General features: G+C 40.6%; 2 protein-coding genes across 2 annotated transcripts; both read left to right on the forward strand.

The window, feature by feature from the left end:
- Positions 1 to 14,477: 14,477 nt before the first annotated feature.
- On the forward strand, positions 14,478 to 59,876 carry LOC306876854 (uncharacterized protein; the record flags this gene model as incomplete). Its single annotated transcript, XM_079428286.1, has 12 exons — positions 14,478 to 14,491; positions 14,553 to 14,646; positions 14,763 to 14,861; positions 15,159 to 15,300; positions 18,179 to 18,325; positions 31,257 to 31,518; positions 33,111 to 33,253; positions 39,870 to 40,149; positions 40,242 to 40,381; positions 50,713 to 50,804; positions 50,873 to 50,969; positions 59,800 to 59,876. 12 exons carry the CDS (start codon positions 14,478 to 14,480, stop codon positions 59,874 to 59,876), a joined length of 1,587 nt encoding a protein of 528 aa, XP_079284412.1.
- A 50,981-nt stretch (positions 59,877 to 110,857) lies between these two features.
- On the forward strand, positions 110,858 to 125,840 carry LOC306876862 (fucolectin-like; the record flags this gene model as incomplete). The annotated part of the gene is made up of 5 exons (XM_079428299.1): positions 110,858 to 110,973; positions 114,101 to 114,246; positions 120,489 to 120,768; positions 120,869 to 121,008; positions 125,836 to 125,840. 5 exons carry the CDS (start codon positions 110,858 to 110,860, stop codon positions 125,838 to 125,840), a joined length of 687 nt encoding a protein of 228 aa, XP_079284425.1.
- Between the last annotated feature and the right edge of the window lie 18,339 nt (positions 125,841 to 144,179).

Genomic DNA, 144,179 nt, shown 5'->3' on the forward strand with positions numbered 1-144,179 from the left:
TTCTTGACCTGGTAAGAACTCTAGCCACTGCATTTTGGACTATCTGTAGCTTGTTTATTGAAGATGCAGGACAACCAGCTAGCAGTGCATTACAATAGTCCAGTCTAGAGGTCATGAATGCACGAACTAGCTTTTCTGCATCAGAAACAGGTAGCATGCTTCGAAGCTTAGCAATGTTTCTAAGATGGAAGAATGCTGTTTTTGTAACATGGGAAATATGATTTTCAAAGGACAAGTTGCTGTCTAATATAACACCCAGATTTTTTACATTAGAGGACGTAACAGTACGTCCATCTAGTTGTAAATTGTAATCCAAGAGATTCTGTGTACTGTTTTTTGGTCCAATAAGTAATATCTGTGTCTTATCTGAATTTAGTAGGAGGAAATTATTGGTCATCCAATCTTTTAAATTTTTTACACAATCTATTAGCTTAGATAGTGGAGAAGTTTCATCTGGTCTTGTTGAGATATATAGTTGAGTATCATCAGCATAACAATGAAAACTAATCCCGTATTTTCTAATAATATTACCAAGGGGCAACATGTATATTGAAAATAGCAGAGGACCTAGGACAGATCCTTGTGGTACTCCATACTTTACTGGTGATAATTGTGATGACTCTCCATTTAAATGAACGAAGTGGTAGCGATCGGACAGGTAGGATCTAAACCATCTTAAAGCCTGCCCTTGAATACCAGTATATAGTTTTGTAATCGATCTATGAGTGTGTTATGGTCTATAGTGTCGAACGCAGCACTAAGATCAAGTAATACTAGCAATGAGATGCAGCCTTGATCTGAAGCAAGAAGCAAGTCATTTGTAATTTTAACAAGTGCAGTTTCTGTGCTATGGTGAGGCCTGAAACCTGACTGAAATTCTTCATAGAGATCATTTTTTTGCAAGAAGGAGCATAATTGAGCAGACACAACTTTTTCTAAAATTTTTGACATAAACGGAAGATTTGAAATGGGTCTGTAATTTGCCAGTTCATTAGAATCTAGTTGTGGTTTCTTAATAAGAGGCTTAATAACCGCCAGCTTGAATGGTTTTGGGACGTGACCTAAAGATAACGATGAGTTAATAATATTGAGAAGCGGTTCTTCTGCCACAGGTAACAACTCTTTCAGTAGTTTAGTAGGTACAGGATCTAATAAACACGTTGTTGGTTTAGATGCACTGATAAGTTTATTTAGCTCTTCCTGTCCTATAGTTGTAAAGCACTGCAGTTTTTCTTTGGGTGCAATGAATGAAGCTGAAATACTAGACGCAGAGATCAATACTAAGAACAATTCCATGCAATATAATTAAATCTAGCATATGATTGAAACGATGAGTGGGCCCTGTGACGTTTTGCTTGACTCCAAAAGAGTTTATTAGGTCAGTAAACGCAAGTCCTAACGCATCATTTGTATTATCAACGTGAATGTTAAAATCTCCAACAATTAGCACTTTATCAACATTAAATAATAGATCTGAGAGGAAATTATTTTAGGAAATCTGTATATGGCCCTGGCGGTCTATACACAGTAGCCAGAGCAAGAGATAGGAGATATTTCTTTTGCATATCTAACAGTGTAACATTAAGCAGAAGTATTTCGAATGAGTTAAACCTCCTGTATCCTGTTTTCTGAGTAACATTGAGAATATCACTATATATTGTTGCCACACCGCCGCCACGACCAGTCTGACAGGGCTCATGTTTATAACAGTAGCTTGGTGGAGTAGACTCATTTAGACCAAAATATTCATTTGGTTTCAGTCAGGCAGAGTACATCAAAATTATTATCTGTGATCATTTCATTTACAATAACTGCTTTGGGTGCGAGTGATCTAATATTTAGGACTTTAAAAATTGTTTTTGTTCATTTATTTTGCGTTTTTCTGGTTTAAATCACGATCAGATTTTTTCTAGATCCTGCATTAAATTTATATTTTGACCTCGCTATTCGGGGAACAGACACAGTCTGTATAGATAGGACAACGCAAGTACTTCTATCTTTTAAGTGGGTAGAAAAAAAGTCATCATAGCAGTTATTTGAGAATTGGCTTACTAATCAGATGGAGCGTAGCGTCCTGGAGATGTTGTCCGACAGGAGTGCCGCTCCGACTCTGCTGGGCACGGAAAATCCTAGGACGCTCCCAGAAAAGATTCCAGTTATTAACAAAGAGCAGTTTCTGTTCTTTACACCATGACAATAACCATTCGAGGTCGTCGCCCGGGGCCTGGCTCGCATCTTCCGCTGCTGGTGCACCCAGGGTCCGTGGCGTCCCGGAGCTGGAGTGAAGGACATCTGGGAAGATCGTGTACTGGGAAACACACAGAGTAGAGGTGGTGGGAGTGTTAGCAGCGTGATGTATACTTACCCCGGACTTGTGAGCATCAGCCCAGGATGTTTCCAGTGTAGCTCTCCGCTCTCTCAGCTGGGCCTGCTTCTCTACCAGGTCACGGATCTGCTTCTCCACTGCACCGAATGCAGCTCGAATGTGTCCTCACCTGCACTCAAAGGTAGTCACATATCCGCCATTTAAGCAAGTAACAGTGAAACAATGGTAATGTGTGTGAATAGAGTATTAGCAATCTAAGCGAGATTAGCAGCAGCCACGCTGCCGATGCAAACCGGCTATAAGCTAATAGCAGACTCGAGAAATCAAAATAAAACTAGTGATAACAAGGCGCTCTGATTGGTTTTGTTTTTGAATGCTATAGTGGATATATTCACACGTTATAGAAACGAAAATGATAGTGTATAAAATTGTTTTTAAGATCGAAAATAGACGATAAAGAATCAACTTGACAGAGCTCAAACTCAAAACATGCAGTCACAAATCAGCGCATTTGTGCCGGTTTGCACAGGAGTTTCATCAGGAAACTTTTCTGGCAGTGATTTTGAGTGGATCAATATCTATCAAGCTTAATGCTATATTATTATTATTATTATTATTATTTGCTTAAAACGCTGATTCTTTCATGAATGAAACAAGGTGTTTAAATAAATTTGACTGAGCTCCACTTTATAAGGCACAATCGACGAACAACGTGTCACCTGTGATTCAATTCAATGGGAATAGCAACATTTAGCTTCTCTCCTGAGGCCACAAGAGGGTGCATCGAGCAAAATGACGTCACTTTGTAGTCAAAAACCCAGAAGCGAGTTAGCATTTTAAACAATTATTTAAAATAATTTTTAAAATAATTAAGTCGCTTCAACAACTAGAAACAAAACAGTATCATGGATGTGTAGCTTAATACAAAGGATCAAAAACCAATCACAAAGAGGGCTTTTTTTCATTTAAAAACATGAGATGAAGTGGGATGGGGAAAAAAACGCCATAAATTCTCGAGACATGTTTTATTAAAAGTTGAACTTACATTAATTTTACATGGCTTTTTAAACATGCGACTTAATAAATATGTGCTGTGTGTGAACGGCTTGGTTTCAGTTTTGCTGTAGATCTTCTCTGCATTGTTGTTCTCTTGTTCAGCAATATTTTGAACGAGCAGTGCCACATCTAGTGGGTTCAACTGGATAGGCTAACAAAAGCATTAAAATGCATATCTTGTATGCCACTGATAAGGCTGCCTGACGCACACCTAAAATTCAAAAGCAAAGATTTAGCATTCAAATGTGGATTTTGAAATCGACAAATATTCGAAATTCAAATTTTTATTTGACAGCCCTATGTTTTCCATCAAAACATTCAAAATATAGATATAAATGGTCATTTTGTAACCTCTCTGCATTTAGTCTCTGATTTGAATGCTCTGTTGGAAGGATCTTGTTGCAAGACTTTAATGTGAAACCCACTGCTATGATTGGCTGACAATTCTCAAAGCCGAACACTCGTGTCTGAAACATGCTGCAATGCAATAAACACAATCTCACAAATCATCATAAATAACACAATAAAACTTGGCTTTCTGCAGACCAGTCAAGTTCTTCCACACTGACTGAATCAATCATTTCTTTTTGTACCTTGCCTTATACACAGAGGCAGGGACGGATTATGGCTCATCAGTGCCCTGGGCACGGACTGATTAAAGGCCCCCCTCAGTTGAAATAACGCTCATTTTTTTCTTAAATTCAAATAGTAATGGATTTTATCTACACTAAGTGAAAATAGCAGTATTTTTAGTGACAGATGCTATTTACACTAAGTGCAAATAGCTATAGATTACATTTACACTATGTTAAAATAGCAAGATTTTCTGCTATTTATACTACTTTATACTTTATACTACTCGCAAAATAGTGGCAATTATCTGCACTTCAGTATTGTATTACATTATAAAACAGTATGCAATAATAACGTATTGAGTGTAAATTTGTAATAATTTTAATTCAAATTATTAAATGGATGCCACCTTATTGGTACAATAAAGCCCTCCCAACACCTACCCTAACCCTACCCTATACTTTATTTTCAACTTTTTGGTTATTTCTTTCATTTTTATTGACAATAAATGCTTTTACGATGTGATTTGAGATTTGAAAAGGGAGAAAAAAAGTTTGGCAAAAGGCGGGATCGAACCCTGGTTTATCACATCAAAAAGTATGCGCTTTTCCATCTGCGCCACTGGAACTTATGATTCAAAAATGTTTTTTTTAAATAATCTTGACAGTCCCTATCACAGAGTTAGTGTAAATAACCTCTGCCAAAAGGTGGGCTAATTTGCACTAAGTGTAAATAGACAGACCGTTTACATTATCAAAGAACATTATCATTGACAGAATTAAAGCAATCTCAAAAACTCCCATTAATCACTGACGTTGCTTACATTGTGAAATTAATATCTTGCTTACATCGTACGCACTTCTGCACTTTGTTGTTTCTGATGAGAGAAATCAGCAGAGAGCAGAATTCATTCAGGAAGCTCTCACACTGAACAAAACAGCTGTTTCAGCGATGACTCATCTGGACGCCTCTTATTGGCCATTGTACTCATAAACTCAACAGAATCATGTGTGATTGGTTATAATGCATAATGCTGTAGAAAAACGCAGCTGTCTCCGGCTCTGTGCCTGCCAGCGAAGATGAGCGAACAATGTAGCAGCTCATGATGTGCCGCACTGAATGATCTAATCACACCGGTGTGATCGTTTATTAAACATAAAAAATACTATTCGGCTATTTTTTGTGCACTGTCATATTAGACTAGAAAAGGGTTCTGTCCAAACTGTTGCTATAAAATTAGAAGCACACAATTCCTTAGAATATCATTATATGCTTAAACATTAAGACTTGTTGAGCAGGGTAAACTGTGTCAGTGATTATTACAGGAGTTTAACCACTGTTCGAGTCACAGACTTAATCACTGATAGACTCCAGCGAATATATAGAGACATTTGATACGACATTTGATTGCTTTTCTGTATATACAATAATCACAGTATCAATAAATCAAGCTATTAACAGGAACAGAGTGAAACTGATTTAGTTAACTGTTATCTGTTTAATCATTGCCTTGATTTACGAACGTGTAGACCGCAGTAAACCAGTTTATAACAAAGAACATCTGTACATCTATTTTATCTGTGTCTGCTTTTATCTTTAACAGATATACCCACGTCTAAAGTGATTGTGACACCAAAGACTATATTCACTGGAGAGACAGTCAATCTGAAGTGTGCGATTGAGTCTAATCACAGTAACTGGAGATATGAGTGGTATAAAGACAGTGTAATGTTACAGTCGTCTGATCGTTACACTGTAAACAGAGACACTCTCACTATCAGAGGAGCTACTGAGTCTGATCAGGGTCAGTACTGGTGTAGAGGACAGAGAGATGAAAGACCATCATCCTCACAGGACAGTAACCAAATTAATCTGCCTTTTAATGGTGAGTAAATAAACACTAGCCTGTTATTGAGCATTAATATACACACTGATGCTCCTTTTGAGGCAAATAAGGTTTATTATCAACTTTATTATTATCATTGAATGTTTATCAATGTTATCTTTATTAAAATTAATGTTAGAACCAGCAGGAGCACAGGGGGTGAAGTCAGAAGCCTTGAAATATTAGGTTTTATGAAATATTATCATATGTGACTTACAATCATATCTGCATGTTTATTTTCTCCTGTCTCAGCAGCTTCATCTCCTCTTCTGGTCACTGGAGTGGTTTTGGGATCGTTGTGCTTGTTGTTCTTCATCTCACTGCTGCTGCTGCTGTGGAGATACAAGAAGAATAAAGGTGTGGAGCAGTTCATAACATGATTAATACAACTGAACAGGAACAAATCAAAGATGCAGTTTCATGTATTTCATGAGATGTAAAAATCAGCAAAAACAGTCACTGCAGATACTCTTAAAGGGTTGATTCACCCAAAAATGAAAATTAGCCTGTTATACTCACCCTCGAGGCATCCTAGGTGTTTATGACTTTCTTCTTTCAGACCAATCCAATTGGAGTTATATAAAAAATTGTCCTGGCTCTTCCGAGGTCCATCTTAATGCAGTCTGCGGGTGTTTCTGTTCAACAGTCCACAAGTCTTCAAATATCCGTAATAAAACATGCCTCACACGGCTCCAGAGCATGAATAAAGGCATCCATGCGATTTTGTAAGAAAAATATCCCTATTTGAAATGTAATACACGTTTCTCTCACTTCTGCTGACTGTCGTATGCGGAAGCCTTTCCGGTAGATGACAGAGGACGTATGCGTCACACACCTCTGAGATGCTAGTCTCACGAGATTGTATAATATATATATATAATACAATATATATTGTACTAACTGCTGTCTGTCTGTCAGGAAGCTGTTGATCCACTGGCAGACGGAGGTGGGGACGGAGAGCTGAGTTAGTTTTTTCTGAAGGGTTTCTGTGATAATGGTGTTAAAAGCAGAGCTGAAGTCCACAAACAGGATCCTCACATAAGTCCCTGGTCTGTCCAGATGCTGCAGGATGAAGTGCAGTCCCATGTTGACTGCATCATCCACAGACCTGTTTACTCTGTAGGCAAACTGCAGGGGGTCCAGTAAGGGACCAGTGATGTCCTTCAGATAAGCCAAAACCAGTCTTTCGAATGATTTCATGGCTACAGATGTTAGGGCCACAGGTCTGTAGTCATTAAGTCCAGTAATTTTGTGTTTCTTTGGGACGGGGATGATGGTGGAGCGTTTGAAGCATGAGGGGACTTCACACAGCTCCAGTGATCTATTGAAGATCTGTGTGAAGATGGGGGCCAGCTGGTCAGCACAGATTTTTAGGCAGGCTGGTGACACACCATCTGGGCCTGGTGCGTTCCTTCTTTTGTTCTTCCTGAAGACCTGGCACACATCATCTTCGCTGATTTGAATTGTAGGTGTGGGGGAGAGAGTGGTTGCTGGAGGTGTGAATGGTTGTGTGGAGGGGTGTTCTGGGCGGGTGTGGGGTGAGCTTTCAAAACAACAATAAAACTCGTTCAAGTCATCTGCCAGGTGTTGATTCTGCAGAGCGCTGCGGGATGGTGACTTGTAACTGGTGATATCCTTCATTCCTTTCCACACTGAAGCAGGATCACTGGAAGATAATTTGTTCCTTAGCTTGACAGAATAATTCCTCTTTGCCACTTTGATCTCCTTTTCTAGTGTGCATTTGGCCTGTTTGTACAAGACTTTATCCCCTTTTCTGTAAGCATCTTCTTTGGCTGTAACAGATGTTACAGTCTCTGTGAGCTCATCCAGATCGATGGCAGCGGTTTCAAAACAGTCCAATCAGTGAGAGAGAAACAGGCTTGTGGATCCCGCTCTGTTTCGTTAGTCCATCTTTTAACAGATCTTAATACAGGCTTTGCAGACTTAAGTTTCTGCCTGTAGGGTGGAATAAGATGAACCAAACAGTGATCAGAGAGTCCTAAAGCTGCTCGTGGAACCGAGTGATATGCGTCCTTTATTGTTGTGTAACAGTGATCCAATATATTACTGTCTCTGGTGGGACATGTGATGTGCTGTCTGTATTTTGGCAGTTCACGGGAGAGATTTGCTTTATTAAAGTCCCCGAGAATGATTAAAACAGAGTTCGGGTGTTGTTGCTCACTCTCTGTGATCAGATCAGCGAGTTTCTGTAAAGCTGTGCTCACGTGCGCTTGCGGTGGAATGTAAACACTCACTAGAATTAACGAGCAGAACTCCCGCGGCGAGTAGAACGGCTTGCAGTTAATGAAGAGCGTTTCTAGATCTGAACAGCACATCTCCTTTAACACAGTTACATCTGTACACCACCTCTCATTGATGTAAAAGCACGTCCTGCCGCCGCGCGATTTCCCCATTGATTCTGTGTCCCGATCTGCTCTGATCAGCTGGTAATTAGGCAGATGTAGCAAGCTGTCCGGTATGTTGGCATTTAGCCAGGTTTTCGTGAAACACAGAGCAACAGAGTTAAAAAAAATCCTTGTTTGTCCGGGAGAGCAGGAGTTCGTCCGTTTTGTTGGGTAGAGAGCGGAGATTCGCCAGATGGATGCTAGGCAACGCCGTTCTAAATCCGCTCTGTCGAAGCTTCACGAGCGCTCCGGCTCGCTTCCCCCGTCTGCGCCTCCTGTAGCGTTTGATCAGAGCTACGGCTCCACCAACTACAATGTCCAGCAAAACGTCAGAAAAATCAAAATCCGGTAAAGGATTTTGTGGTGTGTTCTGCCGAATGTTCAGCAGGTCAAACTGATCGTATTTGAAAAACAAAAAACAGGAAAAACAGTACAAACACTGGAGAGCAACGCACAATAGCTGCCATCAGTGGCGCCATCTTGGTTTTTATCTAGTAAACCCTATGCAGCAATTTCCAATGAATCATTTGGTGATTAGGGTTTTTAGAAGATTTAAACATACCCCATATCTGATCGGAAAATAAAACATGCACATCGTCATTAAGATCCTTAGCAAATACATAAAAAAGGAGGTGTCTGGCAAATTATACTGAGTTTTAAGATTCTGGAAGGATTTTAAACCACTATCATCATAGATATCTCCCAGAGTGTTTACTTTACTACGAGTCCATTGCGGACAATGAAATGGAATACTGCCTGACAAAAGGTTATTATTGTGGAAAGTAGGTGAATGCCTATGCCATTTTGTAACTAGTTGTGAACATCTTTCAACATCCCTCCATGTGGAGAGGAGATGGGTTACAATGGGACCAAAACTAGATGTACACTGCCTAAGCAGAACTCCCGAAAAAAACAAGATGCATCAATTTATACGGATAAACAATAGATTCCTCAATTGCTCTCCAAGAAACAGAAGCGTCAGGATCAAACCAAACTGCTGAAGGGCGGAGGGAAAAGGCTTGAGCATATAGTCTAAAATTAGGGAAAGAAAGACCTCCATGTAATCTACATCGTTGTAAGGTAGTCAGTTTAATACGAGGACGTTTCCCATCCCATACATACCGTGAAACACATGCATCTAGTTTGTTCCAGTAGCCAACCGGTGGAGCGAGAGGAATCATGGAAGAAAATAAATTGATACGTGGGAGAACATTCATTTTAGATATACAGGCCTGAAAAGAAGGAAGGCGAGACCAATTTTCCAAATCTGAGGATACTTTGGCTAGAATACCATTATAGTTTTTGAGACTATTTCCTGCAGGGAAGGAAAAACATCTATCCCCAAGCACTTAAAGTTTTGAACCAATGGAATAGATATAGAGAGGGACATGGAATTAATTTTAGAATTGAGGGGAAGTAAACATGACTTACTCCAATTAATTTTAAACCCTGAGATCCAAAATGGTCAAATAAATTCAACACATGAAAAATAGAATGTGACGGCTTCTCCAAAAACAATAAGATATCATCAGTAAACAAAGAAATATGATGATGAGTATTCCGTATATTTATGGGAGAAATAGTTTCAGATTGTCGGACTGCTTAAGGGGTACAAGGATAGGGTAAATAACAGAGGAGAAAGTGGGCAACCCTGATGAGTACCTCGATGTATAAAGAAAGGGTTAGAGCGAACAGCACCTGTGAGAACAGTGGCTACTGGATACAGAACTTTTATCATATTTATGAAACTCGATCCCAGACCCAGATGCTGTAGAACCGCCCATAAATAGTTCCATTCTAGCTGATCGAAAGCTTTCAGCGCATCTGAGATAATACTGCGGCAAGGAGAGGACAAACTATTCTTTGAATTAATAATATGATATAACCTGCGTAAGTTATCCGAAGCTGAGCGAGATTTAATGAATCCTGTTTGGTCATGATGAACGAGCCTATTCATAAATTTCTCTAGACGACGAGATAGTACTTTAGCATATAATTTAACATCAGTCCCTATCAAAGAAAGTGGCCAGTAACTAGAACAGGAAGTCAGATATTTCTTTTTTTAACAAGAGAGAAATAAAAGCTATATTAATAGATGGGTGAAATGAGCCTTGAGTAACTGAAAAATGTATCATATCTAACATGAGGAGGCCACGATTGGAATGCCATCTATTCCTGGGGATTTCTCCTTGTTCATAGATCAGATTGCTGACTCCAGCTCCTGAAGAGTGATCGGTTCAGCCAGGTATTCAGAATCTGAATCTGACAGCCTAGGTAGAGTCAGGGTCACCATCAGCAGTAGTATAGAGGTTAGAGTAAAAAGAGTGAAAGGCGATATTAATGTCTTTTGGGTCTGTCATAATGAGCCCAGATTGGGATTTCACTGCTGAAATATTAGCAAACTTTTCACTGTTGCGTTATCTTAGGACTAAAAGGTGGCTTGGTCTACTCCCTTGAAAATAATAATTCTATCTGGATCTTTGGATCAGGAATTCTGCCCTGGATCTCAGTAATGAATTGAGTTCGGACCAAACCGCAATGATTTTACTGAGTGTATTGTCTGAGAAACAACGCTGATTATCTCTAGTCAGATTCTGGAGCTGTGTTTCCAGTTCAACTATCTTTTTGTGTCGGTTTTTCTGAAGGAAAGAGGCATATGAAATTGAGTTATTCCTTATAAATCCTTTAACTGCCTTCCAAAGTGTTCGAGGATCATCCACTGAACCTTGGTTCATTTCAATAAACTCAGCAAATTTATTTCTGAATTGACTGCAAAAATGTTCATCCTGTAACAATTTAGGTTGAATAGTGAGAAGTGGCAGGCCAGTAGTCATTACGGATCAGGTCATCCACTTCAGGACTCCAAGTGGCTTCACATGCTTTGCATATAATCTGAGGCAATCTGAGATCATATCGCCCTGGAAAAAGAAGGAAATATATACACAAAGTTAATTCTGACAGACCAAACTGTGTCACTCTGACAACTGATATGGGAACATTTGACTAAGGATGGATCAGGAGGACACTTCTACAAACATTCTGTAAGGCACTCTATTGGAAGTCACACTTTTGTCAGACAAATTAACTATCCCCATTCAAACAAAGGTTAATTGTTTTCCTCCACATAGGTGGGCCCAGCCAATCTAATCAACACACGACCTATTGACACCTCTGGATTTCCGTCCATGATAAAGAAAATCAGAGAAAATCAAAAAGAAAATTCTACAGAAGTGACCCCCACCCAAACCCATAAAGTTCTTCTTACCATTCATTGTAACCACAACTATGGACTGTCCTGCGATGACACTGGACGATACTTGTAGACAACCGCATATTGTCTCTGGCTCCAAAGGAACAAGACGCTCTTGAAAAAAAAAAAAAAAAAACACATGGATGAGAATTAAAGAATAACATTTATTTACTGGCAACTATTTTGAATAAGATGCACTTGACGGCTTCATCGACCTATCAGAAAACAGTATTTCGTTTTTCAGTCAAGTCTAAGAATGTGACTTAAAAATGACAACTTACCACACTGGGTTAGAACCCTCTCCACAACACAAGTTGTGGGAGGCAATGGATGAAAAAATGCACGTGTCATGGAATCCCTGTTGTGGAACCCTTGCCTTGGTGGACCCTGACATCACACTGGCCACAGAGGAATGGGTGTGGTCGGCAGTCACAACAATGGATAACGGCTGGACCATTTCCACAATGTTGGCAGATCCGAGTTGCCGCATGTTGTTGAGCCACCATGGTGTTGACCAGTCGGGGTCTCTCTTTCTCCCACCACCCTGATATGAGGCTCTTTCGGGTCGACCAGTCTGTTGAGGCTTGAAGTGCCGTTTCATCTTCATGTATGTCCTCACCCAGTGAGCGTTTAAGCTCTTGAAGGAAGGACTCTGTTAAAACAATGCACAATATTTTAAAAACAGTAGTTTATTATAACAAAAGAGAATAGCATTGAACAATGGCGATTTTATAATAAATGAACATACTGTTTTGAACCAGTGAAGTCAAAATAAATAACACACCTGCAGTAACGGAAGGAAAGTCACTGGTCATTTCCGCACTGGTTTCCGGAGCCCTGACATGAGAGACACCAGTCTTTCGACTCTGGCTGTGACTGGGACCTGCTGTAGCAAAAAAGCTGTTGCTTTTTACACTCAATGACACAAACTTTACCTGATGCTAGGCACAGGTACGTAATAATAACCTCAGATATATTCTAATTCAGACCCATGACTTGTGATCATGTTGTATACCTTTCTAAGACGCAAAACTAGATCTGGAGTCTACATTTTAATAAACATTAATGTAAAAAAAAATCGTACCTGCTTGTTTCCGGGATGATCTGAGCCTGCCGTAAATAATGTTTCCATCACTGTCCCTCTTAATCCACCTAACATCTTGCTTGCTGTTTGATGGCCGGCTGGTGGACGGATTACTGGTGGAAGGCTGTCTGGTGGATGGTTCTGCTTCCTGGTGCATGCCAATGAGCTGTTGGAGGTGAGCTTGATGTTCAGCCTGATCAACAAGGTCACTCATCTCATTCAGGAGACGGTCCATCTCAAGATCAGACATGGCACAAAATATAAACACACTATAAACACACAGGGACAAAAAAAATACCAAACAAACAAACAACAAAAACTCAGGGGGAGGGGGGAGACAGTAAGACAGCAAGAGAGAGAGAGAGAACACAATACAACAGTAGAGAGAGTAACAAGATACAAGACAAATGTGGCTCTTAAAAGTGAAAGAGGCTCTTAAGGAACCTGCAGAGAAAGAGAAGAACAAATCAAAAAAGAATAGATCACCAAACTACATATTACAATATGAATAACTACTAGACTAAGAAGTTAAGTAAATGGTGCTCTTGTTCATTCATGCAATCACAATATCATAAAAAATTAATGACTTTAAAAAGAAGTCATTGTGTGCGCTAGGGTTCATGATATTTTGAACACATCCTTGTTCTGCCTTAATTCAAATGGATAAACAAACAGGAATAACATGATTAGGATACTTGTATAAACTTTGCCTTGCCAGACTTAAACTGTTATAAATGTTATATTGGGGATATTAATATATATATATAATATCCCCAATAATCCCTCAATAAGAATTTACACGTCCAAAATGAAATTATGAGTTTATTTCCACACAAAATGGACTGCATTTATTTATATAGCGCTTGCAACAGACTCATCATTGCCACCAAAGCGCTTTACGGATTGCCTCACATTCACCCATTCATTCATACACCGACGACGGTATTCTGATATATATATAGGCCTACAACATGTTTTTTTTAATAAACTCGTAATTTTATTAATTTTGGACGTGTAAATGCTTATTTATTTCTCTTGCTTATGAGACTGTGTTGTAAGCGATTTACCGTGGTGGAATCGCGCTGGGCAATGGTTTCTGCGATGGTCATTGGTCGCACACAGTGACGTGTTGCACAAAATTGCGCCAAAATATCAATCATAATTAAAAAGTACAGTCTTAATATTTTTTTATAATATTTTTTAATATAATTTTAAAGGGGTCAGCATAAATGTCTAAGTGAAGGAAACAGGGGCCATTACATTTAAACACACCACTTCCCAGAATGCATCCATCTCTTTGCCAAAGGATATGTCCATATTAAGCAATATAAACATTCCTGCAGTAGGCTATTTAATTTATTACAACTTCATAATCAGCGTTGAGATGAAAGTTCTATAGGCTATTTTTTTTGTCGCAAAAAAAGCAAAGTTGTAGGCTCACTATAAGCAATTGCAAATTGAAATACCATCGGCAAAATATCCCACCTAATTTAAGGCATGTTTTAAGCCTACAGCAAATATGCAGTCCTGCAATTATGTCGTTTTAATGTAGCCCAAAATTATATAAAAAAAAATTATAAAAAAAACAGAGAAAAAAAGTCGTGATACCGATTTAGACAATTAAGGGTTTCTGCCCCATGAAAATGTATGCTCACCGCACCAATGAATGATTGTAACAGTATATGCGCCGCGTGCTACTGCAAAATACACATTTGCAGCATAAAATCAGTCGCCTAAATCCATACTTTCCAGCGCAGGCAAACCGCTGGATGGAAAACCCCTTTTCGTCAAAATTCAAAGATGAGGGATTTGCACTCAAATCTATCGGACGACCCTCTCCGTTGTCAAGCGACGAATAGGGCGTACCCTCAACGTCGGCCTTTGGACGTGAGGGGGAAATGACCAAAGGGCAGTATGTGACAAATAGGGGTGAGACTGTGTTGCTCAAGTAGCTGCATTTTCGCCTCCACAAGAGGGGTGAACAGAAACTCAGACGATCTCACTTTTGAGCTCAGCGGGGATGCAAATGGTTACATCGCAGTTGGCCTGTCTCGAGATAAGAAAGAGGTCTGAAAAAGATCAAACTTATTTCTAATATATGTCAGCGTGTAACTTCCCTTTAAGAATGTGATTTGAAATCTCAGATTTGGGTTCTCAGACTTATTTAACTTTCTTTCTCATAGGGTGATGATGACACTGTCTATTCTTGTGTCAACGACAATGGTAAAGCGAAGTTCATCCGTGCCACACTGAATAATGCCATTCTGACTCCGGATAAGACTGTAAGACTCCCTTTTACAGAGCAGTGTGTTCATTGCCGAGTTTTGCACAAAATATGATTGACTATAAAGTATGTGGTAATGAACAGCAACAGGGATGGCTTTAAAGAACAAAGCATTATGAGACAACTATATAATAGAACAGTAACAATACAAATGTTTGTTTAACAGCAGTAAGCAATAAAAGCGAAACCCTGTGTAGAGATGGAGGGTTTATGGAATGCTTTGACGTGAAAGGAAACTTCCCTCACTGTGACCTCTAATTTGTAGCAATAAATTTGTACTTGTTTTGTTTTGCAGTTTAACCCTGGATCGTTCAGTGGCTCTGTGAGCAGCACAAAGATTCAGTGCATTTTTGTAGCTACAGGTCTCAACAGCAGCACCACCCGTGCAGCAAACACAAACACTTTCCTCTATTTCTTCACTGGCAACTATACAAACGGTAAGAGTGACACTACGAACAAAGTACTGTAAGATGTTTTGGTCATCTGAACCATTTCTTCAGACTTATTTATTTAATGAGTAGATTAGGCACACATTTTAATAAAGCCAAATAATTTTTTTGTAACGAGTAAATATTTTTATTTTTATTTTATTTTTCGCCGATACCGATTCTGATACTTGTCATTTAAAAAATCATAAATTTAAATGACCAACAACAATTAAAAAGAAATAAACAATACTAATGTTGATATGATTAACATTATATTCACCTTAAAGCTACGTGGATATTATTTGCCTTTCTAAAAGGACTTTGCAGGCAGAGGAGCCCAGAACATAAAAGCAATAAGTATTTTCCTCCCATAGAAAAGAGTTATAAAAATAATTAACGTGGCTTAATAAATTAAGAACGTAATATTAAAAGACAAAACTCAGTATACACCGTATTAATGTTTCAAACTAGATATACAAGTAAGCAGATGTGCCCAGAATATGAAAGCAACGCTCAAAGTTTTCACATTATTTATTTTCCTCCCATAAAAAACATTATAAAGAAAAGTTTAATGTAAGTGGCTTATTGAATGAAGACATTGATATGAAAAAGAACTATTAAACCATAACTCGTTTATTATTGAAATATATATATATATATATATGTTTTCTTTAGTTTTAATTTGCCTAACTTTCGATCTGACCCTTTTTAAATGGTGGGCGTATACGCAGTTGGCTAGAGCAGTGCTGATCGGGGAGAACGGAGGTGTGCTCAAGGCTGGCAGTCGTGCATATGCTCTGGAACACAGTAATATCATGTCCACATCGCAGGCTTTGCAATTAGCAAATCGCAACGTCTCAAATCGTGATTGCGATTCGATTTCGATTAATCAGCCCTACCAGGTAGTTCTCTCTTCAAAAAGTTAGCAGGCAGAGGGGGACATCACAGGGTTATCCATTGTGCCAGTGGAATGGCAATCTGCTTGCCGCACGAGGCAGCATCACGTGTTGCTTGCAGACGTGCCTGTATATTAATCGGCCAATGCCGATTAATTAAAAAAATGCCAAAAATCGGCCGATCAATCGGTCGACTTCTAATAAAAAGGACAAATTCAGTATACAGGTATAATATGCACTATGTGAAGGATTTCCTACCTCCCCTTTTCATTTCTTTTGAAGCTTGGAGTTCCGCTCCGTCTCAATCTGTATCCGCTCGCGCTTGGAGCCGCTGAGTCACGTGATGGCATGACAACCAAACACAGCGTAGCAGGGGAGGAGCAGCAATGCTTGCATACGAGATGTGAAAAGAGCGGCATATACACCCACGGACATGTCTACACTTTGTTGTATGTATTAAGCAATGTTATTAAGTGTATAGGAGAAAAAAATAACCTAAAGTATCGATCTGATACCAATAGCAACGTTGGTATCGATACTATCGATATTAGGATCGATACGCCCACCCCTATCACATAGAGCATAAATTAACAAGGCAGAGGTAGAGCTGCATCCTCCAATAAGTAATTATAAATCCAATGTGTGGAAACACTTTGGGTTTTATAGGAGAGATGGAAATCTTGATAAAACCCATGCAATTTGTAAAATAAGTCATAAAATATACAGGCAGCACGACTAATTTAACAACACACTTGAAGCGTCGACACGGTGTGAGTTTGGAGACGTCAGCCTCCTCCTCGGATTCAGCTGAACCTGCTAGCAGTTCCACTAGCAGGAAGCCGGATGAGCAAACGGTCAAAACCTTTTTTCACTCGCAGCTGCCCAACATTTCTGCTTGTTCCAAGGCAATAGCCGATGCGATCACCTTTTTTATCTGTAAAGATATTCAGCCTTACAGCGTTACAGAGAACGAGGGCATCCAATACCTCCTCCATGTTTTGGAGCCGAGGTACCTCATACCAAAAAGGAAGCTATTCACCGAGAAACAAATCCCTATTCTGTATGACAAAGTCTGATGAGAGATAGCCGAGTCATTAAGCAGTGTCCAAAGAGTTGCAATTACGGTTGATGGCTGGACGTCTTGCGCCACTGACTCATATATTACTGTCACAGCACACTATTTTGATGATGAGTGGGTTTTGCAAAACCACCTTCTACAGACTAGAGTGTTCAATGAGGCTCACACGGGGAATAATCTAGCAGTTTTACTGCAGGATGTTTGCCACGAGTGGAACATCAATGACAAGAAAACAGCATTGGTCACGGATAATGCAAAAAATATGATACTGGCAGGAATTGGTGCAGAGATTGACCCCCATGTGCGATGCATCTCGCACACACTTAATTTGGCTTCGCAAAAATCCCTCAAGGTAGACAGGGTATCAGAGCTTCTAGCAAAAGTGAGGAAGGTGGTAACGTTTTTTCACAGGAGCCCAAAAGCAACTGAAGTTCTATGTGAAATGCAGGCCCAGTTACACCTGCCAAACCACAAGCTAACCCATGATGTTTCCACAAGATGGAGCAGTTCTTTTGACATGTTGGAACGTTTTTGGCAGCAGAAGCCTGCCGTCTTGAACACCCTGTTGTCAAAGAAGATAAAAAGGAGAGAAGGCATGGCCAGCCTGACAGAGGAAGACATGACACTAATCCAAGAGGTCATAAAATTGATGTCCCCTCTGAAAGTGGCAACCACACTTTCAAAAAAAAACACCATCTCAATGATCTCCCCAATCCAGGCCAAATTTGTTTTGTTCTGATAGGACGTTTAGGAACTGTGGCAAAAGTTATAAAACTACAGTATGCTGATTTGAAGATGCATGTGTTATTAGTCTAATATTGTATGTCACATTTGTTGTAGTATAGTATTGATTGATTGATATAATTTTTCAACACAACTGATAATCCCCTCTTCTCTTCTCTTCTCTTCCTAGATGATGTTCCTCCCAGGAAGAAAACGACCTTGGACCAGATGTTTGGGGATTTCCACACTGCGAGACAACAGACGACAAAGAGCACAAGGGAGAGAGCTAAGGAGAAAATTTTAAAGTACAGAGAAAGGGATTCTTTAGGTCTGAGTGGTGATGTGCTGCAGTGGTGGAACAAAAACAAATGTATCTTCCACTGCTTTCAGCATTGGTAAAGAGCTACCTCTCCATCCCAGCTACAAGTTTGTTTATTTGTTTATTTATTTGGATCCGAATTAGCTATGCCCTCAAGCACTGCTATTCTTCCTGGGGTCCCCACAACACTTAACCTTCATACATTATTACATACATTAAAGAAATACAACAATAAAAAATAAAAAATAAAAAGTTAAATATATTCTCCACAATCCAAAACATCTCTATAAACATGTCTTCCACTTTTTAATATCTAAAACACCTACAATATAAAGACGTATTGCTCATTCGGTTAATTCCTATGCCTCAATCTCCTATAAGTACAAAATTCCAAGGTGTGCCTTTACTTGACTTTTAAAATATTTTTTTTGTGTTAACCATAGTTATTGACACTGATAAGAGATTCCATAATTGCAGGTGTACCCTATGAAAGACTGTTTAGCACAGCTGGAGATATAGTTACAGCACAGCGCAGTTTGCTTCATCCTGATCATGTGGATCAACTGATATTTCTTAAGAAAACCTTAACATTTTAATATTTAAGTTAAATTTAGTGCTAATCTGGTGAGTATGGTTTACAACAACCTGTGACTGCCTATGCTAGGGTTTTTTTATTTATTTTCTTGAATACAGTTATGAAAGAACTGTTTGTGAAAGGTTACTTTTTTCTTATTTATTATTATTATTATTATTTATGTTAAAACAGCACCTGCTTTCTGTTCATTGAGTTAGCCTATCTGCTGAAAGCACATTCATCTGCTAGCAAGTTATGGAACATTTCTTCATTGTTTATCCCTGAGCAGCATCCTTAAATTGTTTCACTGTTAAATGTTTGAGCAGTTAAAAGTGTAAGTGGAGACAGAACAGGAAAAAAAGCATTTGGTTTTATTTAATCCTTTTTTTTTTTTCTGCACTACCAAGGCCTATGTGTGTAAGGGCCATGCACTAGAAGTGAGAATGCACTTCTGAATTGTATCGCATCGCTAGCTACTTCATATGCATCTTTAATGTACCGTATAGTTGGCTATGAATCGAGATGCATATCGCATCAGCTTCAGTTATGGAGATGCACATCCCTAATGTATATATATATATATATATAGTCATGGCCAAAATTATCGGCACCCTTGGTAAATATGATCAAAGAAGGCTGTGAAAATTAATCTGCATTGTTTTATTTAAAAGATTCACAAAAATCTAACCTTTAATTGGATAATAAGGATTTAAAATGGCGGGAAATATCATTATGAAATAACTGTTTTTCTCAAATACACGTTGGACACAATTATTGGTACCTCTAGAAATTCTTATGAGTAAAATATCTCAAGTATATTCCCATTCATATTTACAATTTTGAGCACTCCAGGGTGATTATGAACGTGATATTTTCCAGCCATGGCTTCCTGTTTCACAGAAATATAAATAGGAGTGAAAACAAAGCCCAAATTGCCTTAATCATCCATCACAATGAGAAAAACCAAATAATATATTTCTGATGTACAGCAAAAGATAATTGAGCTTGACAAATTAGTGGCTTTAAGAAAAGAGCTAGACCAGTGAAAATTCCCATTTCCACCATCAGGGCAATAATTAAGAATTTCCAATCAACAGAAAATATTATGAATCTGCCTGGAAGAGGACGTGTGTGTACATCGTCTTAATGCACGGTGAGGAGGAGAGTTTGAGTGGCTAAAGACTTTCCAAGGACCACAGCTGGAGAATTGCAGAAACAAAAAAAAATTAGCTTTTTAGCAGAAAACACACAAGATGGGTTTTGGTGAACACAGGGGTAAAAAGTAATGGTCTCTGATTGTAACGGTACATCTCTCCAAAGAACACAGGAATCGGGAATTGACCAAAAGTGACTTTTAATAGCAGAGAGCAGTGAGTCAACGTTTAACAGAAAGTTACTTAAAGACTGGACAAAAAAGACTCTGGAACTCAAGGCTTATAAAGACCACAAACTAATGAGCAAATGAGATGATTAACACAAGACAGGTCAACTGAATGATAATTAACTAAACAACGACAGGAAATGCCAAATGAGGACAAAATGGAAACCGACATGTGACACTGATCTCTTGTCAGGTGTTTTCTAACCTCATCAGGTATTATAGGAGAACATTTAGAGCTGTTAAACTGACAAATGGAAGTTTTAAAAAGTATTGAATAAAAGGATGCCTTTAATTGTGGCCAATGTGTATTATTATTTCATAATGATATTTCCCCCTATTTTAATTTCTTATTATCCAATGAAAGGTTATATTTTTATGTATATGTATGTATGTTTAGTATTTTTTTCCTTCTGCTGTACCGAAACCATATCGAACCTTGACGTCAAAACCGAGCTACGTATCGAAGAAAAAAGTACATCAACATTATTTAAAAAAGCAAAAGAATTGTGAACCTAGTCAAACAAACTTTGCAACCTAGTTCAATGAGGAAAGATAAAGACTATACGCAAATATTTGTTTTAGAAATAAGCAAATAAGGTTTGCTGCAGACGATTTGCTTGGGGAAAAAAAAAAAGAAAAAAGTAAAACACAATGACCTTGTATTGATGGTACAGACACAGTCATAGAAAAGCACAAAAATGTGAGGAAGTGCACTGAGTAAGCAATTTGGGAACATTTACATTTACATTTACATTCACCTTCATGGTTTCGTGAACATGCTTTCTAAGCAAACGATTCGAAGAAAACTGGCTTTGCTTTGTACAAAATAGTTTCAAACACAAATAGACAATTCAGTCTTCCTGATGAAGTGAAGTGCATTATATTATGTGCATTTCATCAATAGCTTGCAGGAGCTGATAAAATGGCTAACATTTAAAATTTGACAATTTAGATTAAACTTGCATGATATAAGAGGTATTGTTGGCAAGATTGCATAAACATTAACATGAATCCATAATATTTCCATGTGCTATTTTTAAAATAAAATAAAACTACAGGAAATGTGGTTTTAGTAAGTGAGTAGATGTGAATGCAAATGGCAAAGATTTAAAACCCTGTTATATGAACGTTTATTTATATTAGCCTTTTGTTATCTAGAAACAGATCTTCTCGTGTCAGACTAGATGCAGGATGGTGTTTGTGTGCTTTCCGGTAGTTTTGACAGGCAGCCTCCATGCATATAAACAACAAAATGCAAAAGTCTTGCAAAACCTTTTCCTTGCCTGTAAGATGGAAAAGAAAAGATAAATGTAAAACTGGCAGGTGCAACCAGGGGCGTCGGACAGGGGGTAATAGTGGAACTACAAATATTTATTCATAATTATTCATTATAATTCATTTGTTGCATTTCTATAGCACTTTTCTAGACACTACCCGCTAGAAAATACCTGTAAAAAAGAGGATACTTAAATTGAAAATATGTGATATTACCAGCTTTTCTTAATTAAATACCCACTGATAGGCAGCTGCTTTCAAACAGCGGCGTACATATTCGAGTTTGTTACGGACAGCTTTAGTGATGAAAGGGAGCACACTTTCTGTATATATCCTATTAACTATTACAATAAAAGTTGCATTTTTCATGCTACTAACACTAAACACAGCACAGTTTCAGGAGTGACAACCGCATACGTGCATGGAAGAGTGAATCCGCTAAATTAAGTAGGCTATTATTGTACCGTACTGAAGTCTGTCCTGAATTTGAAATTATTGTCAGTAATAATCAGCAACAGATGAAAGAAAACTGTATGCAGTGTTTTTTTGTTATTCATTTTATTACTGATTTGGCGTGATATTTTTAAACAATGATTGCTTAATTTAAAATATTTGAACATTCTAAATAATTAAATAATTTACTTGTAAATATAAGTTGTGAATCGTCAAAATAAAGCAGTGTGTTTTTGGTGTGGTGAGGGGTCCACCCCTTGGTTCTGTGACCGGGGCCCAACATTTGCTGCTACACCCCTATAGGTGCAACACTCACAAGATGGAAACAACATGCCTTAAGACAGATAAAGACTGGGGAAACTGTCATATGAGCCACTTCTATGGCATCATTATGATTTTATTTATTTATTTTTTTTCGGAACTTGTCAGCTTTAGTCCTCATTCACTTCAAAAAGTCACTCTTGGTGTTTCACTGAAATGCATACAGGTTAGAACAACATGGAGTAATGACAGAATTCAAGTTCAAATGAGATGCCACTGAATTTGAATACCAAAGGGAATACAACCCTTAATGTAGTTTAGGAAGACTGTCTATGGAAGCAGAATAATGACAATAGCTTTTGAAACATGAAGCATGCTGAATTCCACAAATCGAAAAAAAAAAAAAGATGCATTGCAATTAACCGTGCTTGCATTTGAATGCCTTGTATTTCCAGGACTTGCATTTTTAGGTCCTGAAATTTAACATAGTTGTTTAATTAAGCTGTAAATATTTTGAATTGAAATATTTCACAGACATTTTCATCATTTAAAAATTCAATAATTCATATTCACCTTCCAGAATTCACTTCCAAAATATTCAGTCTGTTTAAAAATATGATGTATAATATTCGAGCGGCTGTTGATGAAGGCCATATGCGAATCAAGTCCTGCTCCAGTGGGAAAAAAAAATGGGAGGAGAAAAAGGATCATGTGACTGAGGTAAAGTTGAACTAATGTGTCTCTCCCAGGAACAACGTTCATTCAAACATCCTGAAATGAATGCAGAACCATTCCCAAATTGCCTGAAATGAACATGAGGGATTTCTACAAGAGTCTGTCAGTTTTACTGGGTGAGTAAAACATACAATCTCTCTAATGATCTTAAGTCTGTTTTTAGCTCTATCTTACAGACAGAAACACAACAGAAGACCCTAAAACATAATTGAAAGTTTTGTTCTTGGTTCATGTTATCTAAATACCCCTAAACATTATACTTTCATTTGAGGAGCTAAATTGAGTGAGATTTTATTCCCTGATAAAACAATACTCATTTTTTTAAAGTATAAATCTAGGTTTAAAATGCTTGCCAAATACTAAGTATCATTCTCTGTTTTTCATTTTAAGGCTTTTTCTCAGTTCAGGCAGGAAGCGAAGGTAAGATTTTGTTAATTAAACACTATTACATCTCTTGAGTTTGTGCTGCTGTGAAACATTTTCTGGGCTCTAAGAAGGATTGATTTCAGTTTGGTGTAAGATGTAAAAAATCATGCAGATTAAGTCCTTCAAATGTTTTAATTTCCCATTCACTTTGTCATATCATAAATAGTAGACAGTCAAGTACTATATAAACATATTAGCTGAGCCCCCACACATTTATTTAGATAATTATGGCAAAAAGCAAGCAACAGCACGCACATCGATCTCAAATGGGTGCTCGACTAAAAAACAAGTAGAAGCATATTAGGAATGCAAAGTCGGCAACACCAAAGCTCCAAAAATATCAAAACATGTTTATTTAAAAAACTTTTGCATAGTGTGGTAACGTTTCGAGCACACAGGCTCTTCATCAGACAAATTAACAACACTGATATGCCACTCTTTATACCTCCTGGTGATTAAAGGTCACATGACCTAACACAATATTATTATAATAATAATACCCCAGCAAATAAAACAAAACAATAACATAAACAGAACATATAAAGCTGTGCAAAATGCAATTTTCAATACGCAATTCAACAGCATTAATTGATACCTGCCTACGTACATAAATTCAACTAGTACCATCAAAACCAACCAGCAATTAATGCTGTTGAATTGCATATTGAGAATCGTATTTTGCACAGCTTTATATGTTCCGTTTTTTTCTTTTTAATTTTTTTCTTTGTTATTGTTTTGGTTTATTTAAACATTTTATTTTGTGGAAAATAAAGGGAATTTAATATTACAATTAAAACATTGAAGAACTAGGCTTTTGTATGATTATTCCTTAAAAATTAGATTTTAATTATTTTAATAATAGTAGCAGTAGCCTATTATTATGTGCGTTCTACTGAACAATAGTAATGTATTTCTGCCAAGTCTTCAAGTTAAACCGTATTTTTAGTTTGACGGGTTGCCGTGAATACCTTTACATTTCTGTGTGTATGTTCGCAAAACTTTGCGTTCTCTCGCAAATATGTTAGCGTTTTGCGAGGGAACGCAATTTTGCGAGAGAACGCAAAAGATTTGAAAAATATTTTTACCTCCCACCCCAAATTTTTTTTCACCCACCCCGAAATCTTTCCACCACCATGAGCTCTAAGGGGCTCCGTAGGGGTCCTATTGACTTTTTGAATTTTAGTCAGTGTGTAGTGTGTCTACAAAGTTACAAATATTAAAGTCCACTCCAAAGGGAGATATTTCGTTTTTTAAAAAAATCCTTTTCAAGAACTACAACGAACGGCATTTTAAAACGCTTAGCTTGGCTTAATGCATTAAATTGTTTTTTAAAAAAACAAACTCAATAAACACATTAATAAAGCATACAATGTACATACAAGCAGATGAGTCTAGAATAAGAACGCAACGTGTTTAATTACAGCGTTTCCTCCCATAAGGAATACGCTTAACGTGGCTTAATGTGTTAAGACGGCGTTTTCAAAATGATCAAGTTTATATGTATATGCGAGCATGTATGGGTGTGTCTGCATGCAGCGAGTTTATATGTATGTGCGAGTGTCTATAGGTGTATGCATGCGTCAAGTTTATGTATAAGTTATTCAAAAGTGTATATGCATTCATTACTAACTTAAGATTTATTGGTATGGATTTCATCTTAGTGTGCAAGTGTATTTCATATATTGAACAACCAATAGTATACATGTATATGTGAGTCATTTATAGGTGCACTCTAAAAAACACTGGGTTAAAAACAACCCAAATTGGGTTGTTTCTAACCCAACTGCTGGGTAAATATAGGACAGAACCCATATGGGGTTAAACTAACCCAAGAAGTTGGGTTATTAATTTTAACCCAGCAAATGGGTTGTTTTTCTACCCAAAACTTGGTTATTTTTTACTAAAATGATGGGTTAATTTGATTTCATAAATGGGTTATATTTTGAAAGGTAATTTATTTGTATTCCTTTTAAAATCATATTTTAAAATTAAATATACCACATGATAAATAAACAGGTCAACAATGTATAAGCTTTATTTTTTCATTAATATTTTTCAGCACATTACACTTTGTAAATACACTTTACTCAACCAAAAATTCAAGAGATCATACAAAAGTAAAACAATAAAATTCCATTTATAAACAGCATTCAAAAACAATTTATTTCAAGGTTTAGTAAAACAGTTTGCACATGAATCCATATGCACATGAAGTTAAAAACTCTGAAATACCTCAACAACTGTTTGTTACAAAGCAGTATTGTTTTTAGTCTACGAACCTGTTGTTTTTAGCCTACAGTATGAACACAAAAATAAAACAATGAAATACAGAATTCTTCCAGAAGTTTTCACAAAAATATTGATAATCATCAGTATGTGCACAAAGTACTACTCTTCCTCAAGCAAAAAAATAAATAAATATATATATATATATATATATATATAAAAACTTAACTGCAAATAAAATGAAAAATAAATTGCTACCTCATATACTTTAACCACTACTTGTTCAAAGAACTTCTTATCATCTACTTGCAAGAATGTAGTGCCGAGTGTAAAAATTTCACTGTTGGGGATTCACTTCCCTCCAACTGAAAAATATTTTGAATAAACTCCCAACAATAGAAACACTGTTTTGGATAGGTTACATAGAAAACATAAAATGATTTGAAGCATGCATCTACTGCCCCAATGAGAGTGCTTTGCTCCAAAGCTTTTCCTGCAAGGATGACAAATGCCTGAGAGTCAATGAGTCCATTTTCAAGTGACAGGACATAAGGGTAAGGTCTTGATGCTTCAGCCTGCTGGAGGTACTCCACCATATTTGTTCCAACCTAAAGGACAGATAATGCAAATGAATTAAGGTGAAAAAGAATGGGGGTATCGGGGTGTGACATCTTAAAATCATTGGACTTTGAGATTGCAGGGATTTTTTTGCATGAACTACTCCTTTAAGAATCGAGTCTACCCATTACCTGGCACGACTGTCCTGCATGGTGCATCTTCTTTCTCTCCTTGTGGTCTTCTCAAGCGCCTCAGTCGCTTTCGTATGTTCCTCAGTCTCTCTTCAATGAACCCAGTGGCTGGTCTATTATTTCGGCATTGGGCATACCATGTGTCCTGGAAAGACATAAATAACGTATGAACATATAATACACATGAACACAGGGCCTGAATTTCAGTGCGGGATTGTGGGTATTGTGAATAATTCTATACATTCCTCTACACATTGTCACTTATATATTTAAAAAATTCAGCAATTTAAACAATTCTGTATGCCCTCTCTGACACGTACACAGTAACATGTACTATTTACATAGCAACAAATCTTACTACTTACATAACCATTGGCAGTTTTATCGTGCAGACAGGGGAATGCTTGCACCAAGGCTGATGCTAGGCCCTTTTTTGTCTCCGAGCTTGGACTATGAACAAGAAAAGACAAAAATAGTGAATAATCAGAACAAACAATTGTACAACCAGAAGATCCAAATCAATTCTACTTGCATTTCTCCAAATTTCTCAATTAAAAATAAAATAAAATAGATATCACTATTGTCCCACCATCATTCTGAAAACAACAACAACAGACAATTAAACAAAATAACATGTAATTTAAAACGGCTGCAGTCTATTTATAAAATACAATATTTAATGAATTGATGAAAAAAAAATTAACAAATGGGTCAATGACTTGTTCATAAAGATTTCACTTGTTTCATTCCTGAATGAATCAACGTTTTTTGAATGAATCTAATTTTAAGTCACTTGTCTCCACCTGCTGGTACTACGTTGTAATTGATACAATCTTTATTTGAAGCACCATCACTTTTAAAATGGTGATTTATTCTATTTTGATCGCTTCTATAGACAGCAGTGTTTATATCCGAACTATAAACTTGTATTCCAGTACTTCTGTGATTATTTAAATGTTTGTAATCCAGAAATAACAATATAAAAGAATTTGTAAAGATGTTTCATATACGTTAACTGCTCTCTCTGGATCAGCGGCAGCGCGAACGCAGATTTGAATGTCACAGAGTGTGATTAGGGCTTTAATAGACGTTGAATCCTGTAATTTATGAACGCGATTGCGTGGGTGATTGAATCTGTTCTCGATTTTGGCTATTTATTTAAATATCCAACAGACAGTATACGACAGTAAATATACGACGCGACAATTTGGTTTATCTGTGTTCTTCAAGCCATGTCTGGTATCTTCATAATAATAAAGTATAATCATAATTAATTGACATTATTGTATAAAATATATTATCTGCCTCATTCTGTGACCAAAACCACACATAGGCTCACAAAAGGAAGTTATTTCAAACACTCGACTGATGCGGTTTACTAAAATCATGTAATTAATTGTCCTCTTTTGTTGGACAACACTTTGGGGCGTGCCGCTTTTTAATTGCACATACAGCGCTTGCAGAGATCGAGCAGCTTTTACTACTGTGATTTTATACATTTAATTAAAAAAAATCAAACTGCCTAATATTTTGATCGCAAATTGTAATAAAAATACATTAAGCTTTCAGCATGACGCGGGCCATAAAAAAATGCAGATGGGCTAAGCTACCTCGGCTTTAGGTGATTATGATCCATCATATAAGTGATATTTTAGATACAGAACGGCACATTTTACCAGTCGGAAACGATTAAATAATACGAAGACAAATACAAACCTTAATTTCACCAGAAAAAACGCTGAAGACAGTGTTTGAAAAAGTGCCGTCTAGAAGTCCTCCTGCTGACGATCCAAAAACCCGCGACAGATGACCCAAAAATTGGGTTGTTTTGACTCAGCAGCACTGCAGTACGATGGAGGATGGGCATGTTTGACTGTACGTGTACAAAAGGTGGTTTTCAGAAATGTATTACCAAATATTTAGCTGTAATGGACAGAAATCTCATTTTAATAATCTGAAAAGGCAAGGAATGCAAGTTTACATTACATCTCGTTGCATTTAAACACCTTCAACTTAATTGACTTAATGGACTTTGAAGTAAATTACTTCATATGACCTTAGTTAAGAAGAAACGTAAGGATTTGACCAAAGGGGACGTTTAAAACATTAAAAAAAAATAAAAAAAAGTTGAAAATGTATTTACTATCAGACCAGCGGGCATTATAAACCAGCAAAGCAAAACGAACGAAGCTGACGGCGCATTTGATGCCATGTAAACTTGACTGTTATCGCACATTTGTCTTTTTATAGCCCTCAGTATTATGTTATGTGTATAAATAGGTTAAAAAATGCATGTTATATGTATAAATATATTGATACGAACCTTATTTCTGCAAATATTACAGTGTGTGTGTGTGGCATCCACCTCCACCTCGAATTCAGTCAGCCCGCGCTGCGCTGAGCCTACTGAGTTGATTTGACCCAAGAAGCTGGGTTGATGCGTCTGGGTGGGGGAGGGGGTGTATTGATTCAACTCTCAGTAAAAATGACCCAGAAAATAACCCAGCGGTTGGGTTACAAAGAACTACCCCAAAACTACCCAGGACTGAGAAAATAACCCCCAAAAAATACCCAAATGGCTTAACCCAGCATTTGGGTAGAAAAAATAACCCAGGATTTTTTAGAGTGTGTATATGCAAGCAGTGGTGGAAAGAGTACTGAAAAAATATACTCAAGTAAAAGTACCATTACCCTCCAAAAAATGTAGTTTGAGTAGAGTAAAAGTACTTGTCCAAAAAACTACTTGAGTAAGAGTAAAAGAGTAGCCTATTTAAAAGTACTCATGAGTATTGAGTAGTGAGTACTGAGCTGTGGATCGGTGGTATATTTGTAGCAATAGCCAAAAATGCATTGTATGGGTCAAAATTAACCATTTTTCTTTTATGCCAAAAATCAGTAGGACATTAAGTAAAGATCATGTTCCATGAAAATATTTAGTAAATTTACTACTGTAAATACATCAAAACTTAATTTTTGATTAGTAATATGCATTGCTAAGAACTTCATTTGGACAACTTTAAAGACTATTTTCTCAATATTTAGATTTTTTTGCCCCCTCAGATTCCAGATTTTCAAATAGTTGTAATATTGTCCTATCCTAACAAACCATACAACAATGGAAAGATTATTTACTCAGCTTTCAGATGATGCATAAATCTCAATTTTGAAAAATTGACACCTGACTGGTTTTGTGGTCCATGGTCACATTTAAAAAAAAAAAAAAAAAAAAACAACGTTGTACATTCTGTAATTCACATTATCTTGTTTGTCGTAAAGAATGAAGAATATCTATCATCCAACAGTTTTAATTTTGACTGCCAACTCTTTAAAACGCATCAAAACAGCACAGAAACAGTATTCAGTTGAAGAAAAGATGAAAGTTATTCTCAGTACAATTATCCCCATTTAAATCATAAAGTTTGAAAAATAGATTTAAAATCATGTGTAAGGCCACTGAGAGCATGCTATTGTTGCACATACAATATTAATGTTTAGAACAGTGCAAATACAAACACCATTAGAAACTCATAGTTGAGCATCACACACCATGATATGGGTTCAAATGAGAGCACATTTCTCTCCAAAACGGAGCCAGTTTTAGCGTTTTGCAATAAAGAAATAAGAATAACTAAACTTGATCATTTATGTTACAATTTTAACAAATGCACATTGTTCTAGAAGGATGGCATCATGCCATACCTTTTACACATTTACTCGAATTGTTATGTTGAAAAAACAATTTGCAAGGAAAAATGCATTAAAGTATTTCTGGGGAAACTTTTTCAAAAGAAAACACAAACGCACGTCTCTTTGCTGAGCCGCGGCGGTCTCGGTGAATCAGCAGCGTGCACAACTGAATGGAACAAAAAGTGTTGAACTTGAAAATGGATTATGCGCGAGTGCACTTGCTAAACGGAGGCGGATTGTATAAAAATAGATAAATAATAATAAAAAGGTTTATTAATGAGCTGAGGTTTTATTACGTCACGGGCTGTCGCAGATGCAGTGTTTTAACGCCACCGGTCATCAATAAGGTGCAGATTGGTCCTCAATTTGAGTACATTATTTCAAATCGTTTTACAGTGTTTCCAACACACTTTTTCACAAACTCATCACGCACTCAAACTCATCAAAAGTCAACAAGTTCAACAAGCAACAACGACTTATCCAAGTGACTGCAGCAGAACGCACGCGAGAGAGACGAGGCAGCGCAGTGAGTGGGAATTTACCGAACTTGCACGCAATATCCGAAACCCCACACCAAATTTCAGGTTGTGTAGATAGGCAAGCATATATACAAATCATTTAGTAAGCAGAAATCCGAGATTTACCTTAACATATTAGATGACTGAATTGATGCTTGAAGAATGCACTTCCAGCAGCCATGATAAACAGCAGCTGGCGGTTAAAGTTTTCTATGCACATTGATTTGACGAAAGTCACGAGACCGATTACTAGCTCTCTATCCAATCACATTAAAAAGCATGTAACGACCACAAACGGAGGAAAATAGAGGAGTAAAAGTACCGATACATCACTTAAAATGTACTCAAGTAAAAGTACACAATTTTTAAACTACTCAAAAAAGTACAATTACTGATAAAAACTACTTAATTACTGTAACGTGAGTATTTGTAATTCGTTACTTCACACCCCTGTATGCAAGTGTTTTATGTATTGATAAGCGAAGTTTGATTGAAATCCTACGTGGCGCCTCATACGTCTGCGTCATTCTTTGAATTCATGTTTAAATAGTCGTTTTGAGCATTATAATGGCAGGGGAAACACTTATTTTATGTAAAATTCCAATCAAATTAGAAATAAATAATTGTAATTGTACTTAAGGGTTTTCCTTTAAACATATTCCAGTGAACATAGCAGCATGGGGAACAGCCGATCAGTCGTCATTATATGGCAGTGGGTGGGCTGCCCAGAATGCTCTGGATGGGTCGAGCTCCACCTGTTCTCATACAAACACACAGAGTGACCCGTGGTGGACGCTGGATCTGATGAAGACGTACAGAGTGATCAGAGTGACCATCACTAACAGACCCGAATGCTGTGCAGACAGGATAAACGGGGCAGAGATTCGGATTGGAAACCATTCTTCAGATCTTCTCAGCAACCCAGTGTGAGTCTCTCAGATATTCTTTAATAGCTACAGATTCTGGCCAGTTGGTCAGTAGGTAGGCCATATTCACTATTTGCAGGTGTTTAGACTATGTTAGGATAGAGTGGGGGAAACGCCCCCTTTAGTGTTTTTTGTTTTTTGTGTGAAACAAAAGTTGAATGTGTCCAGAATTATTTTAGTGACGGCATCTATATAAAAGACAAATTATGAAAAAATGTCCAGAGTTTATGTTATTAGATTTTTACCAAAAAATAATAATAATAATAACAATAAAATGAGTAATGGAGCGTTTTGCCCCATAGGTGGGGTAAATACCCCCCAGTCTGACCATGCTAACTGCCTAGCTAAAATGCTACCTGATGTTAACTTGAGCTCATTTTCAAATATAAGATCCAAATATTTTTATCCAGCCAACTTTTTGGAAAACATTAGCTGGAAAAACAAAGGATTTGATGTTCAGAACAGAGTAACTACATTAATTAAGCCTGAACATATTCTGAATATACAGTATACTGTGTGTGTGTGTAACATTATATCACCAGTGTAAGCTTCATGATGAACATTTCTACATCACTCTAGCCCATGTAGTCCATATTTACAACATAAATTAATTTAGACTTTATCTAGTGGTTATTTGAGAAAAAAACAGTATTTACCCCAAGGGGGGCGTTTTCCCCACTCTAATATTGGTACAAGACCACAAAATAAAATAAAACATCTACAGAAAGCAGCAAGAGTTCACTGGATTTGCCTGAAGGAATTCAAAATCACCTTATCCAAATCTTCAAGAAGCAAAACAATACATTGTCATATAAATAGTCAAAAACATTATTAATTTCAACCCGAACATCACTACAAATAAATTAAGGATTCGTCTGACTGATTCAAACCAGTCACTCTTGTCATAAGACTCATTTGTTGCTAAATTACATAAGTGTTCGTGTTGTGTTTATTGTTTTGCAACCAGCGTATGAGAACAACACTATACAAATACATGCATGCTGTTATTTTGCAGTACATGGTCATTTTATTTTATCACTACGGTGGCCGAGAGAGTTCAACGCGCTGCAACTTCAGACAACACATGCAAATAGAAAAAGCACCAGCAAATCTCGCAAACATCTTTATCAATTTCACAGCAGGTGCTGCAAATGCTCAATTCCCTCAGAGCACGAGACCATGCCTCCACTGATCACAGAATGAATTACCGTCACCTATAATCAAATACAACACTAAACATTGTTCTAGAATAAAGAAAATACTTGCATTACTACATTCCCTGGGTTCTATTACATAAAAAAAAAAAAAATATTACTCAAACACCGAGGAAAACATGTAGGTCAAGTGTTAAATGCATTAATATTGGTGGTTGCCTTGGTTACGAGAAGGTTAGTAACATGACATAAAAACAGCAACATTTTATTTTCTATGTATAATGTTTCATTTGTGTGAAATAAATAAATAAAAATAGTATAAAACATCAATATTATAAACTACATTCAGGGATAAGAGAAGAAAAATACAAATGAATAGTCATACTAATAACGATCAACAAAAACACAGGAGCGACTGACTCTTTCATCTTTCTCCAGGTGTGCTGTAGTTTCTACTATTCCAGCAGGAGCTACTTACAGCTACTCGTGTCGTGGGATGGAGGGACGTTATGTTACTGTCAATATTCCTGGAACTTCAAAGACTCTTACTCTCTGTGAAGTGGGAGTCTATGTGATTCCAGGTAATTCAGAGCTACTTAATAACTTGGTCTAAACACTTTCCAGGCCAAATTGACAATAAATAAAAAAAAGCTATTCTTACTTCATTACAGTAGTTTTTAGTATAATTCGCTCTAGTCGAGATCAGGTCCAATGACTTAACATATACTCAGACAGTGTTTGCATATTATTATGAATGGGAGAAAGCAAAATGCACTATTTGACAGAAGAAGTCCTGCCTTCTGAATAAAATGGGTGCCATGGGGAGGCCTAAGGGGAGCTGGCCCGGCCACCTCGGTCACTGTATCCCCTCACCTCTGGTGCTATCTCTGGAGTTGGTGCCCTGATTTTAGTCTGAGAGGCAGACTGCTGCCCTGGGAAGATCTCCCACTCAGAAGTATGAGATGGGGTGTGAGTGTGTGGGGGCTGTTAAATACATGGATTAAAAAGCTAAATGTTTTCATTTTGGTTCCTCCTTTTTTCGTTCAGGTTCAAGAATGAAATAAGAATGGAACAGAGTTTAGAGAATTCTAATAAACTTTGTTAATATTTTTGAATCTTCAAACTGCTAACACTTTATGGTTTTGAATTATGCCTTTACTTTATGACCAAAAATGAGAAATAGTGAATTTTTGCTCATGATTTTTTTCCATTGATATTGGAACTCATGTGGAGTACAACACCTTATAATAAATAATAGCTTCATATACATTGTGAATATGGAAACATTTGGATTCATGCCAAATGAGACAGGTAGGCTATGAGCCCAACTTTACTTATATTTTTGTCATTCTTGTTCTGTTCTGAATACGGTTAAATTGAAATTATTTTTGTAAAGTGAGGATAACTAAAAAGCTTGTGTTTATAATGTTGGTACAGCTGGCATTCAGAATGGAATAAAATGTGATCCAATGATTTATGTTTTATCTTTTTCTCTCAAAAATGTACAATTTATGTTCCCTATCTGTCAGTCACTATGAGTTGTCGTGACGACATTAGGGTTTACTCGGGAGACCAAATCATCTCTGAGCTTATGAGAAAATGTCAATGAAATTAGGCTAATGGATTTTGCATGCTGAGCCACTCCCCGTACATACAGGTATATAAGGTTGCAGCGTGCCGAGTGGTTGTATGAAAGCGGTTATACTCCACAAAGCCATCTGCTGTGTGTCGAAGGGCTGTTCTAGGTGGTGATAGGGTGTGAACAGTGGTATCCCTTTTCAGCAATTCCCCTGGGCGCTTCTACTAAAAGAAAGCGCAATCGCTGATGGCTTGCATCTTTTTTTAAAGATGCCACTTCATCTGTGTCTTCTTGGTTGTGGTTGTTTCCTGTCTTCTAATGACAACCACGGACAGTGGGTCTCATTCACTAATAAGTGCGTACGTTTTTCGTATTTATACGCACATTTGAACTTCTCACGAAAACTTTCCGCCTGTTAGTTGTTAGCTGCAATGTTAGCTGCTGGCTGATTCAATCCATGTTTTGTCACATTTGGGGATTCCTCACCCACATTCATTAATACTTCAATTTTGTTCTCAAGATGTATAGGGGGTGGTAGAATACCAGTGTTTACAAGTCTTGTCAAGCAATACGAGATATTTGTGACAATCTGATGTCTCAATCCTTTGTAGAAGTCTGTGGTAGTTCAGGCAGCAAGTAGATTCCACAAGAGGCATTTTCTCTCGTCTGTTAGAATGTAGACAGCAGTTTTTCCGTCTCCGGAATGTAAACTGCTGGCAGTAGGAGGCAAAGAGTTTTATTTTTCCAAAAACTGTATTGTTTGAGCACTGTGCTGATCTGCTGAAGTTAAAATCTTAGAGAGATATGAGAAAAGTACAAAATTAGGGAGCAAAGCGCAAAGCAATAAGCAAGAGTGTCCAAACAGTAGCAAAGCCGGATGTTCCTGCTAATCAATTTTTGTTAACCATAATGTGTTCTGCAACTCGTTTCCCCGAAGCCGTTCCACTGAGATAAATCACTGCACCTGTCATTATTAAAGCATTGATCAAATTCTTTTCTATGTTCGGATTGCCAAAAGTTGTGCAGGGATCGATCAGGGAACAAATTTTCTTTTGAAAGTGTTCAAATAAGTGTTTTAAACCTTGGCTATCACACATCGAATTTCGAGCATGTATCATCCTGAAAGTCAGGGTACTATGAAACATTTTCATCAAACGTTGAAGTCAATGTTAAGAAAGTATTGTCTGAGCTCTGGTAAAGAATGGAGTTACCCAAGTACTGTTTGCTGCCCGTGAAGCGACTCGAGAATCTATAGATTTTAGTCCTGCAGATTTAGTTTTTGGTCACACAGTACGAGGTCTGTTGAAAGTATTAAAAGATGGGATACTGAATAATAAAATGCTGGCTGAGGAGAATGTACTGGATTATGAACTTTTGTTTGCGAGTTGAAAAGTTTTGCTTGCGAGTGAAGCTGTGTGTCAGTGGGCGGTCTCTACGCAGCAGGATGAAAGGCCCTTTTCTATTGGCCATAATTCAGTTCACTAGTCACTGAATTTAAGATGTTAAATTAGTTACCTTACCCAGTAAAGGAGCGGTTGCTGGCAATTGCTGCTAGAAGCTCGCTCTTCTGTCAGACTGGCGTCAGTGGCGGGAAAGCGTAGTGGGCGTGGTCAACCTGTCACTTCAATCGAGAGTGGCCAATAGAAAAGGGCCTTTCATCCTGCTGCGTAGAGACCGCCCACTGACACACAGCTTCACTCGCAAGCAAAAATTTTCAACTCGCAAACAAAAGTTTTAGATCCGCAAAAAAAGACGGCAGGAAAGAGAGCAACATTTGTGGATTAGTGATGAAAAGTTTTTGAAGTGCACAAAGAAAAATATATATTTTTTAAAGATTTACACGCACTGCAAATTATTTTGTTTTCAATTACTTTAATTTTGAACCTTAAGAACACTTTTTTTGCAAACTTTTATTTTTTAATTGCAAAATAATTACTTTTGCTCTCAAGTACAGAATTTTTGTTTGAATAATAAAGACACAAAAATAATTTCATATATAGCAATACTGACGAACTTGCTGTTCTGGCAAGGGGCGGGGCAATACTGAAACACCATCTAAGCTGTTCACCAATCACAATGCACTGGGACAGCTAACCAATCACAAAGGAAGGCGGAACTAATCCAGCCGTTTGTGTCAGGCTGGGGAGAAAGGTATTGTAATGTAATGTAAATTATGTAAAAATAATGCGATTTTTGAACCACCAAGCATGAGAGCATGTTCTAATACACCCCCAAAACAAAATCAAGACTTTGTAAAAGAGCATAATAGGACCCCTTTAACTATTTGATGTAAATATGAGACATAAACTGAAACAGGGGTGTTTTTTCCCCATATCTTGAAGGAAAATATCATCTTTAGGGACATTCTAACTACATTCTCTAGGCTCCTTCACACAGTGAGTTGTTGCCCTGCCTCATATTTGTCATCAATCAACTGTATGAAATCTCATTTGACCCACATGGGTCTGGGGCGGGGCAAGTGCATTAAATGTGTTAATAACTTGAACTTGTTATTTTTCACCATAATTTATTAATCTAATAAACACATTAAATTCCCAGCCCTAATACACATTAATATCGCATTCAGTTTTTGTTTACATAATATATGTTTGTGTACTGTGTATATTTATTTTCTATATATAAATACAAACATATGCATGTATATATTTAAGAAAAAGATGTTGTTTATATATTAAATATATTTATAAATTATATGAATATACATATTTGCCTGTAAATACATGTAAATATTTTCAAAATATATACATGCATGTGCTTGTATTTATATATACACAATAAATATACACAGTACACACACATATATTATGTAAACAAAAAACTTTTATTCTGGATGCGAGTAATCGTTTGACAGCACTAATATATATATATATATATATATATATATATATATAATGTGTATACATTGTAGCAAATTAGCTCAAAAGGGACATATTTATAATTAATAATAACTGGCTATAAGAATATTTAGATCAGATCTTAGAATTAACTGTAGCAGAATCAATATTACAATGATGTAATCTGTTCGTCCACCGACAGTATAATCATTTATCAATTCTAGGAAAGATTATTTTCCTGGCCAAGAAATAATAACTTTCCTTTAATAATTTAAGATTTAATAACGTTTCATACAGTACTAGAATTAACTTAGCATGTAGCAAGATCAACATTCAGTGTCTCCGAATTGTGAACAGCACACAGAGGCAATCAATTGTGAATAAAATGAATTTAATAAATTAAACTACAGCTAACATACAACTAGATTAAGCAAAACTCATATATACAGAATGAAGGAAAGTAAGGAAAGAAAGAGAGAAGAAACAAAGAATGGCAGTATTTACCATCAATTAACCACAACCTAGTGAGACTCATCAGAGAATCAAAAATCACCTTAACAAAGGGGCCCAAACTTGGACCCGCATCTAACTAGTTGGAAACGATTACTTGCAATGGCTTTGTTGTTGAACAAGAGTCTGGATGCGGTAGAAAACAGAGGTTCTTGATGAGTTCAGTAGGAGTGAGCTGGAGGCTTTCGTCAGGTTCTTCTGAAGATTGTAGAGTCCACAGCAAATTGACGAAGTTACTTGAGGATAAAAACTGCCAGAAGGTCCGACTCAAGGGTGATGAGTCTTGGAAAGTGTGGCTCAAAGGGAATGAGCCATGATGAGTTTGGGTTAGGGCTTTTTAACGGTCCCTGGTCATGCCCATCTTTGGCAGATTGACCAATGTAGAGGTGTGAATTTTGAGCAGGAGAGGTTCCTTTGTCTCTTTCAATACCTTATTTGCATGGATTATGGTGGTCTGGAGGATTTGTCCAATATTAAGTCAAAGTATTGTACAAAGAGCATGTTATGTATAAGTTATGGTGACATAATATACACCATTAATCTGGGAATCAGAATACAGTCATTGTGATACCTGATATGCAAGGGAAAGTTATACTGCCTAAAACCTGATCGAACATCTTGATTGCATTCAAATGCTACAACATTATTATATATATACACACACACACTGGAGCTGACCCTGAATAAAATACCTGTGGTGAGTGGGGCGGGGCCGAGAGCCGTGGGAACGGAGCGAGGCCGGTGGAGTTAATGATAATGAGCGACACCTGCGACACTCACCGGTCTCGAGTCCCACGGAGGAGCTCCGGAAGGATAAAAGGAGGAGTGACGACAGTGGAAGACGAGAGAGGACCAGGCCTGGATATTATTTTATGTTTTGTGTGCGGCAGTCGTCCGTGAGGGGCTGCCGCTGTACTTTTACGTTTGTTTATTTTGATTATTAAATCGTTAAATGTTTGCCGGTTCCCGCCTCCTTCTTCCCGACCTACGAACTTTGTTACATTGGTGCCGAAACCCGGGAGGAAGGAGGGACACGCTGTCAGAGAGCCCTCGCTGCTGAGGGGGATCGCGGTGCTGAGGAGATCGGGCAGCAGGGAGTAGCGGGGACGGCCGCTGGCTGCCCGAGGCGACGGTGGTGCTGGAGCGATGGAACATCAGGTGGGACGGAAGACTCGCTGCCGTGCTCCTGGGTCGAGGAGGGGGGCTGCCGTCCGAGAGGGAGCGGAGGAGTCGGCGCCATTCGCCGAGTGGCCGTAGCCTGCTGCCATCCGCCATGATGGGGAGGAGCAGGGAATGGGGGACTCGCTGCCGGCTGCCCTCGACCGGAGGAGCCATCGCCGTCCGCCAGGAGGCGGAGCGTCGAGCCGTCCACCAAAGAGGTCCAGTACCATCGCATGGCACCGCGAGTGAGAGCCTCTCAGCTGGTTGAGGACCAACCAGCAGTGTGTCCGGGAACCGGACCGAATTTTTTTTTTCTCCTCTCTCCCCTCTCTCGTCTCTGTCACTCCTCATCCTTCCGTCTCCTTTTCTCTCGCCTCGTCTGTCCATACCCCCAGGTACGCCGCGGCCGCCCTGACGGGTCCCCCCCAGGAAGGGGGGGGGGAGTAGAGCGCAGTCTCGAGGGTACCCCCCGGCCTGCGAGGGGCGATGGGGGTATGTGGTGAGTGGGGCGGGGCCGAGAGCCGTGGGAACGGAGCGAGGCCGGTGGAGTTAATGATAATGAGCGACACCTGCGACACTCACCGGTCTCGAGTCCCACGGAGGAGCTCCGGAAGGATAAAAGGAGGAGTGACGACAGTGGAAGACGAGAGAGGACCAGGCCTGGATATTATTTTGTGTTTTGTGTGCGGCAGTCGTCCGTGAGGGGCTGCCGCTCTACTTTTACGTTTGTTTATTTTGATTATTAAATCCGTAAATGTTTGCCGGTTCCCGCCTCCTTCTTCCCGAATCTACGAACTTTGTTACAATACCCTATCGGCAACTGGCAAAGTCATCGTGTCACTGCAGCTGCCGTTACTTGCACATTCAGGTGGACAGGACTTGGTCTTGGATGCCTGAAATAGCTGCTTAGAGGCACCACAAACATGGTTGCTGAGTGAAAATATATTCCTTGAAAAGGAATTTGTCAAGACTTTACCAGTTTGGGCAGATCTGATAGAAATGCATTCATAGTCTGAAGAAAACCTAAAGCACATTCAAAGAGTATAAAATGAGCTGATTAAAACCATTTCTTGACACTTTGACATCTTACAGGTAATTTGGCAACAGGAAGAACCGTCACACAGTCATCAACCTATGACCTCTGGTTTGCTGAACAAGCCATTGACCTCGATCCAGGTTTCGTACAACCGTGGTTATCATGTTCCGCAACCACTGGTCAGGCTAACCCATGGTGGAGGGTGGATCTGCGTTATATTTACAGAATAAGTAGAGTTGTCATCACAAACAGACTGGACTGCTGTCCAGAGCGAATAAACGGAGCAGAGATTCACATCGGAAACTCTCTGGAGAACAACGGCAACAACAATCCCATGTGAGACCCTCTTTCTGTGGCTTAAGATCACTGAAAACACATATGAAGAAAGACTAGAAGTATAAATAATGGTTTTCTCTGTCTCTCTTTAGATGTGCTGTGATTTCTAGCATTCCAGCTGGTGTTTCCTCCACCTACACATGTAACGATATGGAGGGTCGATACGTGAATCTGTTCATTCCTGGAGATTCAAGGGTTCTTAATCTGTGTGAGGTGGAGGTCTATGGAGAAGGTGAGATCAAACAAGCAGATTTAGTGTTTTGGGAAACTATTAATGACTTTATTTTTTAAATATAAATTATTGATGGAAAATGTTAAGTTCAAGAGATGCATGCTTTCAACAGTCAATAATTCACTAAACCATGTCCATTCTTATTTAAAGTGAACCTGTATTTAATGTTATCTGGGTCTTTTTTGTTTTTTTTTCATAGATTTTTCAGGATCATTACACAACTTCTCATTGCATCCATTTAATCTTAAGAGATGCATTTGCACTAAATTGCTGTAGATACTTTACTTTACTTTACTTTACATTACTTTACTTTATTGTCTCTACAGAGGCCCTGGACAGAAATTCATATTTGACACTGGCATAAAAACACACATTATCCTCATAAAAAAATAAATAAAAATAAATAAATAAAAACACATATGAATACAAGGCACAATATATGAGTATGGTCAGAGTCTGCAACTGCCTCACTCTCCATAAATTGTTTAATCAGCTCTTGAATTGTACTCCTCTGGCCGATGATTCAATTTGTCTTGTTAATTACTCGTGTTATTTTTTATTTTTTATTTTTTTCTGTTTCAATGTTAAACTGCCACACCACGAAACTGTCGGTCCTCTGTCGTGTGTGTCTTGTGTTCCCGCTTCATGTTTCCTTATTTGGTTTGTTTCCTGTCCTCGCTTAGTGTGATTATTAGTTAATTCTTGTCCAGATGTGTTTGTCTCACTATCTATGATTATCCCTTGTATTTATAGTCCTGTCTGTTCAGTTTGATTTCGTTTGGTCTACTCGTTACTCCCCAGCGTTCCTGTCTGTCAGCCTTGCCTTGCCTTGCCTTGCTTGGATTTGATTAAAGACTGTTATTTTGAGTTACATCCTCATCTGCGTGTTCCTCGTTCATCCCTGCTGTGTGTTAATGTTAAATTGCTCTCCACAACGTCTCGGTTACGTATGTAACCCTCGTTCCCTGAAGAAGGGAACGGAGACGTCACGTCGGTGACCGACGAATTGGGATCTCGCTTAGAGAGACCAATCCCCTACGAGAGTATCTAAACAAGCCAATGGATATTGGCATGCGATTATTGCATCCAGCTGCCGCTAATCACAATGTGAGTATAAGTAGGCAGCGGGTGCAGCGCATATTCAGGTTTTCGCTGAGGAGCCGAGCCGGTGACCCGGCCGCTCAGCGGTGGTACAGCAGCCGTGGCGACGGGACGTGACGTCTCCGTTCCCTTCTTCAGGGAACGAGGGTTACATACGTAACCGAGACGTTCCCTATCAGTCGGTCACTCCGAGTCACGTCGGTGACCGACGAATTGGGATCCCTACCAAAAGGCCACGGGTACTGCCCCTTCCAGTGTCCTGTGGAAGCCTCCTGAGCCCCTATTTTTTGGCGCAGGTCAGGGCTACCGCAGAAGACCAGTTACTGCTGCCATGGCACTACCCACTCAGTAAGACTGGATAACACTGGGAAAACGTACCCGTTCTAGTTGGAACCGGACGCTACGGAAGCTCGCCCATCCCGTAGGAGGTTCGGAGCAATTACGCATATGATCAACCTTAGGCGCATATGGAGAATTAGAGGAAATTGTACCTCATGGAGATTGGCAGAAGACCTGCCGGGGAAACACGGGCTCTCAGGCTATACCGTGGACTATACACATATGGGGTCCAAAAAGGCCTTTCATATGGAACCCAGCCCTCTACCGGTTCTCATGGATTCAGCGAGTGAGGGCCTGGCGTCAGATGCTCCGCCACATCTGACTGCCGAGGGGACGGAGGAACTCGACAGGGTCTACAGTACGGACTCTCTGGAGCAGTTTTAGCAAGCCGACCCGAAAACGGAACCTCTCAGTGCTTCTACCCGTTTGAGGTGAGAACACAGGAGGAAACCGGTTCCACACGAAGGCTATAGAACCTAGCGAACGTGTTAGGGGTCGCCCAGCCCGCAGCTCTACAAATATCTGCCAGCGAGGCGCCACGAGCCAACGCCCAGGAGGATGCAACAGCTCTAGTAGAGTGAGCTCTCAACCTGAATGGGCAGGGCACACCCTGTACCTGATAAGCCAGGGTGATGGCGTCCACTATCCAGTGGGCCATCCTCTGCTTGGAGACGGACTTCCCCTTCTGCCGACCTCCGTGACAGACAAAGAGCTGGTCTGAGGTCCTGAAGCTTTGTGTCCTGTCAACGTAGCATCTTAGCGCTCGGATGGGACAAAGCAAAGCAAGGGCTGGGTCTGCCTCCTCCGAGGGCAGCGCTCGCAGGCTCACCACCTGGTCCCTGAAGGGAGTAGTGGGAACCTTGGGCACGTAGCCAGGCCGGGGCCTCAGGATTACCTGGGAGTCAGCCGGCCCAAACTCTAGGCACGAATCGTCGACCGAAAATGCGTGCAGGTCCCCTACCCTCTTGATGGAGGCCAATGCAAGCAGGAGCAGAGTCTTCATTGAAAGAAACTGCAGCTCAACTGACTGCAAAGGCTCAAATGGGGCCTGCTGTAGTGCTTTGAGCACCAGAGACAGGTCCCAAGAGGGTATAGAGGGGGGCCGTGGAGGATTTAACCTTCTTGCCCCCCTAAGGAACCTGATGACCAAGTCATGCTTACCCACCGACTTCCCTTCCACGGGGTCATGGTTGGCAGCAATGGCAGCCACATAGACTTTAAGGGTGGAGGGAGACAGCCTTCGCTCCAACCCCTGCTGCAAAAAGGAAAGCACGACTCTGATCGGGCACTTTCGGGGGTTTTCTCGGTGAGAAGAACACCACTCGACGAACAGGTTCCATTTCAAGGCGTAGGCCTGTCTCGTGGACGGCGCTCTAGCCGAAGTGATGGTGTCAACTACCCCTTGGGGTAGGTCACCTAGAACCTCCGCGTCCCGTCCAGGGACCAGACATGTAGCTTCCAGAGGTCTGGACGCGGGTGCCATAAGGTGCCCCGTCTCTGAGTCAGTAGATCCTTCCTCAGAGGAATCTGCCAAGGAGGGGCTGTCACGAGGAGCATTAGCTCTGAGAACCAAGTCCGAGTGGGCCAGTACGGCGCCACGAGCAGGACCTGCTCCTCGTCCTCCCTGATCTTGCATATTGTTTGTGCGAGAAGGCTCACTGGGGGAAACGCATACTTGCGAAGGCCCCGCGGCCAGCTGTGTGCCAGTGCATCCGTGCCGAGTGTTCCGTCGGTCAGGGAGTAAAACAACTGGCAATGAGAGGTTTCTAGGGACGCAAACAGGTCTACCTGAGCGGGTCCGAAACGTCTCCAAATCAGCTGGACCGTCTGGGGATGGAGTCTCCACTCTCCGGGGAGCGCAGCTCGTGACAGCTCGTCGGCTGCCCGGTTGAGCAAGCCCGGAATATGAATGGCACGAAGCGACCTCAGATGCTTCTGACTCCAGAGGAGGAGGTGGCGGGCGAGTTGCGACATGCGACGGGAGCGCAGACCACCTTGTCGGTTGATGTACGCAACGGTCGCAGTGTTGTCCGTGCGGACCAATACGTGTTTGCCTCGTAAGCGCCTTCTGAGACAGATCAAGGCCAGACGTACCGCTAGCAACTCTAGGCAATTGATGTGCCAGTGCAGTTGGGGGCCCGTCCAAACCCCCGACACTGCAAGCCAGTCGAACGTGGCACCACCGCCGGTGGTGGAGGCATCCGTGAAAACCACAGCATGCCTGGAGACCTGTTCCAGGGGCACTCCTGCCCGCAGAAACGAAAGGTCTGACCACGGGGTGAGGGTTCGGCGGCAGGCCGGTGTGACTTGGACCCGGTGAGTGCCGCGCTGCCACGCCCACCTCGGGACTCGGCCATGGAGCCAGTGTTGAAGCGGCCTCATATGAAGCAGCCCCAGCGGCGTGACTGCCGCTGCAGCTGCCATATGCCCCAGGAGCCTCTGAAATTGTTTCAGTGGGGCCGCTGTCCTGCTCTTGAACGCATTCAAGCAGTTCAACACCGACTGAGCACGTTCCTGCGTGAGGCGTGCTGTCTGACTGACCGAATCCAACTCCATACCGAGAAAAGAGATCCTCTGCGTCGGGGAGAGTTTGCTCTTTTCCCAGTTGACCCGAAGGCCCAACTGGCTGAGGTGTGAGAGCACCAAATCCCTGTGTTCGCACAACTGGTCCTGAGACTGAGCCAGCATGAGCCAGTCGTCCAGGTAGTTGAGAATACGAACGCCCTGTTCTCTCATGGGAACTAGGGCTGCCTCCGCAACTTTCGTGAAGACACGGGGCGACAGGGACAGCCCGAAGGGCAGGACCTTGTACTGATATGCCCGTCCTTCGAACGCAAACCGCAGGAATGGCCTGTGGCGCGGAAGGATCGACACATGGAAGTACGCGTCCTTCAGGTCGATCGCTGCAAACCAATCTCGGGGACGGACGCACCCGAAGATGCGTTTCTGCGTGAACATCTTGAACGGAAGCTTGTGAAGAGCCCGGTTCAAGAGACGCAGATCCAAGATCGGTCTCAACCCACCGCCTTTCTTGGGTACAATGAAGTAGGGGCTGTAAAACCTCGACCTCATATCGGCTGGAGGGACCGGCTCTATCGCATCCTTCGCCAGTAGGACTGCGATCTCCGCGCGCAAGACAGGAGCATCTAACGCTTTCACTGACGTGAAGTGGACGCCCCTGAACTTGGGAGGACGCCGGGCGAACTGAATCGCATAGCCGAGTCTGATGGTCTGGCGGAGCCAACGAGACAGACTGGGAAGCCCTAACCAGGCCCCCAGAAACCGTACAAGTGGCACCAGCGGGACCACTGACGTACCCGCGGCGGGGCAGCGAGGAGAAACGCAGGGACCGTGCTCGGGCGTCTCTTTGCCGGTCCGAAGCAGGGTCAGCGTGTGTGGAACACCAACCTGCGTTTTGGCAGAGGGTGCGTGGGTAGTACGGTTGACCGCACTCCCGAACCGCCCACAGCTGCTCACTGGCGAGAGAGGCGGGATAGTGTGGATCAAGACTGACTCGTCCACAACTTCCCGTCCCCTCGGGGGACCCAGAGATAGAGGAAACTGCTCTTTTGTCGAGTTTTTGGGTGCCACTGACCGAGAGGTCAGTGGCGGGGAAAAAAAGAAACAAAAGATTCTCCGCCCGGCCCTCCTCCGGGGGAGGGAGTGGTGCGTTCACCATCTCCCGAAGAGCATCCCCCCCCCATCTCCGGGTCGCCCGTCTCAGGGTCGCTTGCTCTTACGCTTACCACCAGGTTTGGCGGGGGCCTGGACGGGCGGGGCGGCTGCCCTGCGGCCGGCTCCACGGCGCTGCTTTGCTGGAGGCTGCTGCGTTTGCAGCGCGGGAGCGGGGGGCGGCGGCAGGCGGCCGCCCTCGGCGACGAGCAGGCTGAGGCGCTGCCACCGGCGGCCGGGTGGAGGCAGCAGCTGCACGCCGGGGCAGGATGTGCCTGATGGCCTCAGTCTGTCTCTGTGCAGCGGAGAACTGCTGGGCAAAGTTCTCCACTGTGTCACCGAAAAGGCCGGCCTGGGACAGAGGGGCATTCAAGAACTGTCTCTTTTCTGCCTCCCTCATGTCCGCCAGACACAGCCAGAGATGGCGCTCCTGGACCACCATAGTGGACATCGCACGGCCCAGAGACCGCGCCGTAACCTTCGTCGCCCGTAGCGCGAGGTCCGTGGCGGTACGAAGTTCTCTGAGAACTTCTGGGTCGTGACCACCCTCGTGCAGGTCTCTCAGTGCCTTAGCCTGATGGACCTGCAACAACGCCATAGCGTGTAAGGCGGAAGCAGCTTCACCACAAGCCGTATACGCACTGCCGGTCAGGGCCGACGAGTGCCTACAGGCCTGGGAGGGGAGCAACGGAACCCCACGCCAAGTGGTAGCAGTAGTTGGACACAGTTGCATCGCAACTGACCGCTCCACTGACGGGATGCCCGCATACCCCCGCGCTACCCCACCATCAAGGGTGGTGAGGGAGGACGAACCACCAGACCGGTTTCGGGCAGTGAAAGGTGCCTTCCATGATCTAGTGAGCTCATCATGCACCTCCGGGAAGAAAGGCACCGGGGTGGGGCCCTGAGAACCAGCGCGAGCCACCCCGAGAAACCAATCGTCCAACCTAGAGGGTTCGGGACGCGGTGGAGGATTCCACTCGAGCCCGACCCTTTCGGCGGCCCGGGCAAGCATAGCCACCATCTCTGGATCCGAATCCGGAACCGTTGACCACCCAGAGGGTGGCAACGGTGCCGAATCATCATCCCCAGAGTGGTCAGACTCACCCTCCGATGCAGCGATTGACATCTGGTCGTCGAGGGGAGCACCAAAGGATACAGCTGGTACTCCATGAGAGGGTCCAGCATGCTCCCTTGGCAGCTCCACAGGCTGCGAAGTGCCGGTGGCAAAAAGAACCCCCCCCGAGGGGAATTCCTCACTGTCACCGTAAGACCAGTCCGGCCACTGTCAGAGGTAGTGGTCCCTCGGCTGCCGCCAGGGGGAGCCCTAGATCTAGGCAGGGGCACGGGCACTCCGCCCCTTTGCAGGAAACGGAGCCTGGTCCGCAACTCCGCGATGTTCATACTCCCGCAGTGAGAGCATGACTCATCCACGAAAGCTGCCTCAGCGTGATCAAAGCCCAGACACGAGAGGCAACGATCGTGACCATCACCCGGCGCCAGGTAACGACCGCATCCAGAAACGCACGGGTGGAAAGGCATCTTGAAAAAGACGCATCTTTAAAAAGACGTTCCACCCGTGAATGCTCTTTTAGAGAAAAGCACTCTTTTAGTGTGCTGAAGCGCACAGGGGAGATGGCCGCTTGCAGCACGATCAGAGGGTAGTGCAATCCGATGTGTGCAACCCACTCGACAAAGGGAGACCACCACCGCTGACGCGCCGTCACACCAACACACTGACTTGCAGACACTTTGAAGAGTTGGTCAGGAGCAGAACGAAGAACGCTCGGCTCCGAAGCGAAAAGCTGAATATGCGCTGCACCCGCTGCCTACTTATACTCACATTGTGATTAGCGGCAGCTGGATGCAATAATCGCATGCCAATATCCATTGGCTTGTTTAGATACTCTCGTAGGGGATTGGTCTCTCTAAGCGAGATCCCAATTCGTCGGTCACCGACGTGACTCGGAGTGACCGACTGATAGGGAACAATGCTTACAAAGTTTGAAGAATTGGTAATTCCTGTGTAATGTTTATGTAAAATGGTGCACTTTATTTTACAGTCCTATTTCCACATAACTTTGTAAGCACTGTTGTGGAGAGCAATTTAACATTAACACACACTTATTTGTAAGTACTACATATTTACCACCTGTACACCAAGTACAATATGTGTCTTGTTTGTTACCACATAATAGCAAATTTTTCCATAGGTGCTACACATTTACCATGTACATATCATTACCATGTACAGTAATGTGTCTTATTAGTTACTATATACGGATACTGTAAGGACCTGCCTGTTTGTACCCACTTGTCCGTAAGTACTACATATTTACCATGTATATACATTAGTAAGTACAGTAAAGTATCTAATTAGTTACCATATACAGGCACTACCTGTAAGTGACGGTTCTTACCCACACTTGTCTGTATGTACAAACTAATTACCATGCATGTACGACTGTTAAGTGTAGCGGTGTTTCTTATTTGTTACCATGTACATACACTGCACCTTGTTTTACCGCTCATTTGCGTGTAGGTACAATATATTTACCATGTATGTACCAGCGAAGTACACGTACTGTAAAATAAAGAGCTACCATTAATTCTGTCAGGATATTGTTATTCGCAGTTTCTACAAAAGTATCAAATCGTGAGTAAAACACATTTAAATGATTAACTATTAATTATTAAGCTATGGGGGTCATTGCCAAACAATTGTTTGTTTCTGTTGTCTAACCATCACTATATTTAATCCTCTCCATGTATCTCTGACATTACCAGTTCTGAATTTCTTCTCAACTCTCCTTTTATACTGTCTTTGCGCCTCCCTTATTTTATGTTTCTTTATTTAGCTCTTTTACTCACTCTTTTACCCTGTGAGTTTCATTCTTTAAAAAAGCCATTCCCTTCTTATTTATAAATTGTTTAAGACCTTTGTTAATGCAGGGTTTGTTATTTGGGAATATTCTAACCTTTTTAGTTTGAAACACAGTCTTTGAACAAAAATTTATGTAACTTTAATGTAACTGGTAATGTGTCGTTCGACAGCTCAAGATCTACACAACAATTAATATCATTAAAGAACAAGTCCCAATTAGTGCTCTCAAAACAGTCTCTAAGGTTTTCCACTGAGTCCTTGGTCAATGGCTGAACCTGTTGGATGACAGGTTTAGCCCTTTTTAACATTTGTCTGTATTTTGGAAGAAGGTAGATGACGTTATGGTCTGCGCGACCTAATGGTGGATGTGACCTCAATACATAAGCACCGTCCACATTACCAAAACACTTAATCAGAATTTTACCCAGCCTCATCGGACAAGTTATATAAGGCTCCAAATTCTGCAAAAATGTGGACAGTTGTTACAATCACTGAGGAGAAACACTGGATCATCCACTGAGTTAAGTCGTGACGTATTGTCAAGTATGGTGACCCATACTCGAAATTGGTGCTCTGCGTTTAACCCATCCAAGTGCACACACACAGCAGTGAGTAGTGAACAAATGCACACACACACACACACGCACACACGCACACACACGCTGCGGCGCCCGGGGAGCAATTGGGGGTTCGGTGCCTTGCTCAAGGGCACCTCAGTTGTGGTATTGAGGGTGGAGAGAGCGCTGTACATTCACCCCCCCACCTACAATCCCTGCCGGCCAGGGACTCGAACCCGCAACCTTTGGATTACGAGTCCGACTCTCTAACCATTAGGCCACGACTTCCCCCCATTTGTGCAGCACCTTGTTATAACTATCAGCAATGCCGTCTGCGGCAAGTGTGAAGTTTGGCCCAGGTACATAGACCAGGATAACAGTAATTTGTCCGAACTCTCTGAACAATGTGGTCTAAATGAAAGAGACAATTCATAATCAGTTGAACAGTAGGTCCCATGTACCATAAAATTTGTTGCCCAGCGGTCGCTGACAAACATACATAGTCCTCCTCTGATGGTTTTGGATGATTTCTGGCTATCGTGGTCCAGTCGATTTAACAAATATCCCTCGAGGCTTATATAGTCAGACTCTGTTAACCATGTTTCAATAATGCAGAGCAGATTCCTTCTCTTGTAATCTCAATGATATTTCATTAATGCTGAGAGCTCAGGCATTTTGTTCTTGAGTGAACGAACATTAGTCAGAGTTACTGTGGGCAGGTGAAAGCGGCTGCAGTGTCGTTTGAGTCTATTCCGAATTCCTCCTCTAGCTTTTTTTTTTTTTTCCTTTTCCTCCACGTTGTTTGTGGGGAAGAAATAATTTTGACGGGGACATCACAAAGATAATTCGGCGGGAGTTTCATTTTATATCAAAGACTCAGTAAATCATCACAGCTGTAAATATCAGTCCGTTGGTTTTCAAACTTCCCGACTCCACTTCAGCTTCGAGTGTAAGAATACTGCACATTTTAAACTCCAGATCCAGACCAAAATAAATTTAAAAAGCATATTTTCAAAAGCCTATAGATGAAATAGCATAAAAACAAACAAACTTAAACATTTACATTTTACATTTACATTGTTATGTAGCAGACGCTTTTATCCAAAGCGACTTACAAATGAGGACTATAGAAGCGATCAAAACCAACAAAAGAGCAATGATATGCAAATGCTATGACCTTCATACAGTACACATAGCAAGTGTTTTTTTTGCTTGTTTTTTTTTATATAAAGAAAACAAGTAGATAAAATTAAAAAAAAAGTTAGTTTGAGGGTCAGATAGATACAAAAAAAGACTAATAAATACAAAGAAGACAGATAGATAAAACAGAATTAGAATACAGAGTGCTAGATTTAGAGGTTCAAATAAAGATGGAAAAGATAAGGACTCAGCTGCTTGGATTGAGTTGGGCAGGTCATTCCACCAGGAGGGAACAGTTAATGAAAAAGTCTGTGAAAGTGATGTTGTGCCTCTTTTGGATGGTACAATGATGTGTTGTTCACTTGCAGAACGCAAGGTTCTAGAGGGCACATAGGTCTGAAGTAGTCAGTTTAGGTAAAGGGGTGCAGACCCAGTGGTGGTTTTGCAGGCAAACATTAATGCCTTAAATTGTATGTGAAACAGACACGAGCACATCATGTGTGGGTCAGCACTTGCGCATGCGCCCCAAGCAATCGAATTTCATTGAAGTCACAATGCATTTTATGTTTTTATTTTCTTTTAGCATTTTCGTTTCTCTTCTGTCCATGTATGTCCACTCTCATGTGTCACTCTTGTAGGTCCTCTACTGAAGAAGACCTTTGTGAAGATGAAAATGAAGTCCAGTTCGAGTTTGTCTGAACTTGAAATGAGAGCCCAGCTCCTGTCACAGGTGAGAGAGGGAAACACACATGAATCTAAGTGCACTGATAGCAGTTTTAAGAGTTCTGCTTGTTTCAGCTTCAGTCTGCCCTGGAGGAACGAGGGTTTTCTGACATAACACTGCAATGGTCTCAACCGCCCAAAAAGGAAGTGACACGGAAGGAAGCTGCACCAGGTGAGTGTGTTCATACACATACTGGAAAAACCTGAACAGAATGTTGACTTACGTAAAAATATAATTATTAAAATAAATCTGCATATACTACAAATTAAATGGAAGATTGTTTTATGATGTAATGAACTTTTATTTACAGCTCAATGTGCTGTAAGAAAGAGATGATGATGATGATGATGTTTATGATGGGGAAGCCTAAACTTCTTCAGTCAACATCTTTCAGAAAATCGTATGTTCTTCACTTACCTGCTGGAATATTCTCCATCACTGTGTTGATCACAATAAAGTTGTATGTGAAAATCTAAACTACTGATTCCTGAAACTGAATTTTGAAACAAAATTATTAAAATTACTCCTCATGAAACCAAACATCAGGAACTCACTCAAAACAGATGTGCAGTATCTTGGGTGGACCAAGATGACGCATGCACACTTGCATGGTTGGTTGGGCTCCGTGCTTGTTGTGTTATTTTTTAAAACTGTTTAGCTTTTCTCTTTTTATTTAATTTTTTTATGAGACTTTTTAAAAATAGAACCACAGAAGTGTGCAAGGAGTGAATTTATTTCCTTATAAAATTAATTCTGAGGCCAAAACTCAGGAACTCTCGCAAAGACAGATGCCATGCAATAAAACCATAAAACTAATCTGGAGAAGAGATCTCCAAATAGAACAAACAATATCACCCAGACCAAATTTTACTTGATCATCTAACCCCCCCCCCCCACCCCCCCCCCCCCCCCACCCCCCCCCACCCACCCTCTATGCCTCTCCTCCCTCACTCTTCTTCCCCAAAAAGCAAAAATATCCATATGCTACAAATGTTATATATTGTCAATGTTGTTCTTTCCCTTTCGTGTTTGGTATCATTTTAAAGGTCTCTGTGCGATTGGTTAATTGGTCTAAATTTTACAGTCGTCACCTATATTATGAGAAATATTGAAAACTTAAGTGAATTCTGTACTTCTGTATATTAGGACTCCTTTCAATATCTGATAAACATTTCTCCACACAAGGTGTGACCATTTGGGGATTGAGAACAGCTCCTACAGAGATTTCTCATCCCCCATACTAAGATGTAATCTGTGGGGGGCCGAGCATCAGAGGTGGGTAGAGTACCCAAAAACTGTACTGAATTTCTTCAAGTACTTGAATAAATATTTACTCAAGTAAAAGTAAAAGTAATAGTCCGAATACTTACTTGAGTAAGAGTAAAAAAGTATCAGATAAAAAAACTACTCAAGTAGTTAGTTACTAGTTACTTTAGATCATATACTGAATATAGTCTATTTTTATTTAGATATTTAGATACAATTTATATATACATATATATGTACACACACACACACTGCCGTTCAAAATACTTTTAATGTTTATTTAATGTATTTATTTCTGTGATGCAAATCAGAATTTGTATCAGCCTGGTTTATTATCAATGCTGTTCTTTTTTAGCTTTCTATTCATGAAAGAATCCTGAACAAAATGTCACAGGTTCCAAAAAATATTAAGCAGCAAAACTGTTCCCTGTTGAAAAAACCAACATATGCTGGTAAGGTATGTTTTGAAGCATGGGATGCTGGTTTGAGCTGATTTAAGCTGGTCCTTTACTGGTTTAAGCTGGTCATGTGCTGGTTTTATGCTGGTCGGACCAGCACATGACCAGCTTAAACCAGCTAAGAACCATCTTAAACCAGCAAAGGACCAGAATAAACCAGCATCCATGCTTCAAAACATACCTAACCAGCATATGCTGTTTTTTTCAACAAAAGCGGTAATAAATCAATATATTTGAATGATTTCTGAAAGATCATATGACTCTGAAAACTGGAGTAACAGCTCATAAAAATTCTGATTTGCATCACTGAATTAAATTAAATTATATTTTAAAGTTTAATTATGTATTATAAATGTATATATGTATATAACCTCTGAGACGGAGAAGAGTGAAAACTCCTCACATGAACATCTGAACATAACGAAACAAAAGCAACTTGATGGATCTTCTTCCGTCTGTTCTGCAAAATGTAAACAAATGTAGCCTTTATTTCTGCAAGTGTAAATATTGTGAAAATATCATTATTAATTGTGTCTAGGCAAAGAATTGACTCAAAAGAATGAATCATTCTTGAACATAGGTTATTGCCCAGAGAAAAGAAGACGTCACATTTGGAATAAATTAAAGCATTTTTAACTTGTATTGCATTAAGATAAAGTAACGAGAGGAGCGTTTTTAGTTTTTTCACTAAAAATATACTTGAGTAAGTAAAAGTATCCATTTTGAAATATACTCTAAAAGTATTAGTTACCCAAAAAATGTACTCAAGTAAACGAAGTAAATGTAACCCATTACTACACACCTCTGCTGAGAATAAATGTTTATGGCCCTTTTGTTCTGGTAGTATTTTAGGGAAAGTTGCAAATCAGTCATTGTGATTCTGTAGGCAGAATAAGACCGTAGTATGGTCTCTACACTCCATACTATGTATTTTACTCCATACTACGTACATACTCAAAACTCATCTGTTTAACTGTGCATTTGTTGAATGAGCACTGTGCTATATGTCCGAAATTAATGAATGCAATGCATTTTATGTATAATCATTTTCTTTAAATTTATTTTAAATCAATTTCTATATCATTTTAAAATTCCTTTATTAAAATTTTTATTTCCATGTTTTTATTGATTTTTAATGTCTATTGCACTTTCTTTTATGTAAAGCACTTTGAATTACCACTGTGTATGAAATGTGCTATATAAATAAACTTGCCTTGCCTTGCCTATTTTCTAAGGTCTGGTATGCATATTTTCCTCTTAGATTAATCTTTGAGAATTTGATGTTTTGTATTGATATGATTTGACATCCTTGAATAGGCTATGCAATTGGCATAATTAATACATATTTACCTGGCTGATAATAAAATGTTATATTTGACTTATTCTGATCTCTTCAGAAATCATTATTCAAGTAGATTAATGTGTAGTGGTATTTCCACAAATCTGAATTCAGGACAGATCATACCAAAGCACCAACGGATGAACCATGGGGAACATCATGCAATATTTTTTTGTTCCACCTTGAAATACAAATCAGGTATCTTTACAAATACCAAACTGAACTGAATATACTTTTCTCTTTTGATCCTGTTGGTGGGAGATATATACAGCATAATCCGGGCCCCATACCTTGGCTCCTTTGTACAATCAGAGTGGTAATTGTTCATTTGAGCAGTTTGGCCACAAAATGGGCGCTGATTTGCTTGTGGATGGATCAGCAGTTCAAAATTAAAGCCCCGGAGGGTGGTTTATTTACAAACAGTGGGGGTGAAGAAGTGAAGATCGGTGCAATCGTGCTCGGCGTGCGATCAGGTGCTTCTTCGAGGTGTGGTAGACCGGCGTGGGGCTCTTAGGCTGGCTGGGTCACCTACAAACTCGTCTCTGCAATAAAAGAGGGATAAAGCAGTTGTTAGCACGCTGTCTTCGGGAGACGAAGCTCTCTTGCCTCACTGGCTCACACGGCTTATCTGGCCATGGCCTAATGGGCTAATGGGCTAAAAAGTTTACATTTTTGTATTCCTCCATATCCCATCCGTGCTTTAAATACATTTATTTCAAAATAAATGTATAATATTTTGGATAAAATACACATTTCATTCGTGTCCCCAGGTTTTCACTCAGTCCTGTTACCATAACACATTACCCCCTATAAAAAACTGGGAAAATTCCACAAGACACATTTTCAACATAATATTGCAACATCTGGATCTTCTGAAGGCAATGAAATGATCAAAAGCATGTGGAAGATGACATTTTCTTTTCTGTATATTTGATGATATTGTAACGGTGGCTGGGTGCGTCGTTATAAATAAATAATAAAGGTCCTGTTACCTAAATTATTTCTTAGATGTTACTTGTTTATTTTTAAAAATACAAATCTGAAGTGAATCACTATAATTTGCTAAGTATTCTCATAATAGTATCGTGTACTCCACGTGGCTAGATTATATGTATTTCCTAAATCTATCCTAAAATCTCAATCCTTTTACTTTGTCATGTTACTCATTTACTCATATATCCTATACTTACATACAGTAACTGTCACGAATCCTGGCCATGCTCTTCCGTTAACTCGCCAACAGATGTCACTCACTCACCACATGGACTCGTACAGCACACTGGACTACAGTTCCCACAATACATTGCACTGACGACACGCACAGCTGTTCACTATCTCGCCCACACCTGATCATCATTACAATCACCACCACACACCATATAAGCCTGGGACTTGCTCTTGCTCAGGGCCGAGTATTGTTTAGCGTTTATCACTCGCATAGCGATAGCTACTCTACGGAGCCCTAGCCCTAGCCCTAGCCCTAGCCCTAGCCCTAGCCCTAGCCCTAGCCCTAGCCCTAGCCCTAGCCCTAGCCCTAGCCCTAGTCTTGCCTAGCCTGTTTACCTATGTTTTGATAACTGTCGTGTTACCTGGATTTTCCCTTGGCCAGGATTCGTGACATATTGGCCAGGATTCGTGACAGTAACTGCGTAAAAGTAACAGGAGTGAGTAGTGTCATCAGATTTATTCATGTAAATATTAGGCTACATCCATATTAATCTAGATAAATTTGAAAATGCATATTTTTCTCAACGTTTTGGCCTCCTATCCACACTGAGACAATGCTTTTGCCCAGAGAAAACCTATGATTGTTTGTGCATTGTTGTTTTATATTACGTTTCTGCAAGTATGACAGAAAATGTACTTGAAATTTGTCCTGTAGCAATTATGTATTAGACCAACCCGTTCTCATCAATCTGCGTATAAATAACACGGCTTTACACTTACCAAATGCGTATAATGCATAGGCCAAATGCCAATTTTGTGTGCATATGATACGCCAATCCTTCCCATTAACTTCTGTGGACAGCAGATGCGTCTAAACACCACGCTCATCTTCAGCGGAAGTGACGTCACCAGCGAGGCTCGGTTCACCTGATGCGTGCGCACCTTCAAACAGGTAATGGTATGAATCTTTTCCTTTTTAATGAGATCATTATTTTAATTATTTCAGTGTTTCTGCTTTGCACTGCATGTGCTAAAATGGAGACGAATGCATTCAAATTAGTTGTTAGTAACAGCTGCTAACCTTAGCCTGCCATTGACATTAGCCTAAGCTAACTTCTATTATATAGACCTTTTTCATGGAACGCGAAATTACCCATTATGCTTTGCGCGTACATGTAGGGAGGATGCTCCGAACTTCCGGTTAGCGGCTTGATGAGTTTAGTTAGGCGTTACAGAGATATGCATCTATGGTTACAGAATTGTTTGGACAGCTCTGAAACGACGGTTGTAATCTGTTTTACTTGTACTTTTAACGTCAACAATGGCAACAAGCAATGACAACATTAGATCGCGTTGGCTGCACAATCAAGACTATTTAACAAAGACCGTAAACAAAGTAACTTTGTGTGTTCCTCATCCTATGAAGTTGACCAGCGCCACCTCCTGGATTGATGATATTAGATTAGATTAGATTCAACTTTATTGTCATTATGCAGAGTACACGTACAGAGCTAATGAAATGCAGTTAGCATCTAACCAGAAGTGCAAGAATATAGTGTTTTATATACATATAAGTGCATAGTAAGTGAAGATATGATTTACAGAATGTACAGTGAAATTGCTATATACAGTATTGAGCAGAGTATATACAGAATATAAATAGGAATGCAATGTATGGATTGTATGTACATTATGAACAGAGCAATGTAGGATTATATATACACATTATGAACAGCAGAAAGTGAGAACAGTGGTAATAAATACAGCTGGATGAGTGTGCAAAGTATTGATAAAGCAATGTATTATATGCAAAATAACAGTAGTGCAATATTTTATAGAAATAGTTTACTGTGCTTTGTACAGTAACAACTTTAGACAGTTTATAGTGTAATAACTTTAACAATGTGCAGTCTGTGCAAAATATGAGTAGTGCAAATGCATGTGTGTAAAGTACTGTGACCAGTGCAGTAATAAGCAGGTGCAGGAGTTAGATTGGTGGTGTAGCGTTCAGAAGTGTCACAGCCTTGGGGAAGAAGCTCTTCCTGAGCCTACTAGTGCGAGAGCGTAGGCACCTGTAACGCCTGCCGGATGGAAGGAGGGTGAAAAGTCCATGGTTAGGGTGAGAGGCATCCTTGATGATGTTTCTTGCCCTGCCCAGACAGCGCTTATGATAAATGTTCTCAATGGAAGTTAACTGGGTGCCGGTGGTCCGTTGAGCAGTTTTCACCACCCGCTGGAGTGCTTTGCGGTCAGATGCGGAGCAATTGCTGTACCATACTCAGGGTGATGATGGAGGAGGAGAGGTTATCTAACTTGACGTACTGAGGTCTGTTAGTCAGAAAATTGGATTCTAGATTTTCTGACTAACAGACCTCAGTACGTCAAGTTAGATAGCCTCTCCTCCTCGATCATCACCCTGAACACCGGCGTGCCACAGGGCTGCGTACTGAGCCCTCTCCTTTACTCCCTCCTCACTCATGACTGTGTTCCTGTTTATGGCTCCAACACCATAATCAAATTTGAAACAATGGCCAGCAGTCACATATGTTGACATAATCAATTATCTTGTTTTGTCTGAGGGTGTAGATGGCGAGGAGCTTAGAATTTATAAAAGCACGAAAGCGTACAGTTATCTACACAGTAATAAAATTGGAAGAATTCTTTGTCATAATCAACAGCAATTTACATTACTGAAAGCGGAGGTAGAGCCGAGTCAGTCTATAAATAAACCCAATCACATTGCGTGGGTGATGTTACAAAATAACAAAGTAATGGAAACAGCTGGATGCTCCTGCATAGCTGGCAGGTCTTGTAGCCATGCTGCTGCTGTGTTGTGGAAGGTGGGTATTTATAAATAGAGTATAAGCCGTTTTGACTTTTATTCATTCACAGGATATGAATTCTTGATATCAATAATTAAAATTTTCACTAATTAAAATGCTAATTCTTGATATCAGGAATTCAATTTCAACTATTGAAGATGAGAATTCTTGATATCTGTCATTTTATTTTCACTAGCTAAATGTCACCATAAGCTGCCATTCAAATCCAAATTTTTTATATCAAGAATTCAGTTGTGACCAGTGTTTTGTGTAATTAGTTACTAAGTAATTAGTTAATGTAATTTAATTACTTTTCCCTAAATTATTTAGCTCTTAAAAAGTGCTAATAGTGATGTACTGTGAAATAATAAACTATGTTCTGATTTTTTTGAAAGGTCGCCAGTGGTATGACAGGGCCATCTTGCACTGATGAGCAGTGTAGATGGAATGCAGGAACCAGAAAAAAAAAAACTTCAACAGAAAAGAATGTCAGATGACATTTAGACATCACAAAGCTGAGGATATATATAGTGCCTCATCTACAAGAGAGGGAGAAAGGCTACCATCTACACCAAGCTATGACACACATCATGACTTCAGGGAGAGAGTCAGTTCATCAGACACAAAACCACTCTTTGAACTAAAAAACAGTCTGTTGGAAAAATACTACAATGCAAATGTATCAGGGCAAGGAGATGACACTGACAGCTTAGAACTCCACCAGCCACATGGAGAGACTTTGACTTGCAGTAAATGTAAAGCATTTTACAGCAAATACATAGAACTGAATAGTGACCAGGCAGCTGAATTGGAGATTCAAACACAAAATCAGAGTTTGTCAGAGGTTTGGCATAGTGCAAGACAGATAAGCATCACTGCTAGTTCAGTTAAATGTGTACCAGTACGAGCAACAACAAATCCAGATAAATTCATGAGAGAGCATCTCTTTCCTACCTTTCGGGGTAATGTGTGGTGCCCACAGAAAATGTCAATATACAAATATCAAAACGTGCTTAACAAATATGGCATATTTGTCTGTACTAAACACTAAAGAGCGACTCTTACACTTTTTTTTCTTTCCATACCTGAGCAGAGACTTTTATTTTGATACGGGAAAATCACGTATACGGACGCTATCTGCAGCTGCCGCTCATATATACAGAGGAGCTGGCAGAGACAAGACGTGATTCCCGACTCTCATTTGTTTTCCTGTATTTACAGGTAAATAATGTGAACGTTTGAGGTAACTGTTTAAATTTCATGGCATCTGTTTAATCGCGATGTATAGTGAGATCCATTGTTGAGGTTATGTGAAAAATCATACAGTTTATTCCCTTGATGTGTTGTGAAGGCCGTGCAGCCATGGTAACGCTGTATATGATTCTATTAAGATGCCTTTCGAAGTTTAACATGTTATTATTTAGTAAATCTGAGGTGGATGTTTATTTGTTTATATTGAAAAGTTCATCAGTTAAGTTAAATGCTCTGTTTAAGACTCACTCTGGACTCGCGCCTGGCGTGTCTACTGATCACGTGATCAGCTCGTGTAGAGAGACGGGTAATGGCAGCTCATATGCTTTATATTGTCCATTTATGGGGAACTAAATGTGAAATAAGTGCCACAAATGTTTTGAACTGTAAAACAGAGTTAAAGTTTGCATTTATGTGCATGATCTGAGTAAACTAATACTAGATATAACGAAGAGAATATGAATGAGAGATTTGTGAATGTTAAAAGTGGATTAAATGCAGAGAATACAATGTCAAAGAATGAATGAAAGAGAAAAGACAATGAGAAGTAATACTGAGACTTTATTTGTTTTCTTTTGAAGAAGAATGAGTGTTTATTCATGTGGAATATGGACAATTTGTCAATAAAAATATATACAGAGGAGCTGGCAGAGACAAGACGTGATTCCCGACTCTCATTTGTTTTCCTGTATTTACAGTAATCTGGCTGTCGGGTCTCCGGAATCGAGACTTGCAACAGATTCTTGGGGGCTCGTCCGGGATCAGCCTCACGTGACACGGGAAGGCTGATCCAACCATATCAGGACCATTGAGACCAGGCGGCGTTGGGCTAGAGGCCGGCGGCTGCTACATCCACAGACGACGAGACACGAGGCGCGTGCCAGGTGACCTGCAGACGATTATCTCCATCCTGAGGTCGAGGCTGCAACGGAAGGGGCGACAGAAAGCGGGATCATGGCGGATCGTGTGAGGAAACGCTTGGTGTGGGACATCCGAAAAGACCTGATCACACTACCTGCTGATGAACTGTTCCACATTGCCAAGGTCATCGGTCCTGTGCAAGGTAAAGACTCATCTGAACTGGACCTGGAGGACAGTGAGGGTTGTTTTGAGTACATCAACGCCTTTATGTCAAGTGAATCTTTACTTGAGACTGAGGATCAAGGTATGAGTGGACTGTTGACATTGCAGGAGACTGTAAAATCAGCAAAACAGTTTCGCAACACTGAATGTACATCTGATGTTGATACAAACACTTACCTTGCACATGTGTCACATCCACTCACTACTGATGAACAGCCACTAACCACTAATAACACCTACCTGACACCACAGGCTGCAACTGATTTAGGGGGCGTTAAGGGGGCTGAACCTAGAACAAACACAGATTTAAGTAAAATGCTTGGAGAGTATGAAGCACTTAGCAAGAAAATACAACAATACATGACAACACCCACACAGCACACTGATATGGCCCGATCTGGTGCACAGGGGAACCCCATCCCACCACCACCCCTGCACCGGACTGAACGACCTCAGCTGACCGCTCATAGCAGTACATTCCCAATGGTAGGACTCCCATGTATCCAGCCCTGCGAGTTCAAGATACACGGAGGCCAGATTGGGGACCACTCGTCAGACATTGCATATAACAATGTATGCAGACAAATGGATGCTGGCCTCAGAGAGAACTTAAGCGAGACTGACGTTATCAGAGGTGTGCTAAGAATCATCAAGCCCGGCATTTTCAAGGAGATGCTGATAAATAAGGATGACATGACAGTAGATGAATTAAAAGGGTTCCTGCAGTCACACCTGGGAGATCAGAGCAGCACAGAATTATTTCAAGAATTGATGTGCACTAAACAAAGCGACCACGAGACACCTCAGCAGTTCTTATACCGTGTAATGGGGTTGAAGCAGAAAATACTTTATGCAGCAAGGCAAACTGATTCAGACCGCAAGTATAGTGCAGCCACTGTGCAAGATGTGTTTTTACACACAGTATACCAGGGCCTGAGTCACCGATGTAAAGACATCCGCAGCGAATTGAAGCCACTGCTTGCTGACAGTAATGTGACTGATGATGCCATCCTCAGACATGTAATGAAAGTCACAAGTGATGAAAATGAGAGACTGCGACGACTGGGCCCACCGACCAGAATGAAACAGTCCACAGCGAGTAGTGCTCAAGTCCACAGTGAACCTGGCAGCGATGAAGGAGGAAGGACAGAGGCTGCGAGAAAAAGCCAAAATGACCCAATCAAACAACTGACCACGAGAATCGACGCTCTTACCAACATGGTTGATGCACTACAACACTCCCTGGCGGCACGGGTGGAGAGGGGTTGCCAATGCTCAGCCAGTCAACCAATTTCACACAGAGTTAGCCGCTCACGATGCTGTTCACAGTGTACTGGAGAAGGGAGACAGGACTGTCCACATTGCTTCATTTGCGGTGAGGAGGGGCACCGGGCAGCTGGGTGTTTGAGACGACTTCAGCGGCAGGGAAACGGGAACCGGCCACTGCAGAGGGACAACCAGTGACTGCTGAACGAATGTCCCAAACTGACTCAACCTTCTCGACGCTGGAGGGAACTGAAGGAATAAAAGCCATAGATCAAAGACATAACCAGAGACAAAAGGACAAATCAACAGACCCAAAAGTGAAACACAGGACGCAAAGAACAAACAGTCTTGAACCTTACCAGACCAAAACTGACACCATAATTAAACTGATAGGAAGCAAAGCATTAACTCAGTGCAATTTGAATGGACTCACCGTGAGGGCACTGCTCGACACAGGGGCACAGGTCAGCATAGTTGATCGCGTGTGGAAAGAGAAATACCTACCTGATATCGAGGTGAGACCACTGCAAGACTTACTGGGATGCGGGGATGATCTGAAGGTGTGTGCAGTCAATGGAGATCCTATTCCATTTGACGGATGGACAGTTATTACAGTCAACTTGCTAGGAAACGAGGACCCCAGCCTGTCCATCAATGTGCCGTTCCTAGTAAGCAAAATGCCAATTGAGAGACCACTCTTGGGTTTCAATGTGATTGAGGAACTGATTCAGGGTCAACCGAAACAGCTCATGCAAACACTTACCGCTCTATTAGCTGGAGCTATTGATGTCCCAAATGAAAAGGCACAAACGCTAATTGACATTATACGGACTACTGAAGAAGATGAATGTGGTCGTCTGAAAGTTGGCCAGAGTGGAGTCGTCATTCCAGCAGGACAGGTTGCTTGGGTGCAATGCCGGATCACGTCAAAGTTAGCACAGTTGGATTCAGTAGTCTTGTTTGAGCCACAAGAGGATAACACCCATCTGAGATACTTGGATATCGGAGAGGGGCTCTTGGAGATGCCTAACAAAGGCGACTCATACACATCTGTACCCATAGGGAATTACACAAGATTTGACGTAGTTCTACCACAGGGCACGGTCCTCGGGACACTGCAGTGGATAGAAAGAATAGTGGAATCGGGACAATCGAGTGGAGCAAGGCAGACAGTCAGGGTCCAGACGGCAGGGACGGAGGAGGCAGTCAATAACACGGGCTTGTGGCATCCTCCTGTTGACTTGGGGCATTTGAGTGACAGTCAACGTGAAATTGTACAGAAGATGTTATACGAGGAGTCTAGCGTCTTCAGTAAAGGTGACGATGACATTGGATGCATCCCCAGTCTGCAGATGTCCATCACCCTTCAAGATGCTATTCCAGTTCAGAGAGCATATTCTGCTGTGCCGAAACCCCTGTTCAGTGAGGTAAAAGGATATATACAAGAACTCCTGGCCAAGGGATGGATCGTCAAGTCCAAGTCTCCGTATGCCGCTCCAGTGGTTTGCGTTAGGAAGAAGGACGGCAAGCTCCGGCTCTGTGTGGACTACCACCTCCTAAATAAAAAAAACATTCCCGATCGACACCCGTTGCCCAGGATACGGGAGTTAATAGACACGCTTGGAGGATATTCCTGGTTTAGCATTTTAGACTAGGGTAAGGCCTACCACCAGGGCTTTATCAACGAGGGTTCCAGACACATGACAGCATTCATTACCCCTTGGGGCCTGTATGAGTGGGTGCGGATCCCCTTCGGCCTGTCTAACGCGCCTGCTGCTTTTCAACGCAGCATGGAGGAGATGCTAGACTCGTTAAGGGATGAGTGCTGCATACCCTACCTAGATGATGTTCTGTGTTATGCCAAGTCATTTGAAGAGCATGTTGAGAGCATTAGGAGAGTGTTAAGGGCCCTTCGGTGTCACGGCGTAAAACTGAAACCTGAAAAATTTGAGATATTTCGGAAGGAGGTCAGGTACTTGGGCGTCTGGTGTCCGCCGAAGGAGTGAGGATAGATCCAAGGGAACTGGAGGCTGTTCGATCTCTCGCACACAGAACCCCACAGACGGTGGGGGATGTACGAAGGCTGTTGGGGTTCCTCGGCTATTATCGGACGTTTATCCAGGACTTCTCCAGAGTTGCAAGGCCCCTGTACGAGTTGCTGCAGGCGAAGACGGGACCTGAGCAAATCTTGCATGGCCAAAGAAAAGCTAGGGGGCCACAAGTTTCCTCAAAGACTCCAGTGGAGTGGACAAGAGACCATCAACAAGCTTTGGAGAGACTAGTTGGCATGCTAGAGGAACCACCAGTGCTGGCCTATCCGAACTTTAACCTGCCTTTCACGCTCCACACCGACGCGTCAGAGGAGGGCCTGGGAGCGATTCTCTACCAGCACCAGGAGGGAAAGCTGGGGGTAATTGGCTATGGGTCCAGGACACTGACGAAGGCTGAGAGGAATTATCGGTTGCACAGCGGCAAGCTGGAGTTCCTGGCCTTAAAGTGGGCAGTCTGCGAAAAGTTCCGGGACTACCTGTTCTATGCCCAGCACTTCACTGTGTATACCGATAACAACCCACTGACTTACGTGATGAGCACTGCAAAGCTGAACGCGGTGGGCCATCGCTGGGTCGGGGAGTTGTCTGATTTCTGGTTCGACATCAAATACCGGCCAGGAAGAGTTAACATTGACGCTGACACGCTGTCACGTCTTCCCCTGGACATTGAAGTGTTTGAGACACAGTGTACAGAACAGCTACCCACCAGTGTTGTACAAGCGGCCTGGGAGGGTAGTCATGTGTCTGAGGAAAAGGATGTGGCTTGGATTGCTGCTTTGTACATGTCTGCTGCGGAGGAGAAAGTAGAGCCATCGCCCACCTGCTTGCCGACAATTGAACTGGAGGAACTGATCACAGCCCAAAGAGACGATCATGTGATTTCGCAAGTAAGGCAGTGGAAAGTAGATGGTGTCAATCCAACAGAAGAAATGAGAGGAAACTTGACAGGGACCAGTAGGAGGCTCATGTACGAGTGGAGTAAACTACATGTGGAAGGGGGACTTCTCTACCGAAGGACGATGGAGAGAAAGCAACTAGTCCTGCCGAGCAAATATAAGAAGCTGGCCCTTGAGCACCTCCACGACAGGATGGGACATGTGGGGACGGAGAGAGTACTCAGGTTGGCGAGGGATCGATTCTACTGGCCGTATATGAAGACTGAGATAGAAGGGTACGTCACCCGGAAGTGTCCCTGTATAAAGCAGAAGAAGCCCTCCACACATGTCCGAGCACCCATGAGTTGTATTACAACGCACTCACCTATGGAGCTGGTGTGTATAGATTACCTCCACTTGGAGCCGAGCCGTGGGGGGTATGAGTACATCCTGGTGGTTATGGATCATTTCACCAGGTTTGCTCAGGCCTACCCAACTAAAAACAAATCAGGGCAGACTGCAGCAGAGTGATTATTTCAGGACTATATCCCACGCTTTGGGTACCCGGCTAAGTTGCACCATGATCAGGGCCGTGAATTTGAGAATGGATTGTTTCCGGAATCTCAGACAACTTGCTGGCATTGGGCACTCCCGCACATCGCCATACCACCCGCAAGGGAACCCCGTGGAAAGGTTCAACCGGACCCTCTTGCAGATGCTGAGGACGTTGACAGACAGGGAAAAGGAGAGATGGAAAAACTACTTACCTCAGGTTGTACACGCATACAACTGTACCCGCCACGAGTCCACAGGGTTTTCTCCCTTTTACCTGCTGTACGAACGACATCCTCATCTCCCAGTTGATCTGATCTTTGGTCTGGTGGAGCCAGAGGAAGAAACAACACCTAAGGGGTACGCAAAACAGTGGGCACACAGGATGAGTGAAGCGTACAAGATCGCTGAGAGTCAAAGTCGGCAGTCAAGTGCGAGAGGGAAAGCCCAGTATGACCGGAAAGTGAGAGGGGTTGTGCTGAAGGCAGGAGATCGAGTATTGGTTAGGAACCTTGGGGAACGAGGAGGCCCAGGAAAGTTGCGGTCCTACTGGGAGAAAGCTGTGTACGTGGTGAAAGAACAAATATCAAACAACCCAGTGTATGTCGTACATCCTGAGAACAGTGACAGTAGAAAGACCAGGACACTACATCGAAACCTGTTGCTACTAGTGAACGACCTACCTGTAGAAGCTCCAGCGACGACACCTGGATCCACGAGACCTGAAAGACAGAAAAAAACAGTGAGACACACAAGCAACGACAACATGGATGACAAAGACAGTGACCTGGCAAGCTCCGATGCAGAGAGTAGCACAGGAGGATACTGGGTAAAAGCTCCAGTCAGTTGGCCAACATCAGGAAGCGACCAACTCCCAGAGCAAGCTCCTGTACGGGAAACCACTCGTGTTCTACAGGGACGGGAAAACCCAGAACAGAGTCAAGGCAGAGAGGTTCAAAGAACAAGTGAGAGCCCAGCGGATAGAAGAACAGCTACTTACCTTGAGGCTGCACATCCAGTTTACGCTGATGAGTCGGACAGAGCAAATACAGAAAGTGAGCCTGATGGTGTCGACAGAGCTGAGGGTCTGGGGATGGAAGAAGAGGCCAGTGCCAGAAGGTCAACTAGAGAGCGGAGGCCAAGACAAATTTATACCTATGATACGTTGGCCCAACCTGTGATCCACCCCTATACTCACACACTGAACTCAGTTACTGCTTACCCCACCCCACACACGCCTGTTTGGGGTTTACACAACTACACCACACCCATTACTTACCCTCACTGGTATTTACCTTCCGCCTACGCACCTTATGGGGTTACAACTGCTGTTTATTGAGAATAATTAAAGTGTTTGGTTATGGGAAGCTGTGATCTATAGTGAGATGCGATGTATAGTGAGATCCATTGTTGAGGTTATGTGAAAAATCATACAGTTTATTCCCTTGATGTGTTGTGAAGGCCATGCAGCCATGGTAACGCTGTATATGATTCTATTAAGATGCCTTTCGAAGTTTAACATGTTATTATTTAGTAAATCTGAGGTGGATGTTTATTTGTTTATATTGAAAAGTTCATCAGTTAAGTTAAATGCTCTGTTTAAGACTCACTCTGGACTCGCGCCTGGCGCGTCTACTGATCACGTGATCAGCTCGTGTAGAGAGATGGGTAATGGCAGCTCATATGCTTTTTTTTTTTTTTTCCATGCTAACTTTTTTTTTTAATTTTTTTTTTTTTATTGAATGCCATAGAGAACATACAAAAAATTAAGTAAACAATGCCAGGGGTAAGTGCAATTAGGAATACAGTTAGTTACAAAATCGTGAAAATATTATGAAAATGACACAATGAGACAGTTTTAAGAGCTTTGGAATTGTTGGATGTAAGAAGAGTGTCCAGGTAAGATTTAAGGTCCTTACAGAAAACAGGAAAGTGAGGTTTAGCACCTTGAAACTTACATTTGTGTAAAAAGAATTTTGCAAGAAAAATGAATAAGTTTATCAGATAATATCTGTCCTTGTCTTCTTTAGTAAAGTTATGACAACCAAATAAGACATCCTTATATAACAAAAATAAACTTTGTGAAGAAAAAGCATATACAAAAGTACAAAAATCCTTCCAAAATAAATTAACATATGTACATTCCCAAAAGAGATGGGACATAGATTCATCTTCAGCCTCACAAAAGGAGCATAAAGAATCAATATCTGGAAACATTTTTTTCATATAAAGCTTAACAGGGTAGAAAAGATGAAGTAATTTGTAAGAAACCTCCTTCACCTTATTAGTTATTAAATATTTAGATGACAGAGTCCACACCTTCTTCCATGGAATATTATCGTACAGACCATTCCAGTGGGATAAAATATATGGGAGAGAAGTTATCTCAGCCTGAAACAGTTGTCTAATTCTTTTGTTCCGACCGGAAGAGGGAGATAAAAAGCAAATCTTCCCAATCACTGTATCAAAAGGATGAATCTCTGACAAAGAAAACTGGGATCTAACGAAGCCTTTGAGAAGAGTTATGGCCCCACAGGGAATGGCATCCATTACAATGGCGAACTCTCGAGGAGTGACGGGAATATTATATTTATTTAGAAATTCGGAGTAAGAATATAAATAACCATCAGAGTTTAATAACCGAGAAACTAGAATAATATTATTATTGATCCAATTTGGGAAAAATAAGGATTTATTTTTAAAAAGAATATCACCATTGTTCCAGATAAAATAGCTGTGAGGACTAAAATTATGTTTATAAATCAGATGCCATGCCAAAAGCACTTGTTTATGAAAGTTTGATAATTTAAGGGGTAACTTAGCGATATTGTAATTACATAACAATAAGAAAGGAAGACTTCCCATCTTAGAGAAAACAATATTAGGAAGAGTATTCCAAAACGAGTCAGGATTTGTTAAATACTGCTTTAACCAATTTATCTTAAATGTATTATTTAAAGAAGCAAAATCTAAGAAATTTAAGCCACCATATTCATATTTATTTATAACAACAGATTTCTTGACATAATGTCTTCTATGCTTCCACAGAAAGTCAAATAGCATTCTATCGATTTCTGCACATACAGGTTTATCTACATATAAAGAAAGAGCGGGGTACGTCACTCTTGAAATACCCTCAGCTTTAGCAATGAGGGTTCGGCCTCTTAATGATAAATCTCTCTGTAACCATGAATTGAATTTCCTTTTAGCTTTTCCAACAACTGGGTCAAAGTTTAACCTGCATCTGGCTTTATCATCCTTACATATAGACACACCAAGATAGGTCACCTGTGATTTAACTGGGATACTGTAAAGAGAAGGAGAAGAACAAGTTTTAATGGCTAATAATTCACATTTATCAAGATTTAGCTTTAAACCGGAAGCTTTAGAAAAACTTTTAATGAGTTTGATAGCGACTGGAATTTGTAATTTATCTTTAAGAAACAAAGTAGTGTCATCGGCTAGCTGACTAATAAGTATATGCTTATTGGCAACAGTAATACCTTGCAGATCACTACTTGAAAGGGAGGAGGAAAGAAGTTGTGCCGCTATAAGAAATAAATAAGGAGAGACAGGGCAACCCTGACGAACACCTCTTGACAATTGAAATCTAGGAGAGGTACCCCATTTAAGATTGATAGAACAATTGGCGTTATTGTAAAGAGTTCTTACAAATTTACAGAATGGGTCACCAAATCCAAGCTTTTTGAGAGATAAGAAGATAAATTCGTGATTGAGAGAGTCGAACGCTTTGTAGAAATCTAAAAAGAGAATAAAACTATCATCATTAACTAACTCAGAATAATCTAATAAATCTAAAACAAGTCGGATATTATTAGCTATGTGTCTTTTTGGCATGAATCCTGATTGAGTCTCGTCAATAACAGAGTTTAAAACACTCTTAAGCCTTTTAGCTAAAATACAAGCTAATATTTTATAATCGTTATTGAGCAGACAGATAGGCCGCCAATTATCTATCAAAGCAGTATCCTTTTTGGGTTTAGGAATTAGAGTTAGTAGTCCTTGTGTTAAACTTGGAGGCAGATTTTCTGACTGAATACTCTCTGAAAACATCTCTAGCAGGAATGGTGCCAAGTCTTCTGCAAAGCATTTGTAAAATTCAGCCGTTAGGCCATCCGTACCGGGAGACTTATTATTTTTAAGGCCTTCAATACCATCAATTATATCAGTAATATTTATATTTTTATCACAGGCAGACTGCTCATCTCTAGATATTAGATAAATTTTCTTTAAAGATTGAAAAAAAAGAGAAGCAGATTCTTTACAGTAATTAGACTTACAGAGTTCGGAATAAAAGTTACTACAGAAAGAGGCAATTTCCTTAGGATTATTTGTCAAAGTACCATTAACTTGCAATGAATTAATAATAAGATTCTTAGAATTATGTTTTTCCATTCTGAAAAAATAAGCAGAGCTTTGCTCTCCTTGTTCTAACCATTTCCTCCTAGAACGAATATAGGAGCCTTCAGCTTTGTACTTATAGATATTATCTAATTTAGATTGAAGCTCTGCAAGTTCTGTTAAATCAGAATCGGTTAAGTCTTCCTGAATTTTGTTCTGAAGTGTTATGATCTTTGAAATTACCTTTTCCTCTTCGTACCTTCTCTGTTTTGCTAAATTGCTGCCTAGCACTCAATCCTATTTCATATTTTAATAACTCCCAGTTAGAACTAAATTTTTTGTCAGATGAGGCTTTGGTCCAATAGTATTGAATCAAAAAGGAAATTATTTTTTTTAATTCATCATGTTTAAGCAGAGAGGAGTTCATTTTCCAATAAGAAGCTCTAAAATTACTCCTTTGTCCTGTGGATAAAGGAGTAGAGAGGAGAATAGTGTGGTGGTCAGTTAAAGGTGAGGGAAGGATACTGACTGAAACATTAAAGTTTTTAAAGGAGTATGGTAAAAGCCAATAATCTAAGCGAGAAAGCCTTGAATGATTCTTGTTACTCCATGTGTAAGATTTAACATTTGGAAACTTCTCTCTCCAGATATCGATTAAATCGAACTTCTCCATGAACATTTTCAATTTAGAGTTAGAGGAAGCAGACTGTCTGGGAGGAAATCTGTCAAGACTGTTATCAGGAGCGATATTAAAATCTCCGCCAATGAAAATCAAAGCATCTGGAAGTGTATTGGACCATAATAAAATAATTTCTCCTATCTCTTCAAACAACAATTCGTTTTCTCGGGAGGAATTAAAACCGTAAATGTTAATCAACAATATAAAAATATTATTAACACAAATTAAAAGTAACAGAAAATGCCCCTTAGGATCAGTATAGTTCTGTAAGACTGAACCAGCAAAATGGTTTTTCATTATCATTACACCAGCAGAGTGCTCAGAACCATGAGCCATCCAAACCTCATTGCCCCATTGGTTTTTCCAAAAAGTCGAGTCATTGAATACAGAGTGAGACTCCTGTAAAAAACAAAAATCCGTTTTAAAGGATTTAGCATACAGAAACAGTGCTTTGCGCTTTACATTATCACGTAACCCCCTGGCATTAAGAGAAACAATTGAGATAGACATAGAAAAATAAAAAACAGAACAAAAATAGTAGAACAAACTTTGTTGAACCTTCTAAAGAGAAAGTGTATCAGTAGCTGACTAACAAAGTCAGATGAATCCAATCTTCGGCATAAACGCAGTCAGTCACTCAGTCCTTTCTTATACAATATGAGAAGTTTCATCCACTTAAATCAAACAGGTTTACCGTGCTAAGGTGGAAATATTTCAGATCCATCAACGAAGGCACGGGCTCCCACGAAGTGAGCCCTCTTCCCCTCCTTTCGAGCCTTTTCGACAGCGGGCCAAAGCAGCTGTCTTCTTTCCCGATCAGGCGCGATGAGATCCTCCGAGAAACGAAGATGATTGGCACGAAGAAACTCTGATGTCCTCGCTGCTTTCCATACTCCGTCCCTCGCCACTCGCGAAGAAAACTGAATAATGATGGGTCGAGGTCGTGAACTATTTTGGAGCCTTCTTCCAATTCGGTGAACCGTGTCAATTTTGTCAGCAAGGCTGTGGCCTCCCTCAGCAAACGTAGCTTCACAGATACGGATGGACTCCGCTCTCACATCCTCTCGTTCCTTCTCAGGGACACCTTGCAAACGCAGATTCCATCGACGGGAATATCTTTCCAGGTCAGTGAGACGTTGTTCACAGAATCTCATCTTCTTCTCTTCAGTGTTCAATCTCGTCTCAAAGTGATTAACTTTGCCTTTAATGTCATTTATTTCGGTACATACAAAGTCCACTGTTTTTTTCAGACCTTCAATTTTTAGTGCATTTTCACTCACCATTTTCTCTATGGTGTCGGAGCGGGTGTTAATTAGCTGAGAGAGCGTTGCAATAACAGACGAGATGTCATCATCTGTCTTGCCCTTTTTGGATGGAGGTTTAGCTGGGCTATCTGGAGGCGGCGTCTTAGCCCCGGACAGAGTTTCCCCCTTAACGTTAGATGAATAACTATGAAAGTCCATCTTGTCAGAATGCTGAGAAATACGCGACATATCTCTCCTTCTGTCAGTGGTCGACTTCATATTTCGAATCATAGAGTAGGCGGAAAGGTAGAAGTGGATAATTTTGCGTAAAAGTAGCTTAAAAGAATTAAATGTATGCCGTTATAAAAGTTTGTCAGCAGAGCTCAGCAAAGAACAAGTTAGCAGGACGCCATCTTGGACCCCCCCGGCAGCTCATATGCTTTATATAGGCCTATTTCACAACGTGACGTCAGCAAGCCGGAAGTAGGGAAAACTATTTTCCGGTAAAATCGCTTCCAGAACAATGGCGGAGACTAAAAGTAGTAAATCTTGTAGCGTACCTTTGTGTTTCAACTCGAAGAATAAACAACCGTATTTATCGTTTCATAGTTTTCCCAATGATGAAAATATGAAAAACTGCTGGATTTGGTCAATGCGAAGAGACGGGGGGGCGGCATTTACAGTGAGGAAGGGTAGCACTTTCGTGTGTGCTATGCACTTCACGGAGGATGAAGTCCGCGTCCATCCACAGTCCGGGCATAAATATCTTCGCAGGCTGTGCCTTCCAGGTTTTCGTGGAACGTCTGGGGAGACGTTAAATCACGCCAGACACGGACGGCAAAAAGAGGTGTCATTGGTGAGCAGGAGGAAGAAAATGCTGAAATGGAGAATGTTGCTACGGCGCCGGTGAAGGAGCATGATTACAACAGCCGCCCTCCTCTGGGTGAGTGTAGCATGTTGTTAGCTAGTTAGTGAATGTGTTGTATAATTATTTACGCAGTGTGCTGCTAGTTAAAACTGTTATTTTTATTCTTGTCAGCCCCTGTTTATACTGCTCTCTGTGGATTAGCTCATTGGTTCTCTATAATAACGGCATGTGAGAATACTGGGGTGAATAAAGAATTTACAGTGATGTTAAACGTATTAAATTAAATATAATTGCATAAACTTGTAATGGTTAATTACCAGATAGAGATGTTGTTTTTTTTATCACAAATGTACTCTGATAATGAATTGTCATGACATAATATTAAAAATATATGTTGTTTCATTTTAATTAGGTGCTCTTGATGAGGCATTGGAAAAAAATAAAGGAGTTGGAGGAACTGGTGTCAAGCCTTACCATCTCTCGAGCTTTGCTGGATAGATGGTGTGTGTCTTTCGCTCATTGCAGCCAAATCAGGTGTCCTGTGTCTTCTCTTCTCACAACTTTCTGACATCATAACACCAGCCAGTAACATCAGCCCATCACCTCCTCCTGCTCACCAGCCAGTAACATCGGCCATCACCTCCTCCTGCTCATCAGCCATCACCTCCTCCTGCTCACCAGCCAGTAACATCAGCCCATCACCTCCTCCTGCTCACCAGCCAGTAACATCGGCCATCACCTCCTCCTGCTCACCAGCCAGTAACATCAGCCCATCACCTCCTCCTGCTCACCAGCCAGTAACATCAGCCCATCACCTCCTCCTGCTCACCAGCCAGTAACATCGGCCATCACCTCCTCCTGCTCACCAGCCAGTAACATCAGCCCATCACCTCCTCCTGCTCACCAGCCAGTAACATCGGCCATCACCTCCTCCTGCTCACCAGCCAGTAACATCAGCCCATCACCTCCTCCTGCTCACCAGCCAGTAACATCAGCCATCACCTCCTCCTGCTCACCAGCCAGTAACATCAGCCATCACCTCCTCCTGCTCACCAGCCAGTAACATCGATCATCACAAGATCAGGTACAGACTCTTCACTACATAATTTCAGCAGTTTAGTACCTTAATGTACTTCTGTACTTTAAACAAAATAAATATAAAATGTGTAACTGTAGTAACTTTTCTGATCTCATCAACAGTGAAAAAAAATGTATCTTAAGAATCTTAAGTCAACCTCATCCCTAGCAAGGGTAAGTAATTTCTCTAATTTTCATTTTCTGTTTATCTTGTATTTTTGTCAGTCTTATTTATTATGGCCAAGTATTAAGTAGCATTAATAGATCACCTACACACATTTTATAACAGACATTATCTTTGTTTCATATAACAGAAGCAGGTTCTCCTAACCTAGCCTACTTTGTGACACTGTGGTCTATCTTCTGGTAAGTTGGATGTTTTGTTACCCATTCAGACAGGATTTTAAGTTACATTGTTTATGTCATTTGAAACAGAAAAAGGTCAATTTTTTGCTGCATTAAATGTTGGAAATTAAGATTTATTTATTTTTTTGGAAAAACAAAATGATTTCATTCAATTTTAACACAAACTAACTCTCCTTTAACCTAACTCTCTTGCAACAGAATCTTTCAGTTTTTAACACATTGAGCTGGACTGTCATTGACTCCTCTTTCCAGCTTGGGAAAAGTAAGTTTCAACAACATATTTTCAATGTTCTTCAATCTTTATCATAAATCTTACTCTAAATTGAATGTTATAAAAAAATCCTAAAGTCTACTGCTGTTAAACCTTAAATGAACTATGAATGACAATTTTTTTTTTATTGCAAACTAAATAACTATATAACGGTGAATAATAGAAACATCATTGGTTAGGCAGCACTTCCTGCCTATTTTCTCCCTAGCAAAACGTGAATGTATGTGCCAAAGTAGAATTCATCAGCTTTAGCCTTGATTTCTTGGATAAGATCATCATCTCTCCATACTCTATCCACAGTGAAGTCACCCCTGGTATTTGTCACCAGATCACACCAAGCTAAGCCAGTGACCATCAGCTGACCCTGGACTTGCCAGCGGTAGGTGTGTGACTTCCTTAGTTTGGCTTGGCCCCCAACAAACTCAGTGTGTGATGCTGCTCCTATGTCTTTCACATCAGGGCACTTTACTTCTACCAGGCCATAGGGAGGGTCTTCATTTGGGTCAACCACCTTGCCATCTGGACTAGCACCAAGGTGTGGAGCTTCAGGGTGGATGATGAGACCGCATGGAACTACATTAACACTGAAAGTCTCAGCATAGCAGCGAAGAACCTCTGGCTCAAGTTCAACTCCTCTACGCATTGCTTTGGTCTGGGGCGCACCTTTAATGATCCGGCCAGCAAGTGTTTCGGATTGTAGTCTGATTTGCACATTATGCACTTAAAATTTATATATGTATATATATATAATATTTATTTATTAATGCTGACTTATTACTGCTTTATTTATTGTTATCTGTTGTCAAATAAAAACTGTTTGAATGATCAGTAGTTTTCTTATTCATTTTACCTGGGTGCAGGGCCTATGCCAGGCCTGCTGCTTGCTTGTGGATGCAAGGGCAGCTGGAACATTCTTGGTGCCTAGCGCACTAAAATGTGCTGTCTGGTAGAGTAGTGCAACCAGATGGTTGCACAAACATCTTCCAGCAGCACACGAGCATGTATATGCAGTCAGTTGGGGTGGTGTGCTGGTTTCAAGTGTGATCTAAAAAAAAAAGTGAAAGACTTGTATTTCATATATTTAACACATATTTAGGGTGTACACTTTGCTCAGTATAACACTTTTTGTGTATAATGTGTGTGTGAGTGCGTGTGTATACACACACGTATGTATGCAGTACTATATACTAGGGGTGGCACGGTACACAGATGTCACGGTTCGGTACGTACCTCGGTTCGGGGGTCACGGTTCGATACAATTTCGGTACAACAGGGGGAAAAAAAGACATCTACTTTGCTCAGTTTCTTTTATTTTGATGTGAAAATGCTAAATATTATTACATGTTATATATATAAAATCTGTTTTGTTTTCATTGTGAGTGTACACAAATAAAAGCAGACCTTTAACTACAAGCAACAGCACAAATAAAAATACAATAGAGTAAAGATACAAATAAAATAATCAGTGATTTTCAGGGGGTTTTTTAGGTACAGAAATTGAAGTACGATTAAAGTAATCAAAGGTAAAACAGCATTGCATATTTGACTGTATAAATTAAAGATTACTCTTTATTAAAGTTACAAAAGCGATTCAATCAAGAGCAGTGAGTGATTTCTTTGTTGTTGCTGTTTATTTAATATTAACTGTCACTTTAAGAGACAGCACTGATACTGTACGCCCAGCCGGCTATGTCTGCTATAGGATACTTACCAAGACGGGCATTTTGACAGAATTTTGTGTGAATTTATCCATTAAAACACAATACTTCAGAGAGAGCTTCATATTTGCGCGCGTTCTGAGGCGCAGGTTTGTGCGCTTCTGATGAGCGCACGCACAAATCTTCTCACTGCGCGCGCGAGCTCGCGTCCTCTGGCTCTTAAATATTTGAGCTGGCAAAGCTTACATGACTTTAGTCTAAACACCGATATCAACGTGTGCTGTTCAGGTCTCACCTGTGCGCGCGCTATCAGCACCCGGGTGATGACGGAATAAATGCTCATATTCCAGCATACGGCACTCGCATTGAACAAGAGTGAATGATTTGTCCACTTATTTTTTTTTTTCTCATCGCTGTTGTTATAATGTACTGGGAAGCCAGAATGCGCATCCATTAACAGAAACATACATTAGCCGAACCCTATTTGTTTTACGTGTTATTTATAACAAACCACATGCGTGTTCAGAATTCAGTTGAACCGCGGTCCTAGCGCGTGCCGAACCGTGTGTGGAGAACCGTGCGGTTCGGTTTTTTTCCGCGAACCGTGCCACCCCTACTATATACAGTATCACATTCTATGTAAACTTAATCCTAACTGCAGGTGGTGCTGTTACTGCTAGACTTGATCTATTGATAGTGAGACCTTGATGGGAATGTACGCTCATTACTGAAAGTGAGGAACGCTGCCTACAGGTCAGGGGACAGGCTGGCTTACAGTAATGCTCGGAAAGATCTCAAGAAGGGCATTAAAGCAGCAAAACACAGATATCAACAACGCATCGAGGGCCATTTTAAAGATAACAACCCCCGCAGCATGTGGACAGGCATTAAAGCCCTAACGGACTATAAGAACAGCCCCTCGTTGTCCAGCCATGATGCCACGCTTCCTGACACCCTGAACCAGTTCTTTGCGCGCTTTGACGGTCACTCCAACAGCATGGAAATCCAGACAGCACCATCACCCATAGAGGAGCCGGTACCTGTCTTCGAACGCCATCAGGTGAGATCCACGCTAAGGAGGATCAATGTCAATAAAGCAGCAGGACCAGACAAAGTTCCAGGTCGCACGCTGAAGTCATGTGCTGACCAACTGGCGGGGGTGTTCACCAGCATCTTCAATCTGTCTATGCAGCAGGCTGTAGTCCCAACATGCCTTAAATCAACTACCATTATTCCTGTGCCCAAAAAACAGTCAGTAAAATGTCTGAATGACTATCGCCCAGTCGCTCTGACACCAATTATCATGAAGTGCTTTGAGAGACTTGTTCTTTCACACATCAAAGCCAACATCCCTGCTGACCTGGACAGCCTACAGTTTGCTTACTGTAGGAACAGATCAACAGAGGATGCAATCTCAATCGCACTTCACACCACCCTTACTCATCTGGAGCATCCCAATACATATGTTAGGATGCTATTTGTAGATTTCAGCTCGGCATTTAATACCATTGTGCCATACAAACTTGTAAACAAGCTGAATGACCTGGGACTAACCACCACACTCTGTTCATGGATTTTGGATTTCCTCACCAACAGACCACAGAATGTCAGGGTGGGCAACCATACATCATCTGTTATCACCATTAACACAGGAGCACCGCAGGGATGCGTTCTTAGTCCAGCTCTCTTCACCCTATTCACACACGACTGCAAACCCATCCACTCCTCTTCTAACACCATAGTGAAGTTTGCTGATGACACCACTATAGTGGGAAGGATATCACAAAACAATGAGTCTCACTACAGAGAGGACGTCCAACACCTAATCAAATGGTGTGGGAACAACGGTCTGGTTCTGAACACTGCCAAAACAAAGGAGATCGTTGTAGACTACAGGAGAGTCAAGAAAACAACACCACCCCCCCTCTACATAAATGGTGAGGAAGTTGAGAGGGTGAATGACATCAAATTCCTGGGTCTACACATAACAAAAGATCTCACATGGACCATTAACACATCCCACTTAGTGAAGAAAGCTCAACAGAGACTTTTCTTCCTAAGAAAACTCAAAAAAACAAAAGTGCCAACCCAGCTCTTAGTAAACTTTTACAGGAGCACAATAGAGAGCATCCTCTGTCACTGCATCACAGTGTGGTACTCCAGCTGCACTGCAGAAAACCGCCGAGCTTTGACCCGGACCGTCAAAACTGCTCAGAGGATCATAGGAATCAAACTCCCGAACCTTGACATGATCTATGCTAGCCGTCTACAGAAGCGAGCTAGCAACATCATCAAGGACCCAACTCATCCAGGACACAGACTTTTTGTACCCCTCCCATCAGGGAAAAGATATAGGACAATCAGAACCCGCACAAACAGACTAAAGAACAGCTTTTTCCCCAGAGCTGTAGCCTGTGCCACCCCCCCAACACACAAATAGTTAACCCTTCCTCTCTTCTCCCTTCCTCATGTTTGCTGCTAATGCACAAAGACACTTATTGGACATTAATGTTTGCACTAAATTACCACATTGTAAATAGTGTTATATTTTATTATCTAGACACTCTATGGGACATCCATGTCTGCACTCAACTACTATACTGTAAATACTGTTACATTTCTATCCTTAAATTTATCTTGTCTATTATTATACTAAGTGCCTTTTATTTTATTTTATTTTATTTTATACAGTAATTTTATACTTTTACTACATTTACTATGTTCTGTGTGCTGCTTTCTTGTTTTACTGCTGCTGGCCTCTGTGAGCTACCAAACAAATTTCGTTGTATAACTACAATGACAATAAAGTCTCTTTACTTTATTTTACTTTACTTTACTTAATGCATTATAAACAATTATTAGCTAAATCCTGAATGTATTTACCTCAAGCCGATGTGGTTCCTCACGCTTTCTTAACGATCTATAGCACCTGCCCCTAATTACTACTTTCCCTAAAATAATGTTTGAGACTGAAGTGTCCAAACACACAAACAGTTATTAACAGGACGTTTTTTTTTTATTAATAATAAACCAATTAATTCATAAAAATACATTGATAATTCGGAAATTAGCTACCATGGCTGTCTAACATAATAAATACCTTGGTAATCAAAAACAGATTGTTCATAAAAAATGTTATAACCTTTGTCCAGTTTTGATCGCCTCACATCTTCCTGCAATCTATCAACAAAACGGACAACATCTGCAATTCTTAGTGTTGGTAAACTGATTAATGACTGAGAAAACGAGTTCGCACTCCATTATGGCAATGAATGAATGAATGAAATGATCGTAACCATAGACATAATCTCTATTATGTCTATGATCGTAACGGGCAGCGGCGCGACCGGAAGTACCGCTTCCCTACTTCCGTTCTCGGCCGCCATATTGTGAAATAGGCCATTTATGGGGAACTAAATGTGAAATAAGTGCCACAAATGTTTTGAACTGTAAAACAGAGTTAAAGTTTGCATTTATGTGCATGATCTGAGTAAACTAATACTAGATATAACGAAGAGAATATGAATGAGAGATTTGTGAATGTTAAAAGTGGATTAAATGCAGAGAATACAATGTCAAAGAATGAATGAAAGAGAAAAGACAATGAGAAGTAATACTGAGACTTTATTTGTTTTCTTTTGAAGAAGAATGAGTGTTTATTCATGTGGAATACTGACTATTTGTCAATAAAAATATATACAGAGGAGCTGGCAGAGACGAGACGTGATTCCCGACTCTCATTTGTTTTCCTGTATTTACAGTAATCTGGCTGTCGGGTCTCCGGAATCGAGACTTGCAGCTTCAACGTATGGGAGTGAGAAAGAGGCAATAGCTCGAAGCCCTCTTGTAGAAAAAGGTCTACAAGGCCTGTCTTGTTAAGTTCATCATCACCACCTGTCATATATGTAATACTACATCATCAGGTACTTTTCTGCATATGTTTTGGGAATGTCCTATCACTATCAGTCTACGGACACATGTAAACCTGGTTTTATCATCCTTACTGCAAACTGATTGGTCAGTTAACCCAAGTTTGTGTCTTCTTAATGATGATTCTGGTCTTTGTATAAGCTCGATGCTAAAGAGAATGTTGTTTGCTGGTTTTACAGCTGCGAAGAAGACCATAATACAGAACTGGTTTACACCGCATATGTGTGGGAAAATATATTGGATCCGTAGCCTCCTGCAAATAGTGTCTTGTGAATGTACAACAGCACGAATCAATGGAGCCAAGCCTTCTACCATTGATGCTTGGCAGTGCTTTCTCTTTGAAATACGTGACTGTATGGAGGAGTGACTTCCGTGGGTTTCTTTTTTTCTGTCCTTCCTTTTCTCCCTCCTTTTGACTGGACTTTGAGATGTTGAGTATGTGTCTGTTGTTTTATTTTATTATTTTATTAAATTTTTATATATATATTGTTTTTTTATGTTGTGTTAATAAAAATAAAAATGTTGATAACAAAAACAAAAAAATTGCCATTATTTACTGTTTTTTTTTTCTTCTGTTGAACAGAAAAGAAGGTATTTTGGAGAATGTTGGTAACCAGACAGTTGACGGTAACCATTGACTTGATAGTGGAAAAAAAAGATTATAGAAGTCATTGGTTATCATCAACTGTCTGGTTACCAACATTCTCCAAAAAAATAAAAGAGTAAATGAAGACAAGATTTCATTTTAAAATAACTTAATTTTCTGCTTCACGGATCAGTTCACCACGCAAATTCACTAAAGCTGTACATATACGCAGAATTGTATCTATCTTTGGCATAAGGGTGATAGGCAAAGTTTGTGATAACACCTTGTATACTTTCAGTCTCCTAATTGCACGTTCAACATGTATCCTTACATTTGCAATCCTGCGACTACATGTGACTTTTTTTTCTGTCAGCTGTGTTTTGTTGGCGAAGTGAGGAATTATCAAATTAACTTGTCTTTCAAACAACAAGTCTCTAATCAAAAAAACCCTGTCCACCATCACTTCATCTCCTGGATGGAGATATTCAAGAATGCCAGAATCACACGTGATAAATTTGTCACTGCAGCGTCCCCCATATGCTGCAGATATAAACATTACTAGACCACATGGTGCAATAGCCACTAAATACTTGATAGTGTTGCAAGCATAGTAGTGGCTGTAAGATTCAGACCTTGAGTCTAGGTTCCTTGGTCTTTGCACTTCACTTTCACTGCAGTCTAAGATACAGATAACATTGGGATAATGTTGCTTAAATGACTCTGGTGTTGTGGCCCTGATTGTTTCTTTGGGGAGCCATGGTATCAGATCTTTCAAGACTACAGCCATGGTGTCAATCTAAAAAGAAATTATCCTGCTCACTTGGCTCATTGATATGCGGAATTGAATGGCTAGATCTTCTATCAACAGGTTTAATTTCAGTTTCATTAGTGTGAGCAATATTTGCTGTTCAATTTCAGTCTGGTAAGCCAGATTCCCATGGGGACGCAAAACAGCTACAAGGGTGTGAAATGTGTGGAGTGGGAGACCAGTGTACAGATTTGAGTCATAGTCATTCATCAGACTAGGAGGCTTGAAAGTATCGCACTGTATTGTCTCTTGATGTAACAATGCTCCTCAAAGATGTGGTCTTCCCACTGTGTTCCAACAGAGGCAACGTTTTTAGAGTTGTGGTCAACAACATCTGATTGCTTGGGACTGGGGAAAGATGCAAGACTCTCTTCTCCAGGTCTCAGTTCATCCTTTCCAGAGTGCTCTTCGTAAACACCAGCTCCCATAAATACAGGCAAGGCATCATACATTGAAGCATCTAACATTAGCTGGGTTATTATATGGTACAGGGTGAGTTTCCATTTTGAAAAGGGTGATTTGTTTTAGATTTATTTTAGATTTTTTGAATTTTTTGAAAATAGTTAATTTCATTTTGAGATATAATAATGCAGAATTCTAGTTTAGCACTTATACACTTTTAATTGGCAGTATGAAAGACAAAATGCTTACTTTCCACATTTTATAAACCAAAATGAGTTTATGAACAAATACTTGTAGGTATTATTTTGTTAAATGTTGTGATTTTGAGCTACAAATGGTAAACATTTATGGTGCCATACTGTTGCAGCTGGTAAAATGATCAGACAGACTACACTCTGCTGCCAAAATATGTAGTCAATATTGAAGTGTGTGCACACTTGGTTAAACACTTTACAAGAACAATCTCAAAGTGGAGTGTTCAAAGTTGAATTCAAGTCAGACTTTAAACGACTCATCATGGTGAATAAAACCAATACAACACAAAGTGGAAGGAGCATACGTTGACGTTACGAGGGGGAAATTTCAAATTAAGTGCTGCGAGCCATTGTCTTTTACTCTCGTCGTCGGACGGCATCTTGTGCAATTTAAATGGTCTTGGACACTGACATTCTGCTCGTATTGTTGGCTTGTGTTCATAACGCTCTTGATCAAGAAAGTTTTTCAGTTTTCTGTAGCTGTTGTGACAGCCTTTTACTGCACAAAATTTCCCCGAGCCTCCACGATTCGCCATTACCACCAACGTCCTCTGGCTGATGACAATTACTAAACGGAAGATCGAAGCATCCTACAGGAAGTCACTCACCGCTATGGCGACCTCCATGGAGAAGCAAAGAAAAAGGTCTATATAGGTCTATATATAAACTATATAAAAGGTCTATATATAAACACTTATAATATTTGCCTTCTCAACTCTATGGCTGTGCAGTAAAATTAACTTTAAAGATATACTTTTCATTCATGAAGATGACATGAAAAAATGTGTCTCCTAGCGAAAAACATAGACTTTTCAGATGAAAATGTTATTAAATTTTCATAACTAGATGGCAGCAGAGGATCACTCATTAGCTCAGCTGCCATTTCAACTCCAAATTTGTGTGCTTTTATTGTACTGAAGTATAAAGTATAGCAAGTGCAGGAATCAAAGTCTCATGTCATTTAATAAATAAATACGCCCCGACACCAACAGCGTATAAGGGAGAATTATGCAAACTAGTTAACTACAAATTAATTTAATGCATAGTTAATAGTTGTCTCTGCGACACCAGCAACTTTAAGTTCAGCTACCACTGTTGCACAACTGTTAACTATATTTGTTTTTAAGAGTGCAGACTCACAAGGTGCATTTTGGTTTGATAAAACACCTACATCATCTAATGAAATGTAGTTGGCGGTGGATGAGCTTTCACCAGAATCGAGGCGTGAGCAGTCAATTGCACAACACTTGTTGAGATGCTTTCGTAATCCAGAAAAACTATGGTAAACGTGAACAAACTCTTTGAGCACATTTTAACTTGATACTTTTTCCTGGAAAAAGGCCATGAACTAACTTGAAGCACCTTATAAGGCCATTGGCATTAGCATGCCTTTTTACAAATTAAACAAATCATCTGCTCACTGGAGGATTGTAGCTCTCAACTCGGCCACTCTGGGATTCACGTTGGTGGTTTCAACATCTATATCATAGACAGTGGTTTGCTATAAACATTGGTCAATTCCTGACAGTATGAAGTGCCAAAGACAAAGTGAGCTTTGAAAAGTTCATAAACACAGGCCAGTGAATTAGAAGCCTTACAGGGTAGAGCATGTTGGTCAATTACAATAAACCAAGAATGGACCCTACTTCTCTTCGGCCCAACAGTAAGTAGATATGGCTGGAGGCTTTCTCCAATGCTATCCAAGTGCTCTTGGATACTGGTACCGGTCTGTGAAAGAATGAAAACACATTAGTTCCAATGTGACTTAACAGTTAAAAGTCAATTTACAGCATGAATAAAGATACAGTGATGTCTTCCACCAAAGTTTCTGTATTACATACTTCCAGGAGATTCCAAAAGATCATTACCAAGTAGAAAAGAGTAGCATAAGAACAACAATTTGGAGGATAAGTGATCTTTAAGAGAACTAAACAAGTCTGAGAAATAAGCAAGTTCAAATTCACACAGTGACAAAACATTATGAAATTGTGTAATTTGATCTGCTTAATCGTAGCTTCACCTTGATGAACTTCACAAGATGATCACAAGATTCTCAAGTCTGTTTATTAAGTCAGTGGTACTACCCAAATGTGATACTCCAAGGGCATTGCAGACTTTTCTGGGTCCATGGGCATCTTTTGGTGAGACAAAATAGTATTTCTCTCATCAATACAAATGACAGGTGGCTGCTCCTGGACATGCTGCCTTGTCTTTGGGTTTTCTGATGATGGCCCTTCTGAGGAACAATAGACAAATATGTAAAGACAATATGTAGACAAAGACCAATAAATATTAAAGATTCAGAAATACCAGTATCAAAAGCACATACACTGGCTTGTTGGTAATTTTGCTTGTAACAGCAAGATCTGCAAACAATACAAAAAAAAAAAAAAAAAAAAAAAAAAAAAAAAGATGAGGGGAATTAAACTTAACATGGATGAAATCAAAATGAAACATGATTTCAAAATTTAACTAGTAACATTACACATACCATGATTTTGGATGTGATTTTTAAAGTCAGGGGCACGACACAAGATGTGCTGGCACTCAGGGCAATGCCATTGACACCTCTTCCGTTGTTGGGAATTCAAACAAAAGTAAGGAACATTTTTCTAGAAAGAAAAACATTGTGACTAACAATCAACAGGAAAAAACAGGAAAAATGAATGTGTATTTTAATTCCAACACACATACCATGTAGTCTGAAGGACTTGATTAGTTGGATCAGGTGTGTTTAATTAGGGTTTAATCCAAACTCTGCAGGGCTCGGCCCTCCAGGAACTGAGCTTGACACCCCTGTATGTCACGCTCCCTCTGGGAGCACGGAAAGGCAGAGGCGAGCAACTTCTCTTCAACACAGACTTTAATTAAGCAAACTTAGGATTCACAGGAACCGTGGAGACAGCAACTGAAGAGAGGGGTTTGACGGTCAGACTGGACACAGAGGCAGGGAAACACAGGGTTTAAGAACACTGGGAAATTAACGAGGAACAGGTGTGGACTAATCAAACACAGGGCTAGGGACTAATTAAACAATGATGACAAACGAGGACAGGAACAGGAAGGCCAAATATGGGCACGAGAGGAGGGGAACCACAAGACAAGGACTGACATTACGGGGGTGGGCGCTCTGGAGGCCTCCAGGGCGGTGCCCGTTCCAGGGGCCATGGCGGGTCAGGGGACTCGGGAGGCCATGGCGGGTCAGGGGACTCGGGAGGCCATGGCGGGTCTGGAGACTCGGGAAGCCACGGCCTATTTTTTCTGGGTCGTGTGGCCTTGGCCCTTGGCCCGGCCACACAGGCTGTGACCCTCTTACCCCCCCCCCCCCCAAATTTTCTTGGGGAAGCTCCCCCCTGGGAGCCACAGAGGAGCGGACTCTGTCGGGCGCTCCAGCAGCGCGGGGCTGGATGGAACCAGCGGGAGCCCAGGTGGGCACGTGCGTGGCGCCGGCACGGGAGGGCACGTGCGAGGAGCCGGCACTGGAGGGCGCTCGGGAAGCGCGGACACTTGGGGGCGCTCTTGCAGCGCAGAAACTTGGGGACGCTCTTGAAGCGCAGCCACTTGGGGACGTTCTTGACGAGCTGGGCTGGATGGAACCAGCGGGAACTCAGGAGGGCACGGGCGTGGAGCCGGCACGGGAGGGCGCTCTGGAAGCGCGAACACTTGGGGGCGCTCTGGAGGCGCCCGGCTGGATAGAACCAGTGGAGACGAAGGAGAGCCGGACGGAACCAGCGGGAACTCAGGAGGGCTGGACGGAACCAGCGGGAACTCAGGAGGGCTGGACGGAACCAGCGGGAACTCAGGAGGGCTGGACGGAACCAGCGGGAACCCAGGAGGGCTGGACGGAACCAGCGGGAACCCAGGAGGGCTGGACGGAACCAGCGGGAACCCAGGAGGGCTGGACGGAACCAGCGGGAACCCAGGAGGGCTGGACGGAACCAGCGGGAACTCAGGAGGGCACTTGCGAGGAGCAGGAGGGCGCTCTTGAAGCGCGGGGTTGCGGGGGTGTTCTGGGCTGAGGACAGCAGCAGTGCTGGGAAGAGTTGGGTGGCCGGAACATTTGGCAGGGCATGTGGAGGGTCCTGGCGAGCGGTGAGCTGGTTGGAACCTCGTTGGAGAGCTCAAGAAACTCCTCAACATACCTTACCAAATCCCGACCATCCTGCCGCAGACACCAAAGCCTGTCTTCAGCCATCGTTGAGTTGTATAGGTCCAGTCTTCTGTCACGCTCCCTCTGGGAGCAGGGAAAGGCAGAGGCGAGCAATTTCTCTTGAACACAGGCTTTAATAAGGCAAACTTAGGATTCACTGGAACCGTGGAGACAGCAACTGAAGAGAGGGGTTTGACGGTCAGACTGGACACAGAGGCAGGGAAACACAGGGTTTAAGAACACTGGGAAATTAACGAGGAACAGGTGTGGACTAATCAAACACAGGGCTAGGGACTAATTAAACAATGATGACAAACGAGGACAGGAACAGGAAGGCCAAATATGGGCACGAGAGGAGGGGAACCACAAGACAAGGACTGACACTGTATTAGAGAAAATAACAATCCTCAAATAGCAACACAAACTCATTCATAAAATGTAGAACATTTTAAATGACAAATCAAATAGCATTTTCCATGGACAGGTTTTTGGATGTTCTGTTCAAAATACCTTAAGTTAGTAAGATTGTGGAAATGCAATGGTTTTTTACCTGCCTTCTTTACTGATAGCTAGGTAAAACAAAAGTTGAAGACCAGAGAGCCAGAGAAAGAATGGTAGTTCTTAAAGTAACTGTTTAATTAAATAGTAAGGAAAAAAAAGAAAAAGAAATGAGTGGATATCAGACAATGATATAATAACAAAAAGATGTGGTTAGTGTTGCACATGTACCTTCTATAATTCCAGTCAAACAACATTAGTTTTATATGATTCAGTAGACTCATGCTAGTATTTAAAGGTAAAAGTAATATTTGAAGCTAATCGTAGCCCCCTAACATACTAATATCAATGATTATTATAAATATAACAGATGGTACACAAACTACGTTTGTAAATTTACAAATTAAATTAAAATATGCAAGTTACAATGTCGTTCACTAAAATAAAAATTAGAATTACACTTACAAAGTAACAATTATATATTTAATTTACAAACTTACCGCTACAACAATCACAGCCATTACTGAAGTGTTTAGCATCTGTCGTAGTTACATCTGATTGGCTGCTGCTACGTTGGTCGATACTGATTGGCTGCTACCGAGGAGCAGGTCCCTCCTACCCTCTGGTCGATGACAGCCGCTTCCTGCTGCCAGCTGCCGATTTTTTATATGAACCCCTGCTGCTCGGGAGTGTAGAGGAATGATGCAAGTCCTGTAATTCTGCAAAGAGCAGCGTACTTGATAACGTCAGTCAGCTCGCCTCGGCTGCTGCAATCTTCCTCACTGTATTTACAGACAAAATATACCAAACACCACTGCCTCTTTTCGTTTTCATTTTCATTTAAACAAATTAATAGCTGCAGAAATGTAGTTCAGGGAATGTACATACATTACAATGTAACAAAATATTATATCAAACATTGCCTGTTTTCATTTTAATTTTAACACATTAATAGAACAATGGAATAAAGACCAAAGATTACCTGTTAGATTTACCCAAAACTAATTATATCTTATGTTTAACCACTACACAGACATCAGAGCCAGCGGGAAATGTCAGAAGTCAAGTCAAGTCAAGTCTGCTTTAAGTCTGTCAATTCTTCCACATGTACAGCACATACATACAGCGAATTGAAATTGCATTACTCTCAGACCCTTGGTGCATACAGTTAACATTTAAGACACTGACAGTAGACGTTCAAATACAGATAAATACAGTTTAAACATATGTACATACAACTATACAGATATACAAATGAGGACATTGTAGAAAAATAAAGAAAGAGATAGATAATGTGGTAGATAGAGTGCTAACCAGTTAAATAAAACAAAACCGTGCAGATATATGTGTATATGTATTGTATAGAGTGTATATATATAGTGCAAGAGGAGCTTATCATTCTGAGGACATTTGTAGAAAAATAAAAAAAGAGATAGGTATAGAGTGCAAACTAGTTAAATAACACAAAACTGTGCAGATATATGTGTAGTGCAAAAAGAGCGTGTCAGTCTGTTAAAGTGACAAGAGAACAGTCTTTTTATCAGACTATGCAAAGAGGTAGTTTGCAGTCAATGCTGGATGAGGTAGTGATCAGTCCAATGCTGCACAAGTGACAGGTGCTGGTCACAGGTTTTAAGTGGGTGGGGGGGGGGGAGTCCTAGGCATGTGGGGAGCTGGGGGGGGGGGGGGGGGGGGTCGTAGTATCAGTGTTCAGTGTTGCATGGGGTAAAAGAGGGGAGGGGGGCAAGGACGGGAGGGAGTTCAGCTTCCTGACAGCCTGATGTATGAAGCTGTCCTTCAGTCTGCTGGTCCTCGCCTGGAGACTCCGCAGTTTCCTCCCTGATGGCGGCAGACTGAAGAAGCTGTGTGTCGGGTGGGTGGGATCACCGGCAATGCGGAGGGCTTTGCGGGTGAGACGGGTGCTGTAGATGTCCTGGAGGGAGGGGAGAGAGACACCAATGATCTTCTCAGCTGCTCTCACTATTCGCTGAAGTGACTTGCGGCAGGATGCGTTGCAAGCGCCATACCACACAGTGATGCAGCTAGTTAGGATGCTCTCGATGGTGCCTCTGTAGAAGGTGCACATGATGGGGGCCGGGGCTCTGGCTCTTCTGAGTTTGCGGAGGAAGTAGAGAGACGCTGCTGTGCTTTCTTGGCCAGTGCTACAGTGTTGTTAGTCCAGGAGAGGTCCTCTGTGATGTGCACACCCAGGAACTTGGTGCTGCTCACTCTCTCCACAGTCGAACTGTTGATGGTCAGAGGGGCATGCTGAGTGTGTACTCTCCTGAAGTCAACAACAATCTCCTTCATCTTCTCCACATTCAGAGAGAGATTGTTGTCACTGCACCATCCGGCCAGGCGGCTCACCTCACTCCTGTAGTTTGTCTCATCTCTGTTGCTAATGAGACCCACCACAGTCGTGTCATCTGCAAACTTAATGAAAACGTTGGAGAAGGACTAGCCAAGGTTATGCTCCTCTCTTCAGGATACATGAGTACTGAGCATTTGCCATTAGGTGTTTTTAAAAATGTTTGTAAATATGTTTTATAAATAAACCACAGATTTGAGTTTTAAAGAACTACATTCTCGCCTGAAATACACGTGTCCAGTGTAGGCAGACTCTAGCTGTTGCGGCGCGGCGCGTCCGGTGTAGACACAGTGGTACTCTCCTATTCCTTCCGCTCCTTGAGTTCTCTCCAGCGCTGGAAAGCTGATCCGATATTTACACGGGTCCTACTTCTTGCCTTATCGTTCAGCAGACGTTTTCCTCTTTTGTTTTTTATCCGCCATCTCTATCTTTCTGTCTTTCTGCTCTCTCCTCCACATCATGAGTAGACATGCCCCTTACTGCTGATTGGCTACAAGTTTGTTTTGGTACTCTGCCCCGACTCCGTTTTCTAAATTTATTTTAAAAATCACTTACCCTGTCATTAACTGCAGTTCCGGGCAACATACATCAATGGGCGCTGCGGTTGCTATAGTCACTACATCTCACAATACACATAGAGATGTATATAATGTATAAGACAATAAACAGAACATAACAAAATACAAACCTAACCAAATTAAACACGAAACGAGCGCTGCCCGTTTCTGCGCAGTTTTGTGTACAGTTGTTACAGAGGAAACCGCTTTGTTTCTAAAGTGAAAGTGCCTTCTGCTGACCAATGACGGAAAATTTACCAAATGTGAAAATTAATTCAAGTTTTGATGCTGCAAACACGCAGAGTTCACATTGAGAACAGGTGGATCGACAAGAAGATAATGCTTTATAAAAATCTGTTAAGGCATAACAATTAAGGCATACATTACATATTGTAGGGTAATAATTGATTAATAATGATTGTTGAAATTAATATAATAATTGATACAACTCATAAATTTTCTTAAAAAAATATACCTTAAGTCATGCTTTTTACAGTCATTTTACACTTTAATATGTTACCATAGTGATTACCCAAACATTCTGCTTCACAAAAGGTTCTTTGTGGTGAAAAAAGGTTCTTCAGATTATAAAAAGGTAAGAAAGAGATGGTTCTTTAAAGAACCTTTACTGAGTACTTCATTGCATCTTAGTTTTAAGAGTGTAGACCACCTTGCCAGTTGATGTACGCAGTGGACACATTGTTGTCCATGTTAACCAATGCATGTTTGCCCTGTAGCAGCTTTTTTTAGGTGGTCCAGTGCAAGATATACTGCTAGTAATTCAAGGTAGTTGATTTGCCAATGCAGTTGAGGACGCTTCCAAACCCCTGACACTGCATGCCTGTTGTATGTGACTCCCCAGCAGGTGGCAGAGGCATCCACTCCTGCCCAAAGAAATGAAGGGTCTGCCCATGGGGCAAAGGTTTGGCAACAAGCTGGTAAGATATTCATCCACTGAGTGCAGGATTGCCATGCCCATCTCAGGCGTCAGCCATGAAGCCAGTGCTGAAGTGGTCTCATGTGAAGAAAACTGAGAGTTACTGCTGCTGCAACTGCCATATACCCCAGGAGCCACTGAAATAACTTAAGTGGGACCACTGTCCTGCCTTGGAATGAATTCAAGCAGTTCGACACTGACTGAGCAGGTTCCTCTGTGAGGCCTGTTTGACCAAAACCAGCTCCATCTGGAGAAAAGGTATCCTCTGCACAGGGGAGAGTTTGGTCTTGGTTGTCGAGATAGTTGAGGATGTGAACTCCGTGTTCTCTCTTAGGATCTGAGTTTTGTAAATATTATAAAAAGGACAACTTTGAATATATATGCACTACAGGAGAGAATAGGAGAATCGTTAATATTGACAGACATCTTAGATTTACGTATCAGTAAAGATATACTGAAAGCTTAAATTTTCTATTTTATTCTTCTTTTGATTTTTCTTTTGTCAAACATTTAAACATTTCATCTTCTTAACAATAATGATAATAAAAGTATTACAATTGAAGTACTTGCACAATTTTTGTTCCATTAGCATGTCACATTTCAATCATCTTCATCAGCAAACTTCTTTTAGCTTCTTTCCTTAAAGAAATCAAGATTATTCATAAAGGCAAAAGAGCTGTAGTCAAACTGCATAACCAAATTCATCAGAGACAAAAGCAGGCATTTGTAAGCAAGCAAGATTTGGAGCATGACATCAGTATGGAAGCAGTCACAATGTGCTTGCTCACATGTTCGTGCTCTTCTGAATAAACAATTCGGGAACATTTACATTTACATTTACATTTTTGGAACATGCTTTAAGCAAACGACTCGAGGAAAACTCACTGTAAATAAGAAAAACAAGTGACATTCTAAGAAGGGGAAGGGAAGTGGTGTGTGGCCAAGTATGCTGACCCATACTCGGAATTTGTGCTCTGCATTTAACCCATCCAAGTTTACACACAGTAGTGAACATACACCCGGAGCAGTGGGCAGCCAATGCTGCAGCGCCCCGGGAGCAGTTGGGGGTTCGGTGCCTTGGTCAAGGGTCTCACCTCAGTCGTGGTATTGAGGGTGGAGAGAGTGTTGGTTATTCACTCCCCCACCTACAATCCCTGCCGGACCTGAGACTCAAACCCACAACCTTCGGGTTACAAGTCCAATTCTCTATCCATTAGGCCACAGCTGCCCCAAGTGAACAACAGTAGGTGTTGATGCAAATGGCAAGAGGAGCAAATATTTACTGCATTGATATAAACACCTAATGCTAATATTCACATTTTAAAGAAACCCTTCCATCTTCTAGAAACAGACCCTCTCATGTCAGACCAGATGCAGGACAGTGTTTGCATGCTTTCAGGTAGCTTTGACAGGCAGCCTTCAAGCATAAAACAACAAAATGCAAATGTCTGTTGATCTTGAGAAGTCTGTAAGAAAGAAAAGACAAATTTAAAAATGGCAGGTGCAGCACACAAGATGGAAACAACATGCAGTATGCCAGATATAGATTAGGAAAACTGTCACATAAACCACTTCTGTGGCACCGTTGTGGTTTTGGAGCTTGACAGCTTCAGTTCTCTTTGACTTCAAAGCTCATCCATGGTGCTTCACTGAAAGAAGGTCATATAGACCCTTTTTCTGTTAGTAAACTTTGTGATGTTTTTCTGCGGGTGGCGCTTAGGTGGAGACAGAAAGATTCTACTGACCGCTTCACTAATGCTAGCTATGAAGTTCGTTAGCTTGTTTTTTTTAACAATTAGTTGAGAAAATCCAATTTTATCTGCATATGTAAGATCACTCACTGTGCAGGACCATGATTGTTATTTAAATAAGTTAACTTTAATGGACTAAACCAGATTGGCCGACCTGTACTCACTCAAAAGATGGACGATCTGATAGGATTACCTCCAGTTGAGTGACTCACATATATAGAGAAACCTAACATGTCATGAAGAATATATGGAAATTGTCATATTAGAATTGGCTTCTAATAATTTTCTTTATGTAATTGGCATGATACAACTTTACCTGACTAATAATAAATTGTTATGTGCATTCAGGACAGGTCACACCAAAGCACTGACTAATGAACCATGGGGGACATGATTAGGGGACTCTGATTTCTGACTGTCACTGACTTAACACAGTGTAGCTCTCGTGGTTATAAAAAAAAAAATACACTTTTTGTTATGAGTATGCAGGCGCAGGTCACTTAAAGGTATTATAACCACTCTGCATCTTCTGAGTATGTTCAGAACCGGCCAGTTTGTGTCCGTGGATTCACTATCGGCCGAAGTGTAAATTCCTATGCGATACCTGGTCCCTAATGAACGAATAATTGAAAGTATGGGATTGCCAGAATAATCAAATATCTAAATTAATGTACAATCGATATCTGCGATCAGTTTTTAATTAAGAATATTGCCAAACTTTAACGATCACTTAAAATTGGAGTCATATTAAGAACGGAGATAGATTAAAATTGAAATTAAATCCAGATAAATTCAGAAGCGTAAGTAAAGACCGAACATGCATTAAACCTTCGACCAGGCCGCTGGATTCCGTTGTTTGGACTAGCGGGTGGACCCTTACACTGTTGATTGTAAGTTAAAATGTTTTTCTTTCTAGAAAAATAGTGTAAAACCTAACAGCAGGAAGTTTTACAGATACTGTTTACATTGTACAGCACTGACTTTTACTACATACCAAGATTGTTATGAATTTAAAGGCTACTTTATTAAACAAGAACAAAACAATGTTGTTTCTTCAAATACTACAATTGCATAACTCTCATAACACAGCAAACTATGATTTTAAAAAACGGTCATTAATTAGCCCATGTTCTTTTGTCATTTATGCAGGTCTTTCATTATATAATTTTACTGAATGTTTTAGTATTTATATATAATACAAATAAAACATGCACTATGAAATACAAAAGCATCTCTCTCTCTGTGTGTGTGTGTGTGTGTATGGTTTATTTAACACAAACATCGGTAGGTATATGTACAAACACACACATACTGTCAGGGTTCTGTCGTGTGTCATATGTTCCCGCCTTATGTTTCCATATTTGGTTTGTTTCCTGTCCTTGTTAAATGTAATTAGTTAATTCTTGTCTAGCCGTGTTCGTCTCGTTATCTATGATTTACCTGTGTATATTAGTCCTGTCTGTTCAGTTACACTTTGTCTGGTCTACTCGTTATCCCCGGTGTTGGATGTCTGTGTCTTACCCTGCCTTGCCTTGTCTTGCCCTGCCTTGATGTCAGTAAAGTGTTATTTGAGTTTATATCCTCGTCTGCGTGTTCCTGGTTCCTCCCTCGTGTGTGCACCGTGACACATACATACATATTCAGTTGGAATTAAACGTTTAGCCAAAATAATGTTTTCTTCTTTACACTTGATAAACAATTTTATCAAATAATATAAAATACTGAATAATATAAATGAGAGTAACGAGTGCTGTGTTTTACAGTCATCAACTAGGCTGCAAATAAATAAATAAATAATTTCAAAAAGAGGGCAAGGGCAAATTGTACTTATTATGGCAGTGCATCAAAATTCAGTGTCATCAGTTTGCCAAAAAGAACACAGGACATTTTACTCACCATTTACACCTGGTAGGGAGCAGGTGTACACTTCTTTTGTGCCAACTAACATTTTGAAAATACAAACATTTTCACGAATTCAAAAGTATCCGTCAGAATGGCTTTACGAATGATGTACCCAAACATTTGTTCTGGTCATGTTTCACGAATGAGGCCCAATCCCTTTAAAATCCCATTTTTGAAGCCAGATTAGTGTCTGGTGGGAGTAAAATGAGAAAAACATCTGCAATTCTATGGTTTAGCCCATAGATTCCCATATAGCTCTATATAAAAGACCTATACGTTCTCTAATTGTTTTTAGACATAAACATTTATTTTTATTAAGTTGTGGGTTTGTATATATATTTAGACTTTCTCAAAGACAACTTTTTGATTTCAAGCGTTAGTTTTATTATTACTACAGTCAAACCTGAACACAGAGAAGGCATTTTGTTACACAAAACTTTGAAATTCTATAAAAATGTAACAAAAATTAACAAATGTTTTATCAGAACTTAATCCTTCTGGGTCTGATCTCATTTCAACATCTCGTTTTGGCTATATGGTTATAGCTATACCAATTCATTTGAGTGTGTATAATTGTTTGTGTGTGTGTGTGTGTGTGTGTCTGTTTTGCACTCTTGATGTTTTAGAGTGTAACCTTTCATTGCTGTCCACTTTTTTACTGGATTGTAGTTGAATTATTGTTTTTATTTTACATATATTTGCTGTGTTACAGCCACACCAGTTCATAGGTGTGTGTGTACAAGTGTATATGTAGAAGTGTGTGTGTGTGGATGTGTTGGTTTTGCACTCTTGATGTTTTAGAGTTTTACCCTGCCATTGCTGTGTACTTTTTTTCAGCATTGTGTCAGATTTGTAGATTGTACACACAGAAATTCTCAAAAGTTTTGTGTTTTTGTCAATTTCCCATTCATTTCCTATGGTCGGTCATTTTTGGCCGAAGACAAATTGACTATTTTTTTACGACCTCAGTTTTTTTCAGTCAAAAATGAAGCTTTTCAAAATAATTTGGTTCAACTGTATATATAAGTATGGAATTGCTTTGCTTTTTTTCTGAACTGGTGTTATAAGTTTTTATATGTTGTTATCTGTTGCCTGTGTTGTTACTGTTGTCATATTGTGTGTGATTTTAATTTAAAACCCCATTTTGGGTTCATTTAACCCAGCAGTAGGCCTATGGTAAATTTCACACAATATTTGAATGAAATAAAACAGCCCACCATTTTTATTGATATATTACATGATATATAATGTGCGTATGACCTAAAGTATAAACAATCATTTCAGAGCAATTTGTTGTTGCCACTTACCCTATAACTACATGGGATAAGGAGGGAACAAACACCACTTTAATTTACAGACTGCAAATGTTGTATTTAACTTGTAACTATATGGAACAACGGAGGAACAATTTGGACTTGAACACAGAACAAGTGTATATTTGCACAGTAATTACAGAGAAAAATATTGCACTAGTTTGAATTTAAATAACACTTAAATTAAACCCTCTACTTTTTTTGGCTATAAAAAACATGATAGTATACTGTACATCCACTGAAATACAAATGCTGTATCATGCATTTTTGTCTGCAAACAGCTGGAAAGAGGTAGCTTGTTTTAAACTGCATTGAACCTTGATGGTATATCATGCAAAGTTATTTGGTGATAGTGGTTTTGGGAAGTTGCTGGTGTGAAGTTGTTGAGATCGATGAATAAGCTCTCATAAGGCAAGCAGACTTGTGAATTATAAATCATAGCAGAAACTCATTAACTCATTTCACAAGATGTCCAGTTTTGCTGTTCAGTAATCTCCATCCTTTAATAATGGAATATGTACCCCATGATTAAAAAAAATATCTAGGCCTATAATAAAATTCCAATATAAAATTATAAAAGTATATTGTGTTTCTAAATCACTCCCAAACATAAGATTGATGTTTAGGCCATACCACGTAATATTAGAATAGGTACCCCTTAGATTCAAAATACTTACAGCATAAATGATTTGTAATTTTAGAGGTTATTACCCCTTTATTCCCCAAACGTTGCATATTATTCCCTTATACCTACACGGAGGTACTGAGTAGGTACACTATAATCACAAAAAAGTTACGCTGTAAATTCTGTTTATTACACTGTATGTTGCAGGTTGTAATCTAAAGCGTTACCCGAATCCTTCTAAAGGAACTACTGATTACTTGGATCAGTATTCTAAAGTGAAAAGAATCATAACTCCCTAATAATGGCTGACGTCATTGTAAGCTTTTGAATATATGTAAGGTTTTGGATCGTAATGACTCAAGTGTTACTACATCCTTCTGAAGAAATTACTAATTATTTGGATCAGTATTCTAAAGTGAAGATCACGGTAACCCACTAGTAATGATTTAAGTGTTACCAAATCTAGCACAATTAATTACTAACCAGAACTTAAAAAAAAAAAAAAGTTTACAATAATTTCAGTAATTAATATGGAGTTATCAGATCTTCACTTTAGAATACTGATCCAAAAAAAAAAAGTAATTCCTCTAGAGGGATGTAGTAACACCTGAATAATTACTATCCAGTACTTTAGAAAACCCTCAAAAGCTTACAATGATTTCCATCATTGCTAGATAATTATCAATTTTATTCAGTTTAGAATAAAATAATTAGTCATTCCTTCTGAAGGATTTGGTAATACTTGAGTCATTACTAGTGGGTTACCATGACCTTCACTTTAGAACTAACTATGAAATATGCATTATTCATATTAATTGAACTATTGTATACAATAGTTCTTAGTAGTTCTTGGGGAGGTACAGTGTTGGGTAAGTTACTTCCAAAAAGTAATTAATTACAGTTACTAATTACTTCATCAATATTGTATTTAAATTACTTTACTAATTACTCTATCTGAAAAGTAACTTAGTTACTCAATAAGTAACTTAATTATTCAAATCGCTAATTAGGCTACATCTTAAAATCCCTATAAACCTTAATAGAAATTAAACTCTATATTCTTTCAATTCGAGTCAAACATAGAATAGTTTAGCCTTTTAGCTTTAAAACAACTGTAATACTTAAACATTTTTATGAAAAAAATGTAACCACCTTTGGTTAACAAATAGAAATACTCTGCAAAATATCTGAATAACAAAAAGGCTTAAAAGTTAAACAATACATTTCAGTTTGGCAAGATGCTCAGGAAAAGCCCAACTAGTAAAATCTGTACAGGTTTATGTCAAAATAACAATGTAGGAAAGAATAAATTACAGAAATGATCTTCTCTGCTGAATAATGTCAGATCGCGCTGTTCTTATGAGGTAAATTTCTCATAGCAGGTCTTCTTTCAAAAATGATGAATATTAGATGATTTTTTTTTTTTCTTAATATTTTACATTTTTTTTTGTATCTAGGTGAGGGCATATGCGCGCAGGTGACTACATATAATGAGCTCAGACACGGGAAAGACTGTACCTTGCTTTAGTTTCATACGGATTGCATAATCAGAAACATTAGTTTTTAATTTGAATTCGTTCAAGTGTCAAGTAGACACTTCAAGATTTTTAGATTCTATTGATTTTAGTCTTATATGTATCTGAGTCAGAGCCGGCGCCAGGGCACCTCCATCAGAGGGGCATTTGAATTTCTGGGGGGGGGGCACAAATCACGTTTTGTGTGTGTGTGTGTGTGTGTGTGGTGGTGTGGGGGGGATGGGAAGCGTGCAATCTGTGATTGCGTGCAGTTTCTGACGCTCGCTAAAGCGTGCAATCGCTTTCTTATGTGCGCTGTTTTACCGGTTTCACTTTCGCTTTCGAAACGATCACGTTCAGCAAGAAGGGGAGAGGATGGAAAGTGGGGGGCACCGTAACTCTGCCCGCGAATGCCCCCTCTTGGTGCCGGCCCTGATTTGAGTATTTAAGGTTTCTCTGTGAATCAGGAAAATCTGAAAGTGAACGCACCCGCACGCGGAGAATTAAAGCCGCTGCATTCAATATCTTTAGACGGTAAATTTAGATTTTAAATTCAATATTGCTTTTAGAACTGTTGAAATTATTTACTGTATGTAACGCAAGTACTTTATAAGTAACTGTAATTAAATTACCTAAAAATGAACAGTAATCCCTTACTTTACTTTATCAGTGGATAAGTAATTTAATTACAGTAACGCGTTACTTAGTAACGCGTTACACCCAACACTGGGGAGGTATGAAAAAAAATAGTAGTTACTGATTATGTAATAGTGAACTACCAAATTTGACAAAGCACAATTCATTACTAATTCATTAATCAGTGTCCCTTATCCATTCAGCCAACACGCTTCAGGTAATTATAATCCATTTATTTCCATTTGTTGTTTCAGCTCTCACAAAGCAACCTACCGCCATGCGGTTGGACAATTGTTTGTATTTACTGACAGGCATTTTAGGCTAACTATGTGTATGGATGTAGTCCTTTTAAGCAGGACCCTACAGGTATTATTTAGGTGCAGTGACCGGTATTCAACACTAGAGGTAGGTGTACAGCTGAAGGACAAGAAGTATATGGAAATCACAATCTCAATCAATTTTACATATATTCAAATCAATTTGAAAAGACAATAAGGCAAAATTAAGATGGCTTTAACATCCGACCCCTAATTGTGGATTGCATAACAAAAAACTAACTAAATAAATAATATTCAAAAGTTCATAAACATAAACAGGTTCAGTAATAGCAATACATGTTGTAACGGGGCGAAGAAGACGTGAGACGTGCGGATCCAAGTGCAAGTTGCATTTATAAACATAGTCAATAAACAGGCAGGGTCAAACAACGGCAAACAGGTATGGTACTGGCAAGACACAGAGCAATCTAGGGCTAGCGAGAGTTGACGATTGGCAAACAACATCCAACAGGGAGATAATCCAGGTATACGAGCAGTGGTCCAAGAGAGGGGCAAACAGAGTCCAAACGGCAAGGCAAAGGGTAAATCCAGGAAACACGGGCAAGAATCAAAACACTAGAAAAACACACAAGGCAAGACTATGACAACAAACTGGGTTCCGTATCGCAGCTAAAACTAGGAGAGTTATAAATGCAGAACAATACGGGAACTAAACAGAAAAACACAGAATGGCTCGGTAAGGCAGCTAATGTCGAAGAGTTTTATTAATCAAAATACAAATGAATCAAGTGTAATCAATGTGAAAATAGCCATTTATGTATCAAGTTATGCTACTATTATAAAATTGTATCTGCCTGCATCTGTAGAGGCCTGCAGAAGAATGGAATGTGCAGACGTATGGTGTAAGGTAAAGCTGCACATCCTGTTTTGACATGATAGGGTCTCTTCCTTTAACGTAACATAAATTAGGGCCTATTGTCTGCTCTAGGAAACAGATGGAGACGGTATAGGAAATGTATAGACAGATGGAGACTGTTAAACAATAACGGTATAGGAAATGTATAGAACACGCCTTAGGGGCAAAACTAGTATTTAAGCATGAACGAAGAGAGATTCACTGCAGGGTCTCTCGGTTTTATTGTCTCTGATAATAAAATCGAAATTCTGGCATCAAAACCCCAAGATTCTGAGAATGATTCCTCATAGCACTGGCAGAAGCAACCACACTAACACTAGGGGAGTGATAAACGCAATACATTACTCAGCAGAGAGGACGAGGAAGTCCATGGTTTATGCAGGGTGTGTGATCAGTGCAATCAGCTGTGTCGTCAGTGCAATGGATGATGGGAATTGTAGTCTGAGGAGGCGTGCAACAGTTAGTGTGGTGCAAGAGTCCATGTGGTGAGCGAGTGACCTCTGGTGGTGAGTTAACGGAAGTTCATAGACCAGATTCATGACACATGTATTATACACAGTATCATTGTTGCTTATAAAATAACAATTCATATGCCTTTAACTTCAATAGATGCCTCATAAAAGCTGATAGAAAATTCATAATTGATATGGTCAAATGTCTTGAATACTTGTTAATTTTCCTAAGTGGAATGTGAAGCTTCCATCAGCAACATTTATGGATAGGCCTCAATAATGTATTTGATTTAGTTTTGACAAGAGCATTTCGTACTAGCCCTTGGCTGCCTGGAAAAGTCTTAACAGTTCTTCCTAACAGCCAGGAATTCCATGGTGCTTTCTCATCAGCAATTATTACCAGATCATTAGGTTGGAAGTTTATTTTTGTCGAGGTCCATTTTGTTCTCATTTGTATGCTTAGGAAGATATTCCCTAATCCACCGTTTCCAAAATAAGTCTGAAATGTACTGCACCTGTTTCCATCTTCTTCGCAGATATAAGTCACTTTTCTCAAAAAGGAATTTTCTAAAGTTGCTTGTTAGTTACTAGAGTGCTAATATTGCGTTACTCATGTGTTCTTGTGTAGTTATTCTTTAATGATGGAACAGTAGCCTATTCTAAAGTGTTACCCTTTGCAGATATTGTTTATGCTCAAACTGCAACATTACACACTAACTAAAGTGGAATCACAGTCAACCACCCCTTTAAAGGTCGGGACACACCAAGCCGACGGTCGGCCGTTGGCCAACGTCAGGCCGACAGCGGGCGACGATCGGGCTAGTTTGTTTGGTGTGTTCCACTCATCGGCTCTCGTCGGGCTCACGTCGGCAGCAGTTTGCCCGATTCAACATCGGCGTCAGGGCCATCGACGAGAGGGAGAACTCTGATTGGATGTTCTGTTTAGCAAACGAGTCAGTGCCCGAGAATTACAGCAAAAGTGATGAAAATGAGCATGTAAATGAAGGTGGTACAGACAGAAGGCTGTTTAAATGTTATGTGATCTTTCCCAATCATTCTAATATGTGAATATTTTTATAACAACATGAGTGCTTAAAATTATTAAAGTTATCAACATTACTAATATTCAAAATGGTAAACAAGCTCTGATTTGTTTACGTTTTGTTTATCCGCGTTTATCTCGTATATCTTTGTTTCGTTCTCTCATTTTGAATGACAAATATATGCTGTTGATAGCTGCTGATATAGACAATTAATTCCTCTCAGGTATGTGCAGAACGCACATGTTAGTTAGCTGTTCGCTGTAGTCTGTGCAGTGTAAACAAGCGCAGCTTTTTGGTCCGACGCGAGGCGACAACACCGTTGGCTTTCGTCGCCGCTAGTTCTTTGAAGTCGGCTTGGTGTGTCCCGGCCTTAATGAATGGTTTAGTTCCTCGTGAGCCATATATTAACCCATGGTTATCTGTGAATTAAGAATGAATTAATGCTTATTAGTGCACCTGTATTGTAAAGTGTTACCCTGAAAATTTACAACTCTGAAAGTTCAGTGCAAATGGAGGTATTGTCTTTTACAATTATGGTAGTTTAATGCCTACAATATGGCTGGTAGGGACTACAACAAGCTACGTCATGGGCTGGTGACATCACAAACCCAGAAATTAACATAATCTCATCCTCGGGAACAAGAAACAGAGGGTAGGGCCAGTTCAATGTGTAAACAGTTCAGTTTAGCACTGCGTGCGAGTGAGCGCAATCATCCCTTCATCTTATTTCTAGTTTTAACGCAAAATAAACATCAAATAACATCTCAAACGCAATCAATGTTTTACTTGCGGAAAGATGTGATAAAAATACTTGTAAACAAAATGTCACACAGCATTTCATATTTAATTTACCTCAGGCAAGTCATCATTGCGTGAGGCTGTCATTGTATATATATATATATATAGTCAAGTCAAGTCAAGTCACGTCACTATTATGTGCCATATATTATTAAACCATACCGAAGCGTGACGTCAAAACTGAGGTATGTACCGAACAGTCAAGTTTGTGTACCGTTACACCCCTAATACAGTGATTCTTTAGTGGAAACAACTCATCGTTTTTAGACTGAATGGAAACACTCAAAGACTTCATTGGTTTTGTTCCATCAGCATGTCACATTCCATCACCATTACTTATTTTTTTCTTGGAAAACGAATACATCAACATTATTTGCATAAGCAAAATAAGCCTAGACAAACCAACGTTATAACCTAGATAAACACTATAAGCAGATATTTTTTGGGACATAAGCAAGTAAGATTTGTTGCAGATGATTTGTTTGAAAAAAAGTAAAACACATAATGACCTGGTATTGATGGTACAGACACAGTCATAGTGCACTTCCTCGCATGATTGTGCTCTTCTGAGTAAGCAATTTGGGAACATTTACATTTACATTTACATTCACCTTCATGGTTTTTTTGAACATGCTTACTAAGCGAACAATTCAAAGAAAACTGGCTTTGCTTTGACCAAAATATTTTTAAACACAAATAGACAATTCAGTCTTCCTGATCAAGTGATTTAAGTGAAGTGAAGTGACATACTGCCAAACAAGTGGTTTTAGTAAGTGGACAGATGTAAATACAAATGGCAAGTGTGGCAAAGATTTAAAACACTACTATATGAACTTGTAAAACCAATATTCATATGTAAAGAGTTTTATTTATAGTAGCCTTTTGTTATCTAGAAACAGATCTTCTCATGACAGACTAGATGCAGGATGGTGTTTGTCTGCTTTCTGGTAGTTTTGACAGGCAGCCTTCATGCATAAAAACAACAAAATGCAAAAGTCTTGCAAAAGCCTGTAAGATGGAAAAGAAAATGCAAATTTAAAACTCGCAAGTTCAACCAGGGGCGTCGGACAGGGTGTAATAGTGGAACTAAGTAACATGGAAGGGAGGGGTGTCACAAATATATATATATATATATATATATATATATATATATATATATATATATACTGATAATCCCTAATATTATCATGACAAAATTGCATAGTTATAATTACATGCTTGTCAGTAGGAATAACACTCCGCAAGACTCGATTTTACATCAGTAAAAATGAGAAATGTTCTTTATTTGCCTGGAAGCGTGTTCCACCCCATGTTAGCAATCCCCCTATCAAAAGGAAAAGTGGTTTGATCTTGTAGCAGAGAGAGAAAGAAAACTGCAGGAGTGCAGATAACTTCTAGCTGTTGTTTTTAGAAGAATGGTAAGCATAAGCATTGCAAAAGAAGCATTCTGATAGTAGTGTCAAAAATACCTGTGGATACTTAAATTGTAAATATGTGATATTACCAGTTTTTCTTAATTAGATGCCCACTGATAGTCAGCGCAGTTTGTTATGAGCACACTTTGTGTATATATCACATTACCTATTACAATAAAAGTTGCTAACACACAAACACACTACACGCTGTACAGTTTCAGGAGTGACAACCGCATACGTCAGTGCAAGAGTGAATCCGCTAAATTATCCTTTCTTACTGAAGTCTCTCCTGAAGCTGAAATTATTGACAGTAATAATCATAGCAACAGACTAAATAAAAATGTATGCAATGTTTTTTTTTTGTTATTCGTTTAATTACTGATTTGACGTGATATTTTTAAACAATGATTGCTTAATTTAAAATATTTGAACATTCTAATGTTTTAATACATAATTTACTTGCAAATATAAGTTGTGAATCGTGAAAATAAAGCAGTGTGTTTTTGGTGTGGTGAGGGGTCCACCCCTGGGTTCTGTGACCAGGGCCCAACATTTGGTGCTACACCCCTATAGGTGCAACACTCACAAGATGGAAACAACATGCCTTAAGACAGATAAAGACTGGGGAAACTGTCATATGAACCACTTCTATGGCATCATTATGTTTTTTGTTTGTTTGTTTGTTATTTCGGAGCTTGTCAGCTTCAGTTCTCGTTCACTTCAAAAAATCACTCTTGGTGTTTCACTGAAATGCATACAGGTTAGAACTACGTGGAATAATGACAGAATTCGAGTACAAATGTGATGCTACTGAATTTGCATATCAAAGAGAATACAACCCTTAATGTAGTTTATCAAGACTGTCCCTCAGTTTCCTCTTAAGTGGCCAGCTGACAGACTGATCCAGTTTGGTGGATCTGCTATTGCTGTTGATATTTACAAGTAAGCTCTTCAACATGAAATTTATACCTTGACTTGCTTTAGACAAAATTGTCCTCCAAAGAGATAAAATTTCAATAGCACTGGCAATTGAATCACTAAACTGAAGTCGCAAGTTATCATTATTTTCAGTGAAAAATAAATTTCTCCAGCTCCATTTGGGAGAAAAAATGGGAGGAGAAAAAGGATCATGTGACTGAGGTAAAGTTGAACTAATGTGTCTCTCCCAGGAACAACGTTCATTCAAACATCCTGAAATGAATGCAGAACCATTCCCAAATTGCCTGAAATGAACATGAGGGATTTCTACAAGAGTCTGTCAGTTTTACTGGGTGAGTAAAACATACAATCTCTCTAATGATCTTAAGTCTGTTTTTAGCTCTATCTTACAGACAGAAACACAACAGAAGACCCTAAAACATAATTGAAAGTTTTGTTCTTGGTTCATATTATCTAAATACCCCTAAACATTATACTTTCATTTGAGGAGCTAAATTGTGTGAGATATTAATATATGATAAAATAACACTAAATTTTACCCAGCTGGCTTTTTTAAGTATAAATCTAGGTTTACACTAAAAATCCATTTAATTTGCCAAGTACTAAACATGTTCTGTGTTTTTCATTTTAAGGCTTTTTCTCAGTTCAAACAAAGGCAGGAAGAGAAGGTAAGATTTTGTTAATTAAACACTATTACATCTTTTGTTAGCGAGTTTGTGCTGCTGTGAAAAAAATTCTGGGCTCTATGTATGATTGATGCCAGTTTGGCGTAAGACATAAAAAAAATCAGAATAAGTCCTTCAAATGTTGCTTGATAACCATCCATAAGTAATTGCACAATACTGAAGGTAAACTCACCTAACAACATCTCAGTGACTCAAGATCCTTGATTGGGAATTTATTTTAGAAACTATATAAATCTGTGAGAGAGAAGCAACAAGCAGCAGTCAATGAAACTACAAAAGAGGTCCAAACAATGAATAAATGTAAATAAATATTGAGTGAAGTGACATACTGCCAAGAATGGTGACCCACACTCAGAATTCGTGCTCTGCATTTAACCCATCCAACGTGCACACACACAGCAGTGAACACACACTAACCGTGAACACACACACCCGGAGCAGTGGGCAGCTATTTATGCTGCAGCGCCCGGGGAGCAGTTGGGGGTTCGGTGTCTTGCTCAACGGCACCTCAGTCGTGGTATTGAGGGTGGAGAGAGCGCTGGACATTCACTCCCCCCACCTACAATCCCTGCCGGCCCGAGACTCGATTCCGCAACCTTTGGATTACGAGTCTGATGCTCTAACCATTAGGCCACGACTATTACAGTTAATGATAAAAATACAGTTAATATTCCCCACTTCTTTCCAAGCATATGTCTCATATACAATACATTTCAAAAGTTTGGTCTCAGTAAGATTTGTGTGTGTGTGTGTGTGTGTGTGTGTATGTGTGTTTAAAGGAGATTCTTATGCTTAACAAAGCTGTACATATTTGACAAAATTCAGTAAAAACTGTAATATTGTGAAACATTATTACGAGTTAAAATTACTTTTTTTGTGGTAATATATTGTAATTTATATTTGCAAAGCTGAATTTTCAGCATCATTACTTAAGTGTCACATGAACCTTCAGAAATCATGCTGATTTGCTGCTCAAGAAACATTTCTGATTATTATCTGATTGTTGATTCTTTAATGAATAGAAATGTCAAAAGAAAAGCATTTATTTGCAACAGAAAATATTGTGTTACTGTTCATTATAAATGCATTTAATATAATTTCAGATCAATTTAATGAATTCTTCCTAAAATAAATAATCAATTTCGTCAAAAAGAAAGAAATACAGAAAGAAAGAAAGAAAGTGACCACAACTTTTGAAGACTCGTTCACAGTACTCATTATTTAAAAGCAGCTTCACAAAAAATCATTTGGCTTATAATAAACCCATTTGTGGCTGTGCTGCTCTAAATAAAAGAGATGTGCTCAGGCACATTGTTGGCGCATGGCTACTTTGAGGAACTTAAAATAGACTGTGCCATAGACCAGCTCAAACCTAGTCTAAAGTCAATGGTGCAATATATATATATATATATATATACATACACACAGTTACTTTTTTATTTATTTTTTATAATTTTTTTTTGTTATTTAAAGAGCGCCTTATTAGAAAATGTACCTCTGGGTGGGTCCACAATGTGCATTCACTTTGCTTAAAAACAGAGATATGCAGCAGAACACAAACATGCCAAATATTAAAAAATTAAAGGATTACAGTGTAAAAGAATATTATTGTGTAGGCTACATAAATATAAAAATTACATACATGTCATAATGGATCTCATTGCAGTATTAGAATTACATGAATTTAGAGTACCTATTTGCTCTTGCATGAGCAGATCCGTTTGCTCTCTGGAGACATGTTCAGTCTGTGCACTTTAATAAACTGAAATTACAGAAATTGAAATCTACACATTAATACACACTAGACTCATAGTCACGCAACGCTGATGTTGGTAACATTAATAATTTGAGAGTAAAGTATAACAATAAAAATAATTTGCACGGTTTGATGTGATACAAGCTAACCGATCGTTGGATTTAATCAGCATTGGTAGCATGATTTATTCAAGATTCAAGATTCAAGATTTTTATTTGTCACATACACAATTATACAGGGTATAACCAGCAGTGAAATGTAGGTCAGGTCCGCTCCAAGGACAGTGCAATTATAATGTATACAAATATTAAGAAAAAGAAAAGTAGAAAAAATAAGAGAATAAAATAAAATAAAAGATACAAATATAAATATAAATGTGCAGGTCAGTACAGGTCAGTATGTTGTTGACTTAAATAGTAATAAGAGGAATGTGCAAAAAGTTGTCCATGGTATTTAAATAGCAGCAATATGCGGTAGAGAAAAATTATGAATAGCTATTGATGTGGTGATATTTACATGGAGTCAAGTGATGTTATGACACAGAGTTAGAGTTTAGGAGCCTGATGGCCTGTGGGAAGAAGCTCCTCCTAAGTCTCTCAGTTTTTGCCATCAGGCTACGGAAGCGCTTACCAGATGGAAGCAAAGTGAATAGACGGTTACCAGGGTGATTAGAGTCCTTAATGATTTTGACAGCTCTATTTTTTGCAGCGCTTGAGGTAGATGTCCTGCAGAGAGGGGAGAGCAGACCCTGCGATGCGCTCAGCTAAGAGCACAACTCTCTGTAGTGCTTTGCAGTCCTGATTGGAGCTGTTTCCATACCACACTGATATGCACTGAGTCAATACCCTTTCTATGGTCCCTGAATAGAAAGTTTTCAGGATTGCTGGTGAGACCCTGAATTTCCTCAGCTGTCGCAGATGGTACAGTCTTTGCCTGGCTTTCTTAACCTGTGTTTGGATGTGTGTAGTCCAAGTCAGGTTCTCGGAGATGTTTACACCGAGGTACTTGAAGCTACTCACCCTCTCCACAGGGGTCCCACTGATCATAAGAGGAGTGTAGGGCTGCTGCTGTCTCTTCCTAAAGTCCACGATCAGCTCTTTAGTTTTGCTCACATTCAGAGAGAGACAGTTGTCCTGGCACCAAGATGTGAGTCTCTCTACCTCATCCAAGTATGAGGTCTCATCGTTGTTGGAGATGAGGCCCAGAACCACAGTATCATCAGCTAATTTGATAATAGATGTGGAGCTGTGAGAGGACACGCAGTCATGCGTGTAGAGAGAGTAGAGCAGGGGACTCAGGACACAGCCCTGTGGGGCTCCTACGTTGAGGGTGATGGAGTTTGAGGTGAACTGGCCAACTTTCACCACTTGAGGTCTGCCGGTCAGGACGTCTTGAATCCAGTCACAGAGTGAGGAGTTTAGGCCGAGGTCTGTGAGTTTAGATGCCAGCTTGATGGGGACTATAGTGTTGAAAGCTGAGCTATAATCAATGAATAGTAGCCTTACATAATTCCCATTGTTGCTTTCCAAGTGTGTGAGGGAAGAGTGGAGGATGTGAGAGATGGCATCGTCCGTAGATCTGTTTGGGCGATAGGCAAACTGAAGAGGGTCCAAAGTATCAAGGATGGAGGAGCAGATGTGGCTCTTTACAAGTCTCTCAAAAACATTCATGACTATAGATGTGAGGGCAACAGGGCGATAGTCATTCAGGCAAGAGGGTTTATTGTTCTTTGGCACAGGGATAATGACAGATTTTTTAAATGCGGTGGGAACCACGGAGGTAGCAAGGGACTCATTAAAGATGGAAGTGAACAAACCAGCGAGCTGATCGGCGCAGGACCTCAGAACACGGCCGGTTATCCCATCAGGTCCGGCTGCTTTCCTGACGTTCACTTTCTTTAGCACCCTCCGAACCTCATCCTCCGACACGGTGATTACAGGATCGTCGCTGCTCTGCCTGCTGCTTCCTGACGCGCTGGGCGGCAGAGACGCGCCGCTGCCGTTGCCATCGAAGCGGTCGAAGAAGGTGTTTAACTCGTCGGCCAGCAACGGATCTACTCTCACCTCCGCGGAGGATTTGTTTCCAAAGGCACAGATGGTCCTCAGTCCCTGCCACAACCGTCGAGAGTCATTGAGCTGGAAATGAGACTAAATTCTCTCTCTGTATCTGTGTTTAGCGGCTCTTACTGCGCGTCGGAGAGCATGGCACGATGCTTTGTACTCGCTCATATTCCCGGTCAGAAGAGCCTCATTGTAAGCAGCAGTGCGTGTGTTAACCGCAGCACGGATTGATCTGTCCACCCATGGTTTCTGGTTGGAGAATGTCCTTATCGTTATTGTTTCTGTAGCTTGCTCGGTTAGCGTGTTTACAAAGCTCAATGCTACATCCGTGAACGTCAATGCTACATCCGTGACGTCAGAAGAACTCGCCTGGAACATGTCCCAGTCGACGTCATCAAGAGCCGCCTGCAGCATAGCCTCTGAGTGGGAGGACCAGCGCGTCACTACTCTCTGCACCGGAGGTTCCTGAACGAGCCTTTGTTTGTATCCCGGTGTTAGAAAAATGGCGGCATGGTCCGATTTGCCAAAAGCCGGTAGTGAGCGGGCTTTGTAGGCATTCTTGAACTGAGTGTAGCAATGATCCAGTGTGTTTGGTCCTCTAGTTGGACAGGATACATGTTGATGAAAGTTCGGCATGACCTGCTTGAGGTTGGCTTTGTTAAAGTCCCCCGCGATGATGAAGACAGCGTCAGGATGTTTGTTGATGTAGCCGCTGAGCACATCGTGAAGCATAGACAAAGCCAAGCCGGTGTCTGCCTGTGGTGGAATGTACACAGCAGTAACAATGATCGATGAAAACTCCCGGGGCAGATAAAATGGGCGGCAAGTAATGGAAAGATGTTCCAGATGAGGCGAGCAGGAACACGACAGAATGGAGATATTCCTGGGATCACACCATTTCTTGTTAATCATGAAACACACTCCTCCATCCCTGGATTTACCGGCCTCTGCTGTTCTGTCCGTCGGAAAAACAGAGAAGTTCTCACTGGCCATTACAGCAGTGTCCGGGACCATGGACGAAAGCCACGTTTCTGACAAACAAAGGATGTTGCCATCCCTTATGTCCCGTTGGAAACTAATCCTGGCTCTAAGATCATCCATCTTATTCTCCAAGGATTGGACATTTGCGAGTAGAATGCTCGGGAGAAGAGGACAGTGAGCCCTTTTCCTGAGTCTCTCTCGAATTCCAGCGTGTTTCCCACGGTGTTTCTTGATCTGTCGCCTCGGGGGGGGGGGGGGGGGGGGGGGGGGGGGGGGGGGGGTTACACAGCGGCGCCATTTTGTTGTAATGCTTTTATATATTGCATGTATTGTAATGTTTTTTTCCTCAGTTGGTCAGAACAAACGTGGCAGACTTGTTACTTGTTCGGATGACAATATGCAGTGAAAATTCTTATTTGGGTCATATATTCCAAGACGCAGGCTAGAATCTGTGATTGCAAAGTACAGATGTGTGATTGACTGCCACATATTCACCTCTGTAACTACTGGCTGGTCATTCAACAGTCCACTCTTCCAAAATATGGATGTCCATATGTTTTATTTTTCTGATATTGAACACCGTGAAAACTCTAAGGAGCTCTAACATGTGTCTCTGAATTCACATCTCGCCATTCAGTTTGTGCCAATACGTCCAGGTTAAATTAATCAGGAAGGGTCACATGACATTAATTTTAGTCAAACTGAGAATACAACAAAAATAAAATACAATACCAACAAAATTATGAAATTGACACATACACAGAAATACACACTTAAATAGTGAAATCATGAAAATACAAACAATATAACCATTAATCCTTGAAATGACAAAAACTTCATTCATAACCCTTAACTGACCTATCAGTGTCAGCTACAACCTTAAAACATTAGATTCATGCATACTGGAGTCTGTCAGAGCACATCCCATGCAAGGAAGATAATTCCGCAAACAGCTGCAATTCCAGGTTTTCAAACAGAGATGGCGACAAAGAGGCAAAACTTATGGACTGCAGCTTTAATTAATGAAAATTAAACAAATTTTATTTTGTGGAAAATTTTATATTACAATTAAAACATTGAATAAATATTGTATGATTATTCCTTAAAAACAAAAATAAAGTTTTAATCATTTTAATAGCAGTAGTACTAGCCTATTACATACATTCTATTGAACAATAGTAATGTATTTCTGCCACGTCTTCAAATTAAACGGAACTTTTATTTTGATGGGTTGTCGTGAATACCTTTCAATTTCTGTGTGTATATCATATGCGGATAGTTTTACTCAAATGAAATGGTCAAATGCACATGAAGTGAGTCTCAGAGCAGTTCTGGAGATGTTGTTCATGTATTTATGCCCTCATTAGTGAGACATATCATGCAAGTGTCAAGATTGTGCTCACCTGTGTGTGCGTGCACGTTTGTGTGTGTGTGCATCGGGGCGGAACTCCGTTGTGCTGTGCAAGAGCGCGACCATGTAGTGTAGAGATACGCATGGTGTGCAAAAACCTGACACAAACACACAGACAAACGTATATATATTTTTACCTTGCTTGCTGGTCTTACCCCCCCCCCCCCCCCCCCCCCCCCCCCCATAGCCAATAATGGCAGGGAAAATACTGTTATTACATGTAAAATTCCAATCAAAATATACATAAATAATTGTAATTGTACTTAAGGGTTTTCCTTTAAACATATTCCAGTGAACATAGCAGCATGGGGAATAGCCGATCAGTCGTCATTATATAGCAGTGGGTGGTCTGCCCAGAATGCTCTGGATGGGACGAGCTCCACCTGTACTCATACAAACACACAGAGTGACCCATGGTGGAAGCTGGATCTGATGAAGATGTACAGCGTGAACAGAGTGACCATCACTAACAGACTCAACTGCTGTGCAAACAGGATAGACGGGGCAGAGATTCGGATTGGAAACCATTCTTCAGATCTTCTCAGCAACCCAGTGTGAGTCTCTCAGATATTCTTTAATAGCTACAGATTCTGGCCAGTTGGTCAGTAGTTAGGCCATATTCACTATTTGCAGGTGTTTAGACTATGTTAGGATAGAGTGGGGGAAATCCCCCCAAGTGTATTATTTTATTTTTTATTTTTATATTTTTTTTTTCTGTGAAACAAAAGTTGAATGTGTCCAGAATAGTTTTAGTGAGGACATCTATATAAAAGACAAAATATGAAAAAATGTCCAGAGTTTTAATGATATTAGATTTTTAACAAACAAACAATAAATAAATAAAATAATTTAATAACATTTACTTAGTAAGGGGGCATTTTGCCAAATAGGTGGGGTAAAATGCCCCCCAGTCTGACAAAAATATTTGCTTATACATTTACAGCAAAATCAGAGTGCTGACAGTTTTAGGTGAAAATTAAAAATAATACAATCAATGACAACAAAATTATAATAGATTATTTGAAAAATATTTTTATCTGATGCAAAATGGCTAGCTAACTAGATACCTGATCTTAACTTGAGGTAATTTTTATATATAAAATCTAAATATTTTTGTACAGCCAAATACTTGGAATACATTAGCTGGAAAAACAAAGGATTTGATGATCAGAACAGAGTAACTACAGTAATTAAGCCTGAAAATATATATTCTGAATATATAATGTGTGTGTGTGTGTGTAATATATATATGTATGTATATATATATATATATATAGTGAAGTGAAGTGACATACTGCCAAGTATGGTGACCCATACTCGGAATTCGTGCTCTGCATTTAACCCATCCAACGTGCACACACACAGCAGTGAACACACACACACACACACTGTGAACACACACCCGGAGCAGTGGGCAGCCATTTATGCTGCGGCGCCCGGGGAGCAGTTGGGGTTCGGTGCCTTGCTCAAGGGCACCTCAGTCGTGGTATTGAGGGTGGAGAGAGCGCTGAACATTCACTCCCCCCACCTACAATCCCTGCCGGCCCGAGACTCGAACCCGCAACCTTTGGATTACTAGTCCAACTCTCTAACCATTAGGCCACGACTTCCCCCACGTATATATATATTGTGGCGGGAGGAGCAAACGACAGACACAGTGGGTGTGGCATCAGGCCTCGGAGAGGTTTTTATTAAACAAAATAATCAAACATAGTGTCCAAAAGGGGGTAAAAGTGTCCAAAATAAACAGGGGGTCTGGTGTCCTCGTCGTGCTCTGGGGCTCGTGAAGGAGGGCAGTGTTCAGAAGGGAAGGGTCCAGGGAAGGGGCGGAGTCCGGTGGCCGCACGCGCTCCCCTTTTGGATCCGGGAGCGAGTGGCGGCGGCTTTTTTCCAGCGGCTTCGTCCTACTCCTTGGCCCCCGGCACTTCTGGGGGATTAAACGGCCCGGCATCCTGGCCCGTCAGCCGTCACGGGTGCGGCAGTCTCCCTTCTCGACGCTCCCTTCCTGGACCCACGAGGACACCAGCGTGCATGCGCGGGGAAGAGACCGGTCTCCCGAGGAGAGGCGCGCTCGGCATTTAAACAGCGGCGGTGATGAGGCTCTATTCATATCAGGTGCGCCTCATCACACGCCGCCAGCCCTGGCTGTTTCAGCGCCCCTCCTCTCACACACACTCACTCCCGTCGGGAGCCTGGTGAAGGGCGGCAAATACGGGACGGGGTGGTGATGATAATAAGGGGGAAGGCAGCCGACTCGTCACAATATATATATATATATATATATATAGATATATATATATATATTCTTTTTTTTTTTCTTCTTCTTAAAACGAACTCCGTACAGGTCTTACTATTCTTATATCATTACTGTGATACAAAATTGTTCTACAAAACAAGCTTTAAAACACTTTTTTTCTTACTGCTGATAATCAGATAATGTACGGTGAAATGAATTTTCTCTCAGGTACATCACCAGTGTAAGCTTCATGGTGAATATTTCTACATCACTCTAGCCCATATAGTCCATAGTTACAACTTAAATTAATCTTGACTTTATCTAGCGGTTATTTGAGAAAAAAAAAATATATAATTAAAAAAACAGTATTTACGCCAGTTTCCCCCCACTCTAACCTAATATTGGTACAAGACCACAAAATAAAATAAAAAAATCTACAGATAGCAGCAAGAGTTCACTGGATTTGCCTGAAGGAATTCAAAATCACCTTGTCCAAATCTATAAGAATATAGTCAATCTATAAGAATGTAAATAGTCAAAAACATTATTCATTTCAACCTGAACATCACTACAAATAAATGAAGGATTCGTCTGACTGATTCAAACCGGTCACTCTTGTCATAAGACTCATTTGTTCCTAAATTGGACTACATTTAGGCTGTGTTTTTAAACTTAAAAGAAGTGGGACATACGTGTTCATGTTGTCTTTATTGTTTTGCAACCAGCGTGTGAGAACAACACTATACAAAAGCATTCATGCTGTTATTAAGTTGTTTTCTTAATTTGCAGGTGTTTTTTTTTCTATTTGCAGCGTGTTAAGCTCTCTCGGCCACCGTATCTCACACTCAATACAGACTGCAAACTCATTGTTTCTTATGATGTGACAATTATCTGTGCAGAAACACTGGTTTACAGATCAGATGGTTGACATTATTGTCTTTTTAAAATGGCACAGAGACAATTCCCTCAGAGCACGAGACCGTGCCTCCACTGATCACAGAATAAATTACCGTCACCTATAATCAAATACAACACTATTCTAGAACAATGTTTAAAGAAAATACTTGCATTACTACATTCCCTGGGTTCTATTACATAAAAAAAAAAAAAAAAAGATTGATCAAACGCTGAGAAAAACATGTAGGTTAAATGCAAAAAGAAAAAAGTGTTAAATGTATTAATATTGGTGGTTGCCTTGGTTACGAGAAGTTTAGTAACATGACATAAAAACAGCAACATTTTGTTTTCTATGTGTAATGTTTCATTTGTGTGACAAATAATTAATTCTACTGCAGCTCGTCTGCAACAGAAAAAAATAGTGCAAGACATCATAATAATATTATAAACTACATTCACGAATAAGACAAGAAAAATACAAATGAATAGTCATACTAATAATGATCAACAAAAACACAGGAGCGACTCACTCTTTTGTCTTTCTCCAGGTGTGCTGTAGTTTCTACTATTCCAGCAGGAGCTACCTACAGCTACTCGTGTCATGGGATGGAGGGACGTTATGTTACTGTCAATATTCCTGGAACTTCAGAGATTCTTACTCTCTGTGAAGTGGGGGTCTATGTGATTTTTCCAGGTAATTCAGAGCTACTTAACTTGGTCTAAACCCTTTCCAGGCGAAATTGACAATTTTTTTTTAAAGCTATTCTTACTTCATTACAGTAGTTTTTAGTATAATTCATTCTAGTCGAGATCAGGTCCAATGACTTAACATATACTCAGACAGTGCTTGCATATTATTATGAATGGGAGAAAACAAAATGCACTATTTGACAGAAGAAGTCCTGCCTTCTGAATAAAATGGGTGCCATGGGGAGGCCTAAGGGCACCTGGCCCGGCCACCTCAGTCACTGTATCCCCTCACCTCTGGTGCTATCTCTGGAGTTGGTGCCCTGATTTTAGTCTGAGAGGCAGACTGCTGCCCTGGGAAGATCTCCCACTCAGAAGTATGAGATGGGGTGTGAGTGTGTGGGGGCTGTTAAATACATGGATTAAAAAGCTAAATGTTTTCATTTTGGTTCGAGAATGAAAATATAGCTGCAAGCAGGGATTCCAGGGCCAAGCCCGCGAAGGGGCTGTAGCGCGGCGCAGAGCGGGAAGAGCATAAGAAGCTGAAATAGAATGTACATGGAAAAAGAAGACAGGTTCAGAAGCACAGAAGTTCAAAATTGAACAGAACACACATTTCTGATTCAAATAGAATGTGCACGAATATCCAAAGTTTGGAACAAAAGCAATGTTTGCACCGCTTCTGGCCACAGGACCAGGACCTGCACATTTGGCAGGCTGCCGAGGAGAGGTTTAGGTGTGAGAATGAGCTGACAAAAAAAGTTATTTAGCATTTTAAGCAGCGTAACACAAAGTAAAGTTAATTGTAACACAGCTTATGGTTAATTCAATAGCTGAAGGGTCACATTAAACAGAATGGTAATTGTCTAGCCTGTAACTTAGAAGAATGCTAAGAGCACTAGTATAAGCCAACAAATTTCAAAGTGGTGGACACGTGGTTCAGCCAATTCTGGCAAAATTGACATGCTTATAACTTTTGAACAGTCAGTCAGAAAATTATAAGCGAAAATGTGATTTGTTTGGTATCTCACGGCCCATAGGTGGCGCTGTTCCCAAATTTGGCATGGACACAAAAATACTGTTTTTCATTTGCTCACCATGTTGGAAAAAGACAAATGAGACATTGTCAGAATTGGCATAACCCAGGGAACTAAACGACATAAAAATTACACATTTTGGATGTGTGTTATGTGTTTTTGTTATGTGTTTTTATATGTTTTCATGCTTATAACTTTTGAACAGTCAGTCAGAAAATTATAAGCAAAAATGTGCATTTTTGGTATCTCACGACCCATAGGTGGCGCTGTTCCCAACTTTGGCATGGACCCTCAGACCATGGTGTTGATGAAGCATACCAAGTTTTGTTTTGATTGATCAAAATTTGGCCGAGATAGAGCCTCTGAATCAATTTTGGGTCGACCTTGTTACGTTCACAACATCATAACTTTTTTTTTTCATGAGTAGTCAAAATATTCGGTTCAGTTATTTCTGTTCAGCTTAGTCCAAAGATCATTTGAGCCAATTTTGGGAAGAATTTAATCAATTTTCAAGGAGTAGTAGCAAAAAGACAGAATACTGTACTTTTCAAAATGGCCGCTACTGTAAAGGGTGGAGTCTTAAAGTAAGCTATGGAATGTTATAAGCATGAGGAGAGTAATCAGGTGTACTAAGTTTTATTTTTCTACAACAAGTGGTTCAGGAGTTATTACCATTTCAATGTTGAATTTTTGAACTGGTGGTGGCGCTATAGAGTTGGTTCTAGAGACCCCAAAGTTGGTCAGATCACTAGTCATGTCCATCTCTACAATTGTGCGAAATTTCATCAATTTCCTATGTTTCCTTCATAGGGCTGCCATAGAGCCCCATGGGCCAAAAATAATAATAATAAATATAGCTGCAAGCAGCAATTCCGGGGCCAAGCCCTTTATAACTGTTTTTGCATGCTTGAACATTAGAATTTTTCATTAGGAACTTTTTGAACATTTTGTAATTTACATTGGTTCAGCACTTCCTTCACACGTAATTTAATTTAACACTCAAGGATATAGCCTTTTGCATTACACAGTAATTGCTGCTCATTGACTTTGGTTTGTTTAAGTTTATAGAGACTTCAGCTGTTGAAGGTAGAACTTAAGCATCTGGCTCCAAATGACACAACATTATACGCAATTTTATAAAGCTGCGATCTGGGCATGTGCCCACCAGGATTCGAACCCACGACCTAAAAGGTTCAGGGAAAGCGACTTAGCAGAGTGAGCCACTCGGTCACTGCACGTTTGACAGGCTGCCGAGGAAAAGTTTAGGTGTGAGAATAAGCTGACAAAAAGCTCTTTAACATTTTAAGCAGCGTAACACAAAGTAAAGTTAATTGTAATGCAGTAAAGTTAATTTTAACGCAGCTTTTGGTTAATTCGATAGCTGAAGAGTCATATTAAACAGAATGGTAATTGTTTAGCCTGTAACTTAGAAGAATGGTACGATTACTAATATAAGTCAACAAATTTCAAAATAGGGGACACGTGGTTCAGCCAATCCTGGCAAAATTGACATCCTTATAACTTTTGAACAGTCAGTCAGAAAATATAAGCAAAAATGTGAATTTTTGGTATCTCATGGCCCATAGGTGGCGCTGTTCCCAACTTTGGCATGGGCCCTCAGATCATGGGGTTGATGAAGTGTAGCAAGTTTTGTTTTGATTAATCAATGTTTGGCTGAGATACAGCCTCTGAATCAAATTGGGTCGACCTCGTTATGTTCACAACATCATAACTATTTTTTCACTAGTAGTCAAACAATTCTGTTCAGTACTTTCTGTGCGGCTCGGTCCAAACATCATCTGAGTCAATTTTGGGAAAAATTGGACAGATTTTGAAGGAGGAGTAGCAAAAACACTGTTTTTCATTTGCTTCAAAATGGCGGACAGACACCATGTTGGAAAATGACAAATGAGATATTGTCAGAATCGGCATAACTCAGGGAACGAAACAACATAAAATGACACATTTTGGACAACATTTTCAAAAGTTATGTGTTTCTGTTAGAATAGTTATATATCTGGAACACTAGGTGGCGCTGTCTTCAAACTTTTGTGGTACCTCCGGGACATGGTGTTGATGATCCCTACCGATTTGTGAGCAGATATGTCAAATGGTTCAAAAGATATAGTAATTGATGACATATTTCAAAATGGCGGACACGTGGTTGAGCCAATCCTGGCATTGACATCCTCTGGTTCGGCATTACCCAAGGAATCCAAAGACACCAATATCATAATTTTCTGACTACCTGTTCAAAAGTTATAAGCGAAAATGTAAATTTTTGGTATCTCATGACCCACAGGTGGCGCTCTTGCCAACTTTGTCGTGGCCCCTCAGATCATAGTGCTAATGAAGCGTACCAAGTTTTGTTTCGATTGATCCAAGTTTGGCCAAGATACAGCCTCTGAACCAATCTGGGTCGACCTCGTTAAGTTCACAACATCATAAATTTTGAACAAAGATGAATAAAAAAATCTGTTCAGTCATTTCTGTTTGGCTCAATTTTGGGAAGAATTGAATACATTTCGAAGGAGGAGTAGCGAAAAAACAGAATACTGTACTTTTCAAAATGGCCGCTACTGTAATGGGTGGAGTCTTAATTTAAGATATTGAATATGATTATCATGAACAGACTAATCAGGTATACTAAGTTTAATTTTCCTAGAACAAGGGGTTCAGAAGTTATTACCATTTCAAAGTTTAATTTTTGAACTGGTGGTGGCGCTATAGAGTTGGTTCTAGATACCAGAAATGAAAGGACATAAAAATTAGAACTTTTGGACAAGTTATTAAAAAGTTATAAGCGCTTATGTTAGAATAGTTACATCTCTGGAACACTAGGTGGCGCTGTCTTCACAATTATCTGGTACCTCCGGGACATGGTCTTGATTATCCCTACCGATTTTTGTGCCGATATGTCAAACGGTTCAGAAGATATTGCATTTTATGACAAATTTCAAAATGGCGGACACGTGGTTCAACCAATCTTGGCAAATTTGACATACTCTGATTCGGCATGATCCATAGACACAAAGATCATAATTTTCTGAATTACTGTTCAAAAGTTATAAGCAAAAATGTGAATTTTTGGTATCTCACGACCCATAGGTGGCACTGTTCCCAACTTTGGCGTGGCCCCTCGGATCATAGTGCTAATGAAGCGTACCAAGTTTCGTTTCAATTGATCCAAGTTTGGCCGAGATACAGGCTCTGAACCAATTTGGGTCAACTTCGTTAAGTTCACAAATTCATAACTTTTGAACAAAGATAAATAAAAAAAATCTGTTCAGTTATTGCTGTGCAGCTCAGAACAAAGATCATCTGAGCCAATTTTGGGAAGAATTAGACAGATTTTGAAGGAGGAGTAGCGAAAACAAAGAATACTGTACTTTTTAAAATGGCCGCTACTGTAATGGGTGGAGTCTTAATGTAAGCTATTAAATGTGATCAGCATGAAGAGAGTAATCAGGTGTACTAAGTTTCATGTTTCTAGAATTAGGGGTTCAGGAGTTATTACCATTTAAATTTAGAATTTTTTAACTAGTGGTGGCGCTATAGAGTTGGTCCTAGAGACCCCAAAGTTGGTCGGATCACTATTTATGGCCATCACTACAAGTGTGCCAAATTTCATAATTTTCCTATGTTCCGTTCATAGGGCTGCCATAGACTCCCATTGTAAGTAAGTAAGTAAGTAATTTTATTTGTCACATACATAATCATACAGAGTATAACCAGCAGTGAAATGTAGGTATTATAGAAAAGATACAGCTTGACATGAGGAGAGGGGGGAGAAAAACATAATTCACAGACTATATTCTTATGAGAGTACAGTGTGAGAACAGAAAAAACACCCCAGCAACAAAAAGCACATAGTAACAGGGGAGACAAACGACTTGCAACAGGGGATGGGGGGGGGGGGGGGGGGGGGTAATCCAGTTCCGACAAGCAGCCATCCGGTCCTGCAGCCATTTCCGGCGCCGGTCAGACCCGCCTATCAGAATGGCGGTACAAAGCGGTGAAGGCGTTGGATGGGGGTTTGGAGGTGAGTGCGTATCTGTATGTGTGTGTATGTATGTGTGGCCTGGGAAGTTGGCACGCTGGCATTCGAATCAAGTTGCCTCAGTCCGCAGATTGTGAAAGCGACACAGCAGGTTGCCATGGAGACAGCCTTGATCAGGACCCCAACCGAGTCAACAACAGCAGGTGTCTGGAAGGGGGGAGGAACGCAAGAGAGTCTAACTGCAGTGCTCTTCCCGGGAAAATTTTCCAGCTTCGACCTTGTCCGAGGTTGCGCTGGTTAGGAGAGCCAAAGAAGATAAGATTGTTTGGTCTTGGGGCGAGTAGCCGCATTCCAATTTCACAGCTACTCTCTTAGTCCATTTCTGGTCTCCAAATCATCAATTTTCCTTTAACCGTGAGCTTCTCCGTGATGGTATCCATATTGCGGTTAATAGTCTCAGACAGTGCTGACCGCTCTGCCCACTACTTCATGACGGGCAGCCTTGAGGCTTTGGACAGCTGTTCCGTCTCCTGAATTCTATAAATAACAGAGCAAAGCCTAATCCAACCAGCAGAAAACCCGTTATCATGGTTCCGAATAGGTAGATGTCTTCAATGTCCTCCACGGAAAGAGCTGCCAGACACACGACCTGCGTCCATCGTGTAGCCAGCTGCGAATGTTCCGTCAGGGCAGTTAGGTTCCCCGATCCCAGGCTTCTCATCGAGAAGATGGTGTCAATTTCGTTGAGAGATCAGTTGATCAAATCCATATTTTTCAGTTTGGAGTGCAGTGCAGAAAGAGTCTCTCAAGTGAGACGGCACGAGACGAAGAGGCAAGCAGGGAAGGATAGGGAAGGGAGGGAGAGAAAAAATGCGACAGCCTTCGCTGAGAGCCAAACGAGAATCATATAATAACAATAGGGGCTATAGCCCTTCGGGCTTGGCCCCTAAATATAGCTGCAAGCAGCGATTACCGGGGCCACTCCCTAGCAACCAGATATAGTACCCTAGGGTACCCAGGGTGGTTGCTAGGGTTTTTCTATGTGGTGGCTAGGGTACTTGGGGTGGTTGCTAGGGTGTTGCTATGCGGTTGCTAAAGTAATCAGGGTGGTTGCTAGGGTACCCAGGATGGTTACTAAGGTGTTGCTATGTGGTTGCTAGGGTACTTGGGGTGGTTGCTAGGGTGTTGCTATGACACTATGACATCTTACAGGTAATTTGGCAACAGGAAGATCTGTCACACAGCCATCAACCTATGGCTCCTGGTCTGCTGAACAAGCCATTGACTTCAATCCTGGTTTCAAACAACCGTGGTTATCATGTTCCTCAACCACTGCTCAGACTAACCCATGGTGGAGGGTGGATCTGCGTTATATTTACAGAATAAGTAGAGTTGTCATCACAAACAGACTGGACTGCTGTCCAGAGCGAATAGACGGAGCAGAGATTCACATTGGAAACTCTCTGGAGAACAACGGCAACAACAATCCCATGTGAGACCCTCTTTCTGTGGCTTAATATCCATAAAGATCACTGAAAATACATATGAAGAAAGACTAGAAGTATAAATAATGGTTTCTCTGTCTCTTTTAGATGTGCTGTGATTTCTAGCATTCCAGCTGGTGTTTCCTCCACCTACACATGTAACGATATGGAGGGTCGATACGTGAACCTGTTCATTCCTGGAGATTCAAAGTATCTTACTCTGTGTGAGGTGGAGGTCTATGGAGAAGGTGAGATCAAACAAGCAGATTTAGTGTTTTGGGAAACTATTAATGGCTTTATTTTTTAAATATAAATTATTGATGGAAAATGTTAAGTTCAAGAGATGCATGCTTTCAACAGTCAATAATTAATTACATAAAATGTATTTGTGTTTCAAATTAAACCATGTCCATCCTTATTTAAAGTGAACCTGTATTTAATGTAAAAAAAAGCTATATTTTTTTTTTCATAGATTTTTCAGGATCATTACACAACTTCTCATTGCATCCATTTAATCTTAAGAGATGCATTTGCACTAAATTGCTGTAGATACTTTACTTTACTTTACTTTACATTACTTTACTTTATGGCCCTGGACAGAAATTCATATTTGACACTGGCATAAAAACATACAATAGACAGAAACCGTATACTATCTATAGAACACACATTATCATAAAAAAAATCAATAAATCAATAAATAAAAACACATATGAATTAGAGGTGTGCGATATGACTATTTTTGATCGTGGACGATAAAAATGTCTGCACTATCTGCTTTTGAAGAAATATTGTGGTATCGTGCTACAGCACACATTATGTCAAATACAGTTCTGGCGCATCCGTTTCAAAAGTGGGGGGGACGGAATGTCTAGTGTTATACCTGTTTTTTTTTTTGTTTTTTTTTTCAGTTAACCCTTGTCTAATTGACATGTTTTATTTTTAATCATACCTTTTTGATTAATATGCTTTATGATTATATTATTATATATTATTATAAAACAGAAGGAAAGAAAAAGAAAGAAAGAAATACAACAGCTTGTCACTGGGACAATACCCTTAAAAGGACATCTTTGTACCTTATTTACCCCAGAAAGTTTCATAGTTGTACATTACGGTACATATTGGTACTCTAAGGTACTAATGTGCACCTTTTTGAGTATAAGTTACAAAGATGTCCTTATAAGGGTACTATTGTTTACATATTTCAAACTGTATTTTGTGAGTGTTGTATGTATAGTACATGGCACACAGTAATGGATACTTGCACATTCACATACTTCTTTATTCTGTTCTGTTCTATTATACATTAGTCTGATTAGTCTCTGTTAAAATAAATATCTTATCATAGACAATGCTGTAAATAATCTTTACCTCTGAAGCCTCACTGAAACATTCTGCCTCATTCACTCTCAACTGTGAGAATATGGTCATGAAGAATACAGAATTAATAGGTGCTTAAGTGCTAATAAACAACCAATTTACAAGCTAATAATTACATACTGTAGTTAAAAATTATAGCTGAGAAGTTGTTCATCATACTAATGTTATTTTAAATGTTTCTATATTTGACTAATTATGTGTTTTCTATGATTGGTCCATATATAATCCTACAAACACTTGTGTATTAATAGATTTTATACAATGTAAAAACAGCCAGGTGTTAAAAGCCACTCTATCAGTTCTTCTCAGCTGTGAAGTGTGTTTTTCTTGTGTCTCGTCCTGATTCTGTCCTAACAAACCTAGGCTGACTGTTTCTTGGTCATTCTTGACAACACATAAAAACGTAAAATTAGTGCAATAATGACAGAGCACCCCTAAATGAAGATCGGGTCCTGTATCAGATCAGTGCTTGCATACTTGATTGAAATACATCATGTAGAATTGGCAGAGTGTCACAATGCTGCAAACGCTGTAAAATCTCAGTTCAACATTATCTTTATTCTTATTTGAAGGGGTCTGATAACATACATACGTGTTAAAATAAAAGACCAGTGGCGGCTGTTGGTCTTTCAAAGAGGGGACGCTCATTTTCAGCCTACATCATAAAAATTGTCCATTTATTTATACGTAAATTATTTTCAAGAAAATGCTCTGTGACCCTGTCGTACCAACTAGGCGTATTTTCCAGTGACTTGACCAGTGTCCTCTCAATGGCCAGCAGAGCTAGGTTGCTTAAACGGCTTTGGCCCATTGTGTTACGGGTGTAGGACTTGAGCCTCTTTAATCAGGAGAAGCTCCTTTCTACACCTGCAGATGTAGCTCCAATAAATATATAAATGGTTAAAGTCTAATAACACTGTAAACAGCAAAAACAGGGCTACAATAATATGTACTTGATTTTGTTTTTGAGAAAACAACGCTTATGCGTGGTTAGTGAAAAACTAACATGAAGTCACTGAAATAAGGCCATAAAAAAACATAGAGAACATTTGTTCACAAGACTTCTGAGAACTGAATCTTGTAGCCTAGAATTTTTGCTTCAAAATAATGTGAAAATCATCTTGTTTATTTGCTCACAAAAAAACAATATATTGATTTTTTGAGTAAAAACCTTCACATTCACACCTGAGAAGACAGGCCTGCACAATGAGCTTCATAATGAGCGTCACAATGAGCCATTTAGTCAAGTATGTGACTGAGAGGAAGAGTTACAAGAAAGAATATGAGGACAAAATAAATTATTATTTTTTTTGTTTGTTTTTAGTTTATTAAGTATATACAGTATTTAGCTATCACACAAAATAACTTGAGATTCACTTGTGTGTGCAGTTAAACATTTTATTAGGAACAATCAAAGCTGTCTTTCAAAGCTGACTTTTTAGCATCATTACTCCAGTCACATGATCCTTCAGAAATCATTCTAATATTGTGATTTGCTGCTAAAAAAAAAACATTTATTATTATGTTGAAAAGAGCTAAGAAGATTTTTTATTTTTTTTTGATGAATAGAAAGTTCAGAAGACCAGCATCGTTTGTAACATGATACATGTCTTTATCATCACTTGTGTGCTAAATAAAAGTTTTAATTTCTATATATACTGACTCCAAGCTTTTGCACCTGGCATTTTCATAGTGTATATTGTTTATGTGCTCTGAAGGGGAAAAAACAACAAATTTTGAAATTCTGGGTTATTTCTCTCAGCAGATCTTCTTCCAGAAACAGAAAGTATCCGGGAAGAACTTGTTTGTTTCCGCTGACAGCATTAGATATAATGAGTTGACATCACATTGGTTTCATACGGATTACTTTAACATAGAATATTTGTTTTTGTATTCATGTTGTTTTATTTACGTGTCTGTGAAGAGGTGACAGAGACAGAGCCTGCAGAGAACGCACTCTGTTTATTTTCTCTATTTTTTTAAAAGCACATTGTGTTGTTGTTATTATGACTATACACAAATAAAAGTAGACCCTTTGCAGTTTCAAATGACACCTTGCTCTTATCTATACGATCAAAACTCGTGGAGTATTTTTAGTTTGTTTCGCTTCATAAAGAAAAAACGAGACAGCCCGCACCAGTGGGTTAACACCAAGTAATCACAGCTTTCTCCTGTTATGATGAAAAGGGAAGCAATTACCAATAAATAGGTTGCAGCAGTTTGTCAATCCGCTATAGGACTGAGCTCGAATAGCTTCAGCATCAGCGACTTCTTATAGGACACAATCGCTGTCAATCAAAAAGAGATGCAGTCTTTCGACAGACCCTCCAATCATCACGCAGAAGCCCGGAGTCCAGCCCCGCCCACTCCTCCATTGACCCCCAGAGACGCTGAGCGTCCGGGGGCGGGACATAATCGCAGCATTTATCCAATGACCGTCTAGTATGGAAGCACTGAAAAAAACTGTTCAAAGCAGCCCCATTGAAGTCAATGGATACTAGGCTTCAACAGGGAAATACACTGCGATGCTACAGGAATATATGAGAAGGAAATCGAGTCAGCTGACCTGCTATATGTAGCTGATTCTGAACGAACTCGTCTTCGAGATGAACGTGTTCTAACGCATTTTTAATCAATAAAATGTTAACAATAGTACATATTTGACCATTATTTTTTTGACATTATAGGGGAAGCCGAGCTTCCCTTGCAGTCTTAAAGAAATCCCCACTGCTCTCTATATACTGTACAACACGACATACAGCAGTAGAGTTACTCTGCCAGGACACTGCACTTATTCGCGAAAGCAAAAGTACATTATTTGCACACAAGCCTTGCTGGTTAAATGTTTAATTCGCGCGCTGGTGCGCTTTTTCTGAGCGCATACACCTGAAGCATGCACACTAAAATCCCTGTCTAACAGCGTCTGATTACTCAAGTAAGTTATCTTTTGCGCTAATACGGTCAAAACACACAAAGTTTACATACAGACTCAGTTGGTTATCTCTAAAATGAAAGTAAATAGTTAAGAGAGAAACAGATGCGTGCCTGTATATTAGATGCGTGCAGGTCTTAAAGGGACAGGACACTAAACATGCTGTTGACTGTCATTAAAGGGATAGTTCACCCTAAAATTTAATTTCTGTCATTATTTAGTCACTCACATGTTGTCCCAAACCTCTATTAATTTCTTGTGCTGAACCCAAAATAAGATATTTTTAAGAATGAGGGTAACCAAACAGTTGCTGGTCCACACTGACTTTGATAGAATGAAAGAAAAATCCTATGGAAGTCAATGGGGACAAGCAACTGCTTGGTTTTCCACCTTCTTCAAATTAGCATTTATGTTCAGCAGAAGAAAGAAACTCATTCAGGTTTAAAACAACTTTTGAGTAAATGATGGTATAAAAATAAAATATTATGACAGAATTCACAGACAGATGACAGAATATTTATGTTTGGGGGAACTATTCATTTAACCTTAACAAAACAACAAATCGCAAAGAGAACATAATCGTTTAGAGAGAAATCAAGAAATTAAGAGAAATCTTTCTCTTTCTCTCTCTCTTTCCTTTTCTCATGTTTATTTTGTTTTATGTGTGAATTTGTTTTCTGTAATTTATTATTATTTTATTTTTTCTCTCTTTTCTCTCCATATGATATGTATATGTGTGATGCTCTGTCTCTGTTTTTAGGGTGACCTTTTAACATTCTGCCAAGGGTCTACAAATGAAAAATAGCCTTTTGGGCTAATTCTGGCACGTTTACATTTATGTTTATTAATGTGCATTGCCCCTGTAAATAAACTAAACTAAAAAAAAAAAAACTTTAATACAGTTGCTTTAGGAATCAGTCTATGTAGTGTTTTATTTTTATATTTGTTCATTCAATTTCATTGAATGCTCCTGCTAAATATACCTATTGTACCTGAAAATAAAGCACTGTTTGTTTTATTTGCATATTATGTGTATTTGTAATGTGTATCTTTGTTCTTATTTTTTAATAAGAAAGATAAAATAATGACAAATATTTTTATCTTTGCCCATTTTGGCCTAAATATCTGCCATGTCTTTTTTTTTTTTTGTTGTTGTTACCTTGAAAGTCTTTGTCTTTCTAGTTTGGCTGTAATGCTCAGACAACTTGTAAAACCAAAATAGTAAAACCAACATGACAAAGAATCGTGATAAAATCGTGAATTGTGATATTTCTTAAAAAAAAATCGTGATATATTTTTTCCATATCGCTCACCCCTAATATGAATACAAGGCACAATATATGAGTATGGTCAGAGTACACTGCAACTGCCTCACTCTCCATAAATTGTTTAAACAGCTCTTGAATTGTACTCTGCCTCTGGCCGATGATTCAATTTGTCTCGTTAATTACTCGAGTTATTTTTTTATTTAAATTTTTTTCTGTTTCAATGTTAAACTGCCACACCACGAAACTGTCAGTCCTCTGTCGTTTGTGTCTTGTGTTCCCGCCTCATGTTTCCTTATTTGGTTTGTTTCCTGTCCTCTCTTAGCGTGATTATTAGTTCATTCTTGTCCAGCTGTGTTTGTCTCATTATCTATGATTATCCCTTGTATTCATAGTCCTGTCTGTTCAGTTTGATTTTGTTTGGTCTACTCGTTACTCCCCGGTGTTCCTGTCTGTGTCAGCCTTGCCTTGCTTCAATTTGATTAAAGACTGTTATTTTGAGTTACATCCTCGTCTGCGTGTCCTGTTATGATAATCAAGAGAAGGATTCAATTGCGGATAAACAACAGTTTATTGAGAGAACAATGTCACTAGAACAGTGGAGCTCGTGCACAGCGTGGATGGAACCGGATATAGGGACGCAATGGGCAGTCCAGACCAGCAGAGAATCCTCCGAAGACAGAGCAGAGACCAGAAGGAAGATCGAGTGGCAGAAACAGGAACACAGAGAATACCTGAGGATCTGATAATGAGAGGAGCGTGAGTTGATCTTAAATAGACCCAGTAATGATCCACTGCTAGGACAGATCAGCCCGTGATCACGAGCTAGGACACACCCACTCACGCCACACACCACAACAGACAAGCAAAGATGAGACAGTGATTCTATGAACCGTGACAGTACCCCACCCCCTAGGAGTGCCCCCTGGCGCTCCCAACCAATCTTACCCGTAGATGGTAATCATCAATAAGGGAGTGATCCAGAATGTACCTGGCAGGAACCCAACTTCTCTCCTCCGGACCGTAACCTTCCCAGTCCACCAAATACTGGAATCCGTGTCCGCTCCGCCTTGAGTCCAGAATACGATTGACCGAATACGTTGGTTCCCCATCTACGAGATGCGGCGGTGGAGGAACTAGGGTAGGCGTATTAAGGGGTGAACGAAATACGGGTTTTATTTTACAAACATGAAACACGGGATGAACTCTCCTGTATGGAGAGTTCAAATCCTACGGGATGAACTCTCACGGGATGAAAATGATGGCGCCGGTGAGATCGGCTGCTGTCACGACTGCTCCGACCAAACCTTGTCTTCTTTTGTTATTTTTTCGTATTGTAAACCATAATCACCGGTTTCTTTTTGTAAGATGGCCATTCTTACATATGACAGGGCCACTCTTGTTTCTATTGGTGCACAATGCACTCACCTTTCGCCGTTTTTGAACCCGGACCCATCCTGGCCGAGCGAGATCCTGAGAAGGAACAAAGGACGCGACCCGTACCGGCGTCCTCGAGGGAAACGAGCCGGCGTCAGGAACAGGCTGAGGGCACGCGCACACCGCGCTCCCTTACCAAGTGTCCTGCTCGCCAATGTCCAGTCGCTGGATAACAAACTCGATGACCTCATGGCAAGAGTCAAGTTCCAGAGGGACATTCGGGACTGCAACCTTCTCTGCTTCACCGAGACATGGCTGAACCCAGCGGTACCAGACCACGCCATCCAGCCGGCCGAGTTCTTCTCGGTTTACCGCATGGACAGAACGCTGGACTCGGGGAAGACTAGGGGAGGTGGAGTATGTCTGATGGTGAACAAACACTGGTGCGACAGCGCGAGCATTGTTCCCCTCTCACGCTCCTGCACACCGAATCTTGAACTTCTGACCATCAAATGTCGCCCTTTTTATCTCCCTCGGGAATTTAGCTCGGTCATCGTCAGTGCCGTTTATATTCCACCGCTCTGCAGGACGCGCTAGATGACGCAGACTGGGACATGTTCCGGCGCAGCTCTGATGACGTCAGCTTGTTTACGGAAGCGGTTGTGGGATTTATAGAGAAACTAATGGATGATACGGTGCAGAAAACCATCATCAGGACGTTTCCCAACCAGAAGCCGTGGGTGGATAAAACCATCCGCGACGCCCTGAGATCCCGCTCCGCTGCCTACAACACAGGGCTCATCACCGGGAACATGGATGACTACAAGGCTGCATCTTACAGCGCGCGCAGAGCGGTGAAGGAGGCGAAGCAGCGCTACGGGAGGAAACTAGAGTCGCAATTCCAACATGGCGGCTCTAGGAGCCTGTGGCAGGGACTTAGAACCATCACGGACTATAAAACACCACCCTCCAGATTGGGGAATGCGGACGCTTCTCTGGCTGACGAGCTGAACACTTTTTATGCTCGCTTCGAGGCTGCAGCTAGTCACGCTAGCGGCGCTAGCAGTGCTAACTGCATGCACGCTGAGGAAGCCGGTGAGGACAACGTGTTCACCATCACGGAGCATGATGTGAGGAGGGCATTCAGGAGAGTGAACATCAGGAAGGCAGCAGGACCAGATGGCATCACAGGTCGGGTTCTGAAGGCCTGCGCTGACCAGCTAGCACCGGTGTTCACTGAGATCTTCAACCTCTCCCTGGAACAGTCCATAGTCCCCTCATGCTTTAAGCAGTCCACCATTGTTTCTGTCCCCAAGAAACCCCAGCCCACCTGCCTAAACGACTATCGCCCTGTAGCCCTCACATCAGTGGTGATGAAGTGCTTTGAGAGACTGGTCAGAGACTTCATCATTGCATCACTACCAGACACACTGAATCCACTACAGTTTGCATACAGGCATAACCGCTCCACGGAGGATGCCATCTCACACCTCCTCCACACCACAACAAGTCACCTGGACTGCAGAAAAGGGAATTATGTAAAAATGCTGTTTGTGGACTACAGTACGAAGCAGGAGCGGTCATACCAGCCGATCACGATCAACGGGACTCCAGTGGAGAGAGTGGACAGCTTCAGATACCTGGGTGTTCACATCACTCAGGACTTGACTTGGTCCTGTCATACCAGCACCCTGGTGAAGAAGGCCAGGCAGCGTCTGTACCATCTGAGACGCTTAAGGGACTTTAGACTTCCCTCTCGGGTGCTTAAGACTTTTTACACCTGCACCATCGAGAGCGTCCTGACGGGCAGCATCACTTCCTGGTTCGGGAACTGCACTATGCAGGACAGACGAGCTCTCCAGAGGGTGGTGCGTTCAGCGGAACGTACCATTCACACCGAGCTCCCTGACCTGCAGGAGATCTACAGCAAGCGGTGCCTGACCAGGGCCAGGAAGATAGTGAAGGACCTCAGCCATCCCAACAATGGACTTTTTTCTCTGCTGCGTTCAGGGAGACGCTTCCGCTCCATGAAGGCGAACACAGAGAGAATGAGGAGGAGCTTCTTCCCGCAGGCCATTCGGAGTCTTAACCTCTCTCCACTCTAATCACATCACCCCACAGTTCCACTTTGCACATTTTCAAATACAATCTGCACTAATTTGTAGAAGGTTAAGTAAGGATAAATGAGTGGGACTTACATACCATTTGTCTTTTGTCTTTAGTATTCCTTTTACTCACTTATACACTTTACTGCACTGCACAGCACACGGACACTTTATCACTGACATACACTTTACTTTTTATAGAATCTATATAGAATCATATTCTATTTTTATTCTTCATATCTATTTTTATTCTCATATCTATTTTTTATTTTATTTTATTGCTAGTTTATTTCTGTATATATGTTTACTGTACTTTTTCTATTTGTATTTTTGTAAACTTGAGGTTTTTCTTAATTTTGTTGGACAATTTGTTGGACAGTCATACAATACATTTCACTACATGTCGTACTATGTATGTATATGTATGTGACAAATAAAATTTGAATTTGAATTTGTACGCTGGAGGAAGTTTGAGACGGACTGCCATCGGACTAAGAACTTTGGGGAAGTCGTGGCCTAATGGTTAGAGAGTCGGACTTGTAATTCGAAGGTTGCGGGTTCGAGTCTCCGGCCGGCAGGAATTGTAGGTGGGGGGAGTGAATGTCCAGCGCTCTCTCCACCCTCAATACCACGACTGAGGTGCCCTTGAGCAAGGCACTGAACCCCCAACTGCTCCCCGGGCGCTGCAGCATAAAATGGCTGCCCACTGCTCCGGGTGTATGTTCACGGTGTGTGTGTGTTCACTGCTGTGTGTGTGCACGTTGGATGGGTTAAATGCAGAGCACGAATTCCGAGTATGGGTCACCATACTTGGCTGAATGTCACTTCACTTTGGTGACAGGAAACGGGCCAATGAATTTAGGAGCAAGTTTATTACAGACGGAGCGGAGTGGAATGTTCTTAGAAGAAAGCCACACTTTTTGACCAACGACGTATACGGGAGGCTTTGACTGGTGGCGATCGGCCTGAGCCTTAGTGCGCGCTCCCACCCGGAGGAGAGTCTCTCAGGCTCTTATCCAGGTGTGATGGCACCTCTGGACGAATGCGTGGGCAGAGAGAACTGTGACTTCGGATTCCAGACTAGAAAAGATAGGTGGCTGGTAACCTAGACTACACTCAAACGGTGAGAGGCCCGTGGACGACACTGGTAATGAGTTATGTGCGTACTCAACCCATGAGAGTTGTTGACACCAGGAAGTGGGATTCTGTGCAACCAAACATCACAACACTCTCTCAAGATCCTGGTTAGCCCGATCCGTCTGGCCGTTGCTCTGAGGGTGAAAACCAGAGGGCAGACTGACACTCGCCCCCAGCAGACGACAAAACTCTCTCCAAAATTTGGATACAAATTGGGGCCCCCTGTCGGAAACCATGTCCATCGGGAGGCCATGAATGCAAAAGACGTGATCAATGACAGTAACTGCTGTTTCCTTAGCAGACGGTAATTTGGGTAAGGGGATGAAATGAGCCATCTTTGAGAATCGATCCACTACGGTCAAAACAACCGTCTTGCCCAGGGAGGGCGGGAGGGCTGTAACAAAATCTAACGCAATGTGGGACCAGGGTCTTGAAGGGACAGACAGCGGTTGAAGTAACCCCTCTGGGGTTCGATTGGAAGTCTTACCACGAGCACAGACTGAGCAGGCCAAAACAAAATCCCGAATATCACGAGCCATAGCGGGCAGAACTGTTGTTTAACTAGAAACCTAGTGCGCCCAATTCCTGGATGGCAAGCCACATTGGAACCATGACCCCACCGAATAACGTCGGACCGTAACCCCTCCAGCACGAATAAACAATTCGGTGGGCAAGCAGGCGGAGGCGTTATCCCCTCTAAGGCTGTGCGAATCTGATGTATTCCAAGGATCTGATGTATTCCAAGTTCTTATGATCGGTCCAGACGACAAAAGGTACCCCCAACCCTTCTAACCAGTGACCCCATTCCTCCAATGCTAACTTCACCGCCAACAACTCTCTGTTACCAATGTCGTAGTTACATTCGGCAGAGGACAATCGATGGGAGAAAAACACGCAGGGATGCACTTTATTGTCCGAGGAAGCCCGCTGGGACAGCACCGCACCTACCCCCACCTCTGATGCGTCGACCTCCACCACAAACTGTCGTGTGGAATCAGGGGCGATACGAATAGGCGCCGAAACAAAGCAGCATTTCAATTTGGTAAATGCAGCCTCAGCTGCACTGGACCACCTGAACGTCGTTTTGGGGGAGGTCAAGGCCGTCAGAGGAGCAACTAGTTGGCTGAAATTACGAATGAAACGTCAGTAGAAATTGGCGAAACCCAAAAACCTCTGCAGGGTCTTACGGGAATCAGGGATTGGCCAATCCACCACAGCCTTAACCTTATCGGGGTCCATGCGAACTCCCTCGACCGATACAATGTACCCTAAAAAGGGAACCGACTGTGCATGAAGCATGCACTTCTCTGCCTTGACAAAAAGCCCATTCTCAAGCAGCCTCTGGAGCACTCGTCTGACGTGCTCCACATGTTCCTGGAGAGACGAAGAAAATATCAATATGTCATCCAGGTAAACATATATGAACTGATCAACCATGTCTCTCAACACGTCATTAACGAGTGCTTGGAAAACTGTGGGACAGTTGGATAACCCAAACGGCATAACCCGATACTCAAAATGCCCCCTGGGGGAATTAAAAGCAGTTTTTCACTCATCCCCCTTCCTAATGCGAACCAAATGATAGGCGTTACGTAAATCTAATTTGGTGAAGATGGATGCTCCCTGCAACCTCTCGAATGCAGAAGACATCAACGGTAAAGGATAAGTATTCTTTACCGTGATGTTGTTCAGGCCCCGGTAATCAATACAAGGTAGCAGAGAGCCATCCTTCTTTGAGACAAAGAAAAATCCTGGCCCCGCTGGAGAAGAAGGGTGAACCCAGCTGCTAGAGAATCAGAACTATATTTCTCCATGGCCTCCCTTTCAGGAATCGAAAGCGAGTATAACCTCCCCTTAGGCGGAGACGTACCTGGAACTAGATCTATGGCACAGTCATAGGGACGATGGGGAGGAAGAGAAGCAGCCCTGGACTTACTGAACACCTCCTTCAGGTCAAGATACTCCTCGGGCACGTTTGACAGACTCACCACCTCATCCTGTAACAAAACACAAGACACAGGAGAACAGGCAGACACAAGACAAGACGCATAACAGTTCTTGCTCCATGCAGAGACGGAACTCTAGCCCCAATTTACTGTAGGGTTGTGTCGGACGAGCCAAGGATGTCCCAGTACCACTGGTGTCATAGGTGAATCAGCCAATAAAAACTCAATCGTCTCTGTATGGTTACCTGACGTGACGTGATGAGTGTAACAGGTATAGTCGAGTGAGTGATGTCGGGAAGTGATTGTCCATTAAGTGCACTGACAGTGATCTTGTGACGGAGTGGAGTTGTAGGGATATGGAGCCGGTGCGCCAGAGTACGGTCCATAAGGTTTCCTTCAGCCCCAGAATCCAGCAAAGCCGAACCGTCAATTCTTCTGGCCGCCAATTGCAGTCTTATCGGGAGGAGCGTGGTGGTAGAGGATTGATTCAACGATACTCCACCCGACAGTAACCTCAATTCTACTGTCGGGCTTGCGCTTTTACTGGGCATTCTACCAGGAAGTGCCCCGACGCACCACAGTATAAACATAATCATCTAACTCGTTGACGTTCTCTCTCCTCCCGAGAAAGCTGAGCTCTACCAACCTGCATGGGTTCGCCGTCGGACAGTTGGCTGACCGTACGTCCAGACTCGACAGGGGAATAATCAGGAAATACTGGTAACAACTGATGATGAGCTCGCTGGTCACGTTGTTGTAAACGTGAATCTACACGGAGAGCTAAGTCAATCAATCCATCCAAGCTGGTGGGTAATTCCGTGACGAATATCTCCCTCTGGACCCGGTCAGCCAACCCATGCAGGAACATGTCTCACTGCGCCTCCTCGTTCCACTTGCACTCGGCCGCCAGGGTTCGGAACGCGATCGGACCCGCGTTGCTTCGCGTCCAACCACCGCACGATCGAAGACTCTCTTCATCTCCTCAGAAAGTGCATGGAACAAGGAACAGCAGAAATGATGATTCTCCCACACCGCCGTTCCATATAAAGCAGCCTTTCCAGACAGCAGGGTGAGAACTAACGCCACCTTGGACTCCTCTGTGGCGAAAGTCTGCGGTTGTAGGGGGAAAAACATTGAGCATTTTACTAAAAAGGCTCTACATAGGTTAGGCTCACCGTTGTATCTCTCCGGTGTCAGGAGCCGCGGCTCGCATTGAGTCACGCTGTTAATAAGAACCGGGGAAGCAGGCGGGGGGAGTGGCGCAGCGGGTATCCTCAGTTGTTGAAGTTGAGTGGTGAGCTCGGACACCTGCGTCACTAACGCTTGCACGGCTCATCCCATTACGATCCTGACGATCCAATCACGCGTTATTTTCGAGGCATCCTTGAAAGGTTAAGGCTTCCGCTGAATCCATTGATGGTCAGATCCTTCTGTTACGATAATCAAGAGAAGGATTCAATTGCGGATAAACAACAGCTTATTGAGAGAACAAACAAAGTCACTAGAACGGTGGAGCTCGTGCACAGCATGGATGGAACCGGACGCAGGGACGCAATGGGCAGTCCAGACCAGCAGAGAATCCTCCGAAGACAGAGCAGAGACCAGAAGGCAGATCGAGTGGCAGAAACAGGAACACAGAGAATACCTGAGGATCTGACAATGAGAGGAGCGCGAGTTGATCTTAAATAGACCCAGTAATGATCCACAGCTGGGACAGATCAGCCCGTGATCACGAGCTAGGACACACCCACTCATGCCACACACCACAACAGACAAGCAAGGATGAGACAGTGATTCTATGAACCATGACAGTTCCTCATCCATCCTTGCTGTGTGTTATTGTTAAATTGCTCTCCACAACAGTGCTTGAAAAGTTTGAAGAATTGGTAATTCCTGTGTAATGTTTATGTAAAATGGTGCACTTTATTTTACAGTCCTATTTCCATATACTTACTATGCACATCTACAATCAATTATTCTATAAGTACCTTAGTACATGTTTATACCCCCAACTTGAGTACTGCATAACTTGTTCTGTACATTAACTAACAGGCACATACACCAGTGCTTACATAATAAGTGGTGTCCTTAACTAAGGAGTCTTTGGTCCATGACTGAACCTGTTGGATGACAGGTTTAGCCCTTTTTAACATTTGTCTGTATTTTGGAAGAAGGTGGATGACGTTGTGGTCTGAGCGACCTAATGGTGGATGTGACCTCAATACATAAGCACCGTCCTCATTACCAAAACACTTAATCAGAATTTTACCCAGCCTCATCGGACAAGTTATATACTGCTCCAAATTCGGCAAAAATGTGGATATTTCACAGTTGTTACAATCACAGAGGAGAAACACTGGCTCATCTGCTGAGTTGTGCAGCACCTTGTTATAACTATCAGCAATGCCGTCTGCGGCAAGTGTGAAGTTTGGTCCAAGTACATAGACCAGGATAACAGTAATTTGCCCGAACTCTCTGGGCAAGTAATGTGGTCTAAATGAAAGAGACAATTCATAATCAGTTGAACAGTAGGTCCCATGTACTCTTCTGATGGTTTTGGATAATTTCTGGCTATCGTGGTCCAGTCGATTTAACAAATATCCCTCTAGGCTTATATAGTCAGACTCTGTTAACCATGTTTCAATAATGCAGAGCAGATTCCTTCTCTTGTAATCTCAATGATATTTCATTAATGCTGAGAGCTCAGGCATTTTGTTCTTGAGTGAACGAACATTAGTCAGAGTTACTGTGGGCAGGTGAAAGCGGCTATTTTTGAGTCGTTTGAGTCTATTCCAAATTCCTCCTCTAGAACCTCTTTTTTTTATTTTTCCTTTTCCTCCACGTTGTTTGTGGGGAAGACATAATTTTGACGGGAGCATCACAAAGATAATTCGACGGGAGTTTCATTTTATATCAAAGACTCAGTAAATCATCACAGCTGTAAATATCAGTCCGTTGGTTTTCAAACTTCCCGACTCCACTTCAGCTTCGAGTGTAAGAATACTGCACATTTTAAACTCCAGATCCAGACCAAAATAAATTTAAAAAGCATATTTCCAAAAGCCTATAGATGAAATAGCATAAAAACAAACAAACAAACTTAAACATTTACATTTTACATTTACATTGTTATGTAGCAGACGCTTTTATCCAAAGCGACTTACAAATGAGGACTATAGAAGCGATCAAAACCAACAAAAGAGCAATAATATGCAAATGCTATGACCTTCATACAGTACACATAGCAAGTGTTTTTTTTGCTTGTTTTTTTTTATATAAAGAAAACAAGTAGATAAAATAAAAAAAAGTTAGTTTGAGGGTCAGATAGATACAAAAAAAGACTAATAAATACAAAGAAGACAGATAGATAAAACAGAATTAGAATACAGAGTGCTAGATTTAGAGGTTCAAATAAAGATGGAAAAGATAAGGACTCAGCTGCTTGGATTGAGTTGGGCAGGTCATTCCACCAGGAGGGAACAGTTAATGAAAAAGTCTGTGAAAGTGATGTTGTGCCTCTTTTGGATGGTACAATGATGTGTTGTTCACTTGCAGAACGCAAGGTTCTAGAGGGCACATAGGTCTGAAGTAGTCAATTTAGGTAAAGGGGTGCAGACCCAGTGGTGGTTTTGCAGGCAAACATTAATGCCTTAAATTTTATGTGAAACAGACACGAGCACACCATGTGTGGGTCAGCACTTGCGCATGAGCCCCAAGCAATCGAATTTCATTGAAGTCACAATGCATTTTATGTTTTTATTTTCTTTTAGCATTTTCGTTTCTCTTCTGTCCATGTATGTCCACTCTCATGTGTCACTCTTGTAGGTCCTCTACTGAAGAAGACCCTTGTGAAGATGAAAATGAAGTCCAGTTCGAGTCTGTCTGAACTTGAAATGAGAGCCCAGCTCCTGTCACAGGTGAGAGAGGGAAACACACATAAATCTAAGTGCACTGATAGCAGTTTTAAGAGTTCTGCTTGTTTCAGCTTCAGTCTGCCCTGGAGGAACGAGGGTTTTCTGACATAACACTGCAATGGTCTCAACCGCCCAAAAAGGAAGTGATACGGAAGGAAGCTGCACCAGGTGAGTGTGTTCATACACATACTGGAAAAACCTGAACAGAATGTTGACTTACGTAAAAATATAATTATTAAAATAAATCTGCATATACTACAAATTAAATGGAAGATTGTTTTATGATGTAATGAACTTTTATTTACAGCTCAATGTGCTGTAAGAAAGAGATGATGATGATGATGATGTTGATGATGGGGAAGCCTAAACTTCGGATCAGAACATCTTTCAGAAAATCTTATGTTCTTCACTTACCTGCTGGAATATTCTCCATCACTCAGTGTTGATCACAATAAAGTTGTATGTGAAAATCTAAACTACTGATTCCTGAAACTGAATTTTGAAACATGCAAACTTATTTCTGTTATAAGAGGCAAAATTATGAAAATTACTCCTCATGAAACCAAACCTCAGGAACTCAAAACAATACAAAAAAGCGACAAAACAATACACTTTCTTGGTCCAAGAGGCTGGACCAAGATGACGCATGCACACTTGCATGGTTGGTTGGGCTCCGTGCTTGTTGTGTTATTTTTTAAAACTGTTTTTTGCTTTTCTCTTTTTATTGAATTTTTTTTATGAGACTTTTTAAAAAAAGAACCACAGAAGTATGCAAGGAGTGAATTTATTTCGTTATAAAATTAATTCTGAGGCCAAAACTCAGGAACTCTCGCAAAGACAGATGTCATGCAATAAAACCAAAAAGCTAATCTGGAGAAGAGATCTCCAAATAGAACAAACAATATCACCCAGACCAAATTTATCTCCTTGATCATTTTTAGCTTTCTATTCATAAAAGAATCCTGAACAAAATGTCACAGGTTCCAAAAAATATTAAGCAGCAAAACTGTTCCCTGTTGAAAAAACCAACATATGCTGATAAAGTATGTTTTGAAACATGGGATGCTGGTTTGAGCTGATTTAAGCTGGTCCTTTACTGTTTTATGCTGGTCCTTAGCTGGTTTAAGATGGCCATGTGCTGGACCACCTTAAACCAGCAAAGGACCAGAATACATCAGCATCCATGCTTCAAAACATACCGACCAGCATATGCTGTTTTTTTCAACAAAAGCGGTAATAAATCAATATATTTGAATGATTTCTGAAAGATCATATGACTCTGAAAACTGGAGTAACAGCTCATAAAAATTCTGATTTGCATCACTGAATTAAATTAAATTATATTTTAAAGTTTAATTATGTATTATAAATGTATATATGTATATAACCTCTGAGACGGAGAAGAGTGAAAACTCCTCACATGAACATCTGAACATAACGAAACAAAAGCACCTTGATGGATCTTCTTCCGTCTGTTCTGCAAAATGTAAACAAATGTAGCCTTTATTTCTGCAAGTGTAAATATTGTGAAAATATAAATATTAATTGTGTCTAGGCAAAGGCATTCCTCCTGGAACTAACGTGGGTTTGGCGGGTGTTCATTTCATACTCTGTGACAGCTTATTTAATGAATAAATTAGACATTGTATTTAATGTGTAAGGTACATGTGCAACAAACTGGTAATGTCATGGTATCGTGTACTGTAATCAAATCTATACCTGTGGAACCGACAGCACATGTGGTGTTCATCTAATAAAGATCTTCATGGCTAGCAAACCATAGCCTTTGCAGATTTGCTTTCAACTGACTGTAGATCCAAAGCCACGTCTTCAACGCTCTTGATGTTCTTAAACTTTCTGTTACAGTTCTGAGTGAGAACCGCTTCAGACGACTCAGCACGTGCGGCAGGGAACTGAATGAATCATTCAAACTGATTTGCAAACCAATTCACTGGTTTGATCAAGCCTTTGAACAGAACTGACTCAAAAGAATGAACCATTCTCGAACATCGCTTATTGCCCAGAGAAAAGAAAACGTCACGTTTGGAATAAATTAAAGCATTTTTAACTTGTATTGCATTAAGATAAAGTAACGAGAGGAGCGTCGCCCACAGTAATGAAGTAAAAGTACTGTTTTTTCACAAAAAATATACTTGAGTAAGAGTAAAAGTATCCATTTTTAAATATACAATAAAAGTATTAGTTACCCAAAAAATTTACTCAAGTAAACAAAGTAAATGTAACTCGTTACTACCCACCTCTGCCGAAAATAAATGTTTATGGCCCTTTTGTTCTGGTAGTATTTAAGGGAAAGTTGCAAATCAGTCATTGTGATTCTGTAGGCAGAATAAGCCCGTAGTGTGGTCTCTACACTCCATACTATGTATTTTCTAAGGTCTGGTATGCATCTTTTCCTCTTAGATTAATCTTTGAGAATTTGATGTTTTGTATTGAAATGATTTGACATCCTTGAATAGGCTATGCAATTGGCATAATTAATACATATTTACCTGGCTGATAATAAAATGTTATATTTGACTTATTCTGATCTCTTCAGAAATCATTATTCAAGTAGATTAATGTGTAGTGGTATTTCCACAAATCTGAATTCAGGACAGATCATACCAAAGCACCAACGGATGAACCATGGGGAACACCATGAGGTATTTTTTTGTTTCACCTTGAAATACAAATCAGGTATCTTTACAAATACCAAACTGAACTGAATACAATTTCTCTTTTCATCCTGTTGGTGGGAGATATATACAGCATAATCCGGGCCCCATACCTTGGCTCCTTTGTACAATCAGAGTGGTAATTGTTCATTTGAGCAGTTTGGCCACAAAATGGGCGCTGATTTGCTTGTGGATGGATCAGCAGGAGCTTCGGCTGTCGGGATGAGGATAGACTGCGGTTTGCTGATCGGATTCTGCTGCACGACTGTGTGACCCAGGTGCATTGTGAGAGACTGTGCCCTGTAGCTGGTGCGTTGGTGAATGGATTCCGATGCCGGCAGGTTGGACCGGATCCTACGGGACTGATGGGTGGAAGCAATGGTGTTCCTTTGGGATCTGGCATTCTCAGGATGGCTTGGCCTGCTGCATTGATTCAGTTGCATTGCAGCGTGGAGTGTAGGCTGAGTTGGTTGGAAGTCCAGATTGCTGTTGTGTGTTGCGCAAAGCGGAACTTGGAGTGAAAACAACTAACAACGTGGCAGCTACTCGGATGTGTTTTAGCAACAGCTCAGACCTCGAGAATGTCGCTAATGTCGCACAATAAAATGGCGGCGCGCACAATCGCAGCGGCTTCTCTCTCCCGACAGAACGGTGTTTTCGTGTTTTTTGTCTTGTAAGTCGCAATGTTTTTGCACATCTTCGTCTCATCTACCTTTCTGTAAGCGCGCATACAGTCGTGAGTTTCTGCTCGATGTCGGCAGAATCACATTCTTTGAGTTAAACTCAGCACACGCCGAAGAGCTGCGGGACCTCGGTCTGTTCCGAAAGCCTACTCCATCACCGACCCCCACTACTGCATCTCGCCCACAGCGGAGGCGCTACAAGCGGCGTGAGAGGAAGCAGAAGAGGGGTAAGCGCTGAGGTATCCGAGCTAGGCTAGCGGCCAACCCACACAAGCCAGCTATCCCCACCATCGTACTGGCGAACGTACGCTCTTTGGACAATAAACTGGACTACATCCGACTACTCCGCTCCACTCAGAGGACTGTAAGAGACTGTTGTGTTTTTGTGTTTACGGAAACATGGCTTAACAACAGCGTACCGGACTGCGCCATACAGCTCGACCAGCTAACATGCTATCGAGCTGACAGAGCTCTCGTCGAGGGAGGTAAGATCCGCGGCGGCGGGCTTTGTGTTTACATCAATGATGCATGGTGTCGCGACGCTGTTGTGGTCTGCAAACACTGCTCACCCTTGGTGGAGTTTATGATTATTAAGTGCCGGCCGTTCTATCTACCGAGGGAATATTCAGCCATACTGCTAGTTGCTGTATACATCCCTCCCAGCTCCAACAACAACATCAGGAGTGAGGCGCTAAATGAACTGTACCAGCACACCAGTGAGCAGCAGACAGCCCACCCAGATGCTTTTCTCATCTTGAAATGTAAAGTGTCCATAGTGCACATAGAGGAGAGTGTGGTTTGTACAGGCCCACTCACCTGTGTGTAGCACACTTCGAATTGCGCACAAAAAAAAAAAAAAAAAAAAGATTCCATACAGTTTTTTCCTTTGGTGTGGTAAGGTTGGGGGGTGTGGTCCATGTTACAGGAGGTAGGGGTTTGCATGGGGTTTCAGAGGGAGGGGGGCGGGGTGATTTGAGTTCAGGGCTCTCACAGCCTGGGGGAAAAAGCTGTTGAGCAGTCTGGCGGAGCGGGCTCTGATGCTCTGGTACCGTCTTCCTGATGGTAGGAGCTGGAAGAGACTGTGGGAGGGATGGGTGGAGCCCTTCACGATGCTGTTGGTTTTTCTGGAGCATCGTGTAAGGAAAATGTCCAGGATGGAGGGGAGAGGGGCACCTATGATCTTAGCAGTGTTCACTGTCCGCTGGAGGGTCCTGCGGTCAGCAGCACTGCAGTTCCCGTACCAGACAGTGATGCAGCTGGTCAGCACACTCTCAATGGTGCCTCTGTAGAATGTGGTGAGGATGGGTGGAGGGAGACTTGCTCTTTTCAGCCGACGGAGAAAGTGTAGGCGCTGTTGTGCCTTTTTGGAGAGTGACATGGTGTTGGTGGTCCAGGTGAGATCCTCTGTGATGTGCACCCCCAGGAATTTAGTGCTGCTGACTCTCTCCACAGTCGAGCTGTCGATGGTCAGTGGGGGGTGGTCAACGGAGTTTCTTCTGAAGTCCATCACAACCTCCTTTGTCTTCTCCACATTGAGGGACAGATTGCTTGTGCCACACCATTCAGCCATCTGTGCCACTTCCTCTCTGTAGTGCGTTTCATCATTGTTGCTGATGAGACCTACCACAGGGATCAGGACTTGGCTTTCTGCAGAACAGTCAAGTTCTTCCACACTGACTGAATCAATCATGTCTTTTTGAACCGTGCCTTATACACAGAGGCACTGTCATGTTAGAATAGAAAAGGGTTCTGTCCAAACTGTTGCTATAAAATTAGAAGCACACAATTCCCTAGAATATCATTATATGCTTAAACATTAAACATTGTACTCATAGAAATTGCTAAAGTAGTCAGACATGTTCATTAGAAGGGGGTGACCCAATACCTTTGGCAATATAGTGTATGTGTGTGTGTGTGTGACCCTGGACCACAAAACCAGTCTTAAATATAAGTTTTTCAAAATTGAGATTTATACATCACCTGAAAGCTGAATTAACTAAGCTTTCCATGGTTATGGTTTGTTATGATAGGACAATATTTGGCTGAGATGCAACTATTTGAAAATCTGGAATCTGAGGGTGCAAAAAAAAACTAAATATTGAGAATATTAAAGTCAGCTTTAAATTTGTCCAAATGACGTTCTTAGCAATGCATATTACTAATCAAAAATTAAGTTTTGATATATTTACGGTAAGAAATTTACAAAATATATTCATGGAGCATGATCATTACTTAATATCCTAATGATGTTTGGCATTAAAGAAAAATCAATAATTTTGACCCATACACAATGTATTTTTGACTATTGTTACAAATGTACACCAGCAACTTATGAATGGTTTTGTGGTCCATGGTCAAATATATATATATATATATATATATATATATATATATATATATACATAGACACATGTGTGTGTATGTATGTATGTATGTATGAAGCTATGTGTATGAAGCTACTGACCAACTTGTCAGAATTTGTAGCTGTATCAGAATATATCAGAGAGACTCACACTGGTTTGCTGAGAAGATCTGAATAATGGTTTCCAATCCGAATCTCTGCTCCGTTTATCCCGTCTTCACAGCATGTGCGTCTGTTAGTGATGGTCACTCTGTTCACGCTGTACGTCTTCATCAGATCCAGCTTCCACCACGGGTCACTCTGTTGAGCTGTATGAGTACAGGTGAAGCTTGACCCATCCAGAGCTTTTTGGGCATACCAGTCAGAATATGATGACGACTGAGAGGCTGTTCCCCATGCTGCTACGTCCACTGGAATACATTGAAGAGAAAACCTTATTTACAATTACAATTATTTATTACAATTATATATAGCCCTGCTTGGCTATGGGTTTTCATCATGTGTCTGAAAATATTTCACAGCAGCACAAATTCACTGAAAAGATGTAATAGTGTTTACTAATAATAGTGTTTTACAAAATCTCACCTTCTCCTTCAGCCTTCTGAACTGAGAAAAACCCTTGAAATTAGAAACACAGGATGATGCTCATGATTTGGTAACTTAAATGGAATTTTCTATAAGCCTATATTTCGTTGGATTAAATTTTTTTAGTTGCCAGGGTAAAATTCAGTATAATCTCTAATATTATGCATTAATCTCTTCGATAATTTAGCTTCTCAAGTATTTTTTTTTTCTTGCTTGTTAATTATTTTTATTTTTTTTGTAGGTTTTTCTTTTTAAGGATGTTTAGATAACATTAACCAATAACAACACATTCTACACACACACACACACACACACATAAAATATTAGACAGATAGTATGTCTTACCCAATAAAAACAACAGACGCTTGTAGAAAACTCTCATATTCATTTCAGGTGATTCGTTTGAGGATGTTTAAATGAATGTTGTTCCTGGGAGAAACAGATTAGTTCAACTTTACATCAGAGTCACATGATCCTAGTTCTCCTCCCACTTTTCTCTCTAATTGGAGCTGGATTTTTTTATTTATTTTTAACACTCATACATACATACATAAACAAACAGACAAACATACAAGTATTTTCTTAAACCTCTTTTAGCAACAGAACATGAACACATTTTCATTGAAAAAATTATAATTTGCAACTTCAGTTTAGTGATTTATTTTATTATTATTTTAATTTTTTTTATTATGCAAACAAACATGCTATGTACAGGTGACAAATCAGATACAGAGTAACCAGGGTCAACAAAACATACATGACAGCCAACATGGTTTGTGTGAGTATGAGTGTGTGTGTGTGTGTGTGTGTGTGTGTGTGTGTGTGTGTGACTGGGTGTTGGGTTTGGAAGTATACTAAACAAAATAATCAAAAAATTAAATAAATTAATCAAAAAAAAAAGAAAAAAAAAAGTACAACAGTAATGATAACAGTAATAATAATAATAATAATAGTAACATTAATAACAAAAATTAGAGGATAGTAATTAATAAAAAAATAAAAAAATAAATAAATGTGGGGAAAGTTGGAGGATTAGAAAGAGGACAAAATAGTAA

Source organism: Barbus barbus (genome assembly GCF_936440315.1).
Source record: "Barbus barbus genome assembly, chromosome: 2".
NCBI classification, from domain to species: Eukaryota; Metazoa; Chordata; class Actinopteri; order Cypriniformes; family Cyprinidae; genus Barbus; species Barbus barbus.